Source organism: Acipenser ruthenus, chromosome 6 (assembly GCF_902713425.1).
Source record: "Acipenser ruthenus chromosome 6, fAciRut3.2 maternal haplotype, whole genome shotgun sequence".
Classification (NCBI taxonomy): domain Eukaryota; kingdom Metazoa; phylum Chordata; class Actinopteri; order Acipenseriformes; family Acipenseridae; genus Acipenser; species Acipenser ruthenus.
Genome location: NC_081194.1, coordinates 55680825 through 55802720, shown reverse-complemented (window position 1 = coordinate 55802720; position 121896 = coordinate 55680825). Strand labels below are relative to the sequence as shown.

The following is a 121896-nucleotide window of genomic DNA, read 5'->3' as shown; positions in this document are numbered from 1 at the left end:
GCTGAACGCGTGATCGCGTTCAGCATTTAATAAACAGAACAGAAAATAAAAGGTTGGAACACAACAAAAACACAGGACACGGCACTACACGCCAAAATAAAAAGACAAACAAAACGGACTAGACAGTAAACAGGCAGACAGACAAACGAAACACGGTGAGTGAGACAGTTCTTTCCTTATTATTATTATTATTCTTCTTCTTCTTATTCTTATTACCTCCTTCTCCACACTCGTTCTCCACTCACCGAACACCTAACCCTTAGTGCAAGAAACGTGCATCTATATATACTGTTGTGCTGGGATTCAATTACTAATTAATTACTCACTTGAATCCCAGCACGTGAATTCATTACGTGAAACCCCGTGTTCACATATTATATTTTAAATGCACGTGCGTGATGTGCAATCCCGTGCCTAAATACAAATATACACTATTTAAATACACGTGAAACACAGACCCGTTTATATCCCGTGTACCAATGACTATACACCAACATTTACACACGCAACATACACACAAAACACACAAATGCACACAGGGGCGGGGCGCATTGCCACATATACCCCCCCTTGTGCGCAGCACACATGGCCTCAACGGCCACCTCCCCCCTTAAAAACCCAGCAGTCCAGGACAAAGTCTCGGGCTGGGAAGGGAGGCTTCAGTGGGCCCATGGCTGGCCATGCTGTCAGCACCCCTGCCGGTAGTGGCACGGCTGACAGCCTGTTGGTCCCGTCCTGCAGCGAAAAAGCTGCGGGGGCAGGTGGTCCCCCGACCTCCCCCTTCTTCGTAGCCGGCAGCTCCCTCCTGTGGGGCTCCGGCCACAAGAACTCCTGCAGCGAAAAAGCTGCAGTGGGAGCAGGTCTCCGGACCTCCCCCACGATCTCCGGCAGCGAAACTGCTGCTGGGGTTGGTGGTCTCCAGACCTCCTCCCCCTTCGTGGCCGGCAGCTCCCCTTTCTGGGGCTCCGGCCACCGTACTCCCTGCGGAGGTACGGGCAGCAGAGGCAGCTCCTGCTCCTCTGCTCCGGGCGGTGGTGGAGGCAGAGGCAGCTCCTGCTCCTCTGCTCCTTGCGGTGGTGGTGGCGGAGGCAGAGGCAGCTCCTGCTCCTCTGCTCCTTGCGGTGGTGGTGGCGGAGGCAGAGGCAGCTCCTGCTCCTCTGCTCCTTGCGGTGGTGGTGGCGGAGGCAGAGGCAGCTCCTGCTCCTCTGCTCCTTGCGGTGGTGGTGGCGGAGGCAGAGGCAGCTCCTGCTCCTCTGCTCCTGGAGGTGGTGGAGGCAGAGGCAGCTTCAGCTCCTCTGCTCCTGGCGGTGCTGGCTCCCTCTGCTGTGGCGGCTGGGCATGTGCACGCCGTGCTGCCTTCAGCAGCATAGCGAGAGGCTGCTGGGGGACACCAGCATCCTGCCCTTCTCCCCCCCAAAAATTTTCAGGGGGTTGAGCCTGTAACCCCTCACCTTCCGGCTCTTGGGGCTGAACCAGCAGGCATTTCCCCTCTGCTGGTGGCTTGGGTCCCAGAGCTGTGGAAGCCCCGACTTGCCTCCCTTTGGGCTGTGGACGCACCGACTCCTCCCTTTTGGGCTGTGGACGCACCGACTCCTCCCTTTTGGGCTGTGGACGCACCGACTCCTCCCTTTTGGGCTGTGGACGCACCGACTCCTCCCTTTTGGGCTGTGGACGCACCGACTCCCCCCTCTTGGGCTGTGGACGTTCGGGCTCCCCCCACTCAGGCGTAGGACGTTCGGGCTCCTCCCACTCAGGCGTAGGACGTTCGGGCTCCTCCCACTCAGGCGTAGGACGTTCGGGCTCCTCCCACTCAGGCGTAGGACGTTCGGGCTCCTCCCACTCAGGTGTAGGACGTTCGGGCTCCTCCCACTCAGGCGTAGGACGTTCAGGCTCCTTCCATTTGGGCTGTGGACGCTCAGGCTCCTCCCGCTCGGGCTGTGGACGCTCAGGCTCCTCCCGCTCGGGCTGTGGAGGCAAAACCAGCAGGCATTCACCCTCTGCTGGTGGAGATGGGGACAGCAGGTACTCCTCTGCTGGTGGTCCTGCTACCTGGGCTGCTGTTCCATTTATGGTTGCCTCCAGGTAGCTGAGGACAAACTCCACACCTTCCTCCAAGGTGTTTGGGGTGTGTTCCTCCTGATATGCCTCCCATCTCTCACAGTCCATCATCCACAGAGCCCGGACGACCATGGGCAGAGACTGGGCCTCCAGCCCAGCATTCTCCAGCATCCAGTCCCGCACTTTGATGGCGTCTTCTGCCATTTTTTTTTTTTTTTTTTTTCTTTTTTTTAAATCCAAACTGCGGTTCCTGCTCTGGCCTGAGTCCTGGAGGCGCTGTCGATCCCACGCAGGACACCACGTGTCACAAAGACGGCCGGAGTGGGTGGCGTCAGACCAGAAACAGGAACACAAACGACAGAGAGATGGGGTTTTGGTGAGGCTGAACGCGTGATCGCGTTCAGCATTTAATAAACAGAACAGAAAATAAAAGGTTGGAACACAACAAAAACACAGGACACGGCACTACACGCCAAAATAAAAAGACAAACAAAACGGACTAGACAGTAAACAGGCAGACAGACAAACGAAACACGGTGAGTGAGACAGTTCTTTCCTTATTATTATTATTATTATTCTTCTTCTTATTCTTATTACCTCCTTCTCCACACTCGTTCTCCACTCACCGAACACCTAACCCTTAGTGCAAGAAACGTGCATCTATATATACTGTTGTGCTGGGATTCAATTACTAATTAATTACTCACTTGAATCCCAGCACGTGAATTCATTACGTGAAACCCCGTGTTCACATATTATATTTTAAATGCACGTGCGTGATGTGCAATCCCGTGCCTAAATACAAATATACACTATTTAAATACACGTGAAACACAGACCCGTTTATATCCCGTGTACCAATGACTATACACCAACATTTACACACGCAACATACACACAAAACACACAAATGCACACAGGGGCGGGGCGCATTGCCACACCCCCCAAAACAAAACAGTAGTATCCTGTTACATAATATAAATGTATATGTAGCAGGGCGGTAGTGAGCCCTTGTGGCAATGTGCCCCGCCCCTGTGTGCATCTGTGTATTTTGCTTGTTATGTGTTGTATGTATGCGTGTGTATGTTAATGTTGGTGTATAGATTGGTACACGGGATATAAACGGGTCTGTGTTTCACGTGTATTTAAAAAGGTAGATTTGTATTTAGGCACGAGGAGGGCACAAATCACTTCACGTGCTGGTTAAATGTAATATGTGAGCACGGGGTTGCACAGAATTAATTCACGTGCTGGGATTCAAGTGAATAATTAATTAGTAATTGAATCCCAGCACAACAGTATATATAGAGACACGTAGCATTCACTCAGGGTTGGGTGTTCGAGAGTGGAGAACGGGTGAGAGAGAAGGAGAAATACGTTTAAATATCAATTGCTATTACGTGCTGGTAGGACCAGCACGATACTTGTTTATTTAAAACTCACCGTGTTTGTTTGTGTGTCTGTCCGTGCACTGTCTGTTTACTGTATAGTCCGTTTTGTTTGTCTCTTTATTTTGGCGTGAAGTGCCGTGTCCTGTTTTGTATTCCGTTGTTTAAACCTTTTATTTTGTTATTAAACGCTGAGTGCAGCCATTGCACTCGGCTCATCATCACAACCACCGTCTCTGTGTATTCCTTTCTGGTCTGACGCCACCCACTCTGGCCGTCTTTGTGACACGTGGTGTCTTCGTGGGATAGCCGCGCCTCCAAGCGTCAGACCAGGAGGGGTCTGGATTAAAAATAAATAAATAAATAAAAAAATTAAAAAATAAAGGATTACAAATATTGTTTTGGGGAAAAAAAAAAAAAAAAGTCAATGGCAGAAGACGCCATCAAACTGCGGGGCTGGTTCCTGGAGAATGCTGGGCTGGAGGCCCAGTCTCTGCCCATAGTCGTCCGGGCCCTGTGGATGATGGACAGTGAGAGATGGGAGGCATATCAGGAGGAACACACCCCAAACACCTTGGAGGAAGGTGTGGAGTTTGTCCTCAGCTACCTGGAGGCAACCATAAACGGAACAGCAGCCCAGGTAGCAGGACCACCAGCAGAGGAGTACCTGCTGTCCCCATCTCCACCAGCAGAGGGTGAGTACCTGCTGTCCCCATCTCCACCAGCAGAGGGTGAATGCCTGCTGGTTTTGCCTCCACAGGCCAAGCGGAAGGAGCCTGAACGTCCTACGCCTAAGTGGAAGGAGCCCGAACATCCTACGCCTGAGTGGGAGGGGCCCGAACGTCCTACGCCTGAGTGGGAGGAGCCCGAACGTCCTACGCCTGAGTGGGGGGAGCCCGAACGTCCACAGCCCAAGAGGGGGGAGTCGGTGCGTCCACAGCCCAAAAGGGAGGAGTCGGTGCATCCACAGCCCAAAAGGGAGGAGTCGGTGCGTCCACAGCCCAAAGGGAGGCAAGTCGGGGCTTCCACAGCTCTGGGACCCAAGCCACCAGCAGAGGGAAAATGCCTGCTGGTTCAGCCCCAAGAGCCGGAAGGGGAGGAGTTACAAGCCCAACCCCCTGAAAATTTTTTGGGGGGAGAGGGGCAGGAGGCTGGTGTCCCCCAGCAGCCTCTATTCATACTGCTGAAGGCAGCACGGCGCGCACCAGCCCAGCCGCCACAGCGGAGGGAGCCAGCGCCGCCAGGAGCAGAGGAGCTGCCTCTGCCTCCGCCACCTCCACCGGCAGGAACAGAGCAGCAGGAGCTGCCTCTGTCTCCGCCACCTCCACCGGAAGGAGCAGAGGAGCAGGAGCTGCTTCTGCCTCCGCCACCTCCACCGCTTCCTCCACTAGGAGCAGAGGAGCTGGAGCTGCCTCTGCCTCCACCACCGCCAGGAGCAGAGGAGCTGGAGCTGCCTCTGCCTCCACCACCGCCAGGAGCAGAGGAGCTGGAGCTGCCTCTGCCTCCACCACCGTCAGGAGCAGAGGAGCTGGAGCTGCATCTGCCTCCACCACCGTCAGGAGCAGAGGAGCTGGAGCTGCCTCTGCCTCCACCACCACCAGGAGCAGAGGAGCTGGAGCTGCCTCTGCTTCCGCCACCGCCCAGAGCAGAGGAGCAGGAGCTGCCTCTGCTGCCCGTACCTCCACAGGGAGTACGGTGGCCGGAGCCCCAGAAAGGGGAGCTGCCGGCCACTAAGAAGGGGGACGAGGTCTGGAGACCACTTTCCCCAGCAGCAGTTTCGCTGCAGGAGTTCTTGTGGCCGGAGCCCCACAGGAGGGAGCTGCCGGCTATGAAGAAGGGGGAGGTCGGGGGACCACCTGCCCCCGCAGCTTTTTCGCTGCAGGACGGGACCGGCATGCTGTCAGCCGTGCCACTACCGGCAGGGGTGCTGACAGCATTGCCAGCATTGGGCCCACTGAAGCCTCCCTTCCCAGCCCGAGACTTTGTGCTGGACTGCTGGATTTTTAAGGGGTGAGGTGGCCGTTGAGGCCATGTGTGCTGCGCACAAGGGGGGGTATATGTGGCAATGTGCCCCGCCCCTGTGTGCATCTGTGTATTTTGCTTGTTATGTGTTGTATGTATGCGTGTGTATGTTAATGTTGGTGTATAGATTGGTACACGGGATATAAACGGGTCTGTGTTTCACGTGTATTTAAAAAGGTAGATTTGTATTTAGGCACGAGGAGGGCACAAATCACTTCACGTGCTGGTTAAATGTAATATGTGAGCACGGGGTTGCACAGAATTAATTCACGTGCTGGGATTCAAGTGAATAATTAATTAGTAATTGAATCCCAGCACAACAGTATGTTTACTGTATAGTCTGTTTTGTTTGTCTCTTTATTTTGGCGTGAAGTGCCGTGTCCTGTTTTGTATTCCGTTGTTTAAACCTTTTATTTTGTTATTAAACGCTGAGTGCAGCCATTGCACTCGGCTCATCATCACAACCACCGTCTCTGTGTATTCCTTTCTGGTCTGACGCCACCCACTCTGGCCGTCTTTGTGACAGCCCTGTACATTTATTTGTTTGTTTATTTTTAGATCGGGGTCTCCCCCTCTGCCACTGTACAGTGTATTTTGTATTTGTTTTGTTTGATTTTAGTAATGTATACATGACGGCGAAGCCAAACGTTTATTGTTTTATTTAGTTTGTTTTTGTTCAGTTTCGTGGATTGTAACCCCATCCACAGTAATTTAGAAAACTCGTGCAGATTGTGGCCGAGGGGTAATAGAATAATTGCCAGCTAGTTAAACCCCTCGGCCACGATATATAAAGCGGAAGCTCTCCTCACTCGGGGGTGGGTGTATGAGGAGCGAGAGTGGAGAGAGAGAAAACTAAAACGAAAACTAAAACTAAAACTAAAACGAAAACGACATAGGAACAGTGAAGGCAATCTGCCCATCCTGACCTGTGTTGTTTTATTTATTTTGTGTTCGTGATTTGTTTTATTTAAACCATTTATTTTCGCTCCGTGTTTTTGTTTAAACCTTTTATTTATTTTTGCTTAATAAAAACGGCGCCGCCGCGTCTTTTTTTTTTTTGTTAAAAGTCTGCAGTATTGGTGTCAGTATTTTTCCCGTCCCTGCTTCTGTCTGACGTCACCGCCCAGCCACCCTGTCACAGTATACTTCAAGAGATTTTATTCTTTGGATCAATGAAAGAGGATTTCTACTTGGACTACCAGACGATTAACATTATAGGAAACATTAACCTTGAAAGAATTTGAACAATGCTACTTTACTCTTGCGTAAGGTCTTTTTGGATGTAACATGACCAAGTAACTGATCTTTTTGGCTCTCTAATACATAGTGCAATAGTAAGGTTTTGATTTCTAAACCAAGGGCAGTGGCATTTATTAACTGGACTATAAAAGACTTTATGTTGCTCAAGACAGCTTTAAAAAGAGAATTAAATGAAAGGTGACCTTTTTTTTCTTAAAGCTAAAAAAGTGGAGGTTAGCAAGCTTACAAGAATCCCTTTTGAAACTGACTGTTTCAGAGGATTGATACGGGTCATTTGAAATCTAAACGATGACTAGACCTCACTTTTAATTACAATAAGAAACTATCCGAACCCACACGACACGATACCTAAAATTGTCAAGGGTGTGCCTATCGGACAGCAATGTGACCCCAAAAGCATACGGCAGTCATCATTCTTTCCGAAATTGGATATCCACACACCATTGATTTATTTGAATTTGTAAATGAATGATTTATTAAATGCTGCTGCCACATTATTGCTATGCATGAATAAATTGGCCACCAGCCAGGTACATCAAATACTGCTTCTAATTTGCATATTGGACTGAGTTTCCCACACAGTAGCTTAGTTCTACAGGGAACACTGCACTGTGGTTCCTAATGCAGACAGAGGGATTGACATCTTGGGCACACAGCACCAAACAGCGAGGCTCATTTGAATAAGCAGTTTATAAAATAAAGATTCATTGATATCAGACTGAACTGTAACTGGAATTTATTTAGATCTAGAAAGTACAGGAAAGGCTACTGCTAGTTATAATAGATTAAGAAGTTGCTCTGCTCAGTTTTATTTATTGTTTTAGTATAACTGCATTATTTACAGTGGCTCTCAAAAGTATTCACCCCCCTTGGACTTTTCCACATTTTATTGTGTTACAACATGGAATCAAAATGGATTTAATTAGGAGTTTTTGCCACTGATCAACACAAAAAAAGTCCATAATGTCAAAGTGAAAAATAAAATCTACAAATTGTTCTAAATTAATTACAAATACAAAACAGAAAATAATTACTTTTGAGAGCCACTGTATTTTATGTTCAGATATTTTTATTTTTCCTGTATGATGTGGATGATGCACAGGAAAGATAGAAAGTAAATGGTAAAACTTCTGTTTTCAGAAGCAGACTGAGTTTCTCCACCAGAGCACTAGCAACAGAAGTGTATTAAACACTACTTTCTCCATAGCATTAAGGCACATTCCAACATTGAAAAAATAAAACAAAACAATAAAAACATATTTTAAAAATACATTTGATTTAAAATGTATACAGTGTTCATTGTTTAATCCATCTTATTTTTTGGAGCCTGCAGGACCATCTGTATTCGTTCTTTCTATGTCCTTTATGATCAATAGCTCTGTGTATTTTATGGTTCTGCATTTTTTTTTTTAAAACCCATCTCTTGTGCAGAAGCACATGTCAAACAAGATGGAGATCCCCCAGGATAACAGCTACATTCTGTTGTAATTCTAAATCATTGCCCCCCTCCCTTAAATAGTCACATTAGACAGAACAGTGTTCAGGAGCCCCAGTGACTTTGTAGTGGGAATCCACCAAATATATAACTAAAATGTCAATCCTGACTCTCAATTAACACAAATGTGAGTCAATCAGAATAATTTTAGAGTCATTGAACCAACCCGACCAATTCAAGGCCAGGCAAGGGAGAACAAACACCACGTGGACACTTTATTAGGACCTCTACCTCATATAGGTTGTCCACCTTTTCCCTGATCACAGCCTTGACACGATGTGGCATAGATTCTACAAGCTGCAGTCTCGAGTTATGTAATCCATTTAGTCATTAATATTTCAGACTTGACAGGCCCCTCTAACTGTCTTTTCCTTCTGTCATTCACATACTGTTTGCAGCCACAGCTGTCTCATGGCAACAACTTTCCCTTCACATTGCAATTGTTAATACCCTCTGACTGTACCTGCTATTGTGGTACATGCACTATCTGTGAATGGTGCTAGACCTTTGCCTTTTTCCACTTGTGGTAGAATTTTTGCAAAAAGGATGGTCACAAAGAGAGATTGTGGAATGATGTACTTTGATTTCCAAAAGGCCTTTGACAAAGTGCCACACGAAAGAATAACATTCAAGGTAGTAGGTGGAAGTGGTGACAGAAGCTACTTGTAAGGTGATAAACGTTTTATTGGACTTATGCAACAGCGATCAGCTTGTAAAATGTGTAGATGCCAAAAAGATGGGGAGAGTGGCCAACATGTTTTCAGGGACCCAGGAAAACCAAAAGGGTCCCTGTGCCCACCCCTGTGCGTATTTATGTGTTAAATGTTGCGTGTGGTGTGTTAATGTGTGTTAATGTTGGTGTGTGTATGTGTGTGTGTGTGTGTATATATATATATATATATATATATATATATATATATATATATATATATATATATATATAGAGGCACGAAGCACCCACTCGGGATTAGTGTGTTCATGAGTGGAGAACGGGTGTGGATGTAGAGAAATACAATCAAGAAGTAATTATTACAATTATAGTTGTTTGTTTATTTTGACTCACCACGTTTGTATGTTCGTCTACTGTTTGTTTAGTGTTAGTCTGTTTTGTTTGTCTATTTATTTTGGCCTAAAGTGTTGTGTGCTGTTTTTCTTTAAACCTTTTATTTTGTTCATTTATTAAACTGCGCAATTCACATTTCACCTCGTAGTACTGTGTTTCTTCCGGGTCTGACGTCACCACTACTGCTTGCTTGTCACAGTCCCAAACCAAACGGGTCTGAAATGGAGCGATTGAAATTGTATGTTGATAAATTAAAAGCATTGCATGTCGGTTAACAAAAAGTAGGGTTCAAATGACAAATGGGTGGTGTGGAACTAGAACAGGCCCGCAATGAGAAACACAATGAACAGACACTGTGGGGAAGCAAATAAAACAAACAATGGCTAGTGTGGGAAGATAGCCGGGCCTTATAGTGCAAATAATGCCACAAATAATGCAAGTATTAAAATACTGGCAGCATCTTTTAGACTGGGAAGACCCAACCTTCCATGGTACCTATACATTGCTGCTGTTCCTCCATTCTTCCCCTGATTAGCCTTCCTGAAGCCTTTTATTATCTTCATCTGGATCATTTAAGCAAATGAAACAATTCATTGATTGGCCCACTATTTCCTTCATTTGAGTCGCATTCTCGCATTGCTAGAATGGAGGGGACTATGAGTTTGCATGCAGGAATAGGGAACTAAGTTACCAGATTAATTTGTTACAATACAGCTTAAGTGGTAAGACCACACCCCACATTTTGTTGGTCTTTTGACTGTCCTTAATAGCGAGGTTTCATTCTTTCTGTGCTGTAACTATCTGCTGTCAAGGTCAGGACTCTCTTCTAACAGAGCATTTTGTCCAAATTAGATCTGTCTGGGTTAAATCAAGATTAATAATTCTTTGCAGGAGCCACAATGTAATGTTGCTGAAAATAATCAGAGGTAGAAACTTTTAGGAAGATTCTCAAAGGCCTTGAATGTGTTAGATCTACAACAGGCTTAATGATCACCCCCGAGCAAGACTTTCAAAGTTCATTCATTAAAGAGAAGCAAACAAGTGATTAAATTGCAATGACAGAGCACCATAAGAATCTAAGTGCTGCTGATACTTAAGTCCTGGTGTTAACTCTCTGGAAAGCTAATTGCAAATTGAAACTGGGGAGAAATTAATAAAAATGCTAAATATATTTGTGCTGGAACATAATATGCCTCAATGTTTGGTATTTAACTAAACCCTTCGGAGATCCCACTTGTATAAAACCAATGTGTAATGCTTCATTATTCACATCCATCAGTGCTACCTTGGTGTATTATGCCTCACTGCCTATAGTTAAAACACACACTTAAAAACAATGTTTTGCATTAAAGCCTCGCAGCATTGAAACCCCAATATCCTCCAAAAGCACAAACATTTCAGCCAAGTTGTGAGAAGGGTGTGAACATTCATTATAGAAAAGTGATAGCAGCCAACAAAATAACTGCATGTATCTGACCTGCTTTGCACTTCAATGAGCATATCAAATAGGTCTACAGCAACACATATCAGACATTACAATGGATTAAAGAAAGTTTTCAGTTGCTATGACTTGCTCTCAGGTGTTGTTACATTTGCACTTCTTTGGTCATGTCACCTCAGTAGTGCCTTCTGGATTAAAACATGTCAGTCAATAGAGGAAGCAGATGGTGGGTTAATGACAGGAAAGAAGCCAGTGAAAGGGTGTGGGTGCCAGATATCTTCAAAACTGCACATTTCAGACCTATCTAATGAATGGAAGAGCACATTTCAGACCTATCTAATGAATGGAAGTGCACAACAGATACGATTTATGGAATTCTTTTGTTAGCTACAATCACTCTAAGAAATTAATTCTCCAGTATTCTATATTTCTGGTGACATTGTCTGTCCCTTTTCCAGTGACAGCTTGGGCGTGATGACATGTCATTTTATTTTAATGATGTTTAACCAGGATAAATACTTGTTGGGTCTACACATTTCACTTCCTCTGGGGAATGTACACAGTAATCTACTAAATGTACCCTTATTTTCCCATCTTTGAGCACTCCAGTCTTCTATAGGTTAGTGTATTCCCCCTGAAATACAATAAATACATCCAAGTAACTAATTTCCCGAAGAAACTGGCTATTTGGTTTTCTTCTACTTGTTATTAAATCCCCTTCTGATATATATCCGGGGTGAATTTCATTAAGACAAAACAAGTAGACTCAAACAGCCAAAATAAATGGAACTGAAAAAAAATATATATATATTCTACGTCAGACAAAATCATGTCATAGATTTCATGAAGTTCTGGCTAATTGCAAAATTTAATTCTGTTTAAACTAGGGCTATCAAGCAATTCATTTTGAGATTAAAAAAATAATCTCGGTTAATCTTGGTTTTAATAGCATGTTTAATTGATACAATTACTGCGTCCATCTCATTTAAGTTTGTTTTATTACTGATGCTATTATTAGTAGTGGTATCATCATCGAAAAAACAACCCTGTTTTCCTATTGCTGGATTCTGGGTCCTATTTGTTGGTCCCTCTTTATAGTTTTATATTTATTTAAAATCCAGCATTTATTATTAAATTGTTTGAACCAAATGCTAAATCACAATGGTGTCAGTTTACTACTCACCTTACTGCATTTAAAATGATCAGTTTCCTTTACAGTTTCATTTACTCAAACTGATGTTTTTCATTGCTGCTTAAATAAGAATAATACATTTTAAATTCTCTTTTAGTAATTATTTGAAATTGCCTAAATAAAACATTTACTGAGTAACAGTTATATCCTCCATAACTGTAAATAATATAGTTTAAAATAAATGTGGTTATTGAAAGCGACAATAACAATTTTATATGCAAACAACGGCTACACTCATTACATCCTGGCATGCACTCGGTGAGGGGGGGGTTAAAATGGTGCCGCAGTAAATTAATTAGGGTATGCGAAGAGGGACAAGACAGAGTTAATAAAGGATACTGTATTGATATAACCTAGTAGTCAAAGTTGTGTTTTTTAAAAATAATTACCGGTACCACTGTGGTTTGCTTCTGGCTGCTTGAGCTTTACATTCTCACTCAAGGATCAAAGCACAGTGTGCAAGATAGTCAATTTAAACATATGGCAAAGCCCTGTTTAAGCAAAACAGTGATACAATTACAAGGACTCATGGGGGTTAGTTTATATAACTTTTGAATAATTAAACAAGCACCATTCAAGTGGGTTTAAGGTTTACCTGACAAAGACAGACAGTCAGGCAGATAGACATTAAGCATCACTATGAAACCGGCTGTATCAGTAACACTGTCAATCACATGCTGTTAAGAACTTGAAGAGGTAATTCATTCCGTCAGTCTCAATTATGTTCATGCTGTTAAACTAGTTAATGAACATGCCACAAAGTGGGGCTGACAAGACATTTTATATTTTCATCTGAGTTGAGCAGCAGTCTTGTGACCTACGACAAGAGCCCATTATACAGCATGAAACGCTATGTCAGCAGTTTTCTGAAAACTAGAGGTCATAGGACTCGTACTGGTGCTGGTACTCAAAGTAGGCAGGGCTAAAACCGTTTGATGCGTCATGCTTTTTAGTTACAGTGGGATAATGACATATGTCTTACTTTAACATGTATCATCATAAATGTATCTTTTGATTTTACCTCTTGTTTTCTCTAAACAGCACATAGGAGCATCACTCTATACGTTCTGATGCAGTGGATTGGAATGCAGTTGTGCAGAACACATTTTTAATTCTGGACAAAACTAAGTTTTTAGGCTATTGGATTAGATGTGCCTTTTAAATATCCATCACCAATCATAATTATTGATCCCCAACTGAATGCTTATTGTAGTATCTTACTGCAACACTAAATCAGTTTCTATTTTTCTTTTTCAGAAATCTACTGTACTAGAAACACAGAAGGATTTGTTTTTACACCAATCGTATTAAATAACTACATTTGTTCTCGCTTTTTTACTTTATTTTCAAACTATTGCTCTAAATTCTGCGTCACAGCTTTCTCTCCAGTTCTTCATCTCTCTTCTGGTGCTTGCACAGTGCTGTATTCCCCAGCGTTTACTGACACTCTAAACACCAAATTATGTTGAACCAGCAGAGGTGATACACTTCTCGATGTGACTGGTGTAAACGGGGATCTTTTCAGTGCATGGCAGGCTGAGATGCGTGCCAACGCTTCTAGGCTGCTTAATGAAAGCTTACATTAAACACAGGAAAATCACACAATGTTTACAGACAGTTTCAATTATTTATTTACCATTTAAATGAGCATCATAAGCTCTGTAGCACTTTAGTGGCTCTAGCTACGCTGTAATTGCAAGTGGGGTTACATAGCTATTACATTATAAATACATGAACGAATGTGTAAATACAGTGTAATTACAAAATACCCTAGCAACTGCCAACATGTTGTAAATAGACATGTTGTTGCATTGTAACTACACGATTGTCAGTGTTATTACTGTGCTACATCAGTTGCCTGGATTAATTAATTGATCCCTGTGGTGTGCAATGTTTTCCTGGCTCATGTTGGGACTTGTCACACGTGAGAGAGGGAAGGATTTAGTACCAAACCTCACTGGTGGCTGGGCTGTGTGACCTTGGTAACTAAGGGCAAGTGGAGCAGGTTGTGAAGAGGATCAATGAAGGCAGCTCTGGTTTAAAGCTTCGATATGAGGCCTGCTCAGAAAATAAATAGACTGGGGAACTAGGCTTTTACCTGTAAATATTTTGCTCCACAGTGGGGTTTTCTACAACAAGCCTTGGCCTCCACCTCCTAATTTTGTTTTGCTGTGCATGCCAGCAACTGGTGCCCCAATTCATGACAATACCTTCACGGTTTAAATTTCCCAACATCCTTATTTTCAGATAATTAGGATGCAACCATAACTCAAAGAACGCAACTTCTCATGATGTATAAAAGAGTGCAAGTATCTTCATTTGACCTTTAATTTCCAGTGCTGTTGTACACTTGTTGTGTCATAGTTATTAATGTTATCCTCTTAGACTGTGCAAACATAGGTCAAGGAGTCTAGATTGGGTAAGTAATCCTTTTCCTCAGATGGAAGAGCAAGTTTTATTATTATTATTATTATTATTATTATTATTATTATTATTATTATTATTATTATTATTATTTATTTCTTAGCAGACGCCCTTATCCAGGGCGACTTACAATTGTTACAAGATATCACATTATTTTTACATACAATTACCCATTTATACAGTTGGGTTTTTACTGGAGCAATCTAGGTAAAGTACCTTGCTCAAGGGTACAGCAGCAGTGTCCCCTACCAGGGATTGAACCCACAACCCTCCGGTCAAGAGTCCAGAGCCCTAACCACTACTCCACACTGCTGCCCCAACTGAAGATTAATAAAAGACTCCTGATCCGGAAGAAAGTTTAATGTCATACCAGGAGGTTTAAAGTAATTGTAGCAAACAAAATAATTTGAAGAAACACACGTTATAGCAAAACTGCGTTCTCCCTTTAAAACCGGACATCTGGTGCTACACTAGGTTTGTCCTTCGTGTACTACCTTGCAGATAGTGGAGGTGGAGGTGTTGAAAGCGGTGGATAATGCACCAACATACAAGAAAAATAGATTTCAACATTCCTGTGAATGCTTTGTCAATGATTATTGTTTTTGTTCACCGAGTTATTTCTGTGTAATGTACATTTGTTAACTTTTGCTATTTAAGCCGTCAAATTAGACAGTACAAGCCAATACCTAAAAGTATACTCAGCAGTTTATACACAGTTTGTGGTTGGATTGTTTTCGGAAAAATAACGCTGTAGTTATTTTATTAATTCTTATTTCAATCAAAGTTGTACCGAGTTGGTACAGTACTATATATTAGTACTGATTCATTCACTACAGTTCTTCCAACCATTTTCATAAGGACATCTAACTAAAAAATAAACTTGTAAATATTGTGAACGTGTGAGATCTGTTACTTATATGCATGTTAATGCCAGGGCTCATGTGCACCTGTTGTTAACTCAACACTAATTGGCATCCCCGTGGGGGATCGAGTTAACCGAGGTTGACTATATATAAAATCTGATATACTGTATGTGTAATATATATTATAATAATTAAAAACAGACTAAAAATATTTAACAGAAGCAAAGAGATTAGTGAATTTTAAAACCTGAAATACCATAATGTATTACTGAACACTTCGTTTTTTAGATAATGTACACGTATTTTATGTAGCTGTTACGTGAGAGATAAGTGGGGTATGTATAAATAGATAACCAGTAGACAGGCTCATGACCACTAGAAGAAAGTTCAGCTGCATTTATCACAAGCCAAGTTAAAATCCAAATTATGAATTGCTATGCACTTGTAACAGGCAGTGTTGCAGATTCTGATCTCTGAGAGGAAAGGAGGTTAAAAGCTCTTCAACCACTAATGCAAATAAACCTGCCTGTTTTGCATAGTGGTTAAGACACTTGTATGTGATGTACATGTCCAAAGCAGGGTAAGCTGTAAGTAGAGCGGTGTAAAACAGTATGTGTCTGACTAAAAAAAACAAAAAAACATTTTATTTGGTATACATGAGTGCTCTGTGATTCTTGGTAGTTGTGCCCCATACTAGGTCTCGGTCTAATTTTAAATAACCTGTGTGCTGCTGTGGTGGGAAAACAGCCGGTAAATTAATATTTTGTGGCACAATTCCTAAAAGACTACTTATCTATAATTATGTAAAAGCCCTCAAGTCATCTTTCTGTAAACCCCCCTGTCTAAGGTGTTACACTTTGTTAAAATATTTTGAAAAACAAACTCAAATCAAGCAATATTATCTGCCAACGGGTAACATAATACGATATTTTATGTAATGCATTGATAAGCAGTCTTATGACAGGTTTTGTGATTATTATTTTTTGTCTCACAGCGGCCAACAATATATAATCACCTTGCAGGCTGACAAAGTAATAGACATTTGAAAATCAATCAATCGATCAATCAGTTGAATAAATAAGTAATAGCGCCTGTTCCTTATAAATTACTCTGTGACCCTGGCTGGCCATTTACATTTCTTGTCTTCAGATAAACAACAAAGGCCCAGTTATGTATCCTGCTCTGAATAGTAGAAAGCTTAATCATACCGAGCAGCCTGCTTAGAATGTTTATGACTTGCGAGGCTAGTTAATGGTAATTTATGAACTGCCTGGCTGAGTGGGTAGAGGCAGGGTTATCTGGCTGCTTTGCAGGTAGATCATAGCAGCTGGCGGGCTTAATATATTGTCATTGTTCATTTGCATGTGTTAAATTAAATGTATGAAAACAATATCTTTGCTTTTTGTTTTCTAGAAAATTGGTATGTCTGTTATTTATACCTGACAAGCCTCTAGGTATATGTTTTGTCTGTCAACTCAAGCTGCAATTTGTGTTTGTTCTCTTGGAATTAAACAGCGTATCTCCTCCTTTTAAAAATGACAGTTGTTTTTTTGATTATGTCCTCAGTGTAATTTAAACTGGGAACGGCCAATTAAAATCTTTTACTTTAGCTGTGGAGAACAGAATAAATCAGAACACCTGTGCATACAGTATCTACTATGCATTGTTAACATGAGGATTGTATGGCATGTAAACTGTATTTGCCATTGTTAATACAGGTTCTTGAGACTGCTTTTGTTATAATTAGATAACGACTGGCCAATTAGTAAATGGCTAACCAGTTATCCCTAGCCTATTTGCCTTTTTCATGACCAACAGGTTTTTGTTTGTTCAAATGGATAGATTTTATGAAAGCAACTGTACCCATACATAATGCAGTGTAGGAGAAAATAGTTGTCTGCTGTGATTGAGAAAATCAAAAGTAACAAAGCAACAGCTTTTCCAAATATGACCAAAAAAACATTTGGCTTCCCAGAAACTGTTTAATGCAGGGGTGAGCACTGCACCTGCCTTACTGCTCCTGATGCCCTCAGTATTACACACGTTACAGATCACAACACTTCAGCTTTTTTTTTCGCACTAAGTCTAGTTTCATTTCAGAAGTTTTATTTTAACCAGTAGGTTGTCAGAGGGGTTTCTTTATGACTGCCTATTTCATACCTCCCTGAGAGGTATAGGTCGTTTGTCTTTATTACCTTTTCTAGTCTGCACATTCTTTTTTCTGAAAGCCTTGATCGGATGAATATCCTTCAGGGCTACTTTTAAGCAGACTCGAGTGCTAGAATGACCACAATAAATCTTGAACTGTTCGTATGAAAGCAAATGATGAGAGAAAACAATATTTTATTCTACTAAACCCCCTTAAAATGTTCTGTCAGCAAAAATGTTATAATGACTATTTTATGAATTAGCTTTTTTTTTCTTCCAAAAATTTGCTCACAAAAATTGACACATGTACAGCATTGCATTTGTTCAGGGAAATTCATTTTGGCAAGCATTACTTTATGTTTAAATTTTGATTTGGTATGGTATGGACATATTACAGTAATCTTAGTAACTATATTCTTGTTGTAGTGTCTGTTCACTTTTTGTTTATTAACCTATCCCCCAGCAACACTCTGCCCCCAACAGAGTTAAAAATACATTAGTAAGAGTTAAAAACAAGTACAAAATACATCCGTTAAGTGTTACAATATCTGAGGAATAAAATCAACATGAAATATTACATTTGCAAATAAATGGCTGTTTAACCATTGATAATCCTTTCAGAATCCAGTACCTCATTAATCAAAAATAAATCTGATTTATGTCTCCCAGCTGAGCTAGTGCCCATCACAATCATTTATTTGATTCCTGGGTGTGTTTCATATAGAACATTATAATTCCTCCAGACTTTCTCTACTAGAACCTTTTCTTTTATTAAAAAGTAAACAAGTGATAGTTCATTAAAATAGTGGTAATGATGTGTCTTTCTGCCACTCGCATTCGTGGGATTCCAAATTCTGTTTCCGATAAGGTCATACAACATGTAGGGTGTCTCTTATAAGAGATGTCATCTTGCACACTTCGGTTCTACTGCTCAAACTGTGCAATAGCATTTCTGTTATATTAATCAAGCAATCTTTATTTTATATAGCACCTTTCATAGTGGACCACCATCACAAAGTGCTTTACAAGATGCAGTAACAAGAAAATCCATAATACTTTAAATACAGAGAAATGCATAATACATGATATACAGTAAAAACAATGCGTAATACATTAAATACATTGAAAGATGCATAATACATGAAATAGCAGCAACAACACAGCAGCTAATAGCAGATATCAGGCTTAAAGAGCATGGAAAGCAAGAGAGAACAAGTGGGTCTTGAGAGTTGATTTAAAGCGAGCGACGGTGGGGGCATCACGCACCAAAGCTGGGAGAGAGTTCCAAAGAGTCGGAGCCATGAAGCTAAACGAGCGTTCTCCAAGTGTGGTGCACTTTTGCTTGGGGATAACAAGCAGGCTAGAGTCGGAGGACCTCAGCTTGCGGGCAGGGCCATAGCGGGTCAGCAGGTTGAGGAGGTACTCAGGACCTGTGTGATGAAGGGCATTGTAGGTGAGCAGGAGAGTTTTGAGAGTTTTGAAAGTAATCCTGAACTTTACAGGTATCCAGTGCAGCTGGGCAAGATGGGGGGTGATGTGTTCACGTTTTTGACATCTGGTTAGGATCCTGGCAGCGGCATTCTGAACTAGCTGCAGTCGGTTTATGGTGCGTGCCGGGAGACCGCCATAGAGTTACAGTAGACGAGTCGAGAGAAGACAAATGCATGACAAAGTATCTCTGCATCTGGGAGGGAAAGGTAGGGACAGACTTTGGATGGAAGAAGGAAGATTTGACCATGGAGGAGGTGTGGGCATCAAAGGAGAGTTTGCTGTCAAGAAGTACACCAAGGCTTCGTACTGTGGGGGAAGGCAGCAGCAGACAGTTTCTGAGGTTCAGGGCAGCTATATTGAGATTCTTAAGTTGAGTTTTAGATCCTACTATAAGGAGTTCAGATTTGCTAGTGTACAGCTAAAGAAAATTGGAAGACATCCAGGCCTCGATGTCTTGAATGCAAGCCAAGAGCCGGACCATGGCAGAGGGGCTTCCAGGGTCGAGTTTTAAGTAGAGCTGGGTGTCGTCAGCATAGGAGTGAAACATGAGGCTGTGTTGGCAGATAAGAGACACACAAATTTATTAACTTATTATAAATCACAAACACAAAGATTGTACTCATAAAATACTATAAGCACATAAATTCCTTTTTTTCAATTAAAATCTAGGACCATGAAAAATGAAAGAGCTCTTATCACAAAGCAGTTATATCTACACCTCTCTCCCCTGCTCGCTACTATAAAAACCTTGACTCTGTCACAGATTTCATCACTCCGAACACTGTCATCTCCATGCATAGTACTTAAATAGAACTATTACCTGTTTTATAATTCAATTAAATTTAGATCCCTTAATCAGGGGGACATTAGATTACTGCATGGAACCCAATATGGTTATATGTAGAATTCTACAGAGAATATTAAACTACACTCTCACACACCTTCATATTTACTGTGGTACAATGCTTATTTATGCTTTATTATCATTTTACTTTGCTTTATTGCACTTTGCTGTTTTTTTTTACTAAAGGGATACCATTTGCAATGTAGTTTGTTATTTGTGGTACTAAGCATTTATTGGACTTCTTCATTTGTGTTTGGCTCAGCTTTTTGTGAACACAGATACAAATTAAAGTCCATCTCATTAAAAGCAGGTTGTTGTAACCAGAGTAAAGTGAAAGGCTAAGGAATTATTACTTACTTGAAGCCAGCTTGCAAATTGTTTAGTTAATAATTAGGAAGTTGATGAAGTAAAAAAAAAATAGAATTCAGTAGAGTACATATTCTCTTATGAGTTTTATGTAATGTTTACAACACAAATACCTGTTGTGAAAATTAAACCATATAAAAGGAAAATCTTAAAGCTCTTTACTTTGTTATTAGCAAAAAACAAACATGGTTATGATGATTTGGAGTAGAGCTGATAATGTAGCCCTCTTAGTCTTAACACTGTCCCATCACTTGTTGTTGGTAGTGATTAGAGCAACCATAAAAGTTTGGGTTACCGATCACCTAGTAGGACAACAGTAATACATAACCAGCATACAGTTAAATGATGTCAAAATACATTGTATTAGGAGCTGTATACCTGAATGGCACCACCCTAGTGTGGCTTACTTATGAATCATTGCGGATCAAGTCCACCCAGCAATGCTGCACTTGTACCTTGATGCTGATAGCTACTTTCAAGACAATATTGCACCCATCCACCATACCAGAATTGTGTACAAATTGTTTGACTAGTGTAAAAGCTGTGATCAGGGCAAATGGCAGCTCAACTTTGATATTAGGTACGAGTCCTAATAAAGTGGCCATGCAGTTTATATTCCAGGGATTCTTACACTATGTCAAGAAGCAACTTCTTTCACTGCTTTCTGCCATGCTCGAGTAGACAGCCTCCCTGACCTTTATTACATTTTCATTTTAATGATTAGAAAACCCCTAGAACCTGGTCTTCCATTAACTTGGGTTCCACGCAGAAAGCAACGAGTCATCCTTTTACATCCTTCCAGAAAATTTCATTACTTTCCAGTTCAAGAATACCTTTCAGTCATTTTCTTCTTCTCTCTCTTAGCCTCCCCACACCCAAGCGCTTTGGCTGCAGCCCTTTCCTTCAGAAGCAAAAGGAGTCCCCAGCTTCAAAACAGCTCAAGATGGTAAGTGATTGATTTAAAATGTATACATTTAGTGTGGATGAGCAACCAAATAGTGCTAAAAAAATACATTTTTTAAAAAAAAATTTAAATATCGTATGTATAGGACAGTATCCTGTGAAATACAAGCAGGTTTAGCATCACAGAAGGACAAAGAGGCTGCCCACTTATAATAATGTTAAGGAACAATAAATGTACTGGCAGTTGGATCTCAAGTTTGGTGATCGAATGAGAATGAGCTGTAACTCTGATAAATCACCCAGCACACACATTACCCACTAAGCGTAACATTAATTAATAATGTGTGCATGCATGTACTCATATTGAGGATGGGCTGGTGGATTGAGTTTTTCAATTCACAACACTAACTCAATTTGCTGAATAAAGTACCTTAATACTATTTGATTATAGGGCATAGGAGGTTTTTCCATTTTACTATTATCACCAGCAATATTGTCACTGGATCTGCTGAAGGTCTTTTGATTCCTGACTTGTATTTTACTATTCAATTTGGAGTATGCAGATGCAGTATGCAGAGTTAAGATCATTTTAAATTGCACCTGGAATTTTTTTGCTGCCATTGTCATGACTGAGAGGCGACTCTCTGTTTCATTCATTGGTGTTGTCTCTTGTCTCAATAGAGTCCAACCATCTTAAGTACAGGAAAGGTTTATGCTCTTAACATGGTTTATCTCTTTAAATATATAACAGCTAGCCAATTAGAGGGCTAGATTTTTGACTGAAGAGAAGGTACAATCACACACATGGCTCTTTAATTCTGTAGCTGAAGAACGTTAGTGCCAGTGCACGTCTGCTTTTCAGTTTACGGTGGTCAATGGAATTTGACCTGCTGACAGGGTCTGGGGACTGCTGCTCTAACAGAGTCTCATGGGGGCTGCTGCTGTAACAGAGTCTCATCCAGCTAAGCTCCTTAACACATGTACAAGTCAAAAAGAACCGACAGGACTGCAATCTCATGGGGAACAGCTATTGAATTACTCTTGGTGTGTCTGTGTTTCACATTTCTTTGTATATGTGCAGTTTTAATTTTTTTTAAAATTATATAATACTTTTATGCTAGTAGTTGAAAGTCAAACACATACATCTTTGTGTGTACTTCAAGTCATCTTAAAATGATTTGTGATGCTCTCTGTAGCTGATTGTTCGGGCAAGCCTGTCTCTTTCATGCAGTGGTTAAGATCTGCTGACTTGCATGATCAGGGTGCACTCTTACCTAGTCTCTCCCTGTGCATTGGGTTGCCTCGCCCTGTCGATTCCTTTTGGTTTACCAGCACCACTGGAATGCTTCACAAGAACCTTAACCACTGTATTGCATGGGCATATACATACAAACATATAATCTCATGTGATGTAGTAGGTACTTGTATCAGGATGGCAGCCCACTACTCACAATTGGCAGCCCACGTTCAGCAATTCACACACGCTCTCACATGGCTGTCGCGCTCTAATTAATGCCTTTGCTGGGTTCATATAGCCCATTCAATTGATCAGTGGCTTACAGCTGTTTCCTATTGTTTAGAAATTGGTGGCCATCTTGGCTCAGAGCCAAGATGGCGACAGGCCTCCCCTAGCACTCCAGGGTCATAATGTCTCTGCATTCCTTATTTATTTATTTTTTTAAATATTTTTTTATCCATTTGTAACTGTACTATAACAGATGTGATTAACATTTGTGTTTCTTAACTCATTTTTGTTTAACAGGTACAGGGAATGGAAGGCTTCCAGTTCCAGAACTGGGCTCTAACATACAGCTCCAACCCGGAGCTTTACTTCCAACCCACCTCCATAGAAGAGGTCAGGCAGGTAGGTCTGAGTGTTACTGGGTTAATCTAGAGCAAAATGGGAAACTAATGATTTTGGTCTCTCTGAGCTCCTTTTACAGTTTTGGAGATGCAGGATTTCTTTCACCAGTCAGAAGTCTTTCACAGTTGATTTAGTTGTCCAGTGCAGAGCAACATACTGTAGTTAAGTGCCTCAGGGGCAAGGCAAAAAAACAAATAGATCTGTTAGACAGCTTCAAACTCTGGATAACTGGGGATTCCAAAAGGCTTATCACAAACAAGCAACAGCACTATCATAAAGCAAGAGTTTCACAAATGTACTAGCCTTGTCTCACCTATCAGGGTTTGTAAACTGTGGCAACAGTGGGGTTGTTCAGTATCTAATATGCCAGTGCCTGGAAGTTAAGTGGTTGAATGATTCTATGGTTTGTAGATTCAGTGCAACAACTAAGATCAAGGCAGGGGGCTGTTTTGGGATAGGAATGGAGGAGAGAGAGGAAGCAGGTGTGACATGACCACGATTCCTCAGTCCTGTTACGATTTGTATAGTTTTTGCAATACAAATAATAGTCAGTCATACAACAGTGATCTGAATGCATTCTGCCATTATCAGACAAAGGCATGGATGATAATGTCCGGTGGCCGCCTCATTTCAAAATAGCCTGACCTTGCCAATGTTCCCCATATGCAATTTGGCATTGAAACAAATGACATTTATATGTATTTCTGTGGATATGTTGAGCACCAGTGATGACTCCCTACAGATTGTGAACACTTGCACTTCACTCCATCAAACCATTTCCGGTGGTGATTACATTGGGTCATCTATGCTCTGATTCATCTGTTTAACAATCATTCATCTTTGCTATGCTGGCAGAAGTAATTGTATTCACTCATTTATCCATGTGACGGATGCCATGCCCCATGTTTCCAACTATTGATGGCTTCAATGCTGATAATAGCTGTTTGTCATCAGTAATAGTAGAATTTGTAATATTCCTGTTTGAGTATTTTCAATGGAAATGAGCAGAATGACAAATGTGGGAATGCTTATACAAACCCTGGGATATGCACAAAATACAGAATCATAGATAGACTATATACTCAGACAGTAGTAATATAAGTGCAAAATAACACAAGAATAATTACACACAGGAGATATCCATTCCCTCCATCGATGCAGTTCCTAATAGATCACAAATTCTAGAGCCAGACAGCTCTTGAAAGATACCAATGCCCCATACATCAGCCACGCTCTCCTTCCATCTGTCTCTGTCCAATGGCTTTGGAGCTAAGTTTGAACTGATGACTGCTGATGAAATTGTTGATCCCTTTAGGATTCAAATATGATCACACTGTACAACCTGGTTAAAACAGTACGTGTATTCATATATTCAAGTATAGGACAGTATAAGGATGCAGCAAGCTAAAGTCACTCATTGGTCTCCCTGTCCTTGTTAGAATCTTTATTGTTTGTTTTCTGTTTGCAGATCCTGGAACTAGCCAGGCAGCGTGGTAAAAAGGTGAAGGTGGTGGGGGGTGGACACTCTCCCTCAGACATTGCCTGTACAGAGGACTTCATGATTCGGATGGACAAGATGAATAAGGTTCTTGAGGTAGGAATGTAGTGAAACAAATCTATGAGCTGCGGGAAAAAAAAACAGTGACCTTACAAAGTAGAATTAATTCTGATTTTTACAGATACATTAAATGTTTACTTTTACTGCGGTACAGTTTTTATTTCTTGTTTTTGAGAAGCCTTTTCCTTTTGTTTTCAAAATCTTAAAAAAAAAAATGTTTGGGAATCTCTGGTCTAGAGATATGTTATCCTTAGTGGGACTTCCATAATTGTGCCATGAAGACATTAATGTCTTCAGAGAAATCTCAAAAAGAAAAGGTCTGCTTAGCTGGACAAGTCTTTATGATCATCTTAAATGCACACTGCTGTTTATGAAAATAATGTACTTGTTTTCAGGTGGACAAAAAGAAGAGACAGGCTACGGTGGAAGCTGGGATTTTTCTGTGTGACCTGAATGAGGAATTGGCCAGACATGGTCTGGCTATGTCAAAGTAAGCAATGAATATTGGAAGCTTAGCCTTAAATGCCAATGGTTATTCCAAGAACATTTTTCAGAGAATATAACATGTTAATAAAAAGCATGTTGATAATGTCTGGTAATGCCCGATGTGGAGGGTCTTATTGCTTATATACTTCAGTACAGTACAATTATCTATAATTTGTATTGATTTAAATTGAATTTATTTAGATTTTCTTTATTTTACGTATCCTTCCACATAAGCACTCTAAAATGAATGTTCTATAAATATAGTCCTCCATAACAAGGATCTTCCCTAAAAAAGCGTTTTTAAAACTATATTATTTTATTTGAATACACAGAGAACAAAAGATTGTTAAACAAATGTATTATTATTATTATTATTATTATTATTATTATTATTATTATTATTATTATTATTATTATTATTATTATGTACGCTTTTATTAAAAAATGCTTCTGTGAAAATAAACTGAGGACAAAGTTCAGAAAAAAAGATTGTGTAATTGTAATAATAATAATTGGTAATTGATTTGAATATTTCAGCTCTCAAAGAAATATAACTCGATATACTGTACTGTTGTCCCTCTTTATTTTTGATGGTTGCATAAAAAGTGTTTTCCTCAAAATTTGTGTTTATATTATTTTCCTTTAACTAGTCTCAAAAAACATTAATTGCCCAAGCTGTTTGTTTTCTGGTATTTTTTTCAGTTCTTTCTGTTTCAGTTAAATTAAGTTGCTGTTGGGTAACGCTCCCATGTCTAGCACTACTACTAGTAGTACGATGGTAGGTTTTTCAGTTTGTCCGACAGTACTTCTCTCTGTACTACTTTTAGCGACTGTAGACATCTCAGAGGTGCTTGTATTTTCTGGGATGTTTTGATAGCCATTCCTTGACATCTTATTAAAAAGGTTGAAATTTACTTTAACGACATTTTGTTAATAGCTGATGGAGTGATCTTGTTTGATTTGTTTTTGTGATGCAAAACATTTGTGATGTTATAAAGATTCTAAGGGCATATATCAGGGATTATATCCCTCTAACTCAACCATATTTAGAATGCGTGGAATCTTTCCATTGAAGTATATATATCAGACTTGTAGGACTCGAGTCAGTGAATTATACAAAATAATGTATAATTAATGGTAAATGTACCTCTTATTGACAGTAGGAGAACACCCATCAGATCACAATTGATTGCATCTGTACCAAATTCTGACAGCGCACCACTTGCAATCTGACATTGTACATAGTCCAGATAACGGCTTCTATCAAAGTGAAAAACAACGCCCACAAACTAGAACTTAAAGCTTATCTGTAAACTTCAGGTCCATTCAAACAGTATTCCAATTCCAAAAGAAAAGATAGTGACAGCCAAGTTGAAAAAGGCATGCAAATAGAATAATCTAGCTAGAAAAAATAAATTATAAATCTTTTTTATGTATTTTTATTTTGTATTTGTGCATTTTTCCTGAGGGATATCAGACAACATCCATTAGACCACTAGCTGAATGACAATTGATTTGAGTTTGTTTCAAGGACTCAGACTCGAGACTCGAAGTCAAGGACTCAGGACTCGGGACACGGACTTGAGGTTTGAGGACTCGACTACAAGTTTGATATATATGAATTAGGTCTGTCGCTTGATTACAGTTTTTGATCGGTTAATTTATGGGCATAGTTGATTAGTTGGTATTTTTTTTTTTTTTTGATTTAGTAGTCGCCAATTAGGTTTTTATTATTTTCTCCCCAATTTAGTAGTGTCCAATTATTTTGTTTGGCTCACCGTTACCACCCCTGCGCTGACTCAGGAGGGACGAAGACGAACACACGCTGACCTCCGAAGCGTGTGCCATTAGCCGCCCGCTTTTTTATACACTGCAGGCTCACCATGCAGCCACCCAGAGCTACAGCTTCAGAAGACAACGCAGCCCTGGGCAGCTTACAGGCAAGCCCGCAGGCGCCCGGCCAGACCACAGGGGTCACTGGTGCGCGGTGAGCCGAGAACACCCTGGCCGACCTAACTCTCCCTCCCCCCGGGCGGCACTCGGCCAATTGAGCGCTGCCCCCTGGGAGTTCCCGTCCTCGGTCAGCAAAGGAATAGCCTGGACTCGAACCGGCGACGTCCAGACTATAGGGCGCATCCTGCACGCATCCTGGATGCGTCACTCGGGAGCCCTTCTTTAGTAGGTATTTTTAGTAAAGGTAATGATCTTAGCAGCTGTCCTGCATAGTAATACTTCTAAATCAATAGAATCTAAAAAAAGAGTCTAAATAGAATTTGGTCTTTTTAAAAGCATTTTTATTATAATTTTTGTTTTAGTAAATGTAACAAATTTTCACAGAACAGCTGTTCATTCGGGGCCACTGTCAGTCACATACCTGAAAACACAAGACTCCCCCTTCCCTGCATAACATTCTCTTCAGTCCATGCTGTATAGGAAGCATGGCAAGTAACATCTGAAGAAATTGAAAATAGATTAACAGAGGTTAATGTGATTTATTTTAGACTGTGAGCTCAATACTCATCATTGTGAGTTACTGCTGTACAGAAGAGAATGTGTTGGAATTGGGTGATTTATGAAGCCGTAAATCAACAGAAACATTCTCTATTTTCTAGATGATTTGTGGTGAGAAATATATCCTTGGGTATAAATATATCCTCATTTTTAACCTATTGAAAATCAGGGCCATAAACTACTATTGCATGCCTAGTTAAAGTATTAAGAATACATCTGACTTGTGATATGAAAGTCTTAATTACCAGAACACTTTATCAGAATGACCAGCTTTTGCATGCTTGCTGGCCTCCTTATGCTTGTGCTAGATTATGAGGACCAGTCTGGTCCTCATAAAGGCTGGGGGCACAATATAATGTGGCCTGCAACTGGCTTGAAAAATATTTCTAGAAAACAAAATATTTTGTCACTGAACAGTTGCAATAAGCCTTTCATAAGAAATTATAATTATCTGCTTGTCTTTAGTTCTTTTCTGTAACAGGTTTGTAAACTGGTGTGTTATTCTGGGCGCATGGAAGAGGGCTCCTCCCCCTACTTCCTTCCTACCAATAACATCTGCTAATCCTCTTTAAACCCCAAGCCTTGAGTTTGCTGTCTGTCTTGCGTTTTTGTTTTCCATCATCCTCCCCTTCCCCACTACACTTCCTCTTCTATTCGGCTACTCCATCTCTGCAACAATCTCCCTCTTGGGGGTAAGTGAAGCTCACTACCCAGTCTTAGAATTCCAGCCACCACTGGTTTCGTCTTCCGCAAGGAAGGTTATCCGTGGGTCAAGGCCAAATTGAACTATCACTGTCATCTTCCCATTCTCTCCTCTAGATCGCCCTTGGGAGAAGTATCGGTTGCTTCTGCGAGGGCGGCTCTCCGCGAGCCAAGGGGAATCTCCTCACTCTTCTCTGTTACAAGCACTTATCTTCTATTACCAATTCCCGAGGTCTCTTACTCTAAGCAGCCCTCGATCATGTCCAGTGAATTCAATGGGAAAAAAAAAGACTTTGAGCTAATATCTGAAGATGTCATTTAAAAAAAATCTGTGTTATACTTGCCGCACATCTTCAAATCTCAACTTAAAAGTAATGCAGATTTACAATTGAACTAATGTTAATGTCAAGCTAACTTCCAAGTACAGTACAATGATACAGAAAATAACTGCAGATGAGAATCAAATGAATCTTTTCTTTTGAAAGCTACCTATATCTGGAGTCCTGTTTTGATTAAACTCGTTTGTTATAAGATGCTGCTATATATGCTGGGGGTGTAGACCATGGTGACTTAATTGATCCTGGTACTGATACATGTAATGTGTGTTGGCAGGTATGCTCCTGGAAATACAATAGAATAGGTGGAATTGTTTCTAAAAATACCTTGGTTTAGTGTTTTATCCATGCCACAGTTACTGCAGACATTGACTTTTATTCCACTTTTAATCCTGCTGCTCTTCATTAATCCAATAAAAAAAATGAAATTAAAACACAAGCATACAACAGTGATTCAGTTCAAATCATTCCATAAAACATGGGGGCACTTCCTGTTTGCAAACAGCAATCTATCCCAGGAATCTTTTCAATGAACCTTGTGGGAATGCTGGCTTACACTGGAATTCTTTTCTTGACTTTCAGGAGATTAGTTACAGTGGTTTGTGGTTAGCATCTTCTTTTTAACAACTTGTGGGAAACTGAAATCTTGTTTTAAGGACACCATGTTAGGATCAGACAATGGATTGTATGCCATATTTTATTTTCCTTCTTGAATTTTAAACTACTTAGCAGCAGCAAATTAAAAAATATATAATAATAATTTTATACAGGTGATGTTGTTGTTGTTATTATTATTATTATTATTATTATTATTATTATTATTATTATTATACAACAGAGAACAAGAAAATTATATACAAAAACGAAAGGGCAATATTTGAATGGTAGAATAGATCCCTGAATTGACCAATGTGTCATTGAAAGTTTTCACTCAGGAAAAACTAATCAAATTCTCCATGGTGAAGGATAGTACACTATGGTCGGAGAATTACTTTTTTACCTGGGCAGGAGCTAAATTACTGGTATTTAAAACTCTCTACAGAATCCTGCTGTCAGTACTGAAATACCTCCAATGTTTTATAGATGCGGTCATGAAATTTATAGAAATCATTCAATACTCTGCAAAGTTTCTCCTTCAGAGTGCCCTTCAATAAAAAAGAGCATGTCTGTAAATTCTCTGATCTTTATGCCTTTTTTGCCGCAGCGTACAATCTGTTGGTTCCTGGCGACGGCAACGGTTCAGACTGGTGTTTTTGATCTGAAGGGTGTAAAGCTCCAATCTCTATTTAAAGCAATACTCCAATTAAAAAATAATCGGGACAGAAAGTAAAAAGGTCTTCCTTTTTTAAAATGGAACACATTAAACAAAGTGTCTTTATGTCCACAATAAACTGCAGAGCAATGTGACCTTCTGATTGGGAGTTGAGTCGTTCTGGTTTTGAATCTTAGCCCGGTCATTATATTACCATCTGTAGCTCTGTCTCTATTTCCAATGAAAACAGTTGATCATTAATATACCTAGGTTATTCTTAACAGTGTTTATTCATTATTGCCACATGTTTTAATTTAAGGTATTATAAAACATTTGTAACTTGGATTCAGTGCTAGAGGAAGGAAATGGGTTACAGCGGTGGAGTTTGGAGCTGCTGGTATAACTACTACAGTGCTATATTTGCCTACTTTACAGTGGCACAGAAATATTGTTTTTACCTTATGCCTTTAAACCCATTCTGAAATAGCCTTCCTCACCTAACCCTGTTTTGTGAGTCATTATTTAATTTTACCATCCCATGTGAAACAATCCTTTCTGCTTAAATGGGATACAACTCTGGGAGATAGTTCTTCCCAAAGCTATTTATGTTGTTTAATTGGGATGTCACTTCGTTTAATTGGGATACAGTATTTTCAAATGATGAACAGAGATCGCTTTTCAAAGCAAGACAGGTCGCGTAGCACAGTGCAGTGAATATGCGTAAATTGCATAAAACAGGAATCTTATGTGGTGCCTCACCTTGTGATAAGATGTGATTTCATTCTTTTTCATCTCATGTAGAAATAAAAAACTGTGATTCATTTTGTTTAGGAATTAAAAAAACAATGGACTCGTATTTTAAAGTATGTATTTAACATTTAACCATAATGTGATTTTTAATTATTTTTCTTTTCATGTATAAACAAAAAAGTGTGACTAAGGTTGTCTCAAATGCCTTTTGTTTAATTGAGACAGCTGCTTATTCTGGATATTTTTTACTTCTCTCGAAGCGTCCCAATAAAGCTCTGCCGACTGTAGTTACAAATGTGTCATGCTCTTCAATGATATCTACTGAATAAAAGATTAATTCTCAAACTGAACGCAGTAGGAATTCAAGGAAATGCATGCACATGGATTAGGGAGTGGTTAACATATAGAAAACAAAAAGTTCTGATTAGAGGAGAAACCTCAAAATGGAACGAGGTAACCAGTGGTGTACCACAGGGATCAGTATTAAATCCTCTGCTATTCCTAATCTACATTAATGATTTAGATTCTGGTATAGTAAGCAAACTCGTTAAATTTGCAGACGACACAAAAATAGGAGGAGTGGCAAACACTGTTGCAGCAGCAAAGGTCATTCAAAATGATCTAGACAGCATTCAGAACTGGGCAGACACCTGGCAAATGAAATTTAATAGAGAAAAGTGTAAAGTATTGCATGCAGGCAATAAAAATGTGCATTATAAATATCATATGGGAGATACTGAAACTGAAGAAGGGAACTATGAAAAAGACCTAGGAATTTATGTTGACTCAGAAATGTCTTCATCTAGACAATGTGGGGAAGCTATAAAAAAGGCCAACAAGATGCTCGGAAGTATTGTGAGAAGTGTTGAATTTAAATCAAGGGAAGTAATGTTAAAACTTTACAATGCATTAGTAAGACCTCACCTAGAATATTGTGTTCAATTTTGGTCACCTCGTTACAAAAAGGATATTGCTGCTCTAGAAAGAGTGCAAAGAAGAGCAACCAGAATTATCCCGGGTTTAAAAGGCATGTCATATGCAGACAGGCTAAAAAAATTGAATCTATTCAGTCTTGAACAAGGAAGACTACGCTGTGATCTGATTCAAACATTCAAAATCCTAAAAGGTATTGACAATGTCGACCCAGGGGACTTCTTTGACCTGAAAAAAGAAACAAGGACCAGGGGTCACAAATGGAGATTAGATTAAGGGGCATTCAGAACAGAAAATAGGAGGCACTTTTTACACAGAGAATTGTGAGGGTCTGGAACCAACTCCCCAGTAATGTTGTTGAAGCTGACACCCTGGGATCCTTCAAGAATCTGCTTGATGAGATTCTGGGATCAAAAAGCTACTAACAACCAAACGAGCAAGATGGGCTGAATGGCCTCCTCTCGTTTGTAAACTTTTTTTATGTTCTTATGTACTGTGTCATTATATGGAAAATGGCCAAATGAACATCTTGTTTTGTGATTACATGGTAACACCGTTGCACATGCTATTTCCATGTAATTACACACTTATTCCATCTGTAGTTACTACGATTAATCATGGTTATTACAGTGCTTTACCATGTTCACATGTGCTGTACCATGTTTTCACTGTGTGTTTACTCTAACTAGAAAGCATTTAGTGTATATAGTGTAGAGAACAGCCAGAGCTAAACCACCATCAAGATCCTTCCCCTTTTTCAGCTACGGAAGTGGGTTGTTGCCTTAATAGAAGGCAATCTTTCTTCTGAAGGTCAATCTTCTTATAGTAGACATTCAGCAAGGGGCGGGGGTTTGACACATTTTAGAATACTGTATGTAATCAACAGACTTCCACGGGCCATTAAAATGAAGGCTGACTCATTAACTTCTGTTTACATAGGCAGCTCAATATTCCATTATTTCTCAATGGAGGGGGACAGTCAATCCTCACTTCTCCCATATCACTTTGGGTTTGCTGCTCATGTCAGCTTAAAAGTTCTATAATCAGTCTTCTCGAATATAGAGCAGCAGTTAACAAAACATACCAAAAAATACTAGGGACTACCAAAAGATTTGGGAGTGACAAGCTAAGACTTCAAACAAGGACATAGGGGTAAGAAGGTCACTCAAAACAGCAGGTCCAAGGCCACAAATTGCCTTTTAAGCTAAAAGCAAAAACTTTAAAACCAATACAAACTTAACTGGCAGGCAATGCAGAAACCTATGAACTAATAATAATCTGATGACTAGTTTTCCTGAAATTCACTATTCCAGCCGGAGAGTTCTCTATCAAGCTAATACTGAGGCATTTGATAGAACAGCAAACAATGAGTCGCAGTGGAAGATAGGTTGAGGGAACTAACTTAGTTTAGCCTAGAGCAAAGAAGAATTAGTGGGGACTTTATTAAATTTTCAAATCTTAAAAGGATTTGACAGAGTGCAGAAACCAGCTCCACAGTACGCAGTTGTAAATGAAGTGGAGACAGACTTTGGGCAGAGGGTAGGAGACACTTCCTTATACAGAGAGTGGTGAGAGTATGGAATGGGTTACCTAGTCATGTTGTAGATGCTGAATGACTAGGATGCTTTAACGATCCAATTTGACAAAGTTTTGAGATTGCCCAGCTTCCATGAGCACATGAATGTCATTCTTTTGTTTCTTAATTTTCTTATGTTTTAAGTCATGAAAGACCAAAAAGCAGGAACTCAGTTTTACCTGTATTTGATATGTGGTAGCTCCGCAGAATCAGTAATGCAATTGCTTAACCTTGTTCCTCTCTTTGATTTTCCAGTTTAGGTGCAGTAGCAGAGGTTGCTGCTGCTGGGGTTATTGGAACTGGCACTCACAACACAGGGATAGAACATGGAATTCTGCCCACACAGGTTTGTGTGACTATCCTAGGAACTCAGGGCACCCCCCTCTGAAAGTCAGCAGCTGGTGATATATCTACTTGTATATCTGTATACAAGCTGTGCATTTCACAAACTCCTTCTGACAACTGTACCTTACGTGGTTAACTATGGATTCCTCCCAGATGTACTGAATACACAAAGTCCTGGTTTTATCTGACCAGGCTTCATACCAAGGAAAACTGAACAGGTGCCTGCTCAGCAGAGCATTATTTTAGGACAGATGGTGGTTTGTAAACTCTGTGCTGGGTTTGCTAGATAGAAGCCAATGGGAATTTATAGTCTTGCAAATTGCAGAGATAAACAGCATACATCTTGTATTAAGCATGTGCCTAGGCACACTAGTTGATAAACAGGTGCAAACATGAGGGTACCATCTGGGCAAAGGAAATGAACCTTAAAAACTTCTGCAGAGAATGATACATTTAGGTTGTTGAGCATCCTTAACACCACCCTTAGGAACTGCTACAACAAGACGTCCTGAATATAAAGCAGTTTACATCAGCATAGATTAGAATGATTTTTAGATTCTGTTTAAAACTGTGTTCAAAACTGTTCTTTAGTTCCTAGTTGGACAAGAACAGATTGAGCATATACTGTATGTTCCTTGCAATACAGCCTTATCAAGAAACATAAAACAGTTAATGTATAGTATAATCCCTTATAAAAGTTATTGGTATTTTGCCAGTTTTACCATGGCTTTTCCCATGACTATACTATGCATTTACCATAGTTTGCCATGTGTATCGATATGCTTTACCATACCTTGCTATTCTTTACAATCCTTACCTGTGCCTTCACTATTCTTTATTACACTTTGCTATGCTTTTACTATATGTAAACAATTATAAGGGATGTGTTGCTGTTGTGAGAAAAAGGTTACAATATACCCACTCTGTACAATAATAACTCAACAACGTCAGATCAAGGCTCCTACGTCTGTTCACCAGGTGGTGGCTCTGACCCTGATGACGGCAGGAGGAGAGATCCTGAAGTGCTCCGACTCTCTGAACGAGGAGATCTTTCAAGCAGCCAGACTCCACTTGGGCTCCCTCGGAGTCATCCTTGACCTCACTATCCAATGCGTGCCAGCCTTCCGACTGCTCGAGCTGCAGTTCCCATCCACACTCACAGAGGTAATCTTATAGCAGTCAATGAAATGTATGACATGATTTAGACTGCTCCGAGGCGAAGGCATTGATATACCGGGAGAATTTTTTTTTTACATGCATTCTTTTTGTATCCCTTTTTTTGTAGCTGGTATTTTGAGATGTGTAGATAAAAGCTGGGTTCATGGATTTGTTTTTTGGTGTTATTTTTTATTTGTGTACTCCATGGATAACCAATGAGCCCCCTGTGGTTGGTGAGTGTGTTGTTTGTAGCCAGCCTCATTATGAAGTGAACTCAGTTCTCAATGTGAAGTATTCTGTTTATATAACTAATACAATATATGGAATTAAAGTAAACTATCACAATGATATGAATCAATGCATACTGGTACCTTATGTATGGAGACCACTATGTTATATTTGTTCTAAATCCATTGCGTTGCCTGAGCTGTAATGTTTGCTGGTTCTGCAAGGGCTTTGGCAACAAAGTTTTGAGATCAATCAGCTACTAGCAACCAGAAGAGCCCTGATAAGCTGAATGGCTTCCTCTCCTTGTTCTATCCTCTCACAAGGTCCTGGATTTCCATAAAGAAGTCAATGAAATGTATGACATGGCTTAGACTTGACTTGCACTATTCATAATGTTAACATTAGCCATGGTCTGAACTATTTCATTGTTTTTGTACTCTATTGCAGAGGTGATGGCATTGATATACCACTAACTATCTATGTGAGTCCATTTTTGTCATGTAGCTGGTATTATGAGAGTAAAGCTGGGTTTATGGTTTTGTTTTGTGTTTTGGTATTTTAAAAATAATTTAAAGCCTTGTTTTATGATTCAGATTGGGTATGATTTAAGTCTTTCAATGAGGTATTAGAGCTGTTTGCATGGATCTAGCCAGTGGCTTTGCTTTGTTGAAGTTTTACTGCACACATTCATTACGCAGGTAGCTGCAAGTAGAAGGTAAAGGGCTAGTACCAAGGCAAGCATGGCAATGACTGCAGCAGTATTCCACACCCACAGCTGGAGATTGCTTCTGAGGTCACGTTTTTTATTTCATTTTTTTAAACTTGAACATACTGAGATTTGTTCAGGCTATAGCCATTCTTTAGGATGAGCTGATGAACTGCCACTATGGTCTCAGTGACCTTCTTGATGAGCTCCTTCAGTTCACTTCAAAGAATAAACAAATGGAAACCTTTTCCTGTGCCTTCATGCTATGCAGGTCTCTGTCTCGGAGCTTAAACAGAAAGCAGCTTCAAATGACATTGTATTCATTTTTGTCACATTTCCTTTGTTTTTTTGTCTTTTTTTATAATTATTTGAGTGATTAGATCTGTTAATCCAGTATCGAGTTATTATCTTTTTTCTCTATAGCTGTCTTTATCTGCCTGTTAGCTTGGCTGGGAACTGCCAAGGACTGAACGGACTTCCTTATTCCGTTTTGAATCATGTGACAAAATGGCCTTTCAACGTGGATGGCCGTACCTACTCACATTGTCACAGGATTTGAATGTAATGTAGAAGTCTGTTCAGTGCTCGGTCGTTAGAGTTCTCCAGACTCAAAGCAAGTCCATATAAAGACAGTTACAGAGAAAAATGGAAAATTACTCAATATTGGAGCAACTACCTTCTCAAGACGGTACGGTAAGACCTCTATGTCTAGCTGAGGATACTGATAGAAAGAACTTCTGAGTCGAGTTGTATTTCACTTGCATTCATGCTGAAAGTCAGCTTGCCGCCTTCCTCTAATTTCTGGCAGCTGAAGTGGGCCTTGTTGTTTGGCTGCCGCTGTGCATCTCCCATCTCTGTATTAGACCGCATGGCCCTGTTTTTCAAGGTTGTGCTGTGGATTAACTGCAGCGTGGTTGTTACAACAGCCATCCAGCCGTGTATTCCTCCACCGGGCTCTGTTACTTCATCCTGCTGTAGAGTAGCCCTCGCCGGCTGCATAGGCCCGCCCACTTCGGTGATTCGGGTGCAGCGGAGGCACAGGTAGCCCACCTGGCAAACATGGCAGGTGTACTGATGGCCTATATGGACGGCGTACTGCGTGAGGCCCCGCTCCCTGAGCTGGTGGCCACCGAACTACGCCTCCTGTCCAGCACGCTGCTACAAATCTCCGGTCTCCAAGGGCAAGCTCTTGGCCGGAACCTGGCTAGCATAATTGTGGCTCGCAGACAGGTGTGGTTGTCGCAAGCCAGGGTCCCCAATGCGGATAATGCTGCACTGCTAGACGTGCCTATATCCCCAGGACATAACTTTGGGCCAGCCGTGGAGGAGATTCTGCAAAGATCCCACCGGGAATGTAAGGCATCCCGGCAGGTAGCTGCGTTGCTCCCTCCCTGCGCTACTGAGTGGGGCAGGTCGAACTGCTGGCAAGCTCCTCCGACGCAGACTGCCACCAGGACAGTTCCAATCCCCATGGCTTCGCTGGGTGACCTAAGGCATTGCCTACAGGGCACACCAGCAGCGAACAACCGGACCTTCCCAGCAGGCAGAGGGAACGCAGGACGTGGCCATCCCACACACCAGCGTCCCAAGAGGTGTTTCCAGGGCCACTGCCCTAAACAGCCACCCCAAACTGCCCCACCACAACCTCAGCAGCCCCAGCAGGGCCTCAGAAAACCTTTTCAGCACAAGAGCTGCAGTATTGGCACGCTTGCACCTCGGACACCTGTGTGCTCGCCACCTTGCACAACGGTTACGCACTTCAATTCGGCTTGGGACCTCCTCCCTTTCGAGGAATTGAGAATACTTTCGTGACAGACCCTCTCCAGGTCTTGGTACTTCCGAAGGAAGTGGCCGTCTTACTGTGCAAGCGAGCCATTCGTCTCGTAGACCCCACCTCCCACGGAGAGGGGTACAACTTGAGATATTTCCTGGTGCCCAAAAAAGATGCCGGCTTTCGCACAATCAAAGAATCAAGGCTTCTCAAAGGGTTCTTAAAAGAAAGGAGGTTCCAGATGCTGACTCACCATCACCATTTGCTGTGCTGCCATTCGGCCTCTCCCTAGCTCCTCGTATGTTTTCAAAATGTGTAGACGCTATCCTGACCCCCTTCCAGCTGCAGGGGTTCAGAGTAATAAACTATATCGACGACTGCTTGATCTGTTCCCAGTTGCGAGAGGGAGCAGTGGCCCACGCGGCGATCGTGACAGAGCATCTGGCGAGGCTGGGCCTCACCATCAACAATGCAAAGAGTCGGCTTACACCGGTGCAGTGCACAACGTACTTGGGGCTCCGGCTGGACTCCGGTTGCCTCTCCCTGTTTCGACAGGGATCGTAAGTCACCCTCATATTGTGCCAGAAACTGTTGGGTCTGATGGCCGCAGCCCTTCGCATGCGCCTGCTACAAGCCCAAGCACAACAGACACCGTCGGCTGACAGGGTCTCATATGTGCTCGGCAGCCCTAAGCTGATGGAGGACGACCTCTCACCTGCGCGAGGGTGAAAACATGGGAGTGGTGTTGAACCACCAAGTGGTGATGGCAGATGCCTACAACTTGGGTTGGGGGGCAGTCTGGGAAGGCAGAGGATTCCCTGCATATAAACATGCTGGAGCTGCAGGCGGTCTCCCTTACTCTCCGCCATTTCCTCCCAGTGCTAAAAGGTACACATGTGTTGGTCCGCACGGACAACACAACAGTGGTGGCGTATGTCAACCACCAGGGTGTCCTATGGTCCCCAGGGTTGCATTGCTTTGCCTTCAGGCTTTTGATGTGGGCTTAGAGAAACTTGCTGTCCCTGTGGGTGGCGCACATTCCCGGAGTGGTGAACTGGGCAGTGGACCTCCTTTCAAGGGAGGGTCCCCTTCCGTCAGAGTGGTGGAGCACATTTGGGAACAATTCGGCAGGGCGCAGGGCGATCTCTTCGCCTCTGCGGAGACGACACACTGCCCCCTGTGGTACTCCCTCCACCACTTAGGCGGTCCACTCGGTGTCGACACCCTAGCGCACGAATGGCCAAAAGTGTTTCTCGCCTATACTTGAAAAGGCCAGGAGGCGTCAGTTCTCCTAGTGGCCCAGGAGAATCTGGTTCTCGACCCTGTGCCAACTGTTACAAGGCCAGCCCTGGGAGATCCCACTTCGCATGGATCTCCTCAGTCAGACGAGAGGCACTCTTTGGCACCCGGAACCGGGCAGGTTCCAGCTATGCGTCTAGCCCCTGAAAGGGGCCTCTGGTTAGCCCTAGGGCTATCATATGCAGTTGTGGGTACCTTGCAGAATGCTAGGGCAGATTCCACTAGGTTGTTGTACACCTACAAGTGGAAGTATTTTCAAGCTTGGTGTCTGGCTTGAAGCCATGACCAAGTCTCTTGCCCTATGTCAGTTATCTTACAGTTTCTGCAAGAACTGCTTGATGCTGATAGGTCACCTTCCACTTTGAAGGTGTATTGACAGTCAAATATGGCAGGATTCTTTTATTGGGTGATTTTAACCTTCATGATGACATTGATTCTGATTCTAACTCCTTTTTTGAGGCTACTGGATTCCTTAGATTATATCCTGCATGTCAAAGGTCCTACGCATAATCATAGCCACACTTTAGATCTGGTCATTTCTTGTGATTTAGCTGTTAAGAACGTCATAACCCTAGATCTTACTGTAGTGTCAGAGTGGGTCATAATATCATTCAGAGTTGATGACCATGATTGTTTCAATGACTGGTTGTCATCACAGCAAGAAGGTGCCAAAGGCTGACTTGCACTCTGGTGTCATGCTAATACATTTTTTCATAAGGAAATGGATATCTAGCATGTCCATAATGTAACAAAGCTGTAAGGGGGCGGAGAGCAGAAAAAGATTGCTGTGACTGACATTGGTAAAAGCAGACAAAGTTAAAATTAAGTTTTCAACTTCTTTAAAAAGTACCGTTCTACTGTATACACTCGCGTCAAAGATATTCCATAAATTATCTTTGCTGACATCTAATGCATTCCAACTACTAACTGACTCTCGTGCAATGTCTACAATATCCCGCCCCCTGTTGTGACAGTTAGCGCTGATTGGTCTATTTTGGTTTGCGTTCCAAAGCAATGTAAAAAGGCGCAGTTCACTGCATACACAGCTCATAAGATTCACGAAACTAGCAGAGTTTACCATTGCGCCTGCAGGTACACAGCACCCCTAGTTCCCACGCTCCCTGTGACCATGTTAATTGTTCATGGGTATACCATGAACAGACAATAGGGTACCATGATTTAAAAATGGTTTTTTAATGGTTGTGTTGCATGTTTTACAAAGGCCTTTTCTTAGTGTTTCATTAATGTTTGCATCTCTGTGATTTACATGACATGCAATATCAAATAGCATGGTAAATTTGTATCATTCATAATGACAAAAAACAAAACTATACAACAAATAGCAAGTGCTAAAGCAAACCATTTTAAATGTATAAAAATAGAAATAAATAATAAATCAGTTGTTTAGTTTTAAGCCATTGTAATTGTTTTTTCGCTTTCGCACAGGACCCCATTTGTTTTTGCTGTGAGGGGAATACATAATGTAAGCAATAACAAAAGCAAAAGTGGTACAGTATTTAGTTCAATTGAAAAAAAAAACACTCACCATCAGTGAAGTGCTAATTAAATAAAAAATAAACACTCAAATGTGTTGCTTATTGCATGAATTTTAACTGTTTCAGTTTTTTTGTGAAAAGAAATAAAACCTGATGTTCTAGTATGCAGGACAATTCCATTGCGTATTTGCAGTCTCAATCCCTTTGAGATTTAGTGGGCTATGTGATCATTTCTAAATGTATTGTCGGTAATTGATTTAGAGACTGAGAAACACAAATTACTACACATGCATTTTTGGGCAAGAAAATATTGCATCAACTTTATGACTCATTATTGGAAGTAAAATGAGGTCAAGATCTCTGCCAATGACTGCAAATTTGGAGCTGGATTATTTTATCTATCTATCTATTTATTTATTTATTTATTTATTTATTTATGTACGTATGTATGTATTTATTTTTGCTGTCCTTATAAGAGGTGTGTTCAAAGTCAAATACCCCCCCCCCCCAACAATAGGGAATTAGTGTGGTTCTATCTTCATTTTATGTTCAGGTTCGATTTGGTTGGGTTTGAATCTCCAGGTTTGTTTCATTAGACAAGAAAACATTGTCTTGGCATTCATTTACGTTTTGAAACCGTGTGCAAACAATAGTTTTGGTCCCCAATATGTTATTTCTCTGACATATCTTAAAAATTGCTTTTTTGGAGGATCCAATCAGGTCTTGTACTGCAGCTCTCAAAGATGATGCTTCCTCAGCACTTTTGTTTTTCAAGTACAGTTTCTAAATCATTTTATTTTTACTTTCAAGCAAAACCAGAAGGCTTGTTCTTACTTTTATCTTTCTCCCAGCCACAGTGCTACCTGTGCTAACCCTATATAGTCTAAGGACATACAGACATGCTCAAATTTGTTGGTACCCCTCCACAAACAACGAAGAATGCACAATTTTCTCTGAAATAACTTGAAACTGACAAAAGTAATTGGCATCCACCATTGTTTATTCCATATTTAATAGAAATCAGACTTTGCTTTTGATTTTTTATTCAACATAATATTGTAAATAAGAAAACAAATGAAAATGGCATGGACAAAAATGATGGGACCGCTAACCTAATATTTTGTTGCACAACCTTTAGAGGCAATCACTGCAATCAAATGTTTTCTGTAGCTCTCAATGAGACTTCTGCACCTGTTAACGGGTAGTTTGGCCCACTCTTCCTGAGCAAACTGCTCCAGCTGTCTCAGGTTTGATGGATGCCTTCTCCAGACTGCAAGTTTCAGCTCTTTCCATAGATGTTCGATAGGATTCAGATCAGGACTCATAGAAGGCCACTTCAGAATAGTCCAATGTTTTGTTCTTATCCATTCTTGGGTGCTTTTAGCTGTGTGTTTTGGGTCATTATCCTGTTGGAGGACCCATGACCTGCGACTGAGACAGAGCTTTCTGACACTGGGCAGTACGTTTCGCTCCAGAATGCCTTGATAGTCTTGAGATTTCATTGTGCCCTGCACAGATTCAAGGCACCCTGTGCCAGGCGCAGCAAAGCAGCCCCAAAACATAACCGCGCCTCCTCCATGTTTCACTGTAGGTATGGTGTTCTTTTCTTTGAAAGCTTCATTTTTTCGTCTGTGAACATAGAGCTGATGTGACTTGCCAAAAAGCTCCAGTTTTGGCTCATCTGTCCAAAGGACATTCTCCCAGAAGGATTGTGGCTTGTCAATATGCATTTGGCAAAAAAAAAGTCTGGCTTTTTTATGTTTTTCTTTCAAAAGTGGAGTCCTCCTGGGTCTTCTTCCATGGAGCCCACTTTCGCTCAAAAAGCGACGGAAGGTGCGATGAGAAACTGACGTACCTTCACCTTGGAGTTCAGCTTGTATCTCTTTGGCAGTTATCCTTGGTTCTTTTTCTACCATTTGCACTAACCTTCTGTTCAATCTGGGGTCGATTTTCCTCTTGCGTCCGCGCCCAGGGAGGTTGGCTACAGTTCCATGGACCTTAAACTTCTTAATAATATTTGCAACTGTTGTCAGGAACATCAAGCTGCTTGGAGATGGTCTTGTAGCCTTTACCATGCTTGTCTATTATTTTCTTTCTGATCTCCTCAGACAACTCTCTCCTTTGCTTTCTCTGGTCCATGTTCTGTGTGGTGCACACAATGATACCAAACAGCACAGTGACTACTTTTCTCCATTTAAATAGGCTGAATGACTGATTACATGATTGGAGACATGTGTGATACTAATTAAAGAAACTAATTAGTTTGAAATATCACTATAATCCAATTATTTATTATCTTTTCTAAGGGGTACCAACAAATGTGTCCAGGCCATTTTAGAATATCTTTGTAGAATAAGCAATAATTCATCTCTTTTCACAGCTTCTTTGCTTTATTCGATGACATACCAAAGGCATGCAAGTATACATGATAAAATAGCTTTTAATTTCACCACTTTTCAGGAGGAATGAAGCATTATTTCAATGAGCTGTAAGGGTACCAACAAATTTGAGCACGTCTGTACTTCATAAAGCAATCATATTGAAAACCATTCACTTTTGTACGGAAGGGATTATTTGAGATTACAGCATATACATTGTACATATTAACCTTGATCCCAATGTCAACGTTATTTCTCCTGCAGCCTTACATCATAAATTACGATAAAATATATTGTTCACAGGTTTATGCACTTGTCAAAACTTGTTAAACCTCGAAAAACACTTGGACCTATTTTGAAAAGTAATGTTTTTTGGTTTTATCTGCAATAGCACTGGGTTTTGTTGCCAACCTAATTGTTAAACAGCAGTGGAAACGGACATCCTTTATCAAATCAAGGACACAACAATTAGCAGTCAGAAGCTTTCTTAAGACTTGATCAAGAAAGTTTTGCAACACATTTTGATATGGTATGAAAATGTAGATGGTAAATGTAGGTATATTTTATTGGGTGAGTGTCATGCTTATTGATGAGATTGCTAATTCTACTCATACATGTGATTATGCAGTACAAGAGGTACAGTACATATATCCCTAGATCCGAAGGACAGCTTTACTTTTATTAAGATGTTTGTGCAATAAAACTACTGCGAACCCCTTGATATCAGCGATTTGAGCAAACTTCAAGAACATCAAAATACATTTTAGCAATATTGTACAACAGCTTTATTGCAAGGGCGGCATGGTGGAGTAGTGTTTAGCGCTGCTGCCTAACAGCGCCAGGGTCCTAGGTTCGAATCCAGCCTAGGGTACTGTCTGCGTGGAGTTTGCATGTTCTCCCCTTGTTCGCGTGGGTTTTCTCCGGGTACTCCGGTTTCCTCCCACAGTCCAAAGACATGCTGTCTAGGTTGATTGGTCACTCTAAATTGCCCTCTGTGTGAGTGTTTGTGTGTGGTGCCCTGCGATGGACTGGCGTCCCGTCCAGGGTGTAGTCTCGCCTTGCGCCCTGTGTATGCCAGGTTAGGCTCCGGCTCACCGCGACCCTGTAAAGGAGTAAGTGGTTAATGATAATGGATGGATGGATGGATGCTTTATTGCATAGTGTATATATACAATTAACAGCCATTTAGGTGATTGGTTTTCCACTTCCCCTTTTTAAGCTGTGTTAAAAATCGAATTGGTAAATTACATAAGTAATACCTTGTCATAAAAGCACTGTGAAAAGCAGGTCACCTGAAAGCCAACAGCCCTCAAACTTTACAGCTGCATTAATAAATGGTTTAATAGCTTTTGCCATTAGTGGACGGCCAGGTTCAATTTGAAATAGGGTTGTTTTAATACAACTAAAGATGATGGTTATCAAAGCAGCCTGGCCATTAATCCATGAAGAGTTAATGATCATAGACTGCCAAGTCATTACTACATGCCACTTATCATTCAATCAGAAAATGTTTTAAAGTAAACCCTCTTAACAGTACACTTCCTTAGTGACACTTGATTTAGTACAACCTCAGAGGTGAAATTTCTTAATGTATCTGTTCAGGGAGTCTTATCTTGTTGGGGTCATTGATTCACCCTCCTTCCACCCACCAGGTTAATTACTGCTGTCTCTTTGAGATCACTGAGGTCTGGTGAGCCTTGATCTGTACAGATACATCCAGTTATGGTAGAACTTTGGTCCAGAGATAAACCAGATATTAAGTCATCAGGCCTCCAGTAATTGAATCAGGATTGTAAGGAAATCCAACCGCTTTCATCATAAAGTCCATTTCCCAATGTGTATTTAGATACAGTGCCTTGCGAAAGTATTCGGCCCCCTTGAACTTTGCGACCTTTTGCCACATTTCAGGCTTCAAACATAAAGATATGAAACTGTAATTTTTTGTGAAGAATCAACAACAAGTGGGACACAATCATGAAGTGGAACGAAATTTATTGGATATTTCAAACTTTTTTAACAAATAAAAAACTGAAAAATTGGGCGTGCAAAATTATTCAGCCCCCTTAAGTTAATACTTTGTAGCGCCACCTTTTGCTGCGATTACAGCTGTAAGTCGCTTGGGGTATGTCTCTATCAGTTTTGCACATCGAGGGACTGAAATTTTTGCCCATTCCTCCTTGCAAAACAGCTCGAGCTCAGTGAGGTTGGACGGAGAGCATTTGTGAACAGCAGTTTTCAGTTCTTTCCACAGATTCTCGATTGGATTCAGGTCTGGACTTTGACTTGGCCATTCTAACACCTGGATATGTTTATTTGTGAACCATTCCATTGTAGATTTTGCTTTATGTTTTGGATCATTGTCTTGTTGGAAGACAAATCTCCGTCCCAGTCTCAGGTCTTTTGCAGACTCCATCAGGTTTTCTTCCAGAATGGTCCTGTATTTGGCTCCATCCATCTTCCCATCAATTTTAACCATCTTCCCTGTCCCTGCTGAAGAAAAGCAGGCCCAAACCATGATGCTGCCACCACCATGTTTGACAGTGGGGATGGTGTGTTCAGGGTGATGAGCTGTGTTGCTTTTACGCCAAACATAACGTTTTGCATTGTTGCCAAAAAGTTCGATTTTGGTTTCATCTGACCAGAGCACCTTCTTCCACATGTTTGGTGTGTCTCCCAGGTGGCTTGTGGCAAACTGTAAACAACACTTTTTATGGATATCTTTAAGAAATGGCTTTCTTCTTGCCACTCTTCCATAAAGGCCAGATTTGTGCAGTATACGACTGATTGTTGTCCTATGGACAGAGTCTCCCACCTCAGCTGTAGATCTCTGCAGTTCATCCAGAGTGATCATGGGCCTCTTGGCTGCATCTCTGATCAGTCTTCTCCTTGTATGAGCTGAAAGTTTAGAGGGACGGCCAGGTCTTGGTAGATTTGCAGTGGTCTGATACTCCTTCCATTTCAATATTATCGCTTGCACAGTGCTCCTTGGGATGTTTAAAGCTTGGGAAATCTTTTTGTATCCAAATCCGGCTTTAAACTTCTCCACAACAGTATCTCGGACCTGCCTGGTGTGTTCCTTGTTCTTCATGATGCTCTCTGCGCTTTAAACGGACCTCTGAGACTATCACAGTGCAGGTGCATTTATACGGAGACTTGATTACACACAGGTGGATTCTATTTATCATCATTAGTCATTTAGGTCAACATTGGATCATTCAGAGATCCTCACTGAACTTCTGGAGAGAGTTTGCTGCACTGAAAGTAATGGGGCTGAATAATTTTGCACGCCCAATTTTTCAGTTTTTGTATTTGTTAAAACAGTTTGAAATATCCAATAAATTTCGTTCCACTCCATGATTGTGTCCCACTTGTTGTTGATTCTTCACAAAAAATTACAGTTTCATATCTTTATGTTTGAAGCCTGAAATGTGGCAAAAGGTCGCAAAGTTCAAGGGGGCCGAATACTTTCGCAAGGCACTGTAGATACCTAGGAGATATGATATGAGTTTTAGCCAAGTTTTCAAGCAGCAGGATGATTTTGAATTGTATTAGACATCGTAATTTCAAGATGTAACACATACTCCATATATAATGTGCATGATGTAACCACATATTCCATGTATAATGTGCATTATGTAACCACATACTCCATGTATAATGTGCATGATGTAACATATACTCCATGTATAATGTGCATGATGTAACCACATACTCCATGAATAATGTGCATGATGTAACCACATACTCCATGAATAATGTGCATGATGTAACCACATACTCCATGAATAATGTGCATGATGTAACCACATACTCCATGAATAATGTGCATGACTGAGTAACCTTCTCTTATACTACACCTATAATGGCCATTTCTGTTTTAAAGTTATGGATGATGATACAATGAACTTGACCTCAGTCTCATTCAATAGTTGATATTTGATTATATCTCAAACAAATGAGTCTTGAAGACAAACATTTAGTTTTACTCAGATTTAAGACTGAGATGTATGGATTATATATTTGTAGTTTACTCTGCAAGCAATGGAAGATGATTGAGAAATACCACACTATAATCACAAGTCTCGTGGACTAAATGGTCTTTTCTCATTCCCATTTCAAATGTTCTTATGTAAATTCGACATTTTCTAACAATGGCAAGGATTACAATACCCGCTCTTTGTCTGCAAATCTTTGGTGTTTGTCCAAATTAAGGCTATAGCCGTTCTTGTGGAACACTTTCCATTATCACTATGACTTTCCTTAGGGTGACATCCATCCAAATGACATTCAAATGTGTGTGACTCCTCAATCTGAAATAAACAAAGCATGTGCTGGTTTATGGTGGTATATGCCAATGATTTTAAATGTTGGTGTTGCTGAATTGAATATTGTTCCTCTACAACAATAGGCAAAAATGTGTTAATAAGAATCACATCCCACAAGTGCCGTGGCACCACACGTTACCCATTTACTACCAAAGCAGAATGACTGGTGAGATGTTAGTTCTGCATTTTAGTCTCTGCACTGGTTGACTGCCAAGACAAGTCCAACATCGAGCACCACAACCAATTCTGAACAAAACTTTCAGACAATCTGGATTTGATGGTTCGATGTGCAATACCTTTAATTTCTAGCTGAGGAATGTCTAGCATCATGGATGGCACATTCCAATTCTAATAAATCTAGACATAATACTTTTTATAAGATCACATAGTCTACTTAAATTAAATAAACAAATAAATAACAAAATAAGAATTTGATAAATATGAACCAGTTTTGTTACAGAGCCTCTCAATCCTGCCAACACTTCTGTACCTCTCGGACCCTACGATGGTATACTCCTAAAGTAGAGGTTGTTTGTTATTAATTCATATATTATTTTTCTTCCCTATGGCAATAAAGCTTTTTGAACAATTGTTTTCATCCAGCTGGAATTTGACTGATGAAAGTGCAAATGAACATTTATAAGAGGTGTGCATGATAAACAAAATGATCCGAATCCAATGTCAATTTGAACAATAATATCAATGAGGGGGGGGCATTCCCACAAAGAAATATATAATTCATTAAAAAACATTCTCAAAAGCATTAATTGCCTGTTTCATTTAATTAATGCATAGTAAAAGCATGTGCGATGTAGTATCGCAAAACAATGGCAATGAACAAGCAAAACAAATCTGTATTGCAAAGCTCAATTGCATCTACTACTGCTAATAATAATAATAATAATAATAATAATAATAATAATAATAATAATAATAATCAGTAAAATCCAGTAACGACAGCCCTGTAAATATCGGAACACAAGCGTGTATTAAGATAGGCTTGCAGCTCAATAAAAACAAACATGGATTTAAAATTAAGCAATAAGTATCATCTTTATTAACACATATTATATTTATTGTTCACCCTCAAAACGTGTACATTGGTAAGCATGGACAATCGATGAAACATTAACAAGCAACGAATCTTCATTGCAAAACAACCGCATGGAATACTGTGTTAATACGAAAAAATTATCAAAAAATAAGTTCATACTGCTGACCTACAACACACTCAAAAATGCTTCAAACTGTTTTTAAGATTAACAACAAAATCAATGCAAGTACCAGTTTTATCACAAAATCAAAGCAAAAGTGACTAATTTGTTTTTATAACGTATACATTGATAAATATGAACGCTGTAAAAGGAGCAAAATACGAATATTCATTGCAAGACTCAAATGCACTTATTATAAATACAAAAAAAAAATACACTAAAAGGCTACCATGTTAATATCAGAAAACACGTTTATATTTTAGCTTGCTTTCAGCACGCTCAGAAAAGCTGGTTTTAAAATGAATAAAGTAATTAAAAAAAAAAAAAAACTGTATACAAATGAAAGAGAGCTCCGTGTGATAATTGAGATTATAAACCACAGGATCAACACAGCAACTCGAGCCTCTACTTAAAAGTTTTAGACAGCAAAAAGTAAAGAAACCAGATTATGCGCTCACATGCATAATGATCTCTATGGAAAACTAGCTTGTGCTGCTTTAGACTCGCGAGTCAGAATCTCGTGAGACAAAAAAAGGCAAGCACGTCATTCTGAAATGCTTCCTTTAAACCGTGCCCAATCTGTGGTGATTTTTATATAGATTGTATATATTACATATTTTTGTTGCAACTTTCTGTTATGTGCAATGTAATTATTATTTATTTCTTAGCAGATAAACGAGAACGAGAATAAACGAGAACCAAAACCGTGAGTTTTTTCCCCTTCACTTTACAATGGCATTTGCACGTTTTGTTTTATTTGAAGTGTTTAAAGTTAAATTTCAGTTTTTGTTTGCTTGTTCGGCTACAATAAGGCACAAGTAAACCTGATGTTATTACTTTATGAAAATGTGTCTATGGCCACTGTTTACTGTGAAGAAACGCCAATGGCAAGGAATGAAAAATAAAAAGTACAATAAATAAATAAAATGCCTTCTCAACTTTATATACTATTTATTTCAGGAATAAACAAAACAAAGTAAGGCCTACACAACGTATTCTTCACTCCTAGGATATTTTTCAATTTATAACGTGTTAGATATTGTAAGGTCTTGCTGTAAAATAAAGGAGCACACACAGGGGCCAAATATCCAAACGAATATTTAAATTATGAGCTAATATCGAAACATGAAAATCAAGTGTTGGTCCCACCAGCACTAATTATATATATATATATATATATATATATATATATATATATATATATATATATATATATATATATATATATATATACACACACATAATTCTAAGTTTTTGCTCAGAGCAATATACAAATATATATATATATAATGTAGTTGTAGTAAACTTGCATAGAATACATTCACAAAGATCTCTTATCGCCTTGAATTTCTTTTAAAAAAAGGGATGTTTTTGGTTAACAGGCGGACCAACCACTGGTGTCACAACAGTAGATGCTTCGCTGAACAGTTTTAAATTAAAGGAAAGCAAATCACAGATGCACTCAAGAACCAAAGCTTGTGGACAGATCAGCACATGAATTTTACATGAGAACCTGCAAGCTATATGCAGTAGCTATAGTAAACGTAATTTCTCATACATGTCTTCCGGCTGTAGAGATATGGATTAATCTGGCTGAGCCGTGGATGTGCTAGTCAGATGGGTTGGGAGCCTTCCTAACTGAATTAGCTGCCATATGGATGAATTTTCCTCGTTAACTTGGCACTAGCAAGCTAATATATAAGGAGGGGGTTTATTTCCTGAATTGTCTGAGCTTTGGACTAACAACATTATTCCATAAATATTCCACACCTTTCTTATCCATTTGTTTTGTAAGTCTTAAATAGGTAGTTTTGAAAGTAACTTTTTTTTTTTTTTTATCAAACATGTTTTTTGACCCCTTGTCATAAAACCTACCTTCTCCTTTATTGTGCCAGTAATAGTGTTTAACATGATAGTATTTGATCGGGTGATGCATAAATGCCATTTACCATTGAAAAACATCACCAATTTTCTCATTAACATATTCGTTTGATTCATAAATCTATATTGTGCCGTTAATTGACCCTTATCGGCATCATAATTAATACGTGCCTCAGACTAGGCAGAGAATGAAATGTGTCTTAAAGGTATAATTTCCTAGCATAATTTCTGCATTAGGAACATGCATTTAATCTAGGAAATTATACCGTTAAGACACATTTCATGTTTAATTATCCAGTAATTAGGTCATTTAAGTATTTTGTTATTTGTAAGGTATACATTAAATTGCATTGTTAACTCGTCTGAAAAGGATAGGCTACTTACTGGTTGAAACATAAAAATCAGGTTTGTAGCCTTTTCATTGTCTAAGTGAAGGAAATGGCAGGCTTCGGTGTGCTTGTGTGGGCTGTACATCAATATCTATATTGGAAGATGATCCCCCCAGAAAGACTTGAGCTGTGACTTGACCCTCTGGATTACTCTGATGTGGCCAGGTATCAACTTAGCAGGAGCACAATGACTCACCTTTGGGGAGAACAAGAAACATTAACTGAAGAGTTGACCTGTTAGAAACCAGGCTGTTCCCGTATAATGAAAGTTCCAAACTCACTGCATGATTTGGATTTGATGTTAGCGAGTTTTTGCAGGTAAAAAAAAAAACACACACACACACTATATTTTTTGTTCCTATATTGATCACTGTCCAAGCGCAGAAAGCTAGTACGGCACTTTACATTTTTTTCATAAGATTCCATCTACTGATAGAGGCGGTTCAAGTCATTTTAAAGTAATTTATATTTTATAAGCCCCCCAACACATACGTGTGTTTACTATTTACAGCTATGTCAAAAACTGTTGCATCACCAAGGCCGTAGTCAGCTATGAGGCACAGGCCTTGGTTAAAATTATACTAATAATTATTTATTTACGCCCTTTTACACATTGCTTTGCCACAAACTAAAATGCATTTCATTCTTTGTTGTGTGCATATAGCGCTCAGAAATAAAACACGAAAGCCAGAAACCCTAAATATCTGTTCTGGTGTATTTAGAAGCATTTGACTTTTGCATTTGAAGTAAGTAAGTGTGCTTTACCACACTTCTTTGTGATCCACTGTGCCTACAGTACAGTACCTGTGTTTTTCCTTCACAATGTTTTACTGCATTTTGCTCTGCTTTTACCATGTTATACTGCAGTAAAGTTTTAAAAGGGTTTAAGTGTGGTGAACAGCCTCCATCTGATTAAATATAGGAGCCATTTGATTTTGTGGTTTATGTGTTTAAATCCTCTCAGTTGCAATCTTCTATAGCTGGTATTAGTAGTTATGTATTGCAATTATGTGTCTTGAAATTAATCTTGCGGCCTGATTATGTGACATGTCTAATTTGTGTAGATGTAGATTACTGGCTTTGAAATATATCAAGTCTATTTTATTCATAACTACAGTCAAACCTGCTCATGTGACCACCTTTATTTACCGACCACCTGGTCTAAGTGACCACTTTAAATTCCTACCAATGATATCTGTGCTTTTAATGAACTGTATTAAGCAACCACCTGTCTAACGCAACCAGTGACCACAATTCTCTTACCCAACAACAGACTCAAACCTGTACTAATTAACCATTTTAGCGGCTTTTATCTGTAATCAATAAACATACTGTAGCGTTGTAGGCAGGAGGCAGAAAAGAGAGAGACACGCTTGGTTCTGGATTCCAGTAATCGTTTATGTCGGACACTCTCTCACACCCGCCAGAGACCACCCCTCTGCCAGCTTCACAGCTTACACACATGGGATACAGCAATACACAAGAACCATGGCAACCAGAACAGCAACAACACTGAATGATGTGCAGTGCTTTCTTATAGCTTAGCTCCCCCGCCTGTAGACACACACGGCACGTATACACACATTCACAGCAGAATTACAGTACAGGAAACACAGTAGAAGTGCGGGAATACAGTACAACACAAATGCACAGATCATTACAACACTATAGCGCTTTCTTGTAGGAAGAGAGAAAACATGGAGAAATGAAAGGTCCTCACCATAGATGACAGTATAAAGTTATTGAACTTGGAAAGACAAAGTGCCAGAAAAAATGCTGAAAGATTCGGTGTTGGAAAGACGCAGATACAGAACATTTTGAAATGGAAAGGAGAACTGATAAGAGAGTATGAAAACAATGTGCGCAGCGATCGAAAAAGACTTAAAAGAGCCACCGGCAATGAAGAAATCAATGCCTTATGCTGGCACTGGGCTCAGGATGCAACGAAACGACACTTTGATTCAGTACAGGCATTACAATTTGCAAAGTATTTAAGTATAGGGTATACAGTCCTCTTTTAAGAGGCCATCTGTGTTAAGAGGCCACTATTAGACTGTCCCTTGAGTGGTTTCTTCATACAGGTTTGACTGTATGTATTGCATTTCCATCCACATGAAACTAAGTAACAAACTAATTGAGCTGAATCATTGAATTTTAAAAAGGATCTGCAGGTTATGGCAAAGGCAGAAACACCATTTCATAACAGTCAAATAGCATAAACTCTATCCCTGAGGACTGTTCTTATTATCAACAAAAGAGAGAGCTGCATTGCATCTGGTTGAATCCTTGTTCTCAATAGACACCGTGAGGAAACCCAGCTGGACCTAATAAATGACACTCTTGTGTTGTCATTGAGGCACCAAGAGGAAAGAGACCTGAATATTGGGTGTATTGACCTTACTGAATGGTTGTGATGTGTTCAGTATATTGGCCCAGCGGTTTTCCTGGATCTCTGATCTCAGTTGACAAGACAGCTGTATGGGATACAAAAGGTCTCTGGGTCAAATCTAGACCCCAGCATGTAGTACTTGAGTGTAATTGCTATAAACCGTAGTAAATAGACCTTTTATGTTGCACCCAGTGGTTAAGCTGCCATCCATGGATGGCAATGTGCTGGCTGTGTGGTCCAGTGGTTAAAGAAATGGGCTTGTAACCAGAAGATCCCCGGTTCAAATCCCACCTCAGCCATTGACTCATTATGTGACCCTGAGCAAGTCACTTAACCTCCGTGCTCCGTCTTTCTGGTGAGACATAGTTGTAAGTGACTCTACAGCTGATGCATAGTTCACACACCCTTGTCTCTATAAGTCGCCTTGGATAAAGGCGTCAGCTAAATAAACAAATGATAATAATGTAATATATTAATTTATTATTGAACAACACTCTGTACTTCAGCTTGAGTACTCTTGATCCAGCCTCTTCTCCTTGCTAACTCAAGTATGGTAAAACAATAACAAGAACAGGATTTAATCAAGAACAGTTTGCTTATGGCTGCCTCTGAGTAGAGGGAATCAAGCTTTTTATCGCTGCCTGAGATGAAACGTTCCCATGGGCTGTTCTAGTCTTGGTGTCAAATAGACAAAAATGTCAGCTTGTAAATTCATCAGTGTAAACAAATCACACCTTGCCTCATACACACTTTGCTTTCCAAGCTCTCATGTTCATCCAGGCAATGTCCGCCTAGTGAACTGCGTTTAATTCACATATGGTGGTTAATAAAAAAAATACATACTTTGAACATACGTGAAGAAGCTGGAATGAACTAATACTACAAACTTGTGTTACACCTTAGTATACACAGTACAAGGAATTAAGATATTCATCTTGACACCTGCAGCAGCAGCATAGATGGACCTTTGTTTGAACACTTTAAACCATATTACCTGGCTTGATTTGAGTTTCTGCAAAGTAAAGAAGCACGATCTGTTCAATTACTGTACACACCACGGCTGAATAATACAGAATGGGAATTCTAAATATCAAAGCAATCCCGACTGTACTAGTGTTTAAGTTTATATTTTGGGATGACTAGTGAGCAGTTTCTGACTAGTCACTATAGAGGACATACATATGCCCAGGATCCTCAGGAGAATTATCCTTTAGATGGGATTCGCTGAACAGCATGTTCCTTTGGATGTCATAAACAATGGAAGGTGAGGGTACAGAAGCAGCAAGCACACAATCAGAATGGAAAATTACTTTGTTGTACCTCACACACTTGCAGGCACACATGCTTATATGGATTCCAAAAAAGTTTAGTAATTAGCCTTTTTAAAAAATGGCAGTAAGGAACAGATGGTTAAAGGGTATTTATGCCTTGTTGTGTTTGACGCATTTCAATGCGCATGATGTCATGCTGGGAAGTAACTGTGTAAAGAAAAGTGGACGGTCCTGAGGGTAAAAGTGAATAACTGTAGTGATTTAGGCAGGGTGCTATTCAAAAGCAGGGGGTGGGGGCTAAGCTGTCTGGGGAAAGGCAGAAGGCAGCTACCTAGGGTCGGCTGTGATTGAAACTAAATATATAAACTGTTTCGTTTTATTTTAAAAAGTGCCTCCCAAATAGTATTTCAATAAGAATCTCGCAACCATACTGTGCTACAATACGTCAGCTTTTTTTAAAAAAAATGTATTTGTAATTTGATCTGTCAGATCTAATCAGATCTGTCGTTTCCCTGCTCCAGCCAGCCATGTTAACTCAACACTAGCATCGTTCCGAGCAGTCCAGGGATTTCTTTGACTTGCTGTGACAGAGTTCATTCAAGTGACCTTGTGTGCAGTCTCTCATCACCTAACCTCCATGAGCTCTCTTTCCAAAAAAAAAAAAAAAAAGTCAGGGGGCTTTTAGTACATTTTCGTTTTTTAAAATAGTATTTTTAGGTTGTGAAGTTTCAGAAGTGTGCAGCTGTATTATGTGACACACTTAGATCTTCATTACATTCCTAACTGAAATTAAGTAGCCTAGTAATTTCCGGTGACATTTTTTTAATTCGTAGTATTCCCATACCTTGAACTGCAACCAATATTTCAAAATGCTAATGTATATTATGAAATGTGCACATCTATGTTATAACTAGGTCTTCGATTTTCTGTGTTTTACCCCAACTTTTGTACTCTTCTTTTAAGAATTCAGCTGATACCTGTTAAGCCATTCATGTATGTCAATCACAACCGAGAAACGCGTTAATAGTAAAATTAAAATTGATCTGTGAAACAACTAAATGGGCTTTTAAATCATAAGCCTTACTTTCTCCTTTAAAATCAGAAGTGACTCATCTTTATTAATGTAAATACAATTATGCATAATTATTGTAATAAAGTGTGTCCAGCACTTATTCACTTATTAACATTACAATCTCATTTGTACATTCTGCTTGGAAATTAAGGCTTGGCCAATTTAAAAGCCCATTTAGTTGTTTCACAGAAAAACAACGTAAGTTAAATCAATTTTACTATTAATGCATTTCTCAGTTGTGATTGAGATACGCGAATGGTTTAACAGGTATCCATTGAATTCTTAAAGGAGAGTATAAAAGTCATGGTAAAACACAGAAAATCAGAAGCCCTCGTTATAAATGAGCCTCTGTTTGTGTGTGTAATTCACAATTATAAAGTACTGCAACAATGATTCACAAGCTAGCCATCTAGCATCGAGTTTTTCCTTGATAACTAATGGTATTGTTAAAGATAGAATACTTGTATGCAGATCTCACATATTTTGTCAAACAGATGATGATTTGCCAGTAAATAACTTGCTCATTCCTAAACAGGTGTTTAACTCAAGATAATGGAGCTCTTACAGCAATTTGAGTACATTCAGCAATGTGTTCCATTCCACAGGGAATGCATGCAGTGGCATAAAAATCAGCGTGAGTTTATTAGAAATAGTTTAAGAATCCATTTTAGTAATATGAAAATTCTTACCTGTTGATGTATGTTTTTGTATAATTTTCTATTGTTTCCTTTGTATAAAAAAGTCCCTTTAGTAAAAACAAGTGTAAGCATTATAAATCCCAGAGAGGTATGGTAAAGCAAACACAAAAACATGGCGAACCTTGGAAAACCACGGTAAATGCTTAGTATACCTATGGAAATTAGCATAGGGAAGCTGCAAAATTACTGCGCAAATTTACCATGGTAAACTTTGATAAGGGTTCTGCTTAGAATATATTTCATATTAAAAATGACAACTGGAAGGAACAGAAATTTCAGCTGCTGGTCATTTTTTAAACCACCTGTCTTTAGAAATTCACACTTGGTCCCCTCACCACATCATGACTGGAACACTGCAGCTTTAAGAATTTTGCCCTGTCAAATCAGAGACCATGAGGGTTGTTGTCCATGGTGCTGAAAACAGCTGTTTCTGACTCTGATCTAACTGAATCTGACAGGCATCACAGCAATACTTCTGTACATCCAGTACCAAGGCCGTGAGATAGCTTAAACCACTATGTAATCTCAGCCTGGAAACGTGAACCACAGGACCCTGTGATGACCCCTGAACTATCCATTCTGTGACTAAACAACTGTAAAACAGGGAGTGGTGTGCTTATCGAAGCTTCATTGCCCAAAGACATTCTCCCTCAGTATACATTCATATTCATATGGAGTTTGAACTGTGAAATGAACAGTGAGTCAAGTAAAGCATAACATATCTTAACTTTGAAAAACACAAATGAAACTTGCCATTAATAACAAAGATATTTATCTTCCAGGTTTTACTGTATATATTTTAACTGAAGGTTTACAGTATGCTTTACTTTAGACAATGGACTAGATTCTCAAAGCTATTTTTTCGAAATTGACATCAGGGCAAACACACAAGCCCATAATTTACTGAACAGATTTGTAAATGCAATGGCTACGTAGAATACGTAGAACTGACAACACTGTATTGATAAAATATGTGACCTCTTTCCTGCTGGACAATGTGAGGTGATTGTGTGATACACAAACATTTTTCAGAAAAACAACCCTTAACTTAGTACAGTCAAATAGAACCAAGGCCCACAATCCAGTTGAATTGCAGGTTTCTAAGCATCACATTTACTGTCAAAAAACATCAGCTAACTCTGTTTTGTTTTTTTTTAATTAGAATAGTATACTAGATATACATACATACATACATACATACTTACATGTAGGTATGTATTAATGTATACAGTACCAAATCTGAAATGGGTGGTCTGTTTCAGATTTATGTTTTGTAAGTCACTGTAAATCCTTCTAGTAGTTTGGGTGGAAAAAAGGTCAGCTACTCTCAGCACACTGCTCATAGACTAGCAAAGAGGCATATCCATTTAACTGAGGGAATCACATGTGATCACTAGACATTGCAGCAACACAGGGATTCTCAGCCAGACATGGAATGCAGACATACTATACCACATTTCTAAAAATAATTGTTTTCTTTCTCTAGAAGTCACATTGGCATTTGATTATGTCCAGAGATAAGCCCGAAACAAAAAATCTGCAGAGATACAACTTTAATTTGAGTGGATTAATTATAATTTTGTGTGCATTGATGATAAGATTCATGCATTTGTCTAAGCTTTGTAAATGCTTCCTATGTTGGTTTCACAGGACTTCAGCAATAAAGTGCTAAACACATAGGACCACGCAGTATTTATGAAACATGAGTAAAAAGAATATGGTACTTTGCCGTACCAATCACTTGCTCTTTATGTCACTGTGTTTCAGTTGTGTTTACTTAAAAAAAAAAAAGGCTTTTAAACTCTGGTGCCCAAGTAACCCCCAACAGTCCAGGTTTTTGGTTCAACCAGTTTTTTTTAATTGAATCTCATCTAAAACTAGAACACTCAATAGTACTGAAAGAAACATCATAAATTCAGACAGTGATGTTTGTCATTGAATGTATTGGGTTTATTTTAGCATTTCTTAATTGACTTTGTTTTGTGGTCTGTACAGAACAGAAAAGCCAGATCACGTGTTATGTTTTTTTTTTTTTGTTTGTTTGTTTTTTTAAATCGCTCGACCTGCAGTGATTTAAAGGACAGATCTCGAACCCCAGTGCACTAAACCGGACATTTTGAAAAGAGCTTTGAAACAGACTTTAAAGTTATAAGTGTAAAAAGTTATCAGGATGTTATCCATGAAAAGAAGAATTACAGGTACATTATTTAAACAGTTGTAGCAACACATGGGAACGTATAACACTGTATTTGTTGGAAACCCGCTACTTACTCTTTAAGGACCAGGGTTGAAAGACTTTTAACTATTTAAATAGGAGTCTTCCTGGAATTTTACAAAATGGTACAGACAGACATACACTAAAGGCCTGTGCATAGAGTATGTGGCATAATTCTAAAGTAAAAACAAACAAAAAAACATGAACCTGTATTATTAGTTCCATAGTACAATCTTTGCTTTTCTGATTTATTAATATGTAGTGTTGGGTGTCACCTATTGATATTCTGAACAGTTGAAGTAGCCAGACTGGCTGAGCTTTGCTTTACAAATAGTCTCTCTCAAAAGGCACAAGATGATTTCTCTTACACAATAAGAGACACCATGCACAGCATATTAACTTATAGTATTACTGTATTGCTGGTTGGAGTAACAAACAAAATGTCACTAGACAATATGTGATGGCTTGCTAGTCATATTATTGCAGCAAGGCTTGAGAAATGAGAGGAGAATGTCTTTTGTGATTGTATGATAAATGGGACTGGGGATTGAAGCCGAACCAAGACTTGGTCAGAAAGCTTGTTTAGATTAGAAATGTGTGGCAGACTGGAGAAAGGAGAATCTTCTAGAAAGCTTGTTTAGATTAGAAATGCATGGCAGATTGGAGAATGGAGAATGTTCCAGAAAGTTTAGAACCCAGCCTCTCAGCTTATAGACAGCTGACAAGTTTCCATATGCCAGGCAATTGCCATTTAAAAAAAAAAACTGCCTATTTTGTATTTAAAGCTGTGGTACACTATGTACTTTACTAACAGTTGTTTATAGACTCTAAATGGTCCAGAAAAAGGAGTTTTAAGATATTAGCAATAATGACAGGGAAGTATCCTGTACAGGAGCAGGTAATAAAGCGGCTCATATATCTAAGAATAATACACCTGCTTTAATAACGTTAATCTATTCAGTCATAATTACTTCAGACTTGACAAGCCTCTCTAACCATCTTTTCCGTCTCTTAATCATTTACTCTTTGCGGCCACATTTAATATTCTGCTGTATAGGAGACGCTTGTAGCTCCCTGTATAATCCCGAAGAAATCTAACATGAATGATACTGAACTGTCAAATGGAGTATAATCTTAAATTTACATGACAAATGGAAAATTTACAAAGCTCTGGCTTAACAAGGAGTTGGTGTAATATAATATCTTAGGTGATAGGTCTGATCAGTGATCATGTACGTCTCTCAAGCTCCCCTTTCTTGTTGTGGTTTGGACTTTTACAGAATGTTAAGCGGCTCATTTTAAACAGGCTCATCAGTATGCAGTTCATGTTTTGGTTGGCTTGTTGCATTAATGTAGCACTTTATCTCTCAACTTATTGGGAATGCATTCAAAGGGACATGAAATAGGACGCCAATATTAGACATGTAACAGAGGAAAAGTAAAAAGGAAAAGACAGCAGAGGCCATTTGTTTAGTGGGAGGAATGATGAATTCTACAATGGTGTGTGACTGATCATTCCAATATTAAAGCATTGCAACAAAAGAAAGCAGGATAAGTCGAGAAACAAATTGAAAGTATATGAAATGAAGTCTACATAAGAACATGGGGCAGGTTGGAGATGTGTTGCAGTGTTGGGGGGCAACAAGAGGATTTACTACTTGGCTTGAATCTGCAACAGGTGACAGGTATGGTTTCAAGCATGGTTGGTGTTTATACATCCTACATCTAGTTTTAGTATAATTTAGTTTATGTGCTTTAGCTGCTACTCACATTGTGCGATTATTTTTTCCATGTAGTATTATTATTATTATTATTATTATTATTATTATTATTATTATTATTATTATTAGTCAATACGGTCCTACTTTCCTTGCTGCTTTAAACTGATATATTTAGGAATACATTCAAGTTTGAAATGTCATTTAAATCTATAATACTATTGGCTTAGGTCTTCTTACAGTTTAAGTGTTTTAAATTGTGTATGGATGTGAGTTCCTTACAGAGTCCTGCACACAAAGAGCAGCCGCTCAGCATGGGTGCAGCCTCCTCCAAAGCACCCTTTTGCAAAAAGGACTTTCTCTGATGCCCCAGGCATGGTTGGTCTTGGCACAGCAGACCATTACACATCTACACCTGTTAAGCTTGAGATGGTGAGGGAGCCCAAAGCCAGGTAGACACTCATCTGGTCTGTTTATAATTCGGACTGCTGCAGACAGCTGCTGATGTTCTGAGCAGGATGGAAGAAGTGCAACATAGTCCAGCCAGGTTTTTCTATTTTGCAATTTTCGCAGTCCTGAAAATTGGCAGGTGTGACCGGATCTTGGTGAACAATATATTGGCTGCATTGTGGCGCCCCATATGTGGAGGAGGGATGTTGGCTACTTAATTTTTTTTTTTGAAGTGTTCAAAAATTAAAAGATTGAAATTAAAAGTGAATATGTTTTTTTTTTTCTGCCAGAAAATGAATATTAAATACAGTAGTTGCTTACTGCTAACAAAAGTCATATACCTTACCTATGTTATAGGTATTACAACATGTCTTTATTTTGCCCTTTTATTACTTACTATTGTATGCCTAACAACATTACATGTATTACTGTTGTAATTATACATTTTGTCTCCTGAGGATTGATACTTAATTGTGAATAGGGACTGATATTCCATTTAGAAGGCAATGATCCCCAAATGTGTTATGTATGGACAATTTGGTAGCATATCATAAATCAAATAGCATTAGGTCTATATAGAAGACCCAAGAGAGACCTGTGCCCCTGTAACTGTATTGTCAGTAAGTCTTTTATTAGATATCTTTATCGTATGTCTTACATGAAGTGACAGAACCCCAAACTCCAACCCCCTTCCTCCCAGTGGTTGCATTGACAGGCTGCTGTGGTGAGGAGCACAGCATTGCCAAGCTGCCAAGTGGTGGTGACCGCTGCAACCCCTGAGAGTTGTCCAAAGGCTAATGAGGGTCCTGCTCTGGAAAGCTCAGCTACCTTCCGAGTCCCTTTGACAAGGCCCAATCATGCCTGTTAACTACTGACACACTGCTGCCTGTTCTTACGACAATGCTGGGGAAAGGGACAGCACTATACCTGGAGTGCTTGACACGGGCTGTCATTAGTGGGCGATTGTTTCCTTGCATGAGTAATTCCAGGTAGTGATTCTGTCGGGGCTTCTTTCTTTCAGACAATATTAATTTGGCTTTAAGCTAAGATTTGCATTTGTGTGAGTGTTTCTTGTCTGGACAGGTTGTGGATTCTGCTGTGAAGAGGCCCATGATTGGGCCACACCCCAACTTTAAACTAAAAGTCACCTTTTTCACAATTATCATTAAATAATTATGCATAATTAATTTTGCAGTGTGCAAGTTTAAATATAACAGCCATTTATTCCCTACATTGGATAACAGATACTTGGTCTGTCTATACTACAGAAGCACATGGCTCATTTGCATACCATGCAAGCAGAGGAAAGCAAGAGCACTCCAGTCATTCTTTAACATGCAGCTTTATTATCTAAATATAGAGCAATATATGTTTGCAGCCCTCCCAATGAGTGAAATAAACACAACACTCTATGAATGTCCATGGAGTATTCTGTTTATGTAACAAGTACAATGTATGGAAAATAGTGTGTTAAAACCTAAATTAACAGCGGAATTCAGAGAATTACTTTCTTTAGATCAATCTCTGTGTCTACTTAGCAACGCAGTCTTCTGTACGATTCCCCATTCATTCTGTAGTTGCATTTTGATGAATCCAAGATGGTATCCTTTTTAAGAGGGACAGGGATTTGCTCCAGTGCTGCCTGTCTTGGCATTCTTTTGAAGCAAGATTATAGAACTTTGTGTTCCTCATATAGATCAATTCAATTTATGATGGATTTCTCATTCCACTGACTGCATTTCATGTGATTTCACCAGCAGTTATCATTGGCTACAGACCTAGAGACAGACGCTGCGTTGTTGAATGGAAGTGTCGCTAGCTTTTTTTGCAAGCACAAATTTGGTGACAATAAAACAAATGGCATGCGGCAAACAACACGGGGTTTACACAAGATGAATTGCTTCTAGAATACAAATGGTGTCACAAGTAACAAAATCACCTCATGTATCACAGCTTTAAGTGTTGTGGGACCACCATGTGCAACATTTAGGTGATGAATAGATGCATGTTCTCGGCCACCCTGTCAGTGCTGATTAGCAGGTTAGTTGAATGAGTGATTAATGTGATAGGGGATCTGCCCCTCCTAAATTCAGTCCTGAAGCCTGCTTTACGCTAATCTGTCAGACATGATTTATCAGTCAAAACAGATTACACGCTCAGACAAACCTTAACAGAGGAATCCAAATCTAGGCGGTTTATTCTGGAAGGAAACAGCGGAGGAGGAGGGAGGGAGAGTTGGTGTTGTATTTACTATCAAGTGTTTATAGCTAACAAAATAATTCCTTAAATCTGAACTGTTATTTACTTCCTTTCGTTACATAGGACCACATTTACACTTGTGATTTGAGGGACGCCTTTTCTCATATGTGAACGCTCCAAAAAAGAAAAGGTAGCCCAGGGTCAACCTAGATTTAGGCCACCATTTTGATGTGGCCCAGGGCCTGCAATTGCAGGACCAGGGCTCGCATTTACATATATATGAATGCAAAGCAGACTTAGGGCTGCCTTTTCATATCACATGACCAATTTGGTTACGTAGCTCAGTACTCCCATGCGCATGAAAGGTGAATGTCCTGCTAGCCAAGACGGCAGTGAATCAATATTGAATGGTAATGGTAATTATTTCTACATCATACACATTAAGAGTAAAATACCAGACACACACCGAAATTTACTGAATGAATGAATACGATTGCTTCATAACTTCTCACAAATACTTCTTGTGGATGCAGCTTGAAAGACAATGTGAAAGTTATAACATTCGGTTTAAATCACTCATTGTAACTAGTCTAACTCTATCCTGGATGGAGTGCCTTTAATAAAAAACAACTCATATAGCAGTTTTGCTGTATCGTTTTATAGACTTTTCTAATTGGCTTATTATTCCCTTTGGGACTTTATGGGCACTTCATCCTCCCATCTTCCAGATTAGTCATACTTCTTTAGTACTTATATATCGATCTTATGCAGGTCTTCACCACCTCCACTCCTGACACTTTTTGTTCTTTCATTTTTTTACTGAACAACCTTTTTGAATTATTTATAGCCGTAGGTTTGGACGCACAGTGGATTTAATGTTTTTGTTAAGGAAAGGCCTTTCATCTACCCGTCTTAGAAAAAAAACCAGCAGTCATTTACTGGTAGCAAAGCCCCTAGGCTGTTTTAATCAAGGTCTGTTTGATTTTCTTTTACTTAAAACACATGCGGTCGCTAGTCTGCTTTCAGGTGGGTAGACATGGATATGTTATAATGTATAAACCAGAGCTGGGAAGCTTGGCTGATCAAAGCCTTCCCTTCAATGCTATGAAGATCTTACACTGGCACAGGCAGCCTAGTAACAAGCACTCAGTTTGTATATGAGGCACAGGGTAATACAGTTAAGTGTAAGTAATTAAATTGACTTAAATGCTATATACATGGCTTAAGCATGTATGATGCACGCCCCATGGAAAGAAAAAGGGATTAGTGCTGCAATCTCATTATCAGCTACCGGTAATATATGCCTTAAAGTTCTGTATAACTTCAAACAATGAAGCCTGGATTAAACTGGCTAGATCAAACATTTTGGCATGTGCACTGTAGTGATAAAATACAGGCAAGAGTTGTTCTTTCCCTTTTTATGACATTTACAGTTATTCTGAGAGTGCAGGCCGAATCTCTTCAGCCTCATCATTTTATATTGTTTTTATACTGCTGCATAAATTGGTCATTTTCTAATCACAGTAAGGTACTGCAAGATATACGTTATTGTTAAATTACAGAACAGTGAGGTACAGTGCCTTGCGAAAGTATTCGGCCCCCTTGAACTTTGCGACCTTTTGCCACATTTCAGGCTTCAAACATAAAGATATGAAACTGTAATTTTTTGTGAAGAATCAACAACAAGTGGGACACAATCATGAAGTGGAACGAAATTTATTGGATATTTCAAACTTTTTTAACAAATAAAAAACTGAAAAATTGGGCGTGCAAAATTATTCAGCCCCTTTACTTTCAGTGCAGCAAACTCTCTCCAGAAGTTCAGTGAGGATCTCTGAATGATCCAATGTTGACCTAAATGACTAATGATGATTAATAGAATCCACCTGTGTGTAATCAAGTCTCCGTATAAATGCACCTGCACTGTGATAGTCTCAGAGGTCCATTTAAAGCGCAGAGAGCATCATGAAGAACAAGGAACACACCAGGCAGGTCCGAGATACTGTTGTGGAGAAGTTTAAAGCTGGATTTGGATACAAAAAGATTTCCCAAGCTTTAAACATCCCAAGGAGCACTGTGCAAGCGATAATATTGAAATGGAAGGAGTATCAGACCACTGCAAATCCACCAAGACCTGGCCGTCCCTCTAAACTTTCAGCTCATACAAGGAGAAGACTGATCAGAGATGCAGCCAAGAGGCCCATGATCACTCTGGATGAACTGCAGAGATCTACAGCTGAGGTGGGAGACTCTGTCCATAGGACAACAATCAGTCGTATACTGCACAAATCTGGCCTTTATGGAAGAGTGGCAAGAAGAAAGCCATTTCTTAAAGATATCCATAAAAAGTGTCGTTTACAGTTTGCCACAAGCCACCTGGGAGACACACCAAACATGTGGAAGAAGGTGCTCTGGTCAGATGAAACCAAAATCGAACTTTTTGGCAACAATGCAAAACGTTATGTTTGGCGTAAAATCAACACAGCTCATCACCCTGAACACACCATCCCCACTGTCAAACATGGTGGTGGCAGCATCATGGTTTGGGCCTGCTTTTCTTCAGCAGGGACAGGGAAGATGGTTAAAATTGATGGGAAGATGGATGGAGCCAAATACAGGACCATTCTGGAAGAAAACCTGATGGAGTCTGCAAAAGACCTGAGACAGGGACGGAGATTTGTCTTCCAACAAGACAATGATCCAAAACATAAAGCAAAATCTACAATGGAATGGTTCACAAATAAACATATCCAGGTGTTAGAATGGCCAAGTCAAAGTCCAGACCTGAATCCAATCGAGAATCTGTGGAAAGAACTGAAAACTGCTGTTCACAAATGCTCTCCATCCAACCTCACTGAGCTCGAGCTGTTTTGCAAGGAGGAATGGGCAAAAATTTCAGTCTCTCGATGTGCAAAACTGATAGAGACATACCCCAAGCGACTTACAGCTGTAATCGCAGCAAAAGGTGGCGCTACAAAGTATTAACTTAAGGGGGCTGAATAATTTTGCCCGCCCAATTTTTCAGTTTTTTATTTGTTAAAAAAGTTTGAAATATCCAATAAATTTCGTTCCACTTCATGATTGTGTCCCACTTGTTGTTGATTCTTCACAAAAAATTACAGTTTCATATCTTTATGTTTGAAGCCTGAAATGTGGCAAAAGGTCGCAAAGTTCAAGGGGGCCGAATACTTTCGCAAGGCACTGTAGCTCTGATGGCATAATTAACCAATTAACTGCCTTCTAAAGCTTTGTTAAATCAGGCACACTTTTTTACCCTCAAAATAGTCTGGTTAGATCACTTAATGTGAGTAATAATGTTTGTTTTCCATGAATCCTGTTACTTCCAGAAATGTACAATAACACATGCTCAGATCACATCACACTTTTTTTTTTTTATATTCACCCTTCAGGTTTTGGACAATTTGGATTTTCACATGAAGAAGTCAGAGTATTTTAGATTCCTCTGGTTCCCACATACAGAAAATGTCCGGGTCATCTACCAGGATCGTACAGACAAGGTAAAGTTCAATTTGCTTTAGGATTGCCATAGTTAGCAGATGGGAAGCCTCCTACTGTATTTCACTGTGTAAATGTGTTGTGTGTGTATACATATTTAACGGTTGGAGCGTCTTAACCAGTTTGCAAAAGAGGCAGGCTTATCTGAATTCATGGTTAGAGCTTTTAACCTCATTTCACTAACAGGGGACAGAATCAGTCATGTCGTTGCATCACACACTGCCCCCATTACACATGGTAGCCGCAGAACAAAATATACAGAACGTAGACTTAAAGCCATTTTCTCTTTTCCAATGCACTCGCATACCAAATACCTCCAAGTACCGAGTCTTCCTTTAATCACGGTCTAAATTTTGAACTACTTTGCTCCTAACAGCTATTTGATTATCTGGAGCTCCTAAACCTTAAACATGGAATAAAACAGAGAATTGCAAGGGTCTTGAACACTACAGTCACTCTTCCTCCTACCTGTCTCCCCAGATATTTCAGCTCAATTTAGGTCACTTCAAGTCGGTCCTTCAGCTAATCATTGTTCTTGCTGGGGAATGGAAATCAAGGGTAAAATGTGCAGGACTATTAGTTTTGGAAAGAGAAGAGATAAAATAATGAAGAGGCAATAGGCTTTACTTGGCTCTGCATGGATTGTTAATAGAGACCACGGAGAGGTTGTCAAACTTTGGTTCTGCCCAAGACTGTGCAATTTATCAGGTTGTGGAGGGAAGATTTGTGCCAGGCCTGTGCACAATATGGCTGCACATTTTCACTGCCAGGTCTCCTTTACAGGGCTAATACTTAGCCTATTTGACTGTAATACTCATAAAAGGGGAAGGACAATAGAGACGGCTACATTCAAGCATGGAAGAAAGTCAGCAGGCATCATTAAGGGTTCCCCACACTAGCGCAGTTTGTGATGTGCAGTTAACCAGATACAAACAATGACTCACCAGGTGGTACAGGGTACTACATATTTGGTGTGTCGTTGCTTTTTCTTACTGTTCTACTCTTGCAACCATGGTTTCTTTTCATGGGTTTACACAAGTCACTATTTTAAATATGTCTTTACTGCTTTGTTTTTGTCATTGTAACTCACAGGAAAAGAATAGACTTTAAAAATGTATATGCAATATTGATAGAGGAATGTTACCAAATGGTATCATAAAATTACATGGTTACCAAAATTCAAGTATGTCTTATCCTGTGTATAAACATCATCCCATGCATTGAACTTTCAGCTCATTTGAAACACTACGTTTAATAGTAGTCTCTAGCTACAATATCATTTTATTTGATTCATAATAAGTTAATACATCATGTTTAGGGTCCCTCTTGCACAACAGTATTAACTTAATGTTTAAACTCTGCAAAAATGGCAATATAGTCCTTACCCTGTCATCATTTGGCTCATAAGGAGATGTAATGCAACCAGAAGGGTGCTTGCACAACAAATCAGTTGATCTGTATGGAAGTAATGAGAAATAGAGTAAACATTATACTGTATGCTGAAATGAAATGGAAAAAAACAAAAAAACAAAAAAACAAAAAAAAAACCACAAACATTAACCCGGTGATTCAGCTGACTGGCATTCTAGACGTGTGTGAAGCGAGTGATGAGTGCGAAAAGGTTAATAGTGCCAATCAAAACAGACCCATTTTAACATTTAAGGTTTTGGCGTTTCATGAGATTTTGCAGGGGATGCATCTGCTAGCTCTGCATACATTCCCCAAGAAGAGCTTACAGCCTTGATATCAACTTTAACATTTTATTTGCACATCCCTTGCTTGTGGTTTACTATTATACTTTGAAAGATCATTTAAGCACAGCATGCTTTGCCTGACTTATGGTCCGATTTGTGTGTTACAGCCTGTGCAGAACACGTCCAGCTGGTTTTGGGGTTATGCTGTTGGTTACCATCTGTTAGAGTTCCTCCTTTGGGTCAGGTAAGGGTGGAACTGCAGAAGCTTCTACTGTACAACCATGTTTACCGTTCCCCAGAATCCAATTGTCCTATGTGCCTTGTTATATCTACTGTATGCTGTATATTCATTTGTTTGTTCATATTTGTATTTACAATTTCTGGAAGCTATATTCAAATGTAACAGAAAAACAATGACGTATAAAAAATAAACTATACCACCCACAACTGTATTCTGAACCAATAAGGAAGGAAGGCAGCAAGCAGTCATTTCTCAGCATTACATTTCAAACTAAATTAACACACGTTGCAAAATGCAGCAACAATATACAAGACATGCACATTATTTAACAGAATGGTGAAGCAACTCGCCAGAACGGAAACACACCAAATTGCTCGGCGACTTGTGTCTGATTCAGGGTTGTTTTTTTTTTGAGCTCGAACAATTTCCAACTTTGAGTAGCAAGAGAAACAGCAAAGCATTTTGCCATTTGTTTACATGCCATTTTGTAGCAATGAGGGGCAGCGTGCAAGAATGGAGTAAAACTATCTGCAGCATATACTGTAAGAGCGTTTCACTAAACATCCTATTCCTTCTGATAGAACAGAAAATGAACAAGTTAGAGAAACCAGATGTGACCCCAGCACTGCCACTATATAACAACAACTAACAATCTCTTTTAAAGAAGCTTATACAGCTTTGCTGTGGCATACAATCAGACTCATTAGTGCATTTCCTGCCAATTAGTAATAACCCTGTTCACAGAAATCCTTTGAAATGATAAACTCTGTTCTTTTTTTCTTGTTCCTGTGTTTTACATGCAGTGGTCACCCTTAATCCTTCTCTGTAAAAATAAACACCCGTAAGGAAAGTAAAATAATTATACTACAAGAAAGCATGTAACATTTTCCTCAAACGTACAGTGGTAGCCATGGCTTGCTATTAAAATGGATAGGGTGCAATCACATGCACTATATAGAGGGTGATTGGAAGCGGGAATTGGAGGAGTGAGGAGAAAAGCAAATACAAAAGACAGGGAGAAGGTCTATATATATGTCCATTTCGTATTTTACACTGTGATGGCAGACCTGTGGTTGTGTTTGCTTTAGCCGTAATTAAGGATACGATTTTGGCACAGTAATTTTTAGTACATTTCACAGGCGAGTTGCGGACTTCACGGAAAGGCCACCAAAATAGTACACCAAAAAACAAAATAATAATAAAAATAATAATAATAATAATAATGCTATTGCTTTTAACTGATGGCAAGTTTAAATGTTACTTTAGGAGTACAAAACTTTCACACCAACGTAACTAAATGTATGTGTGTGTAATTTTTATATATATATTAAATAAAATGACACAGCTTTTAATGCTTTACAAGTTCAAATCTTGAGCCCTAGTCTTGGTTACTGTAGGGGTGCTAAAACTTTGACAAGGATATGGCTTTTTAAACAGCTGTCTGTATGAATCTTTGTGACAGGAGACAGGCTGCTGTGACTTAAGTGGCTTGTGTTTTTGTTTTCATTTATTTTAATCTCGCTGTGGGCTTGTACATAGTGTTTGGATATATTTTTGAGTTATTACTCTGCGAATCACATCTTGCCTGCAGGCTTTTGCTGGAAATGAGCTTTGTTCTGGTACAGACCATTTTCATATTTAAAAAAAATGTTCATACAGTATAACTAAAATATATATATTTTTTTACACACCCTCTCAACAAGGAAATAGGCCCGGAAAATAACACTTGAATATATTCCCTCATTTTCTTCACGTGTCATAGCGAGCTTGGCAATCCTTGCAGTTTTGTTAATTTTAAAGGCTTGCAAACAGCCCTCTGTTGTGCTGGAGATGTATGTTAGTATTGCAGCACAAACATAGGCATTAACAAACAACCATATGGACTGACAAACATTCAAAAAAAAGTTTGAGCTGCGTGTTTGTACATTTGGTTGCTGTGGTTCTATCTGGTAGAGTCATCACATGAGCATTGCCAGCCAATAGCACAAAGAGACTCCGACGAGGGTAAGACACTAGAATACCTTCTTGTATCCCGGCAAACCAAAAGCTGTAACGTTTTTTATAAATCAAATACACAGCTAAGGCCAAAAGTATTGCATCATCTAGAATTTCAGGATGGAGACAATAAAAAAAATAAAAAAATTTTTATCATGTAATCAAAGAAACTACAAAATGATATTGCAAAAGTCTACCGGAATCCATTATAGTAGTACTGTATTTCATGTTAGATTTTGAAATACCACATTTTTCAATTTGTCAGTTTTCCATTATGTTTAAGGAAAACTACTAAGCGGTATGTAATTCAATATGTAAATGTAACATTCAGCCAGTTTCATTCAAGTTTATAAAGCAATTTTTAAATTCTATAAAGGGAGGTGCAACCCGTGGCCCATGGGTGGCATGCGGCCCGTTTATTTATTTATTTATTTGTTGGGGACACCTACAATAACATGTGTCATTTACATAACATAAGATACATTGTATTTTCAATTTAACCAATTGGCTAATTTCCATTGATAGTCCCTGGGCAGACATCGGTGACAACTATAAAGTAATACCCCTACTGCTCCTAAATTATTGAATTAATGCTAGAGTTACAATCATAAATAACCTATATAATACATAGTACATTCTATAAGTATGTCGGACACACTACAACAATTCTAAAAATGTCATAATAAACCTATTAAAGTTAATTACATATTATACTTACATAATCATCAACTTACATAATAGTCCTAATGCATTAACCAGTATTAGTTACTAAATACATTCATGTTTACACAATTGAGTAAGTTTAAGCCAAATCTTAACTTTGTTGCAAAAGATTAAAGTCACTTCAGACCTTAATTTCAGAAGGAAGCGAGTTCCAGAATAGAGTGCCTTTTATTGAAAAAGTTGTTCTACGTCTTTGCACTCTACAATTCCCACACAGCCTCTTGTGAGCCTTTTAGAGTCTTCAGAGATCTTTCATGAATTCCTTCAAAAGGTGGAGCACTTAAGCCTTGCAAAATTTTAAATGCCAGTTTTGCATTGGAAAAGTTTACATTATTATTATTATTATTATTATTTATTTCTTAGCAGACGCCCTTATCCAGGGCGACTTACAATCGCAAGCAAATACAAATACATTCAAGTGTTACAATATAAGTCATACAATAAGAACAAGAAATACAATAATTCTCAAGTGTGACAAACCACAATTCAATAATACAGCAGATAATAGTGAAAGTTACATCAGGATATGATTAAGTAGTGATAGTTACATCAGGATATAATTGTCAAAACTCAGTAACTTGTATTTACTCAGAATGTTACAATGATGGTATCGCAGAGGTTTTTTATCCAAAAATTTTATGCCTGGCTTACAAAGAGTATGTGTTGGTTTGATTACTGATTCACTAGCTTGAGACCAAGAGGTAATGTAGTAAGCTATAAGGGGGAAAATCATAGTATGCAAAAACAGTTTAGCAACATTGGTAGTTAGATAAGGTATAATATGTCTAAAATTTGCTAGATTCATTTTCACTATCCTACTAACCTTTTTTATGTGACTTTCAGTATTGCAAAAGATGATGCAAAACAAGAGTCAATGATAATTCCAGTTTTAAACTTTGTTGACTTGCTTTCTCTCATGTTTCACATAAAAATCAGAACATTGTTTTAATTCGTACTGCAGAGGGTAATTGTTTTTCATCAACTTGAGTCCACAACTAATTTCACAAGTCTTTTTGAAATGCACCAACAGCATATTGCTGCCTGCTACAACTGAACTCATCGACTTTAACATTTACTGTACTTGCTGGTGTTTTACCTTTCTTTCAAGTTCTTTTATAAGGGGTTAAGCATGATACTAGCCCAGTGAGGCAGAGAAAGAAGCTTGTTGTGTACATAAAACACCCTCACTGACAACCTTTGCTGATATAAAAGCAGAACACCCTCTACATAAACCAGTTGACCTCTACTTGTTATGTGTTGCAGTGGTACTTTTTTGCTTTTGCCCCTTGCTTTCCCTACAAGTGACCACTGCTACTCATTTATGAAGCTGTGAATGGTGTGGTGCAGCAAAAAACAAAATGTCCAGGCAATACTTTGGGTGAAATGACACCAAAAGGCATATTTTTAATAAAAGATCCAATTCCCCCCCTATACCAGCAATGGTATGGGGGTAAAACGCAGGTTACAATCCCAAACAAAACAATTAAATAATAAATAATGTTACTCCCGCGCACTGACCCGTGCTCTGTCAATGGGAGGGTGGTGCTGTGAGGTCCCTACTCAGGGGTTTAGTGCTGGCTCTAATGCTGCAGCTCCCATCTTTCAGTCCTCTGCACCTAAAACAGAAAACGATTCCAAAACAAAAACACAGCGTTCCGGTGCCTTCGTCATTCCAATGTAAGGGGCTATGCTCATGCAGCTGCACCAGCTTTGTATTACTAAACCCCTCCCCATGATCAGCCCGAAGCCCTGCTTTATCCAATCGTGGCGTGACCTGAAGCTGAGCACAATGGACTTGTTTTGCAACGTTGCAGCTACGCACTGTCTCCAAGATGGACGACTCCCGGTTTCGCCCTACCATTGAGTTCGACCATCTCTTAAACAGCGCATCACCCACCTCAAAGCACCCTTCCTAGTTAGGAGGTAGAACTGCAGCATAGATTCCTTCTCTCCTTGTCACAAGTCCAAAGCTGTCCTTAAGACAAATTTCCATTAAACATTTCACATCATGGTACAATGCCCCTGCCTGCTCTCCTCCTGGTAATTACAAAAGCCACCCTCACTTAGTGAATGGGACAGGCTAGGTGTGAGAAATATAGCCCTGGAAACAGAAGTCATCTCATTCTCCTTATCTGTGTTGATAAATCAATATACAGACTCTGTTCTGCTGAGATGTGACAAGCCAGTGTCACAGCTATCTGAAATATGTCCCTTAGGAGCAGGTACCATCTGGTTTAGTCAGAGAAATCTGGAAGCTTCCAACCCACTTACTGTATTTAAAGCAGTGTGACAAATGTGTGTTCCCCTCCCAGTGTACAATGTGAAGAGTCCAGACCTCAAGGCAAGCTAGCCAGTGTTCTGGTTATTGGGAGGATGCCATCAAGCACAGGAGCAATCTTTACTGGGTTTACCTTTTATATTTAGCTTTTCATCTTGTGATCCAAGTTAATTACACAATATATAGCGAGTAACTTCACTGGACAGCCATAGTGAACTCAGAAACAGTTCTAATACAAACTTTGTCATAACTATTTCAATTCCAGTTATAGTGGTGGTTTTGTAATGTGGAATAATGTCCCCTCAGAGACCAAGATGGTCGAAGACATCTAAAAGCAGGGCTTCTCAAACTCAGTCCTGGGGATCCCCTGTGTCTGATGGTTGTCATTCCAACTGAGCTCTCAATTACTTAACTATACCTTTAATTGAACTCATAATTTATTTAGACCTTTTGTCTTGTTTTAAGCTCTTAAACGGGTGCAGATTTTAAGTTAGCTATATCATTTTATAAGTAACTTGAACTCTGCCACTGTTTAAGAGCTGAAAACAAGTAAAAATATCTAATTAAGCAAATTATGAGTTCAATTAAGGGTATAGTTACGTATTTGATAGCTCAGTTGGAACGGAAACCAGAAGGCGGTCCCCAGTTTGAGAACCCCTGATCTAAAAGGATGTACTAAGCAAGGACGTTTAATTCCAAGTACTAGAACACTACAGACCCAACAAAGATTTAACCAAAGTTTGTCAGGATATTCAGCACATTATCCACAGGCTTCCCTGCATCTTTGTTTAAAGGCTTGTTGATATTTGCAGTCTGCTCCTAACTGCATGCATATCATTATTGGAGATATGCAGCCTTGCTTTGTGGAGGTGGAATACACTACTGTAGCACACTTAAGGTTATGTAATTTTTTCTTTTTGTCGGCTCTTTCACCTCTGCATTGGCCCACATTCAAATTGTGCTCAGGTCACAAGTCACAGTGGACATTGGTCCACATCACAAAACTAAAGTACAGTATACTTCTGTTTGGTAAAGACAGACAGGAACAGGAAAGAAAAGCAGAAAGTCTAATAACTCTGATAGTACAGGACAGTCGTGTGGCAGTATTACAAATGATCTCTTTAGCTTTAACATGGATTTTAATGTTGTAGCCTTTTATCACAGTCCTAATAAAGTGTAGAGGTCAGCACTTTCAAGCACTTATTTTACACTTTTAATTTACCGTAATAAAAGACTGAAGCCTATTTCTGTGAAATCTGTGAGACAGTAATGGGTTCTATTGATTCCTTTATTCCCAATTAAAACAGTTTTACAGTGAGGCGGGATGTTGAGAGCTGTAGTCTCTGTGCAAATAGGAAGGTTGTTTGCAGGTCATCTCAGGGTTTTTCTTATCTTTGTCGTTTTTCAAAAAGTAAATTGCGCTTATATTTTTTAAACCAAGGTAGAGCGAAGCCATAATATGTGGAAAGCAATCTCTCTCATTCCACTAAATAAAATTACTAGGATTTGAATCTTTTAAAATGTCTGTAAGTCAATTGTATTCTTTTCACTGCCCACAAAATGATAAACTAAATTCATGCCAAATCATTTTAGAATATTTAAGGATTAATATGAGGTACAGCAGTCATTCAGGAATTATATAAAATCGATAGTACTGCTTTTTATGCCTTTTAGTTGCCATGGATAATATTCCAAACCAATGCAATGGGTATAGCAGCTAAAAACGAAACAAAAATAATGTGAAAAGATAACCAACTATTTTGTTTTTTAAATCGTGCATGTTATTATTTGGTACTTTTTAAAAGCCTTTATACGGATAGCAGTGTGACGTTCAAATGTTATTCCTGGGTAAGCCGCAGTTAGATTGCGAGGATACTTTGTCACTGTTTGGTGCAACAATAAAATTCTTCTTTACTTTTAACACTACTTTACTGTGCTTTTACCATGATGAATTTGCAGAAGGATTGCTCTTCCAATTGCCACGGTTACATTTTATAGTATTTATTTTACAGTTAAAGCCTCCTGAATTTTGGGTCGTTAATCTGCTGGGATGTTGCTCTCAAAGCAATTCCACTGCCCGACTCTCACACTGTCTCAGGATAAAATCTCTAACTTCCTGGCTGAACTTCATATAGCAGCAATATCCGGTAAAGTCTTCTCATTTATTCAGCCAGGAGCTTGTAGCAATACAAGGTTCTCTGAAGAATTACAGAAGAAAATTTATAAACACAATTCAGCTCAACCATGCTCGTATGTGGCGTTAGTGTTCAGAACGGTGTTAAGTGGTCCCTTAGTAAAATTGACTGTGTAATAGCATAGTCAAATGGCGTAGGAAAAACAGTACAACCATATTCAAACAATTTCATAATTACTGTACGATGAAAGACACTGAATTTGGTTACTTTCGGAGCAATTCTCCATCTGATTAATGACTCCTCGAAATGTGTGGGTTGGTATAAATGTTTGTATGTCTTAACTACAAATCTTTATATTAAAAATCAGGGTTTTATTTTGTTGCATATCCTGTATATAGTATTAGGAGAGGATGTTTTTGGGCAGTGTATAAAAAGTCCCTGTATAGACTGTGAAGTTATTTGTCAATTTCATTAAAAAAGGGATGTTAACTAAAACATGCTGTGAATCTTATTTGGGTTGGAAACCAGCCAAGGTAAAACTGAGCTTTAAAATTAGCCTCAACCTAAAAGCTACATTTTTCCATCAGCCTGAATGTCCCACCCTCTTCTGTACTGCAAAATTCAACTTAATGAATTACAATATATTGTAGCGAACCTCAGTTCCCGCAGGCAGGCACATCACACAGGGCGAGGCAATCCACACACAGGCAGAGATTGGGCGTGAACCTGACACCTCTCGCACTAAAGCATAGCGCCGATACCGCTGTACAAAAGACCTGGCTCCATTGCAAGACACGAGTGCATAACTGCAGACCAGAGTCCTGCTGCTGCCTTCCCTCGTGCACGCTACAATATGAATTATTCTGTAGAGCACTCTTAAATAATCTGCTTTTGTGCCGATCGAGCAGCACCGGTGGTGAGCCAGACCACCATTCCGGTACTTTTCTTTTTTCTATAGGCAGAACCTTGACTTAAATTTTACCAGCTTGTTATGAAAATACTTATATTGCGCCCTACCGCTCTAATCACTATGAAAAAGACCTAGGAGTTTATGTTGACTCAGAAATGTCTTCATCTAGACAATGTGGGGAAGCTATAAAAAAGGCCAACACGATGCTTGGATATATTGTGAAAAGTGTTGAATTGAAATCAAGGGAATTAATGTTAAAACTTTACAATGCATTAGTAAGAGCTCATCTAGAATACTGGGTTCAGTTCTGGTCACCTCGTTACAAAAAGGATATTGCTGCTCTAGAAAGAGTGCAAAGAAGAGTAACCTGAATTATCCCGGGTTTAAAAGGCATGTTGTATGCAGACAGGCTCAAAGAATTGAATCTATTCAGTCTTGAACAAAGAAGACTATGCGGTGATCTTATTCAAGCACTCAAAATCCTAAAAGGTATTGACAATGGCAACCTAGGGGACTTTTTCGACCTGAAAAAAGAAACAAGGTCCAGGGGTCACAAATGGAGATTAGATAAAGGGGCATTCAGAACAGAAAACAGGAGGCACATTTTTACACAGAGAATTGAGGGTCTGGAACCAACTCCCCAGTAATGTTGTTGAAGCCGACACCCTGGGATCCTTCAAGAAGCTGCTTGATGAGATTCTGGGATCAATAAACTACTAACAACCAAACGAGCAAGATGGGCCAAATGGTCTCCTCTCGCTTGTAAACTTTATGTTCTTAATTTCGGTACCCATGGGAATCAGTGAAGCGATCTATTTTCTGTCCGGAAATCAAATTAGTCTTTCCATTGACTACACTCTAGGGACACAAAAATCAGCGATCAACTCCCTACATAGCAGTTTTGATGGTACACTCAAAATCTGCACGTATTTAAAATGTTTCCAGAGTCAAATCTCCCGCACAATCGTCTGATTCAGTCAGTCGTTAGTGGTGGGCAGTTAGATTCTTTTTACTGACTTGATTCAGTTCAGTGAGTCGATTCAAAAGATTCGTTCATTTGATTCAACGAAAATAAATCAATCAATGTAGACCGAATCACTTGGTTAAGAAGGTTTATTGGAACGGAAAAGAATGAATCGGTCACGAACTGCACATCACTACCAGGAAATAGCTAGCTAGAATCTATAGTTCATTCATTGGGTGAATCAAAAGAACCGATTCAGGCGGGACTCTGATCCGGTTCCCATGATTCATCGTAATGGAGTCATTCAAAAAGAACGAATCGTTCACGAACTGCACATCACTACGAAGACAGCAAAAGTGCATCCTAACACTGTGGTCAAACACTCATTTAAAGCTGCTTTGTACATCAGTCACAGAGACCCAGGGATTTTGGAGCGGTCGACTGCCCTTGCTTTTAAGATACATTATATATTACAAAAGCTACACATTTATTTAAAAAAAAGAACACTGGTAAGTAATTGTGGGATATGTAGTCCTTTAAGAGTTGAAAATTACTAATAAATTACTAATAAATGACATTAGTTCCATATTAGGAATAAACAGCTCAAATTGTTAGAGTATATTGGGAGCGGAGCGAGTGATGTTATGCTGTATTATTTTGCTAATAAAAGTGTCATCCTTTTTGAATTACGCTTGGTTTTCCTGGAGTTATTATTCTAAAGCAATCAGCTTCTGAACAGCATTATGCTTAGATGTTTTCTTAAATCTGTGCATCTCAACTCAGACACAACAGTAATGTTAAATTATTTATTTAAAATCGGCTTTGCTTTCAAAACAAGCCAAATTTGTCTGGAAAAAAAAGCCAATCTGGCAGCACTGGAGGAGTAGCCTAAAAGTCACCCTCAAGTGACCTCAAGTTCCATGTGCAAATAAAACGTGAGTTTGTAGAATTTGTTTTAGAAAAATCTATATTTTAGTTGGCGTTCTGGTACTTTAAGATTTAGGACTACACCACTGATCAGCACATCACTTAATTGTGAAAAAAAATCCACTTTGACACTAAAGTGTTAAATGTTTTAAACCCTTCTGGATTTATTAAAGGTTTGCAACGGAAAACAAAGCTCTTTCCAGCAGCCTTTGTGCTGTTAATTAACACCAAATAAACCTAAAATTAAGCAATGTAACACCTAATAAATAAACATGTTTTACAATCAAGTTTTGTAGCTCTCAGAAGCTTCAATTATCAAATGATGCCTATATCTCCAAGCATAAAAGATTAAGCGGAATTATTTAAGGGAGCCTCATTGTTTTAGTACAGCTGTTCTCTTTATCAAATAGAAAGTTAAACAAACAAAAAAAAAAAGATACAGAAATTTATTATTTTTGAAGAATCAATATAATTGTCTCGATTACCGGATTCTGCAGAGTCAACCCCCCGGTCTGAACTATCCCCCCCCAAAAAATTTTAGCTGAAAATACAATTTACCATTAATTTCCGGTGTTTAATAACCACGTGGAAATAATGCATGAGGGAAAATATCGCGGCTCACGTGAATAGAAAAAAAACTGCGTAGAAGTAGCTGTGCATTAATGATTCAGACAATTGCTTGCATCATCAATGAAGGTTCAGATGACAAAAGAGTTTGGTGGTCTCAGATCAGATGATACAGACTCCACAGTCTGATGGATTATGCTTTCCTGTTATGCTACAATCCATATTTTAGATTATTTTTATTTCTTTAGACACAGCAAGAGCTTGTAACTCAGGCATTTTTTTTTGTATTGAACATTAATGCTATAGTATATATGCTACTTTGAATGCTACGTTAATTTATTATTTTGTGTTGTGTCCAGTGTGAAAACACAACAATTTCTTGAAGACTATGTAAAGCCATGTATTTCAGTGGACCGAAAATTTCACGTAATTATATATATATATATATATATATATATATATATATATATATATATTAAACTGTAGCGACTTTAATTCTAGCATTTCACCTACAAATGTGGTTTTTCATGATGTGCTTTTGCACTGCACACTGTAGCTTTAAAAGTTTGTTTTTTGCGAAAATATTTATAATGACAAAATAGTGGACATACTAAATTGTATTTCACCAGTCAATAAATGTTAACTGCACTTCTTGATTCTTTAGTGCGACTGTATGCTGTGCTCTACTGTTGAATTTTAAGCATGCCTAATAGTAAAACTTAAATCTACCTACCTATGTTAATAATGGCTGTGATTTTGCCGCGCTCAGAGTCATTCGAATCCTTTAAGAACCGACTTGAGAGCAACCATCTTCTATCCTGCTCTTGTTTGTAAATGTATTTATGCTCTTAAGTTTACTTTTAAGTCAGGCAGAGGTGGTTAAGAGGCTAACCTTTTCTCCATCACAATAAACACACTACAGTATACAACTTTACAATTGAATTATTTGTTTACAGTTAAAATCATGGTTTACTTTTCCACTTGCCCAACCCTTTATTGCAATAAACAAAGTGATCAAGTACCAGACAGTAATGTCCTTTAAAATTAGGGTTCTTCTTTACTATATACTCAGTTTGTGTCTCAAGCTAGGGGCATTTCTGAACCCTTCCATGATGTGTACAATACTCAGAGTACAACACACTCCTATTGTTCTTATTAACTTTCAAATGAACAAATTGCTGTCTTTCCAATGACAAATAGACCTACAGTGCATCGTTCTAGCTTAGAGCTATTTTTGTTGAGTAAAGGCAATATGATTTAGAAAGTCAAAACCTTAAATTTGACATTTAATATAAGCCTGTCAAAGATGAGCATAAGAGGATTTACAGTGCCTTGCAAAAGTATTCAGACCCCTGACCAATTCTCTCATATTACTGAATTACAAATGGTACATTGAAATTTCATTCTGTTTGATATTTTATTTTAAAACACTGAAACTCAAAATCAGTTATTGTAAGGTGACATTGGTTTTATGTTGGAAAATATTGTTAAGAAAAATAAAAAACTGAAATATCTTGCTTGCATAAGTATTCAACCCCCACACATTAATATTTGGTAGAGACACCTTTCACTGCAATAACAGCTTTAAGTCTTTTGGGGTAAGTATGTACCAGCTTTGCACACAGTTTCGGAGTGATTTTGGCCCATTCTTCTTGGCAGATTTGCTCCAGGTTGTTCAGGTTGGTTGGACAACGCTTGTGGTCCGCAATTTCCAAATAGTGCCACAGATTCTCAATGGGATTGAGATCAGGACTTTGACTGGGCCACTGTAGGACATTCACCTTTTTGTTCTTGAGCCACTCCAGTGTTGCTTTGGCCTTGTGCTTGGGATCATTGTCCTGCTGAAAGGTGAATTTCCTCCCAAGCTTCAGTTTTTTAGCGGACTGAAGCAGGTTCTCTTGCAGTATTTCCCTTTATTTTGCCCCATTCATTCTTCCTTCAATTTTAACAAGATGCCCAGTCCCTGCTGATGAGAAGCATCCCCACAGCATGATGCTGCCACCACCATACTTCACTGTAGGGATGGTGTGTCTTGAGGTATGGGCAGTGTTAGGTTTGCGCCACACATAGCACTTTGAGTTTTGGCCAAAAAGCTCTATTTTGGTCTCATCTGACCACAAAACCTTTTCCCACATCGCAGCTGGGTGACTCTCATGCTTTTTGGCAAACTCCAGATGTGCTTTCAGATGGTACTTTTTGAGTAATGGCTTCTTTCTTGCCACCCTCCCATACAGGCCAGTGTTATGCAGAGCTCTTGATATGGTTGACTGGTGCACCATTACTCCACTCCCAGCCACTGAACTCTGTAGCTCCTTCAAAGTGATTGTTGGCCTCTCTGTGGCTTCTCTCAAAGTCTCCTTCTTGTTTGAGCGCTGAGTTTTGAGGGACGGCCTTTTCTTGCCAGTGCCTGGGTGGTGTGATGCAGCTTCCACTTCCTGATTATTGATCCAACTGTGGTCACTGGGATATCCAAACACTTGGATATTATTTTGTACCCTTTCCCTAATCTATGCATTTGTATTACTTTATCTCTAACTTCTGTAGAATGCTCTTTGGTCTTCATTTTCCTTCAGATTCACAGCCTGACCAATGATCATTCAACAGTGGGGTTTTTATCCAGAAAATGTGAAAGCAACTTTAATGGTTCACAGGTGGAGGCCAACGGTAAGGTAATTGTGTCCTCGTTAGGGCAATTTCTTTCATCGGTGTAAACTGGGAGCTTTTACAGCAGTGTGGAGTAGTGGTTAGGGCTCTGGACTCTTGACCAGAGGGTTGTGGGTTCAATCCCCAGTGGGGGACACTGCTGTTGTACCCTTGAGCAAGGTACTTTACCTAGATTGCTCCAGTAAAAACCCTACTGTATAAATGGGTAATTGTATGTAAAAATAATGTGATATCTGTATAATGTGAAATAATGTATAATGTGACATCTTGTAACAATTGTAAGTCGCCCTGGATAAGGGCGTCTGCTAAGAAATAAATAAATAATAATAATAATAATAATACAGCACAGGGGTTGAATACTTATGCAAGCAAGATATTTCAGTTTTTTATTTTTCTTAAAAATATTTCCCAACATAAAACCAATGTCACCTTACAATAATTGATTTTGAGTTTCAGTGTTTTAAAATAAAATATCAAACAGAACAAAATGTCAATGTACCATTTGTAATTCAGTAATATGAGAGAATTGATCAGGGGTCTGAATACTTTTGCAAGGCACTGTATGTTCAGTAGACTATGCTTAATAACAGAATGTTTTGTCTTTGAGCTGTTAGAATCTAGAATGTCTTTGCATGCTGTGGAGTGAAAAATAAACCAGCGTGTGTGCTTCAGTGAGTTTCTGTATTTGACAACCAACCATTCCGAAGTAGGTGTTAGTACATATACACAATAATTAATGACAGCCTTCCAGCACATAGATATAACTTATTCAACTCAAATATGAACCAAATAAATTTATATCTGAGAAATAACTTTTTAAAATAAGTTCTAAAAGGAAATGCGATGAACAAGGTAAAAAGTCAGGCAAGACTGTATCCTACACACAATGAACAAATCCAGCATAATTCCTGCAGAACAGAAACAAAATTTCCCACTGAAAATGATTAATCAAACCTTCCAATGAATCAATTGATGATGGAAAGCTATGTATAGTGTTTTAGGGAAGAAGATAAAATATTAGACTCTCCAATTACTTACACGGAAATTAATAAAGCCATTAAACTTTACCCAGTAATAAAATCAAAAATGTATTTACCACTTATCTTCTGGATGTCTACAACTATGCATTTTATAATAAACTACCCAAATCAATGCATCTGGCATACAAGTCTTATTTTAAAACAAGACAAGGACCCTTCGGAATGTAGCAGCTATAGTCTAATCTCGCTTCTCCAGATGGATTGCAAAATTCTATCAACAATTTTAGCCGATAGGCTTTAATGGATATTAATAAACATATTCATCATGATCAAAAGGGCTTTCATCAGATATTAAACAATTCATTACCCTACAGATTGAACCGCTAACAATTGTAAGTCGCCCTAGATAAGGGCGTCTGCTAAGAAATAAATAATAATAATAATAATAATAATAATAATGAACTGGAACAACCCTGATCCTGCCTTAGCTGTGTCAATTGATGCAGAAAGCCTTTAAACGTAAAGAATGGACATTTTTATATAATCATTTAATAAAAGATGGGTTTTAAAGACAAATGTATTGGTTGGATAAATACACCATATTTATGCCCATCTGCACCAGCTCATACAGGAAATATTCTTTAAGCCATTTAATCTCTACAGAGGAACTGGACAGGGTAGCCCTATTTCACCTCTTATTTAATTTAGCTATTGAACCGCTAGCAAAATTAATTCAGCCAACTGAAGGCATCCAAAGAATTGGTCATGAAGATGCAAAAAGTAATGTAATATGCAAATTCTATGTTAATCCTTTCTTCAATGCCTCATGGATATACTAATACATCAATATAATGCTATTTTAAGATAACCTAAATTGGTCAAAATCAGAAGCTGCGCCCTTCTCCAAAAATTGCTTTATTTCTGAATATAAAAATTATCGTTTCATATTAAATATCTGGGCATTAGAATCTCAAGCTTGGTAGAAGCCCACTTTCATGTCCTGTAAACCTGTGTGGGAAATTGAATAATTCCCCCATGAGCATTAGCAGGGCATGCAGTTCTATTATACACATGAATAGCTACAGCTTTTAAATGGCACAGAAGATATGAATACAAGGTAGTTAGAAATGTATCGGAAACCTGAAAGTCTTGTTTGCTCCCGCTACAGAAAAAATAGATCTTATGTACTTAATTGCAACTGGCAGATTAAATAACCCATAGTATTGCTATATGTGCAATCCTCTCTGTATATTTTGACAAACATACGGCCCGCGGGGCAATTTTTGGCAGCCCACCCATTAGCTTCTAAAATTACATTGATGTACTGTATTGTTTTTGAATGCTTCTTGCAAACAACCTGCCTCTAATACAACACGTTTATTCAATATGTCTGCATTGTATGAGTGACATTTCCATTAAGCCAATCACAGCTCACAGAGGTAATAAAATAATCAAATGGTGCACAGGATCCATTCTCTCACGCACACGTGTAGCAGCACAGCACACAATTGATTAGGATAGCGAAGTGAAGGCTTGTTTAAACTATTTACTTTGTGTAAAATTTAACACCAGTAACAAAAAAGTAGTTGGGGAATGTCACGGAAGCGAAAGGTGGAACACAGAAAGATTCCAAAATCATTAGCCAGATTATTTTTTTCACTGAATAATTGACAGCAAGGCAATATGTTTGATTTGCAGTGCAACGGTTGCAGTTATGAAAGATAACATACAACTTCACTCTGACATGCTGCACAAAGTAACATTCTGAGTTTACTGGAAATTAAAGAAGCTATGGAGTCTCAACGAAAGTTTTTTTTCTGAAAATGAGAAGAAAAAATGAAAGTGCTGAGCATGCCAGTTTTATTGATAGTAAAGATATTGTATGTGCTGCCAAACCTTTCAGATCGTGAATATGTTAAAAGGTGCATACTTAAAACAGCTGATTTAGTATGTGGTGAAAAAATAGATTATTTTTAACATCAATCTCCTAATCATGGTTACTGAGCATATTACTGAAATAGCAGGTAATATTAACTTTAATGTTATTGAAGATCTTTTAACATGAACACCACAACCACAGGAAAGGACTTTAACTTCAAGAAGCCATGGAAAGTGCAGAATTACCTTGGAAGAAACTAACTGGGACCACAAAAGAGGGTGCACCATATATGACTCAAGAGAGCGGACTGGCTTGCAGAGTGCTGGAAAAAAATGAAAGAAATGCAGAAATACTGTGGCAAAGTGGTTAAGTGGGTACAGGTGCAGGAGTGATGCAGTGCATGATAACAGACATAACAATTTATGATAACAATTTTATTGTATCCAGGTCTGTGACCAAACAAGACCCCGGCAATACACAACAATGTGTATTGTGCAGCGTAAATAACAACAGTCACAAACAATAAACAATATCCACCCCACAATAATACTAACACGTTCACCAGTCCTGGGTGTGTGCAGCAGTGCTTGTGGTGGGTTATACAGTTTATTAGTGACAATCGTGCAGTGCTGTTCCGGCTTGGTGCTGGCTCTTGGTGTCAGCCATCTAGTAATTTACAAAACAAGACAATTACAGACAGACAAACAAACAAAACTTACAAAATGTTATTTCTCACAGGGTCTCTCACAGTCCTTACAGGTTTAGAGCTCAAACCAATACGAAGGAACAGATTACGATTCTCCATCCCCTTTTATGCCGTCACACATGACCCATTGGTAAACGAGTGCAACCGCCTCTCCAATCTGCGGCTGCCACATCGTTTCCCTTCCGGGTCAATGCGTTATTGCAACAGAGTCTCGCCCCTTTCCTGGCTGGCCGACTTCCCTTGAACCCTGGGAAAGAACGGTCAGGCCGGTCCATCCAAGGAACTCTGTTCTCGCTGCTTAGTGCCCTCACAGGTTGGGAGGGTGACTTACAACCAAGAATCATTGCATTTCTGTCATAAGTACCCATTTTCTTACACTGCATTCTGCATCAACAGGCATCATGTGGAAAACTTGCAGAATTAGAATATGTAAGGGAAGATGTAAAGATATGCGTAAAGTGATTTGGGAGGGTTTGCACCCACAATGCGGCCGTAAATCATTTAGCAGCCTAAAGTCTGATTTTAGCAGCCGCTAAAAATGCGGCGTATGTAAAGAATGGTGTTCACCTGGTGTGCTGCACCCGCTATGAAATTTGCACTGTGCCATCATTAATCTATTACAATTACATTGAAATGCATTCAAATTAACAGCATGGAATTGGGTGGTATCTGGATACCAAGCAGGTGCAAACATTATAAAATGTGATGCAAGGATTTTGCCTTACACTTAGGCAATTGCTGTCCCTGCCAAAACGTTACACCTCTTCTTACAAGGTGCAAACCATTGTAGAAGCAAGTAAGTAAGCATTGTATAAGAGCACACACCTGCAGAGACCTGTCATTGGCTTCAGGATTGCTGCTGTGGTACACTTCCTGATGCGGCGACACTTGGCTCTTGTTGAGGAGAGACCAGAACACACTCTGAGAAGGGCAAAACGAAAAGACCCTGCATAGTCAATCACAGGGTCACTTTGGGTTGCCAGAGGATGTGGTGCTAAAGCATTATTGTCTCACGCCGCAGGTCATCCTAGACCTAATTGCGAAGTTAAGGGATGAGATAGACCCCACCATTAATCTAGCTCTGGTTCCTTTCAGACCACAGTTGGAATGTCTGGAGGGATATCCCAATCCACCTTTTCCAGAGCAGGCAAATTTCTGGATGTCAGGCTGAAAAGGGCAGGCCAATACATAGGATTGCCTAAGGATACTACAAGCATAACTGATGTTGGCAGAGGGTTTGCCAAATAACAATTCATGTCGAGTGACCTCAGCCATAAGGACTCTTGGCTTCTTAGAAAACTTATTTTCCGTGCACCAAGAGGACTTTGCTACCCTTGCTGTGACTTTTTTGGTTTGTATTTTCGTGGTCCACAAATGTCATACAGCGCCTACTGCTCCCTGTACTCCTAACTCCCATCACCTCTGGGCTGCAAGTGCGGCTGCTAAATAGACTATGTGCTCATTGAGACCCTCATTATCTTAATTGCGGATCATTATTTGTGCATGTCAAGTAATTTGCATTGCTCTTAAACTTCATAGGATGCAGAGAAAAATAATTGCCTGCCCACAATGCAATTTGAATTTTGCATCCTCAATTATTTACACTGTGCCTATACTTACATCTACCCCGTAATGAGCATTGTTATCAAGTGTGCAAGAAAAGTAGTGTCAAGTGTCTGGTCCAAAGTAAAAAAAAAAAAAAAAGTTACATTTCATAGTGGTACTGTTTACTAAATAACATTCACAGCTTGCCAGTATCTTTTTTCAGTACTGTTAATGTTAGATTTTGAAATACAAGTTAAATATTGAGACTTGGCATTATATACTCTCTTTGTTACTGTTTGATATTCCATTGAAAGTAAAATACTCTGTTTCCTCCATTATACTACATTTGTGAGAGTTTCTTGTCAGTGTTCTAGGAAAGTTATATCTGCCTATTTTTGTACTATAAAATACATTAAAGTAATATGTTGATTGATTGAAACCATGCCTGCATACTTATTGAGGACTAGGAATCGTGCAGTGGGGGTAATGTGTTTTGTTTAAAGTAGTATATTGGCCTACATACAATTTCTATAGACATTTTCAGGTACATTACAATGTATAATGTTTCTGTTCACTTGGCCCACCAAGTGAACAGTCTTAACATAAATGGCCCTTGCTGCCAGATGAGTTTGACACCCCTGACCGAGACAATCAATCATAATTTCTGGACTTTTTCCATCAACCAAGTGATACAGCAAGATGGATTTTTCTCTGTTCAATTGATTTCACTAAACTGAATGAATCGAGTCAGTAAAAATAATTGAAATGCACATCATTCGTTTTCAGCCCAGAAAAAAAAGGTTTAAATAACGCGCCTATCAGTGGGTAAAGCCTGGTTTCCAAACAAACTAATTATCACTCACTTTAAGGTGCACACTACAATGATCGCCCTTTAGTAAATATGGAGTGAATGTCGCCCAATGTTTTCAAAAGATCAGCCCTTCTTTTAAAAGGACTTTAGGGGTGTTTACTTTAGCTCAGGGCTCTAGAATAACCCATATATTACTTAGAAGAAACCTTAATTTAACATTGTGTGTGTAAATTTGTTCAAAGAAAGTGTATTTGAGAACTCTAAAGGATAGTATCCTGGCTAAAGACTGACAAGTTGACCTGCATATCAAAAAAGCTTCATCTAACAAAATGATTTTACTGTCCAAAACCAACTACATTGGAGGAGTTATTAAATCCCTTGAATTTCCAATATTAAAGTTAGACAAACTATGTAAAAGATAACTTGTCATACAGTAGTATTAGTTTAAAATCCAAATGGACTTTAACCTAAGACTACTATAACACACAGTTGTCAACCATAGATTAGGAAAATGTAATTTACACAAATGGTTACGCAATGCCCTCTTGTGGTAATTCAGAGATTACAATAAGCAAGGTTATATATACTGTACTTGTACATATTGTCACACAGTGCCCGTATGTTTGTTGCAGCAGGTAAGGTGGTACTGGAGACTAGAGATATTTGTTTCCAAAACAAAGCCATGTTTATTGCTTGACAATGTTCTTATGAAAATAAAACAAAATAAACAAAACAAAAGCCTACATCCTCTTGGGAGTGCTAACTACACACAGCTTTCCCTAACTAATAGTTGTAGCAGTTAATCCAGTTTACCCAACCCAAACAACCGAACGTAACCACAGTAATAATAGTAGTCAGTCACAAACCGTAACTCCGCACAAGATTCAGACTCTCATAGAATCGTCACAGTGACAAGAATATGTTTTTTTTTGTTTGTTTGTTTTTCTTGTTTTCCCTTTAAGTCTTTTAATCGCTTCAGCGGTATCACACCCGCCACCCTCTCGTTAGCCTCTTAAATATGGCGTCTACATGAGATAATTCGTTTTAAATTAACACCATTGACCACTCCTGTTTTAACCATTAACCTTGTTACGCGATTACCTCTTGTAGGCCTATACAACAATGACATCTAGTGGCCCAATTATACATAGCATGCTTTCTGCACTGATTTATTTTGTTTGTTTTCATATACAGTACGTTATTTATTACAGTACCACACTTATCTGCCAATTCATTGCTTTCTACAAGTCATATCACATTTCAACGCCATTTTGTTATTTACGGCACAGACGTTTAATTGTTTAAACCATGCTTGCTAATGTTTTTATAAGGTGTTTGTTGTTGTCTTTTTAAATAAAACTTTTATTTATGACAACATGTTAAAGCATAGTTAATCTAGAGTTGCATGATAAAGCACATTTAAATAAAACATTACAAACTATGGTTAACTATGGTAAATGCATAGTTTAACCATGGGGAAAGCATGGAGGAAACTAAAAAATTACTATGGGGAAGCTGCAAAATGATGTTCCTGAAATAATCACACATATAGCCAGATACACGTACCATATGTCTAATATGCATCACACAGATACATAATGTTTCAGAATTGGTGTGTGATGCTGTATATAACACTGAATTTCTGTTTAATAAACACTAGCTCAAGGATTTGTCAGGTCTGATTACTTGTATAACAAGTTTAATCTCTGCAATATAAAACCCATTTACTACCCATGCAGAATGAGTGGGACATCTTCATTTAACCCCTTAACAAGCACGGTGAGGCTGTCAATTCAGAACCAGAGCTATCAGGAGCATTATAAGAACAAACTACATTATATCCACTGTATGCACGTGGAATTGTTTAAGTTTGGCATGCAGACAGATATACAGAATCCTTCACACATCCCCAAATTTTCATGCTCTCAGTAACTGTATTGTCTTTACTGCACTATAGTATACCTTAGTTTGGAACAAGCTCACTTTTAAATATGCCTATTTTCCAAGTTTTCATTCAGGACCTGTAGAGACGTGTCATTTTAGCTTTAATGCTGGCATTTTATCTGTCCTGTGGGTGTTGCAGATATATTGATTTTGTCTGTATTGATTTTGTTGTAGCTGTTATGAAAATGAATTTCATTACAATGGATTTACGGTTTGCCAGGGGCATCAATCGTAAGCGATGTTGCTGGTTCCTTAGACAAAGTGAAGAATTCCCGTTGTTGCTTTCTTCTTATTGTTTTCAGTCCAAGTTTGAGATGACAAAGCAGCTGGTACCCTTGGCAGTGCAGCATGCCTTTGTACGCAGGATTCTGTTGTTAGTTCAGGTCCATATAGTTGGCGGGTAATGGAATTTCGCCAGTGAAAATAAACAATTTTAATTTGTGGATGCACCCAACTCTTAAAAAAAAGAATCTGTGATTTACCATGGTAAAAACTGTAGTACACCTTTAAGCCTAGGTAAAGCCCATAGAGAACTATTGTAAAGTATTAACCATACTAATACACATACTGTCTAAGCAGACGAAAAGCATGCTAATTGCAAAATTATGGTGATAAACTTCCACAAGGGCTTGATCATAAATTGTAAGGAAAATATGTATGGCTTAGACCTCGATTATCTCTAATCTTGGTCTACCTTACCTAAGGTAACAAAGGTATTCAGAGACTACGAGACAAATTTATTGCCTTTATCAGGTACACAAGTTGTGCAGACCGATAGTATGTGGTTAAATGCAGCATCGATTATATCCTCAGTATTATTACAGATTTGAAGGCTATTGTCCTGTGTGAGGATATCCTGATTCCTCTACCAAACAGACCAGTCCACAACTTTCTAAATATGAAACAAATAGCATCTTAGGTGGAGGCGCCAACCCTTCTTCCCAGTAATGAAGATGCTCATCTTCCTCATTTATCCTCTACTCCTAATGTTTATTAAAGAGCTGCTCTTCACACATTGCAAAAGTCATCCATCTCCAGCTATAATCACTTCACGTGTAGCCTCCTCTTCCTTTCTTTTAGCCTGTAGAAACAATCACTTCCATACATAATAGCAAGACGGGCCCCATTGACCCCTGAACCAAAATATTCGGCAAGACGCAAATCAAATCCCAATCTTGCAGCCTGTGACAGGGCAGTAAATAAACACTGGGATTCATTAGAACTTCTTGGAAATGAACTGAAGGATTTAATTTCTGTCTGTGCACCTTTATTGCTGTCAAATAGAACTAGCTGGCTATATGCAGCATATCACTCCCCTAGACCAGACTTATTCATTTCATAAAATGGTAAATTCATAGATATGGCCACCAGAGAGTCTATTGAATAACCATGAGCTAATCAAAATGCTGGAACTATTTCTAGGTTCTGTATTGTAAGAACTGCACTGGGATATCACAGCATCTTGAACTTACTTTACAAGGTGTACTTGGCTTTATAGCATTACCAGAGCTTTACTGTCAGTGTCAGGTAAACTGATGAATTTTTTTTTTATAGAAAACTACAGAAATGTATTCTGGTGTCTGGCACTATTACTTTAGACAGACAAAATATGTGCCTTCTGAATGTGATTGTCATCTACTTCTGTGTTCCTTGAAAATGAAAAGGAACCAAGAGAGGAATTAAAAATTGATCGAAATTGGTTCATCGACTTTTATAGGTAAAAACATAATATGAGCTGCGACAGAGTATGGGGAAAGTTATAGAAGGATTAAGAAGTATGTTAAGCTTAAAATAAAGATATATATATAGTATTTATGCATGGCCAAAATGCTATGGGAAGTTTGCCTTGTCCATCCTGTGAGTGAATATGGTTGTCAAGGTAACAAGGAAACAATTTAAAACTGATTGTATGGTTAGTGCACTGTAGCCTGCTAGAGCTGGAAGCTGATTGGCCGACGGACATGTGTACTTACCTGTAGCAGTACAAAACGTCATCCATATTGGATCATCTGTACTACTCCTATCATGAGAGTGACCAGCAGGTGAAAGAGGTCCAGTGAATCTGGAGACTAGGATGCTGTCATACATTTCTACGACTTCCTTACAGCAGGTATACTGCACATGATTCAGTTATGGGCTACCAGCCACATTCACTCTTTCTATATACAAACCACGATATAATAAGTACAAGTTCAATATAATACAAGTACAAAATACAAGTTTTCTTTAGTTTAGCAGGCAATACGAATATACAAGACAATCTGGGTGATCTAGCCTACATTATATGTGTCTGTGGCAGGCAGCTAGAACTGACGATCAGCTCCTGAGCTCATAGTCAAAGCACTTTAACACAGAGTTACCAAAGGACTGAAAAACGCAGTACTTGAGTCATTTCAATTAAAACCACTGAGAATGATTTAAAATATAAAAACAAGGAACAGTAAAAAAAATTAATAAATAAATAAATAAAAAATAAGCAAATGTAATGTGAAGCTATTTACTCTTTAAATAAATGTGTAATAACTAAAATAGGTTTCCCAGCCCTTGAGTACTCCCACTGTCCAGCCCTCCTATTATTTAGAACAACACTAAAGAACAGCCCTCTACCTGTTGGTCTGCAGATATTGGAGACCCCTCTGTACTGGGCTCTTAGACCTTTGACTCCTTGTCTCTTCACAGCACCTTCCTGCCCCGGATGGTTCCCTGGATCAATCAGATTTTCTTCAGCCTTCTCTCAAGCGGTAGGGATGAGCGTGTCGACTGCAGCCACCGAATCTTCACCTACGAGTGTCTCTTCAAGCAGCACGTCCAGGACTGGGCTGTCCCCATGTAAAGAACCACTGCACCCCATCCTTAAGTGATCATAGCTGACAAAATAATGAAATACACTACGCCTCTGTCACCTCCATTAGCTATTCAGCTGTATGGCTCTGTGTTGAAAGAAATTATGTTATATTGTGTTATATACTATTAAACATGATATTTTGGTTTAAGGGAGTTCTCATTTCCCTTGCTTTAATCTTTTAAATGTTAACATTTTAACTGGTAATTTTTGTACCAATAAAGAAAACATTATTACTACAATTGTATTGTGGGTGTGAGGAACCTCTATGTGTATATGGTAAAGAAATTGAATAAATATTGAATATATAACTTTACACTGTACACATCCTACTGTAATGCACACTACAGTTTAATACGTTGAAATATTTAAACTCTAAACTACTGTATTAATATCCCTAATACTTACCTGTCAGGATTTGTTGCCTCACCAAAATCTCTTTTCAGGGGCAAGACAAAAGAGGCTTTGCTGCAGCTGAAGGCCTGGCTGGAAAATAACCAGACTGTAGTAGCTCACTTCCCCGTGGAGGTGCGTTTCGCTCGGGGAGACAACATTCTCCTCAGCCCCTGCTTCCAGAGAGACAGCTGCTACATGAACATCATCATGTACAGGTGTGTTTGATGTGGCTTTTCATGTTTTCTACCATGGTACTGAAACTGAAAAACTGCATACTGAATACTTTTGTTAAAATAATAAGGCATATTACAAATCAGGCAGGCTTCACAGTATAGTGGTCTTTATACCACAGATGAATGCCCTCGAAAAGCTAACGTGACACTTTGTATAGATGCAGACATAAATTTCAGGCAGTCTAACCTGATTTTAAAAATGTCTTCAAACACACACACACACACACACAAAAGTGTCTGGTTTATGATGGCAGTTATATTCTCTGCAGGGATCATTATCTATACACAATTGCATTTTTGTTCGTTAAGTGTCCTTGCCGTCGACTTGGAATTGTCACCGCAGTCAGTTATCGTGGGTGACGTCAGACCAGGGAGGAGACAGACACAGACAGCACTGATGTATGAATGAATGCGCTGGTGCGCAGATTTATTGAAAAATAAAAGGTTTAAATGAAACAGAAACACTTATACAAAAACAAAACGGCACAGTGGCCAAAACAGACAAACAGAACAGACACGAAACAAAAACCTGCACAGGTAGCAATGGCTTCCGACTATTGTCGCTTGTCTTATGACTCATGTCTCTCTCCGCCTCTGAACACACTAATCCCATTCAGCCAAAGCTGCATGTTTTTATATTGTGGCTGAGGGATTAACTGGCTATTAATTACCTAGTTTATCCTTCTGCCACATTTGGCACAGGGTTTCTCATATGCGTGGTCAACTGCCAGTTGTCAATAATCACTCGCTGTTGACCACGCATTCTCACGATTTTATCTGGATGGGGCATTTCAACCCCATCCAGGCTGTAAACAATAATAACAAAACATTGTGTTTTTACATACAAAACAGTACATTCTAAATAATAATTCAACAAATAATATAATTCACACAGGGGCGGGGTGTACCCCGTCACACAGCTGTATTGAACAATAAGTTCTCAAATCAAATATCAGTCCAGAAGACCAGTAATAATGTAACTAATGCTAAGACAAATATAGAGTTTAATACCTATAGTATACAGTGGTGCCTGCACAGTAAGTATTTGCACCCTCATGGTTACAAAAAAATGAACATTAGTGTTTTTCCTTAAAGTTCTTGTATTTATACATGAATAAAACAATGATGGCTTACTAAACTGTAAATGTCTGTGTTATGTATTGAAAGGATGTTATGAAGTAGCATGTTGCATCTAAAAAGGGATGGACAAATGCTTGTGCCAACTCAGAAAAATCCAACAAAAGCACAGATTACTGTATATCTGGCAGCACTACAAAGCAGTGTTACAAGGGCCTCTTTTGAGAGCTTGTTGCCATCTCTCTGTTTCTGGAGAGCACTTTAGCAGTGCCTATAAGAGATCACGCATTATACCATTACTTGATCATTTCAATTGTTCTGATCCGATAGGCCCTATGGAAAGGAGGTACCACGGGATCAGTACTGGGCTGCCTATGAAGAGATCATGCAGAACGCAGGAGGCAGACCACACTGGGCAAAGGTAAAGAAATGTCATCAAAGCATTTCAGTGAATTCCACTGAGCACATACAGTTAAAGGTGGTCTCTATTATATGTACGAGGGATCCCATTCCTCTCTAGTTAAGTTGCTGGTGAATCGGTAGCTAGAAATCTTATCTATGGGGCCAGAAGGTTGAAGATTTTTAAGCATTAGAACTAACATATATGTAACAGTATTATCATACGTCGTGGATATATGTACTCTTCCACTCTCAAGGGAATGTGGTTATTTCATTTTTTATAATGTTCAAAATGTGTTCTATTAATGAGCAAGTCCCTTCGGAAGTCATTTTATTTTTAATTACATTTCCCTTAATATCTTATTGTTTTTGCAAAAACAAATTTTAAATAAAATTACATTTGCAATGCACTATCATGCACAGGACCTTTTTACATTTCGTATTATCAAATAAAAATACAACATTTAAATGTTATAATTTAAATGTGATTTCTTAAAGTTTACAAATATTTCATTTAAATGTGATATAACATTTTTTGGATGCAACCTAGAAAGACAAGTGCCCGAGCCAATCAGAAAGCTCCATTACATTTATCCAATCAGTGACAGTGAAAGGAGGGGCTTCCACAATAGAACAGAAATGCATTCACTTTGTAAAGTTCTAGAATACCTGTATTTCATTCTTTCTCTTGAACTATATTATTATGTACTGTATGTTTGCACGCAAAGGGCATGATGGGGGTTCATCTGTTATTTAGTGGTGTCATTGTATTGTGTTTTTCATCCAGGCTCACAGTTGTACTCGCAAGGATTTCCAGAGAATGTATCCCGGCTTCCAGAAATTCTGTTCCATACGGGAGCAGCTGGATCCAACAGGAATGTTCCTCAACTCCTACCTGGAGAAAGTGTTTTTCTGAAGAAAAAAGAAATAATATTCCGACCATTACTGAATGAGATTCTTGAAGCAGCTCAAACCTGACCTCCAATCACTTTTATTTTAATGAAACCCAATGACTTAGCACTATTAAAACATACCCTTCAAATAAATAAGCAGAATTGATTGTTCTTATTTTTCCTTATATTCATGTAACAAGCAGAGGCTGTTTGTGAACTGGCAAAGACAATGATGAAATGGATAAATTAACAGTGTTATTTGTCATTTTAAGAAAATCCATCATTCATTTCAAAACTGGGTTTAGCAGGAATGATTTTTACATGAACACATTTAGATTTATTGTTTATTATTGATTATATGCTCTATTTGAGTTTATGCATAATTTATAAATATTTGTCTAGAGCACTTGTTGGTAGTTCATTAACCATTGTGCTCCATGTATGTTCAAATCTGTACAAAACTGCTTTTCAATAAACCTCCTTTTTTAAGTGTAATACTTTTTGCATGTATAGACTGTAACCACACAAATATATGAACATATGGTTCCTCTGTGACTAGTTACCGTTTTCTGTTTGTTACATAAGTCCACAGTTTGTTTACATTAATTAAAAGTGTCTTCAGCTAAGAAAAACGTATAAGAAAGTCAAGCAGACAAAAATTTCAGCTAACACCTTCAGCACTGCGTTAAACCAGTATTATCCAGCATTTACTTGCAGCACCTGGAGGTTATGAATATAATTTGCGAGCTACTGTGCAGCTCAGGGTGTGGAGAGAAGATGTAATGATTGGGTAATATATGGCAACACCCTGCCACCTTTTGTAGCTCAAAAGTGTCTGCAAACTTGATTTATTACTGGAAATGGTCTTTAAAAAAGTAGTCCTTAATAAACAGTCCTTAAGGTCTTGTGAATATAACCTAGTTATCTTTCTGCAGTGCTACTGGATACCATAATGATACTTGCAGTATATTTCCATCAGAATTGCATGATTCATTACAGTTAAATACTGCACCTAAATACAAAATACTGAATTTAAAGTTATAATACTGCAGTATGCTTTTCAAAATAAATGAATTCCACTTTGTATACTGTATTTATTTATTTATTTATTATTTCATTTTGATTAATGTACAACAAAATTATATTATACCGTTTTTTTGAAGAACTACGGCACAATGGGCTGTAGGATGTCCCTCAAAGTCCATATCCTTGATGCTCATCTTGATAAATTCAAGGAGAACATGGGAGAGTACTCGGAGGAGCAAGGCGAGCGCTTCCACCAGGATATACTGGACTTTGAACGCCGCTACCAAGGACAGTATAACGAGAACATGATGGGAGACTACATTTGGGGGCTGATTCGTGAAAGTGATTTACAGTATAATCGTAAATCTCGAAAAACTACTCACTTCTAAATCTTTTGTAGTCATTTTTGTATTACTTTAGTATAAATACATGTTAATTTGGATTCATATGTTGTTTTTTCTGACTTTATGTGAACGAAAAGACATAAATTCGCCCGTTTTCTCATTGGAAATAGGTAAATTTCAAAATATCACTGTCCTGGTCACAAAAGCACAGTTTGTGGGGAATAATAGCCATTTCCTATACTTTTGAGGCATAAGCAATTAGGAAATAACACTTACTACCCAGTAACAAAAATTGTGTTACATAGTGTAATTATTGTGTTAACACGTAGTTAAAACCTCTTATCACACAAGGCTGCTGGAAACGGAGCATTGCTCAATCTACCTACGTAGAATAAAGCGCAGGTTTAAGCGTCCGTCAGCTTCTCAGACTGGAGACAATACCGTTCGTTGTCAGTATTCTCTGGATAACCCATTTAGGCTCAAAAGACGTATTTGAGAAACTTTGCAGAAAACAAAAACTGGATGGCGATAACCGCTGTTAAAGGAATGACTGTAAGTAACCCGTTTGGGTCTGATCCTGTAATTGGCAAGTGTGTGCCTTCTGGCTATTTACAATGCTGTTATCATCGCGCGACTCGTAATGGGTAGTGAACGATATTTAATGGATATTGACAATAAAAGAGAAAACAAGCAGGAAACAGTATATCCCGCCATTTCACAGCGGAAGGGCATAAGCATATAGTGAGAGTAAAGATTCCTGTTGAAGATGGTACCAAAACACAGATACCGAACTGAGGGTCATCGCATGGCGAGAAATGATTGTGCTTACGCACCTAATAAGTAGTCTGCTCGCTTTAAATTGGATTGTGTGTTGTCTAATTGAACAAGTTAAATAGAAGACATATTTATGATTGAATTGCTTTATCTATTAATTACACAATTAATTACAATATGTAAATGCGTTGCAAAGACTTTATGTGAAAATAATTTGGTTTGGGAATGTATTTACCGTTTAAATGTGAATAAAACTTGCGATATATTGTGTGTGGGTCAGTAACTGGTCTTTTGCAGTGGAGTAATCTATCACTGACAGGTTACAGTTTTATTCCGGTTTATTATAGTAAGACCGGGCGTAAACAATGCAGCGCAGCAATAATGTATTATGAACATTCATAAATCAGTGCCATTTTTGGTGCAGCATATGTTAATACTGACTTTAAGGCACAACTAAATCTCATTTTGTGCAGGTCTAGGTGCAATGATGTATAATTTGTAGTATTGTATTAGTTGCTGCAAACCAGATACACATTCATTTATATCACTCAACTCAGTCGTGCACTGGAGTTCAATATGGTTTCATTCTTATATAATGAAGGTAATATTTTCTTCCCAGCACAAGACTTTAATACATCTGCTTTTTTTCTTGTTCCTCTGCTAATGTTAAATTTAAGCATAACGGTATTATTATCTGCTATTATTGATATGAAAGTATTTTTAAGAATAAACACTAACTGATAGTGTTTGGAAAGACAGCTTCAAAAAAGATGGTCCATGTTCTAGGTGGTTAAATAAATGCCTAAACATTCTGAACGAGTTGTAGTGTGCCCCAGTGGAAATGCTGCATTCTGACAAAAGAACTTCTCTTGGAGACAAACTTTGTCCATACATAATTAGCAGTTAGTGTCATTGTGGTCAGCTCCGGCCCATGCCTATTTGAAGGTGTGCTCTGCCATTTCTGACCCGGTGTTAAATGAGATCAAACCAACCAGCAGGGGCACAGAATCTCAGAACAACCAACAGGTGGCGCTGCAGTCCTTGGGCACCACAGTGCAAAACAGGAGCATGCTCAGAACTGAGGAGGTACATGCCCTTCATGTCGCATGTCGTCCCCCACGCCAAAAAAAGTCTACCAATTGTAAAACTGGGCAGCAGTAATTCATCACCTTTTCAGATTTAGCATGTGTGTAGCCTCAAGTGACATTTTTTTAATGTCCCCTTACATTTTGATGATGTTCTACTTGCCTACCATAGACATATGTAAATTTTGCAAATCATTAGGTGATAAGGACCCAAAATTGCAAATCATTAGGTGGTACAGACTCTTGCTTCTATAAAGACACTTGGCAGATCTAAAACTGACATGAACAACATACAAGGTGAAGCACCTTAACACTTTATAAAAAAAAAAAGTAAGCCCCACATAATTTGAGTCGTGTAATTGGAGTAAGAACCAAACAGAGTCATTGCAAACATAAAAAGTAGAGACATTAAAAACAAAAGGAAACTTGAAGCTACTTGCTTTGTAATTTAGCACACTGACTGTCATGTCAGGGACTCAAGTAAGGATTTCAAGATTGTTGGACAGTCAAAATATCACACTTTGTAATGTCAATGTAGTGTTTTGATATTAATATTTTTCTATAATGAATAGAATAATACAATGTTTTAAAAAAGCCAGGTTTATTCTCACAGAGCCATTTTACAAAAAGGCTTTATCCGGTAAATATATTTAATTGACTGTGGTTCTAAAATTGATGTCATGATGTGTCTTATTACCAGCACTTGTTCATTTACCAAGTAACTTTTATTTGTATTACTCCCACAGAACAAATGGCAAGCCAACAGAATGGTGACAATCACAGTCACACAGAGCGTCCGGCAGATAGACAAGACGAGGAAGATCACAGAGAAATCTCACAGCACCATCGAATTGATTAAACCCGGAGAGAGGGTGAAAGAGGAGGCAGGCAGCAACGTGCTGAAGTGAAATACTGAACCTGTGCCACATTGAAACACAATCACACTACTCGTCAGAGGCTGGGATAAAGTGATTAGAAACAGATTCTTATTTTAAAACATGGCCTTCGTTCCAACGTTTAGATACTGCACTGCCTGGGGTAAAGATCTTCTAGAAGCGACAAGCTGGGCAGAAGGGACTTTTTATATTTCTTTTGAAGCAGGGAAACAGGAATTATAAAACAATCTGCAATGTAAAATGAATGTGCAAACAATATTGTTTAATTTAATCAGTCTGTTAAAATCAATATGTACTGTATATGAAAATGCTACAGATTCCAATCATTGAACTATAGTGCGATAAGATTGCAATTGTATTTATTTATCCAACAGAAAAAAACAAATCATAACTTACAGTCCATATTCATCCTCCTAAGAAGATATTTTTTGATGTTCACAGCCATATCCCTTAGTCTCAGAAGTTTAGCTAATATTACAATTCTTAAGATTATCATGAGATTAAAAATAGGAGCGAGTCAATACCATGACAATAACTTTGGCCCAGACATTGGCTTTTGTGTGTTTTGATGTCAAAAACCTATCTGACATCAGCGTTAATGTTCAAAAACTGTTACTATACAGAACAAGTATAGTAAACATTTGAACACAGTCCCTTATTAGGCTTCTCATGATGCTGCAGTACACCACACAGCCAACTGCTGTAAGGGTAAGAAATGTATTTTAGTGTCCTCCATTGTCTGAGGTTAACTGTTGTAAACCAAGCTAGCAATGCAACGTAACAGCATTCCTCCCCATTGTATGATGTTCTGAGTTCCCCCTCAAATATCGATTGCCCTCCCCTCTTTATGCAAGCAGGTTTATTCAGGTCTCAGCAAGCATGGATATTTCAGCATTCTCAGGTCAGGCTGAGCGAGCACACAGCATGGCTTAAAACAAGAAAAGATGTCACAGTAATGGAGTAGCGAGAACCAATACCGTATTAAGTTTTTAACTTACAAAAGAGAAAGATTTGTTATTATTACCATCTGATTTTTTTAAAGTATGTTACCGATTCATTATATGTTTAAATAAACCTTAAATTCTCTGCACAGGATTCTAATACATTAACAAGTTTGAGCCTTACTGTTGGTGGAAAGGATTACTAGCCTCAACAGCTCGGTGCTCAACAACAACGCATCTCAACATGCATCTCAGAACGGCAACATTGGGCAGTGGAAGCAGAAGTTTATAGACGGATTGTAGGGCAAACTAATACAACTTAACCCTGTGCTGCCCATCAGTTAAAAAAAGGGGGAACAAATCTAATAGGGATTAAATAACTAATAGTAAAATGAAATCCTGAATGTATTCACTATATTACTAGAGCAATTCAATGACGTTTTAATTGGTGTAATCCAAGTTGCAATTTATTGTTATTTGTAAAGAATAAATTGAATACTATACTTATGAGGCTCTAATTTTGTCTGAGGGTTGTGTTGACACTGTTAATAAAACACTCTGGTGGTTATTGTGTCAGGAGAATCAGATATGAACTTGAACACTACTGGCACTTAAAAAAACAAAAAAAAACAAAAAAAAACAAAAAAAACATGTGTTGTGCAGCAAATACCTTATGATGAGGATGATGGCTCCTTCACTTTACTGTGTAATGTACAGTGATGCAATCGCTCAATTATATAGCAGTTTACCATATAAAAGACTATCAGCAAAACTAAACAGCACCATGTCTCTGTAATGTGGACTACATTAAGATGAGCAGGTCAAGTGCACTGTAGTGTGTATCTCGTTTAGTCTAATGAAAGTAAAGAATGAATGCAAGTTAACCCTTTACACATTATTATTATTCCTCCCATCAATGAAAGGGTAATACCCATTGTATACAAAGCTGTCAAATGTACTTTCCTCACCCCTCACTAGATAGCAGCATCAAGAATAACTCCCTCTAATCGAATGAGAAAAATATTATGACACACATATATATACACACACACATATCTATACATATATATATACACACACACACACACACATTTTTGATCAGTCTTGTGAAAATGAAATTAACCAAAGATACACGGTTACCTTCATCTTTTTATTTGAGCTGTAAACATCAAATCTTCTGCCACATCTGGCTGTACAGACTAGAAGACGCATGTCATGCAATTGATCTGGATTTTTTTTAGTACAACTGAATGTTGCAATAGGAAAACCAATGACATCTTACAGTAAGTGACTGATAACCAATGCTTTACAATTGCAGTTGCAGCACTTGGGAGTAAATCTGCCTAAGAAAACAGGAAGGAATCAGGTACCATGAAGTAACTTGTAAATTAAGGTCAAATAAACAAGCATAAACCAAGAGCAGGGGTGATATTGGTGCCACTGTGCTGCAGTGATAAGGCACAACTTTAATTTACTAAGGGTCAACAATACTATAATCATATTACACCCGTTTCAGATTTACCTGTAGGGTGCCCCTCAAACTGGGACATTTCACTTAAATGACATTTTCAACACAACATAATAAGGGAAGCAGATGGATTTTAAAGCATTGGGTAGCAATGCTTTAACATTGTACCTGTATTGGCAAATGTGCAGTTATAAAAACAGCGAAAAAGCATCAAGTAATTAGATCAGCTTGAATGAGTTTCAGTCACCTGTAGAATGGATTTCAATCATAGCACTAACCCTTGTTCACACAGGATGGGTTAATGAACAAACACATCACTTATATTCACAGTTGATTACTGCCTGAATACAGCAGATTATCTCTGGTTCCTTCCCCACCTCATATCCAGCTGTAGAGAATACATGAACCTGGGATAGCTAGCGGAAGGAGAAACACAGCTCTCATCAAAGACCTTCTTTAGCAGTGTGAACTTGTTTTTGCTCATCATAGACAATGTCCCCTGCCCTGAATAGGGGCTCTTCCTTCTCAATCCACTGCTTCATGTTGAAGTCTGGGAAGAAGTAGGAGATTTCTCTGGTGGCAGATTCTGCAGAGTCTAAAAATAAATAAATAAATAATTATGAAGGTATGTCACTTAATTTATGATAGCACAAGATAATGAACTAGACACCCTGCTTATCTTTAAAAAAAAAAAAAAAAAAAAAAAAGTAGGTAGCTCAAGTAGGGCATTACATTCTTGTCTCTTCTGCATATAATTTAAATGTATAGGACTGGGTTTAATGTGTACTATAACACATTACTACATGGCAAACATTTAATTTCTAAACTGGATTTTTACTTTTACTTTCCTGTTATCCACACAAAATCCATGATACAGACACTCTAATGCTTCTCACTGCTACAACAAATAGGAATGTAAATGTACATTATTAGTGCTTCACCATGAGATGTACTTCCTAACTCACTATTCAAAGCCCATTTCAGCCACTTTACTGACTCTCCAAGTTGCTTTGTTAGTAACACCTGTTGGCGGCCCTCCGCACTTGCCAAGGAGACAACTTCCCCAGCCAGCAAGACTGAATAAGGGGCGCATTAAACGGACCGGTTGAATGTAGGGTCACTCCGGCTAATTGGTGGAGAGGTCCGTTATAATAGTTTGTGGGGCCGGGAAAAAAATATATATATATACCATGTCTCCACTTCCGCTTTTAAAGCAGAGAAAACACCACACTTTCCCATTCATCAACCACAAACAACGGCTGGACTTTATATATCTTTTTTTAGATTTTATTTAGTTCCCGGTACATAAAAGTAATTAAAAAGAAAAAGCTGAAAAACAACCTAACGTTTCAAACTGTCTTCATCAGAGGTAAAAAAAAAAAATTAATAAAAATGATGTGTTCACCCAATTTTTATACCCAGTTAAGAATGTCCAAATATGTTCTCTCACCACAGCAATCCCTACAACAGCTAGTCGTCCTCTGATCCTATGACAAGCCAAACGCCTCTACACCCAGTGGATGATGACGAGCTACCGGCCTCTGGAGCACAAAGGCTAGCCCTGCAGATGTTTGCTTTGATTCGCCATGCGCCTGTCCAGTAGGGTCCCCTGTAAAGTCCCTGATGATTTTGCTTCCCTCACCCTCAGGAGCACCCTGTGGTATTCCCAGCAAAGAGCGACAACTTTGCACAGTCAGGAAGTGAACCTGCGCCCTCTCGATTGTATGAGACAGGGACCTCTCCCAAAGAAAGCATTACCTGAGCCATGTGTTGTGTTCCTGGTGTCTGTCAGTCCGTAGACACCCCGTATGGACTCTGGCGCTGTGTAACGAGCTCGAAACACTTTCGTGGGCCCCATCAGTTCCCTCCAGTGACCAATCGCATTCTCTCGGGCCAAAATATAGGCCCTCATTGGCCCGCTGTTAATTAGTAGAAACAATTCAAAAGCGGCAATGTAATACAGAATAACTTCCAATCATCTTTTCACATCTCCATTAAGCAAAATATGACACACACTGTTTTCAGTACTGGAACTGCACTGTGTAATATATAAATGGAAAAGCAATTTTATAGCCAGCAGCAAAAAGAAAAACAGTTTAACACTCCACTATTTGTGAGTGTTAACCTCTATGATAAACACACACACAAGCATATATATATATATATATATATATATATAGAGTCAGCACTCACATATCCGACCCTATACAATTTTGACTTCAGCGACGGTCAAGCACATGTGACGCATATCTGATTATTTCATTTTGACCTGTTCCAACCATTTTTTCAGGGAAAAAAAAAAAAATGTCAAAAATACCCAGCTGAAAAGACTGTTTTAAAATTAGTAGACTTCCATTTAGATGTACTGTAGTTGGTTTTGTTGGTACAGTACTATATTTTCAACAGAAGTAGTATTTTAATTCAGAACGATATGATTCTGAAAATATCACTTGCCAAAAGAAACGGCTGTAATACAGTACATACTTTTAAATCCAGTACATATTGTAGCATAATGTAAAATTCCCCATTAACAACCCAACAGCAAAATTACATCAAAATGTTACCCATGCACATAACGTAAACGGTAATGCAACGTAGCAAAAGATTAAAAAAATAAATAATAACCAACAACACAGATTCCAGAATTAAAAGAGTATCCAAAGTCAGTATTCAAAATTGCAGAACATTGTGCTCGATAAGGCCCTATCATCACAGTTGAATCGCAAATGAAAATGCACAAAAGCAACTGAAGATCACAGATTTAAAATATTGATTTGTTTCTTAATACAAGGACGGTAAAATGCGACTGACATGTATCTGAGTATCGTATATCCAAGTGCTGACTGTAATCTATCTATCTATATAGTATAAATCTATATCTATAGATAGATAGATAGATCTATCTATCTATAGATATATAGATATATATTACACACACACACAAACACAAACACAAACACACACACACACACACAATGCTCCAACGTTTAGTGCACAAATAAGAATTTCAGTCAGGCTCTACTTCATGTTTAAAAGATTGTCCATAATCAAATGACTGAAACCTGTTGCCTTGACAATAGATCCAGATGTTTAAAACAAGAGGTTCTGGTTTAATAAACACATCTCAAGTGAAACTCTCACCTTCAGGGAACATTATTAATTTCATGCACTACAGATAACAAAAATGTAAGTGTTATTTTGAATTCAGCACAATGCAATTATTATACCAGGTGGAATCTCTCTGCTTCATTATAAAACAACCTACCACGCCTATACCCACACTTAAAAACACTCAAGATACTTTAATCAAAGGCTGCCCGAGTACACATTACATTTAAAAGGACAACTTTTTTTTTGTTTGTTTTTACCTGGACATGAATTCAACTAGTCTCTGGTAGAAGAATCTTCCTTCAATAAAAAAGAAAATAAAACAGGAATGGGTTTATATATATATATATATATATATATATATATATATATATATATATATATATATATATATATAAATGCTGTAAAGTTAGAATGCTTTCAAAAATAGACATGTTAATAGTTTATATGTATCAATTAACAAAATGCAAAGTGAGTGAACAGAAGAAAAATCTACATCAAATCAATATTTGGTGTGACCACCCTTTGCCTTCAAAACAGCATCAATTCTTCTAGGTACACTTGCACACAGTTTTTGAAGGAACTCGGCAGGTAGGTTGGCCCAAACATCTTGGAGAACTAACCACAGTTCTTCTGTGGATTTAGGCAGCCTCAGTTGCTTCCCTCTCTTCATGTAATCCCAGACAGACTCGATGATGTTGAGATCAGGGCTCTGTGGGGGCCATACCATTACTTCCAGGACTCCTTGTTCTTCTTTATGCTGAAGACAGTTCTTAATGACTTTCGCTGTATGTTTGGGGTCGTTGTCATACTGCAGAATAAATTTGGTGCCAATCAGATGCCTCCCTGATGGTATTGCATGATGGATAAGTATCTGCCTGTACTTCTCAGCATTGAGGAGACCATTAATTCTGACCAAATCCCCAACTCCATTTGCAGAAATGCAGCCCCAAACTTGCAAGGAACCTCCACCATGCTTCACTGTTGCCTGCAGACACTCATTCGTGTACCGCTCTCCAGCCCTTCGGCGAACAAACTGCCTTCTGCTACAGCCAAATATTTCAAATTTTGACTCATCAGTCCAGAGCACCTGCTGCCATTTTTCTGCACCCCAGTTCCTGTGTTTTCGTGCATAGTTGAGTCGCTTGGCCTTGTTTCCACGTCGGAGGTATGGCTTTTTGGCCGCAAGTCTTCCATGAAGGCCCGTTTTGACCAGACTTCTCCGGACAGTAGATGGGTGTACCAGGGTCCCACTGTTTTCTGCCAATTCTGAGCTGATGGCACTGCTGGACATATTCCGATTGCGAAGGGAACTAAGCATGATGTGTCTTTCATTTGCTGCAGTAAGTTTCCTTGGCCGACCACTGCGTCTACGGTCCTCAACGTTGCCCGTTTCTTTGTGCTTCTTCAAAAGAGCTTGGACAGCACATCTGGAAACCCCTGTCTGCCCTGAAATTTCTGCCTGGGAGAGACCTTGCTGATGCAGTATAACTACCTTGTGTCTTGTTGCTGTGCTCAGTCTTGCCATGGTGTATGACTTTTGACAGTAAACTGCCTTCAGCAACCTCACCTTGTTAGCTGAGTTTGGCTGTTCCTCACCCAGTTTTATTCCTCCTACACAGCTGTTTCTGTTTCAGTTAATGATTGTGTTTCAACCTACATATTAAATTGATGATCATTAGCACCTGTTTGGTATAATTGTTTAATCATACACCTGACTATATGCCTACAAAATCCCTGACTTTGTGCAAGTGTACCTAGAAGAATTGATGCTGTTTTGAAGGCAAAGGGTGGTCACACCAAATATGGATTTGATTTAGATTTTTCTTCTGTTCACTCACTTTGCATTTAGTTAATTGATAAATATAATCTATTAACATGTCTATTTTTGAAAGCATTCTTACTTTACAGCATTTTTTCATACCTGCCTAAAACTTTTGCACAACCACTGTATATATATATATATATATATATATATATATATATATATATATATATATATATATATATATATAAACCCATTTACAGGTGAAAAACATGTTTAATCAGGCCTTAATTCTGCGCACACACACAGGGGGATGCCATTGGGTAAAATCTGGCCTCAGTTCATCACTCAATGGATCTAAAGCACCTTTCACACTGACATGACACCCAAATAAACGATAATCTAGGCGACTGCAGCAATGAAATGCAATTAGGATCTGTGTTGAGCAATTAATGTAATTTGTCACGTCTGTTTGAAATAAAAATTAAGCAAAACAGAATCAGGCTCAGTCAAGATAGGAAGGTAAAAACAAGTGGCATTGCTTTGTAATTAACAGCTTTTTCTGAGTTTAATTGGGAAACAGAATCAGCTCAAAATAAGTTTAAAAAGGGACATTGTGATCAAAAAAAAAAAAAAAAAATTCAAACCCCATATACACTCCAGCCTTGTAGTAAATCAAATAGCTCCTGTGCCCTTTAACCTTCTCACGATCTGCCATTGCATGTATATGTTGCCAACATCTATTCATTTCCTGCAGCTGAATAAGATCATTCCACTGTGTCTGGATCACTTTTATAATCTTTTCATATTTGAAGAGTAAGACATTAAAACAGCCATTACGACTTCTGCACCTGCACATTTACAGGATGTAACATCCACAATCGCTGTATTAACTTAGCTGCACAATTACATTTATTGTAACTCCATTTAAACGGATACAGTATGAAAACCAGAGCCACCACCACTGGGTAAGTTTACACACAATTTGTTGCCATGCTTTTTTGGAGTGTTTTCCATTTGCTCACCCTTCTTATTTATTTTTTTAATGTAGATCTGATTATAGCATGACAAGAAAGCCTTGCCTTTATTATGCTATGCACCGATTAGCTTTTTTTAACAGATTATTTTTTAACAAGAGCTGCAATTTTTAGAAACATGTTGACTATTAATTAAAACGAAAATATGTGTTTTTTTATGTATTTGTTTTACTCTCATTTTAATTAATAATGCAAATATAGTTTAGCATTATCTACTGTACACTACTCAGCTGTGTTAAGTATCAGATAACTTGTTTGTTTAGATTCCTCCAAGGCAGACATGTTTCTTATACTGTAGCAATAGCCATCTAAATTCTATAACATCTTATATTGTGTACATGTCTTCTAGTACACAGAACGTTAGAACACATTTTATAATAATAATAACAGCAGACACCCTACCCCAACCTATTAACTTATAGAAGGCTTAACAGAGCTGTTGTTTTTATACTGGTAATATTGTTCAAAAAATATGTATAGAACTGATATCTAAAACCAGGGAATCTCCCAGGACTGACTCAAGCACCTATTTTATACAGGGGTATTTCTGGGCTAAATACAAATAGATGTTTGTTTGCATGTAAAGGTGTGTTTTCACAGTCAGATACAAGCTGGTCCAATTTATTGGAATCACTGTTTTCATATTCAAATACACTGGATCAAAGTTGGCGAGTAATGCATTGGATATACTACTTCTTGTTTTGTACCTGCATGTTCTGCGTAAAATCTCTCAGAGTCCTCTCTTCTCCAAATTAAATCTTTATTCCTCACAATAAAAAACTGGTTCTCCAGAATTTTCTGATGGACAGCCTGGAAAGAAAAATGAGACACAAGCAGCTTTGTATTGCACCATCAGACTCTGACATCTTCAATTCACACTTCATGGATTTCAGTTCAGGATGCGAGACCAGGGAGATAAGAAAGAGAACCACAGAACTCTGTCTGTTCTAGGAGTATACAAAGTGGATTTCACACTTCATGTCTATGGCCAAAAGTTTTGCATCACCAACAATTTTAGGATTAAGACAATTCAAGAAAAAAAATACAATATTAACATAATTTTGATATTTTATTTAAAATCATGTAATGAAAGAAACTATAAAATGATATTGCAAAAGTCTACCGGAAGCCAGAATAGTAGCACAGTATTTAATGTTAAATTTTAAAATCTGTCAGTTTGTCGTTAAGTATATGATGTCTGATTTTTTTGATGTCTGCTAAGAAATAAATAAAAAAGTATATGGAAAGATGCAAAGCGGTATGTAATTCAGTATGTTAACGTAACATTATTCCGCAGGTTTCATTCGACTTTATGTAGCAAAATTTGTTATTCTATAGGGTAATGCAAAATTTTTGTCCATAGCTGTACATTTCTTCGTACACATCTCACAATCATAGATTTTTAATCAAGCAACAGAACTAAAAGGCAGACTTTCTCTTTTGTTTATTAATTGAGTTTTTCAAGGTATTACAGCAATTGTGGGGGTCAAATCTAGGACCTCCTACCTCCAAAGCCTTTGCTCTACTCACGAAACCAAACAGACCCAACTATGAGCAAAGGACAAAACATTATCATGTCTACTTTTATACATTTATAAATTCCAAGTATCAATTCACACTAGTTCATTCACAGTTTCAGACTCCATTATTCATCTGCCCAGGAACACTGCACCAGGGTTTTACAGTAATCAACCCTAGAAGATATAGAGGCATGCACCAATCTCTTAGCATCTTGCTGTGAAAGAAAATGCCTCATCTTGGCAATATTTCTAAGGTGAAAAAAAAAAGATATTTTGGTTATTTTCTGAATATGTAGCTCGAAAGAGAGGCCAGGGTCAAAAATGACATAGAATGTGGGAAACTATTCTCTGTAAAAGCAGATACAGCTGCAATTTTTTGTTGATTTTTTTGACCCCAGACATCACTTCTGTTTTTTTTTTTTTTTTTTTAATTTAACATTAGAAAGTTGTCTGACATCCATAGCTTAATGTCAGCAAGACAGCTTGTAAGAATATTTATAGAGGTTTTAGAGATATAATTGGGTGTAGTCAGCATAAGAATGAAAGTTGACCTTATGTCCATGGACAATATTGGTCAGAGAACAGAACCATGTGGGACACCACATGAAACAGATACAATTGGGCAAGATATTTCCTTTCTAACATATGGTTGCCTATTTGAAATGCAGTGCCTAACAGTCCCACAAGATGCTTGAGATGTTCAATTAAGATACGATGGACAATAGTGTCAAATGCTGCACTTAGCTCTCAGAGAATAAGAACTGAGGACGAGCCTGTATCTGTAGATAAAAGCACATCATTTACTCTTATGAGAGCAGTTTCAGTACTATGTCCAGGGCAGAATTTAGTTAATTAGCTACCACTCTCTTTAAATCTTTAGCTAGAAAGGGGTGATTAGAAATAGGCCTAAAATTGTTCAGGGTTTGGGGATCATGGGTATATATTTTAAGCAGTGGTCGTACTGTAGCAACCTTGAAGGAATTAGGAACAGTGCCAGATGAAAGCGAGCTACTAATAATATTTTAATATTAATAAAGGTGGTATTATTAATTTTAGAAAATAAACAACAACATTTGAGCAGTTTAGTAGGAATAGGGTGTTAAGCACATGTAGTGGATTTTGTCTTACCAGCTAGGTCAATCAAATCTAGTTGATTGATTAAAACTAGAGTCAAAAGTGTGGTCTGGTACAGTTGGACACAGACAAACATAAATGACTAGTAACCAAGCAGGGGGGTTAACTGTATTAATTATTGTGATCTGCATCTAAAATTGTAACCAAGCCATTCTAACAAGTTGCATTTTAAAATTATTTCCCAGACTTTAATTCAAATTGAACTTGGGATACCCACTCACTGAGCCTTCCAGTACATTATCTGTTACAGGTATTGAGACAACACATTGTTAAGTACAGTATGTGATTGCAAGTTTCAGGTGGGGTTAAAACCTGTAACATACAGGGTGAACTGGGAGTGCTGTGGCAGGATATAATTGCTTCACAGTGGAAAACGACCATGTTTAGCAAAACCGTTTGTGACAACATGTTTGTAAAGCCTCGCTGTTGCACCTTACACGTTTAAAATTAATGAGCTTGGTATGTGTGCTTTAAAAATAACATAAATATGCATGTATATTGGTTTACCTCAAGTATGACCGGATTGGCCACAGCATCGGGTTTAACTACAGCCAGGGTAATCTGCAGCGCTTTTGCACATCTGAATGTTGACAACACCATAGTCAGTCTATGAGAAACAAACATTTCAATAAAATGAAAATGTAGATCACATATCCAGAGTATGAGAAAAGTCCGGGTTTTAATGTATGGTCTTTACCCCATTTATATTTACTAATGTGTCAGAACGTAATTACTTGAAAATCACACACAATATCCACTGTATAAAAAATGACAGTAGATTGTGCCATGATATAAATAAATATACAGTCGTGATTAAAATATTAAATAATCGAATTTCTTAATTTCCTAAAATGTTGTGATAAACTTAACAAGTAGGTTCTGGTGTTAACCCAGTAACTCGGGTCTCAAATAGACAACACTACTAAATTAAAGTATAAATATAATATTTATTTTAGATTGTTTACAGTATTATCACAACACAGTTAATATGAACCAAAACAGTATGCATTGCCCACTTACCCAGAACAGTCAATTAAGAATTTAGAATTAGGACTAGATTTTCAGCATTTTTTTTTTTGCTCAGAGCCGCCATACTGGAAGTAGCTCCGTCTTAGAAACAAACCCCCATTAATCGTTCGTTTCAAACATTTTAATATAACAATTCTGCACAGGATCTACATTTTTAAAAAAAAAGTCTATATATATATATATTTTTTTTTTTATGTAATGAAAAACACGATTAAGAGTGTTGATAATATTAATTAAGCTATTAGTTGATAGTAACTGTGGTACGTCTACTTAAACACCCTGCCAATTATATTCCTCTACACTTTCAGTTCCGTTATAGTCGAGCACTGAATTTAACAATGTTTTCTGGACAATAATCTTTTTTTTTTTTGTCGTCGTTGTTGTTTCTCTCTCTCTCTCTCTCTCTCTCTCTCTCTGTGTGTGTGTGTATAACAACTCGATATGATATAGGTAGTTTTTCTTTGTATTAATCTAGATAATCTAACCACTGAAGCTGAGAATTCGATATAGACAGATAATTCTGAATACCACATCTTTTGTGGCATTCACTAATCACTTTGCATGTGTTTAAAGCAAATTATAATTGAGTCATTTGGGTACAGGGTATAAAACTTGCTAAAGTCTAAGGATTAGGGATTTTAAAACTTGCTGCTTTTGTTTTAAATGGCTGTTTCATTCAGTGGATGGAAGTTCAATAGTAATGGGTTTATTGAGTAGCACTGAACTTTGTTTCATCTATAAATCTATTAAAAAACAAATACAAAACATATACAAATAGGTTCATATTAGCAGTGTCATTTAACAGAGGGTAGTATGCAGTGCCAGAGCTCTGACAAGGAATCAGGGTAGTATAGAGGTTGAGAGGTGTAAGCAGTTTAAGTGGGCTCACCTACAAGCAGGGTATACTGATTCTGTTTTATAATATACTGTTTTATATTTTATTCTACACAATGATGTACATGCTGCAGCAAATCTCATTTTAAACTTATTGTTTTATTAACAATAAAGAAAAACAAGTAAATTTTTATATAGAACAAACAAACAAACATTTTTAAAAAAGCAGTGTACACAAGTGGATAAAATCCAAGATGGAGTCGAGTTTTTTTTTTTTTTATCTGGCACGGGAAAGAATTGGGGTTACTGATAGTCTGGAACAGACTGGGTAAGACAACAGATCTGACAAACGTTGATAGCAAATAATGTTTCATTAAGATGAGGATTGATGACTACAGGCTATTCTGGAGAACAGACTTCAGTGCTAAACATTGTGCAGATTTGTTATGTAAAATCAGGTAGGGAGGTGGGGGGGATCATATTGTCATGATTTAAATGCAAACTTTCCTTCCTTTCTTCTATAAAAGTTTCTTCTCAAAGAGTTCTTTCCAGGTGTCTTTGGCTCATAGTTGACCAAAACGTGTTCTTAATCTTAATTCATTTTGGAAATTGGTGGCTGATTGTACTTCTGATTAAGGGAGAGGTTTGTTAAATAGTATCTCTCTGCTAACTGAATAAGTCGATCAAGTGGAAATAGTTTTTGTTGTATTTTTCAGGAATAGGGTTGAAAACTACCTATCCCTGACCAAAACAGATGAGAATCCTGGCCATGTGTACTTTAAAAAGGAGTTAAAAGCAAAACACAAAGTTGTACTGGGAACCATTTCACTGCTGTTGAATGCAGTGGATTTGTGTTATTCACAATACAGGATTAAAAAAAGCTTAGGTAAATGTGCTAAATTTGAGGTATCCACCCCCACTGTTATTGTTTTACCTGGACTGATTTTTTGAATCCGTAGCGGAACAGTGTTGCTTGGTGCTCGCAGTTATGAAAGAGGATGTCGTAGATGATGCATTTCCCGAGTGTGGAAATCCCGGTACGGGTGCTTGTTGTCCAGGTAATTACTGATTTTGTATTTGTTACCCACAACATCAACAGGGTCTATTTTCACTGTGGATTCCAGTGCCCTGCCAAAGAGAAGGATATTGGAATCTGAATATATATATAAAAAAATTAAAGGTTTTAATATAAAACTGTGCTACTTGATTCAAGGCCTTGTCACACCTGGGAAGCTAACCAGCATGTTATTGTGTTTTAACTGTTTGCTCAGCTTAACCTATATGTGATTTTTTAAAGTCATAAATGAAAGGCAACACTAAGGAAAATGCAGAAAATGAGGCGGCATTTTTTTAATTCTAAAAACATAAACATTGTTCCTGGTATCGAAAATAAAACATGGAAATGTTACACTGGAATGGCCAGTTGTGCTAAATTGTCTGACGGTGATATGATGTGGACTGGAGAATTAGCCCACTATGCCACCTAGTCCCCATACAACAGGTGGCATTTAATAGCCGAAAGCTATCGTAAGATCTTTTGGTTTTAGATTTTAATTTGGGATTTGTAAATATAATATTCTATACTGTGACAGGATGGCTTTGTGATGATGTCCCCAGACTAGGAAGCTGACAGAGACACAGGCAGGTACTTGCATGTTGAAAGCGCTGGTATGCGTTTTTATTCAAACAAAAATAAAATAAAAAATACAGTCACAAACAATGCTCACAGAGCAAAATAAATATTTAAACAAAACAAATAACGAACACATAAAACAAAACAAGACCTCGATCAGTCTGAGCAGTCACCTTCACTGATCACATAATCCAGTTTTCTTTTCAGACTACTTTTTACCTCACTCTCTCTTGCTCTTGCTCTTGTTCCTCCTCTCAAACACCCACCACGACCAGCAAAAGCTGCGTGTTTTTATACATGTGACCATCTCCAGATTAGAATAAATTAATCAATCAGGATATGGTCACATTCCACACGAGTTTAGTGGGACGGGGCTTTAACCCCATCCACGCTGCCAAACAATAACAAACAAAACACTACTTTTTAAATAAACACAAAATACATTCAAATAATACCAATACATCATGTTTTTAATTCCAAACAAATACATTTCTTTTTTAAGTCATAATACACCCCACAATAATATATTTAACAGCAGGACTTTGCCCTGCCCCACTAATTACATGCAGCGCTCTCCTCTGCCCTGATAGATATACTGTAAATGAAAAGATGCTTCCTGACACCTACTGTAATCACTGTCCAGTGTAGGTTGATTTCATTTCAGTCATCTAGACCAGTGGTTCCCAACCCTGGGCCTGGGACCCTCTGTGTCTGCTGGTTTTCATTCCAATTGAGCTCTCAATTACTTAACTAGACCCTTCATTGAACTTGTTGTCAGCTCAAACAGTTGCAGATTTCAAGTTAGGTATAGCATTGTATAAGTAACTTGAACTCCGCAACTTTTTAAGAGCTGAAAACAATTAAAAAGGTCTAATTAAGCAAATTATAAGTTCAATTAAGGGTCTAGTTAAGTAATTGAGAGCTCAGTTGTAATGAAAACCAGCAGACACAGGTGGTCCCCAAGACCAGGGTTGGGAACCACTGGTCATCGGCTTTGGTTTTGCCCAGAGCCCTAACTAAGCATTTAGCTACCGGGGCATACAAATGTATATATATATATGAAGCAACCGGAGGTGGATGGAAAGACTACAATTCATAGCTACTGTGGATGGAGAGACTCCAATTCATAGCTACCGGGGCATACAAGACTCCATATCGTAGCTACCGGGGCATGCAATAGGAGTGTAGCGTAGTGGTTAGGGCTCTGGACTCTTGACTGCAGGGTTGTGAGTTTAATCCCCAGTGGGGACACTGGTGTTGTACCCTTGAGCAAGGTATTTTACCTAAGTAGCTCCAGTAAAAACCCAACTGTGTAAAATGGATAATTGTATGTAAAATAATGTGATATCTCTATAATGTGAAATAATGTATAATGTGATATCTTGTAACAATTGTAAGTCGCCCTGGATAAGCGCGTCTGCTAAGAAATATATATATATTATTGTTATTTTTTTCTTTTCTTTTTCTTTTGGATGTTAGGAGTTAGGATGGTATTTACTCGCGCATAGTCTTGAATGTTATATCCGAATCTCCCCTATAACATGTCTGAAGAGGACACTGTATTACTTAAAACGTGAATTAACGTCTTCAAACGTGTTAACAGTGAGCAGTTACCCTGGGATTACACACCAGGTTCAGACACATTGATTGGACTAATGCAGAGGTTCACAAACTTTTGATTGCCCCGTACCCCCTTCCAGACCTATCACCTGTCTGCGCACCCCTAGCATACAGATTTATATTTTCATGTTGTTTTTAATATATGCTTTCATAATACACAGATTTATTCACATACACAATAATATACTTACAATATAAATGACTATAATAATATAATTACGGCTTCTGATTTTAGTGTTTAACCGATAAAACACCCCTGATACAAAAAAAAAAAAAAAAAAATCTGTGTATAATGAACACCAGAAAATCACTGGAAACATACTCAATTCACATAACTCAAAAACCTAATACATTAAAAACAAAAACAAACGACCTTTCCCTAACTTGTATTGATTAGTTCTGAATACTTTCTCGGCTGGAGGCTTGTTCGCGGGATTTAAAGATATATTACAGTTAAGATACGTAAGATTTAAAACAGAATTGCAAATTGTGGCGAAATGTAAAAAAAATGCCTAAACACAAAAACCCCTGAAGAATGTGTCCATGACCACAGGGATTTCGTTGTGGAAGACAACAAAGGAAAGAAGGTACAAAGTGTGGTACTGTACAGTTACTACTTTGTGACAGAAAAAAAACAAACATTTTGTAAAGTACGGTAAAAGAAAACAATAATTTCATACAGTACATGAAAATCGAAAGCTCTGAAAAAACGATTTACATAAAAATCGAAAATAACACATCATAACCACCAAAAAAATGTAATTAATAAAAAACTAAAAACATACGTCATAAATATAATACATTTAATTCGCGTTGTGCAGTTATTGGTGGTGAGAGTTCTGTACGTCACTGTCCCTGTGTATCCTTGTTCTCATTGTTACCTCTTGGAGGTTTGCAATAAACGAGCACACCACAGCGTTGATCCCAAGTGTCCCGCTGCTGCGACATTGTCTTGCACGGCTCTCTGTTTGTTTCTCCATTTCACGGCAGAAATTGAAAGGAATTTCCAATGCGTTTTAAAGTTTTGTGCGTGTATGACAAGTCTTATGAAAATGCAAAAAAAAAAAAAAAAAAAAAAAAACCTAAAGAAAAATGTACGCCATTACACAATTTGTCACACGTACCCCTTAAATACGTCTCGCGTACCCCTGGGGGTACGCACAGTTTGGGAACCTCTGGACTAATGTATCCACAGGCGACCTAAGACTCATCGTTTCAACGGTGTCAGTAGTGCTCAACAGAAAAGAATGCATACAGAAAAATATTGTATACTGGCCATGGGCTTTGGTTTTGCCCAGAGCCGTAACTAAGCATTTAGCTACCGGGGCATATATATATATATATATATATATATATATATATATATATATATATATATATATATATATATATATATATATATATATATATAAATTGCATGCACCTCCGGTTGAAGCAACCGGAGGTGGATGGAAAGACTCCATATCATAGCTACCGGGGCATGCAATAATATATATATATATATATATATATATATATATATATATATATATATATATATATATATATATAATTATTATTATTATTATTATTGTTATTTTTTTTTCTTTTTTCTTTTTTTTGGATTAGTAGTTAGGATGGTATTTACTCGCGCATAGTTTGGAATGTTATTTCCAAATCTCTCCTGAATGTTATTTCCGAATCTCTCCTTTAACATGTCTGAAGGGGACACTGTATTACTTAAAACGTGAATTAACGTCTTCAAACGTGTTAACAGTGAGCAGTTACCCTGGGATTACACACCAGGTTCAGACGCATTGATTGGACTAATGTATCCGCAGGCGACCTAAGACTCACCGTTTCAACGGTGTCAGTAGTGCTCAACAGAAAAGAATGCATACTGAAAAATATTGTATACTGGCCATGGGCTTTGGTTTTGCCCAGAGCCGTAACTAAGCATTTAGCTACCGGGGCATACAAATATATACCATATATATATATATATATATATATATATATATATATATATATATATATATATATATATAATTATAATTATTATTATTATTGTTATTTTTTTTCTTTTTATGTATAATATATACAGACGGGCTCAAATTTGTTGGTACCCCTCCACAAAAAACGAAGAATGCACAATTTTCTCTGAAATAACTTGAAACTGACAAAAGTAATTGGCATCCACCATTGTTTATTCCATATATAATAGAAATCAGACTTTGCTTTTGATTTTTTATTCAACATAATATTGTAAATAATAAAACAAATGAAAATGGCATGGACAAAAATGATGGGACCGCTAACCTAATATTTTGTTGCACAACCTTTAGAGGCAATCACTGCAATCAAACGTTTTCTGTAGCTCTCAATGAGACTTCTGCACCTGTTATCAGGTAGTTTGGCCCACTTTTCCTGAGCAAACTGCTCCAGCTGTCTCAGGTTTGATGGGTGTCTTCTCCAGACTGCAAGTTTCAGCTCTTTCCATAGATGTTCGATAGGATTCAGATCAGGACTCATAGAAGGCCACTTCAGAATAGTCCAATGTTTTGTTCTTATCCATTCTTGGGTGCTTTTAGCTGTGTGTTTTGGGTCATTATCCTGTTGGAGGACCCATGACCTGCGACTGAGACAAAGCTTTCTGACACTGGGCAGTACGTTTCCCTCCAGAATGCCTTGATAGTCTTGAGATTTCATTGTGCCCTGCACAGATTCAAGGCACCCTGTGCCAGGCGCAGCAAAGCAGCCCCAAAACATAACCGAGCCTCCTCCATGTTTCACTGTAGGTGTGGTGTTCTTTTCTTTGAGTCTTAGGTCGCCTGCGGAGACATTAGTCCAATCAATGCGTCTGAACCTGGTGTGTAATCCCAAGGTAACTGCTCACTGTTAACACGTTTGAAGACGTTAATTCACGTTTTAAGTAATACAGTGTCCCCTTCAGACATGTTAAAGGAGAGATTCGGAAATAACATTCAAAACTATGCGCGAGTAAATACCATCCTAACTCCTAACATCCAAAAAAAATAAAAAATAATAATAAAAAAAAAATAATCATTTATTATTATTTCTTTGCAGACGCCCTTATCCAGGGCGCCTTACAATTGTTACAAGATATCACATTATACATTATTTCACATTATACAGATCACATTATTTTACATACAATTACCCATTTTACACAGTTGGGTTTTAACTGGAGCAATCTAGGTAAAGTACCTTGCTCAAGGGTACAACAGCAGTGTCCCCTACTGGGGATTGAACTCACGACCCTGCAGTGAGGAGTCCAGAGCCCTAACCACTACGCTACACTCCTATTGCATGCCCCGGTTTCTACGATATGGAGTCTTGTATGCCCCGGTAGCTATGATATGGAGTCTTTCTATCCACCTCCGGTTGCTTCATCTCCGGTTGCTTCAACCGGAGGTGCATGCAATTTATATATATATATATATATATATATATATATATATATATATATATATATATATATATATATATATATATATTTCTATGCCCCGGTAGCTAAATGCTTAGTTACGGCTCTGGGCAAAACCAAAGCCCATGGCCAGTATACAATATTTTTCTGTATGCATTATTTTCTGTTGAGCACTACTGACACCTTTGAAACGGTGAGTCTTCAACCGGAGTTGCATGCAATTTATATATATATATATATATATATATATATATATATATATATATATATATATATATATATTTGCATGCCCCGGTAGCTAAATTCTTAGTTACGGCTCTGGGCAAAACCAAAGCCCATGGCCAGTATACAATATTTTTCTATAGGCATTTTTTTCTGTTGAGCACTACTGACACCGTTGAAACGGTGAGTCTTAGGTCGCCTGTGGATACATTAGTCCAATCAATGCGTCTGAACCTGGTGTGTAATCGCAGGGTAAGTGCTCACTGTTAACACGTTTTACATACAATTACCCATTTTACACAGTTGGGTTTTTACTGGAGCAATCTAGGTAAAGTACCTTGCTCAAGGGTACAACAGCAGTGTCCCCTACTAGGGATTGAACTCACGACCCTGCAGTGAGGAGTCCAGAGCCCTAACCACTACGCTACACTCCTATTGCATGCCCCGGTATCTACGATATGGAGTCCTGCATGCCCCGGTGTCATGGCAAATTTAGCCCCCCTGCCAAATTTGTACCCCCCTGAGTCATGTGACATGTCAGCGTTCTGTTGCTATGCGCGTCACTGCTTTTGCTCCACAGATCTTGACAAGGACAGTTGGAGTTCGTTGGTGACGTAATACAATTGTAATCAAATCATTTTTCTTTTTACAGTACAAATTTGTAATACTGTGTGTTTTCCCCCTCAGAAAACTACATTTATCAATCGATATGGATCACTTAAGAGCGGTATATCGCTACGTCAGCACAGGTGAGTATCCTGAAAAAGCCACCAAAGAAGAGAAGAGGGGTATCAGAAAGAAAGCCAGTACATTCGTTTTGAAAGGTAAAAAAAATAAATAAATATTGAAAATTAATATTAATACATTATAAGTTATTGAAGCCGTCCTGTATTTTTGAAGATGTACATAGACATTTAAATAAATGATAAACGTGTGTGTGTAATATATATATATATATATATATATATATATATATATATATATATATATATATATATATATATATATATATAATATGAAAGAAAAGGTTTAAAAGATTAAAATATCTCTCTATATATAACTAATAGCAGAAATGTGAGTACCAGAAAACAGAATTTGTATTAAAGAATATATATATATATATATATATATATATATATATATATATATATATATATATATATATATATATATATATATAAATTATGTAACTTAAGAGTCTAAGAAATGACCATTATAAAGGGCAGAGACAGTTTTCCACATGTCAGTATTGTCAGTGGTTCTGATTCTTTTGAATAGGTTTTAGCTCATTCTTTTTAAAAACATTCATTTAAAAACCTCCACTCATTAAAGTATTTACTGTAGTATTATCTTTCCTTTTGTTTTATCTGTCAGGTAAGTACCTGTATGTCCCTGAGAAGAATGGAGAGTGTCTCTGTAGGGTTGTGACCGATGAAGAGGAGAAGACTGCCATTCTCAATGAAGTTCACGCAGGACACTTTGGGATCAAGAGAATGATGGGGAAAATCATTCAACGATTTTACTGGAAAGGGATTATAAAGGACGTGGAGCAATGGGTACTTTTTTATTTTTTAAAAACCTAATTTTTTTTGCTTTTTGTCACTTTTCCATTCATGATTTAAGTATTACTTGTTTCATCATTACTGTTTCCCTTAAGATCCTGAATTGTGAAGCATGCCAGAGATTTGAGAGGGTGAAGACTGTTGCCCCAGAACTGAAGCCAATCAAAGTTGTTTCTCCATGGTACATGATCGGTGAGTATTACATCATTAAACTTTTATAGTGAGGTCAGACAAAGAATGGAAGAACATACGTAATTTAAATGTAGTCTGTAATATGTAGAAAATTAAGAGCTTAGTCTGGTAACAAACTTTCTTGATAGCCAGTTAAACAGATTGTAAGCATGTGCTCACAAAACATCATTTGACAACAGGTTGCAGTTTACAGACTAATTAGAGCAAGTGTCACATTGTCACATGACATCCATCTGTAATGTGATTAATGTGTCATCCACAGGGGGTGGAAATCTGCTATGTTTTGTACAGATAGGTGCATCAGGACAATTTCTAGTACAAAAAGATGCAACACCCATTGACAACAATGACTGCCCCCCCCCCAAAAAAAAGGGTGCCCCATTTAAATGTGTTTGACTCTTTGGGAATTAATAATAACCATGATTTCCGTTCCCAGGTCGTATCACTGCTGCAGTACAGTGGAAAGACAGTTTGGATCGTGTGGCCACATGTACAGCAGCAGCAGGGATGTAGTGACTGTGGACTGTTTACCATCGCAAACAGCCTCACACTCTGCATGGGTGAAGATCCAGGTAAGTTATGTTATGATCAAAAGCAAATGCGTGATCATCTTTTTTCTTGTTTTGTAGCTGGATCTCTTACTCCTTTCCCGAGATGTGAGAGAACTCCCCTCCCAGAGGTACATTTCTGTGATGTGGAGGTCTACTGCACATGCAGGAGACCATACAGGATTGGACTGGAGCTGATGGTGGAATGCGGGAGGTGTGGCGAATGGTTCCATGGCCAGTGTGAAGATCTACAGCCAGATGACCTCATAAGTATGGAGGAGTATATTATTATTATTATTATTATTATTATTTATTTCTTAGCAGACGCCCTTATCCAGGGCGACTTACAATCGCAAGCAAATACAAATACATTCAAGTGTTACAATATAAGTCATACAATAAGAACAAGAAATACAATAATTCAATAATAAGTGTGACAAATCACAATTCAATAATACAGCAGATAATAGTGAAAGTTACATCAGGATATGATTAAATAGTGATAGTTACATCAGGATATGATTAAGTACAAAATACTACAGATTAAACACTTGGCAGATTACAATATTCTGAGGTACAGGATTAAATGCAGTAAAATAGGGGGCAGATAAGAGCAAAATAAAGCATATTTAAATGAAGGGTGATAGTGTCCCAGGATACAACAGAGGAGTTCTACAGGTGCTGTTTGAAGAGGTGAGTCTTAAGGAGGCGCCGGAATGTGGTCAGGGACTGGGCAGTCCTGACATCTGTAGGAAGGTCGTTCCACCACTGCGGAGCAAGGGTGGAGAAGGAGCGGGCTCGGCAGGCAGGGGAGCGTAGCGGAGGTAGAGCCAGTCTTCTAGTGCAGGCGGAGCGGAGAGGTCGAGTGGGGGTGTAGGGAGAGATGAGGGTCTGGAGGTAGCTGGGTGCAGTCTGATCAAGGCACCTGTAGGCTAGTACAAGAGTCTTGAACTGGATGCGAGCGGTGATCGGGAGCCAGTGGAGCGAGCGGAGTAGTGGAGTAGCGTGGGCGAAGCGAGGTAGAGAGAACACCAGGCGAGCAGCAGAGTTCTGGATGAGCTGGAGCGGACGGGTGGCGGACGCAGGGAGGCCAGCCAGGAGGGAGTTGCAGTAGTCTAGGCGGGAGAGTACCAGGGCCTGGACCAGGAGCTGGGTAGCATAGTTGGTGAGGAAGGGTCGGATTCTTCGGATGTTGCTCAGGAAGAATCTGCAAGTGCGTGCCAGAGTGGAGATGTGCTGGGAATAAGAGAGGCAGGGGTCCAGGGTGACTCCAAGGTTCTTAGCT

At 38.5% G+C, this 121896-nt stretch overlaps 2 protein-coding genes across 2 annotated transcripts; one reads left to right on the top strand and one right to left on the bottom strand.

Moving 5' to 3' along the window:
* The first annotated feature begins 20885 nt into the window (after positions 1-20885).
* On the top strand, positions 20886-95524 carry LOC117410447 (L-gulonolactone oxidase). Its single transcript, XM_034016998.3, has 12 exons — positions 20886-21001; positions 22721-22822; positions 24291-24416; positions 24776-24870; positions 33181-33271; positions 34249-34434; positions 65538-65645; positions 67505-67581; positions 91286-91435; positions 91895-92059; positions 93485-93575; positions 94341-95524. Exons 1-12 carry the CDS (start codon positions 20999-21001, stop codon positions 94467-94469), a joined length of 1323 nt encoding a protein of 440 aa, XP_033872889.1. The 5' UTR covers positions 20886-20998; the 3' UTR covers positions 94470-95524.
* A 5119-nt stretch (positions 95525-100643) lies between these two features.
* Positions 100644-110679, bottom strand: nme6 (NME/NM23 nucleoside diphosphate kinase 6). Its single transcript, XM_034017624.2, has 6 exons — positions 110565-110679; positions 110052-110151; positions 107598-107700; positions 104349-104388; positions 102739-102899; positions 100644-101575 (listed from the first exon to the last, which is right to left on the bottom strand). The coding sequence occupies exons 2-6, from the start codon at positions 110142-110144 to the stop codon at positions 101424-101426; spliced, it is 549 nt and encodes a 182-aa protein (XP_033873515.1). The 5' UTR covers positions 110145-110151; positions 110565-110679; the 3' UTR covers positions 100644-101423.
* Positions 110680-121896: the final 11217 nt, after the last annotated feature.

Excerpts from the sequence above, each read along its gene's own strand:
- LOC117410447 (XM_034016998.3), top strand. Across the intron at positions 33,272-34,248 it reads ATGGAATTCTGCCCACACAG|GTGGTGGCTCTGACCCTGAT; the intron begins GTTTGTGTGACT and ends TCTGTTCACCAG. Across the intron at positions 92,060-93,484 it reads ATGAACATCATCATGTACAG|GCCCTATGGAAAGGAGGTAC; the intron begins GTGTGTTTGATG and ends CTGATCCGATAG.
- nme6 (XM_034017624.2), bottom strand. The coding sequence starts at position 110,144 with ATGGTGTTGTCAACATTCAGATGTGCAAAAGCGCTGCAGATTACCCTG. Across the intron at positions 102,900-104,348 it reads CTAGTTGAATTCATGTCCAG|CGGGCCAATGAGGGCCTATA; the intron begins GTAAAAACAAAC and ends ACTAATTAACAG. Across the intron at positions 101,576-102,738 it reads GAACACAACACATGGCTCAG|ACTCTGCAGAATCTGCCACC; the intron begins GTAATGCTTTCT and ends ATTTATTTTTAG.